At 40.3% G+C, this 144,179-nt stretch overlaps 2 protein-coding genes across 2 annotated transcripts; both read right to left on the minus strand.

Moving 5' to 3' along the window:
- Positions 1 to 13,719: 13,719 nt before the first annotated feature.
- bean1 (brain expressed, associated with NEDD4, 1) lies at positions 13,720 to 79,006 on the minus strand. The gene is made up of 6 exons (XM_067401744.1): positions 78,686 to 79,006; positions 77,992 to 78,066; positions 76,030 to 76,158; positions 42,783 to 42,983; positions 40,670 to 40,811; positions 13,720 to 14,523 (listed from the first exon to the last, which is right to left on the minus strand). Exons 1-6 carry the CDS (start codon positions 78,711 to 78,713, stop codon positions 14,154 to 14,156), a joined length of 945 nt encoding a protein of 314 aa, XP_067257845.1. The 5' UTR covers positions 78,714 to 79,006; the 3' UTR covers positions 13,720 to 14,153.
- Positions 79,007 to 90,554: 11,548 nt separating this feature from the next.
- cdh5 (cadherin 5) lies at positions 90,555 to 105,544 on the minus strand. Its single transcript, XM_067402079.1, has 12 exons — positions 105,065 to 105,544; positions 102,234 to 102,458; positions 101,353 to 101,635; positions 100,965 to 101,081; positions 99,815 to 99,982; positions 99,564 to 99,742; positions 97,926 to 98,182; positions 97,657 to 97,793; positions 95,825 to 95,937; positions 95,624 to 95,726; positions 94,264 to 94,506; positions 90,555 to 93,184 (listed from the first exon to the last, which is right to left on the minus strand). Exons 2-12 carry the CDS (start codon positions 102,456 to 102,458, stop codon positions 92,700 to 92,702), a joined length of 2,310 nt encoding a protein of 769 aa, XP_067258180.1. The 5' UTR covers positions 105,065 to 105,544; the 3' UTR covers positions 90,555 to 92,699.
- Positions 105,545 to 144,179: the final 38,635 nt, after the last annotated feature.

Genomic DNA, 144,179 nt, shown 5'->3' on the forward strand with positions numbered 1-144,179 from the left:
ATTATGTAAACGTTTTTGTTATGATAGTGTTTTTTTGGAGATTACCGTTGTGTTGAAGTGTAGAGCTTGTGCTTGGGTTGAGGACCTGCTCACAAGAATGGCTTTTTATATAATGAAAAAAACACTATGATAGTGCTTTGGATCAAACCAGTGTCATTTTTAGACTGCCAACACTGATTATCACATGTGAAAATAGTTACATTTAGGTTCTTGCTATGTAAAGGGCAAAACAAAAGCATTAATAATCATATGATTATTATATATATAGAATTCATTACAAACAGATTTTGAGGCATTTCTTTTTTTTCACAGCTGATGTATTTTACTTGCTTTAAAATAAATGTCTCTTGTTTAATTGAGTTTTTATATTGGAGTCTTTCTTGCTGCCATTGTTTTCGTTGGATTTGCCTCTCAGTTCCATGCAATTTTAAGCTTTTCTTTGTTCATTCCATGTATTATAGGAAACCTCTCTCATGCTAATTCAGACCAGCACAGTTGGTTTTAAATTAATCTAATTTATTTTAAGTCAGAACTCCATAGCCCAGATTTTAGTAATCTGTACTTAATCTGTGTTTCAGAAAGCCATTTTTAAAACATAATTAACTGTTCTAGATTAAGGCCTATTCTGGCTTAATTTAAACCCTTTAAATCCAAGTGTTTTCATTTGTGTCTTTTAGGCTCACACAGACATCAATAATCAGCATTTGAACCTCAACAATGGTGACAAACAATAAAAAGATTTTTTGTGACTTTAGTATCTTATTTTGTGACGTTCAGAGTTGATCTGTTTATCTGAAAATTGTGTCACCATTATTGAGGTTCATACGCAGATTCTTCATGTCTGTGTGTGGCAACTTGATACTGTCCAAATAATTTACCGGTCCAAATAGAAAAATGTTTGAGTTTATTTTCTTCTCTAATGAAAATAGGCTTAAATGCTAAGCATTACCCCTAAACCTTTCCATAATTGTTTCTCAAAACTATACTGTTACAAATAAAAAAATAATAGACAAACAAGTGTAATTGCAATATTTTTTTTTTTTTTTGTGAAAATGTCAAAAGTGGTACCAAAAGGTCCTCTCCATGAAGGCGCGAAACCAGAGATTGTATATAATGGGGAAATAAGAGGGTCTGTATGTCTTACCATTGGAGAAAGTGTAACGGCTAACTTAATCACGTGTGGCACCTCTCAGCCTATCGTGTAATAGCAGTGACGTCAGTCGCAACGTTGCCTAGTCTGCCTTCTCTTAAAAAAATACATTTCAAGCTAAAATCTACATATAGTTCCCAACGAAAGTATTGCTTAATATAAAACATTCTGAATTTCCCCACAAAAGCTGTTTAGTCAGGATAGTGAAGCCTCTCATCCATTGACTTCCATTCAAAAAACGGCCTCTGGAAAGAATCAGTCTGTGAATCTCAACAATGGTGAGAGTAATAAAGCATGTTGCAGTGCATTCTGGGTGCCACCAATCAAAATTTATCCATGCCTCCCATCACGCATTGCTGCATGAATAAATTATGAGCTGAATCCGAGTGGCTTTTAAATCTTGTAATGGGAAAAAAATGTCCATTTTTGAAACCTCAGAAATCAGCAAAAACGACCGCCATTGAAATCTTGTAATGAAACAGAACCGACCATCACTGAAATCTCATAATGAAACAAAACAAACTGTCATTAAAATCTTGTAAAAGAACAAAACTGACTGACAATCAGAGGTGGGAAGTCCAGGGGTCAGAGGGCCAGAGAGAAAAAGTCCTGCCATATTTTTATTCCACCCACTGAAGCATTAATGAGATAAATAAATGTTTAATTGAGTGATGATTGACCATTATTGAAGACACCTGATGATAACAAGCAGAATCACCAAAGGAGAAAATCAAAACTATTATTATTAAATAAAACTATTTTAAGTTACCATCATCGAGGTCAGGGTTTGTTTTAGTTGAGCTCTTGACCCTTGACTTTTTAATATTAGATTTTGTTTGGGCAGTTTTAACTGTATTTAACAACCAGACAAGCAAGGTTAAAAGATGATCAGGTGGTGTTGGTTATGTTTTCACATAATCATTATTTGATCTGAATCACTGAACTCATTTAGAGCCCAAACTTGTTAGTTAGATTTACATTATAGATTACAGCAGCACTGTGATTCTACAGAAGAAAATCAACTTTATCAATACAATTTTGTTTGCCCTTATCACAAAAGAGATGTATTTTAGACACACAGACAGTCTGTGAATCTAGACAATGGTGAGAGTAATACAGCATGTTGCAATGCATTCTAGGTGCCACCAATCAAAGTTCATCCATGCCTTCCATCATGCATTGCTGCATGAATAAATTATGAGCTGAACTGTCTTTATTTCTTTATTCTCACTATTTAAATTTTGCAGTTTTTCTGTGACTTTTTAGTAGCTTGTTTTCTAGAGTTTCAGAGTTGATCTGTTTATCAGAATATGTTGCATCACCATTGTTGATATCCACAGGCTGCTTCTTGATGACTGTGTGTGTCTAAAACTTTTTTTTTTTTGTGAAAAGGACAACTTAAAAAAAAAAGAGAAAGAAAATATTGATAGTTGAAGTTGATTTTCTGCTGTAGAATCACAGTGCTGCTGTAATCAATAATGTAAATCTAACTAAGATTGAGCTCTAAATGAGTTCAGTGATTCAGAGCAAATAATGATTATGTGCAAACATAACCAACACTACTTGACCATCTTTTAACTTTGCTTGTCTGGTTGGTTTTAATACAGTTAAAATTGCCCTAACAAAATCTAATATTAAAAAGTCAAGGGTCAAGAGCTCAACTAAAACAAACCCTGACTTTGATGATGGTAACTTAAAAATAGTGATTTTCTCCTTTGGTGATTCTGCTTGTTATCATCAGGTGTCTTCAATAATGGTCAACCATCACTCAATGAAACATTTATTTATCTCATTAATGCTTCAGTGGGTGGAATAAAAATATGGCAGGACCTTTACTCTCTGACCCCAGGACTTCCCACCTCTGCTGACAATGACAACCGACTGTCATTGAAATCACGTAAATGAACAAAACCAACCATCGTTGAAATCTCATAATGGATCAAAACCAACTGTCATTAGAATCTTGCTAAAAAACAAACCTGACCATCATTAAAATCTTGTTAGGAAACAAAACCAAATGGCATTGAAATCTCGTAGTGGGAAAAAAAAAAAACAGCCATTATTTAAATCTCGTAAATGAACAAAATCGACTGTCATTGAAATCTTAGAATGGAACAAAATCAACCGTCATCGAAAGTTCGTAACAAAGCAAAACCGGCCATCATTGAAATCTCGTAATGGAATAAAACCGTACTTGGTTACTGACGTAACCTTGGTTCCGTTAGATACGGCGACAATTCAATCACTCCGCGCTATGAAGGGAGGAGGACAGAGTATTTGTGCAGAGCACTAAAAGGGCTTGCAACAGATACGAATAGGACAGGATGACCCAGATGAATCAGGGACGGAAAGATATTGTAGTCATCCCACTAACCCCATACAGCCTAGGTGCCAGTGGGGCCTAGAGCGCATAAAGGGAACACAAAGATATAGCCATTACCCAGACTTTGGTTGGGGTCATAGACAGGAATTCACAAGCTGGTCACAATAGTGAGGCTTATGCAGAAAGGACCTGTGTCTGTAATGCAGGGACATCTAGGTTATAAAACCTGACAAACGTGGACGGCAAGGCCCAGCCGGCCACTGCACAGATTTCTGCGATGGATATGCCTGCATTGACACTATTCTTTAAGAGCTGCTATGCAGCCAAATTATATACCAGTTATCACTGTAAAGCTGCTTTGACACAATCTGCATTGTAAAAAGCGCTTTATAAATAAAGGTGACTTGACTTGACGCCACTGGACCATGCCCAAGAAGAGGCCCTGCCTCTTGTGGAATGCGCTCTAATACCTATAAGACATTGTAGTCCTAAAGAGAAGTAAGCAAGCGCAATCGCATCGATTATCCATCTGAATAATCTGGGCTTTGTGACCAGGAGACCTTTTGTGCAGCCACCGAAGCAACACAGAGCTGTTCCAACTGCCGAAATGAGGCTGAACGGTCAATGGGTCTTAGGGCCCTGATGGGGCAGAGTAGGTTCAACTCCTTATCTTGGGAAGGAGGAAGTTCGGAGAGAATGACTATCTGTGGCCTAAACGGAAGGACAAGTAAATTAAGTAAGACAAGTAAGAGCGATTGGGGGAAAAGCATAGAGGAGAAGGCTGGGCCAGTCGTGGGCCAGCACATCTCTGGTTTTCGGAAAATAAATTGGGCAATAGTAATTGTCTTCTGAGGTGAAGAGGTTGACCTCTGCCCTCCCGAAGATATCCCAAATTTTCTGAACTGTGCGGGGGTGGAGCGACCATTCAAGGGAAGGTTGCTTCGAGACAACATGTCCGCCCCTTTGTTCAGTACGCCCTGTAAATGTGCTGGTCTCAGTGAGAGCAGGATGTCTTGGGCCCACTCTAGGATGTTTTTCACTAGAGTGAAGAGGGGTTTTGAGAAGAGCCTGCCCTGGCGATTTACGAAGGACATGCTGTCTGATCAGACCAAGACATGGTGTCCTGCCAGGTGAGGTAGGAAAGCTTGGAGAGCTTGATATACCACCAACATTTCTTTGTGGTTGATATGAAGCTTGCTTTCCAAACTCGTCCCAGTGCCAAAGACCAGGTGGCCGTCACACAGTGCTCCCCAGCCCATTTTGGAAGCATCTGTGAAGATTACTTTCCTCCCGCCCATCATCCCTACTGCCATGCCCTGCTTGTACCAGCAGGGGTTCGCCCAAGGGGCCAGGGTTGCGACGCAGTGTTTCCCATACATTGACTAGACTGTGGTGGCCCGCCATATTCTAATTTGTCCCGCCACAGTCTCAGAATGAAACGGAAATTAGGTTTGTCGCGATATATAAATTACCGTCTGATAATTGCGCTTTTTATATGGCAAAAGTGGGAGACATAGAGCAAAATAAGTAGACTAGCACCAATTAAGTTTTCGTGCACTATATTCAAAGTCATCTGAAGCCATTCCATAGCTTCATGTGAGGGACAGAAGGATATGTACATCGATAAGTTCACGGTCAGAAACTCGTCTTCCCTCCGCTACAGCTGTCAATCATTCAGCACTCAAACAGCGCATCGCGTTCGGTAACAACAGTCAGCACGGTAAAACTCTCCGATATGATATATTCCCATTATTAATACTTGATATGTAGATAAAGGGTTGTGGATTTGCATAAAATGACGTTATCTTGCTGGAGTTTATTGCCGTGAACGATGTCATCATACTGGCTACAGGGTGTCTGTTAGATCGCACAACACAAGGACTATGAATTTGCGTCACACACACAATAACTGGAATTTAAAAAAGTGAAAAGAAACATATGATTAATTAACTGTTAGATGCAGTCAGATATATACAGGGATTCTCTTTGTACCGTGAACTTTTTAAATGCGGAGCGCAACTGCGTGCTCTGACTCGATATTGCTTCAAGCGCATCATTCTGCACCCGGGATGTGTATTAGTGGTTTTTTGCTGTTTTTTGAAGCATTTCATACTATCATGGTTTTGCACACTGAAAGATTATTAATAGCCTATTCTGTTTTGTCCTATCTATCATATCTTGTTGCCCCATTAAAAAGCTGCAGAATACATTTAAAATAAGCGTCTTTTAATGTTACATTAATATAAATACATATAATTATTTACATATAAATCTAATATAAATCGTTTTTTCATTTCATAAGAATACAAATAGAAATTTTAAACTTTTTATTAACATTTGGATTTATAAAATTACTGTGCAAAGTTTAGGCTATAATAATTTTTGCTGCTGAATTATATACTCGCCTAGTTTACTTATGTATTTATTGGTCAGCTTATGAATATATTTTTATTCATTTGTTATTTTTCTCTATAATGAGATGGTGTGTTTAGTGTATTCTGGATTGGTTGACAAATCAAAGATACAGGCTCCCACTAATAAATTAATTCAACAAAGGTAACCTCTTTTGCTACATATTTTTTAATGGTTTAAATGTGTACTCTACATGTTTGACCACTTATGAACTATCATTTAGCCTACTATATGTTGTGTACATGACTAATGTGCCCTACCATCACCAATAAATAAATTACTTTTAGAGCACAAAATTGTTTACAAGAGAACAAATTTCTTTATTGATCTAGGCACATAATTTTGCTCTCAGAAGGCACCAGATTTTTCTCCGGGGGGGCATGCCTCCGGACCCCCCTAGAGGAACCGATGTCCACCCACCACAGTCTCACAAAATCCTGTGGGAAACACGCCTGGTTCACCTTGAGCAAGCAGCGGCCATGATGCCAGGCTTGGGGCGGGACTCAAGGTTTCAGCCAGAACTGCAGTGGGTGCATGTGGAACAGGCCCAGCTGTAGAGCTGCCGATGCTGAGCTGATGAGACACAGCATCCTTTGAAATGTTTTGAGCGCCAGAGAAGTCCCAGGTGTAATAGATCCCATGAGCTGCTGAATGGCCAGAGTTCGCTCTGACGAGACTACGGCCCTCATATGGGTTGAGTCGATAATTATACCCAGAAACGCAATATGTTGGCTGGGAGATAATGAGCTCTTGGGAAAGTTGACCTTGAGCCCCAAGCATTCTAAGTGGCTGAGGAGGAGGGATCTGTGTGACACTAGCTCCGCCTCTGACTGTGCCAGAACGAGGTAGTTCTGTCTCAGAGGGGAGAGAGCCACATCCATACACTTCGTAAAGGTGTGGGGAGCCAGAGATAGCCCAAACGGAAGGACTGTGTATTGATATGCCACCTTTCGAAGGCGAATCTCAAGAATTCTCTGTGATGGGGGCTATCTGGATGTGAAAGTAAGCATCTTTCAGATCCAGGGAAAATAACCAGTCTCCTGGGCGAATTAGCAAGAAGATCTGCTTCAAAGTAATCATTCTTAATGAATGCTTTATTAGAGCCCGGTTCAGACATCTGAGATCGAGGATGGGCCTGAGACCGCCAACCTTTTTGGGAACAAGGAAGTACCGGCTGTAGAAGCCTGACTCGCTCTGTGCTGGGGAACCACTCCTGTGGCTCTTTTTGCCAGCATGGTGTTCATCTCGGAGCACAGGACATGGAGGGTGGGACCACACCGTTGAATAACGGAGCCCTTTGAGCGAATTGGAGTATAAAACATAGTTTTACTATGTCCAGCACCCATTTTGACACTCCAGGGATGGCCTGCCATGCCTCGGCCCACGTGGCAAAGGGCTGGATTGGTTCAGGCACCGAGTCGCTGTGAGGAACTGTGGTGCACATAGGGGGTGGAAGAGGAAATGTGCTCTTTTTTTGAGTATGTTTGGTTTTTATTGTATCCACTATAACAGCGGTGCACTGCCAATGTGTTAGAACAGGCCCTGTGCAGGCAACAAAACATTGTTTCTAGCACCTGGAACTAAACGGGGAGACAGGAAAATGAGGCATTTTGAAGGGTGGTCTGGCCGCAGCGAGACTTAGCTTTCTCCTCTTCCTTTCTGGAGCATCAGGCTGACTTCTGAGGCGCAAGGTCCAGCACGATCTTGGGCTGAGGTCCCTGTCGCTTTGGAAGGGGGTGGCGCTTAGCGGTGCCCGAGCACTGCCAGTGGCTGGTGGCATAGCTCTGAGTGGCTGCTGAGTCTATGCAGGCTTGGGATGACTTCTGCGCGGCGGTGAAGCATTCGGCTAACCTGTCAATGGCAGGGCCAAAAAGACCAGTAGGGGAGACAGGAGAATCTAGGAAGAAGGTCTTGTCCACATCCTTAATTTCCATCAAGTTTCACCAATGGTGGCGCTCTGTGGCAGGTAGCAGGTCCGTGGCTCTGCACAGCTCTTTAAATGTGGCCGAGTCATGCCCCGCCTCGTACAGGGCCCGCAGGAGCTTGGCTTGGTAGTACCGCCATCGAGTACAGGGTGGATGCTGCCTGGCCAGCTGAGGTGTATGCTCGTCCAGTAAGGGTCGACGTCGTATGACAGGGCTTCAAAGGATGGGCGACGGGCGGTGGGCGGGCACAGCTTCGTCCAAAGGAGGCAGCTTCTCATATCCTTTCTGCTCCGCGCTGTCAACAGAAGTGAGAGCATGAGAGGCAGAAGAGTGCAGGCGGGCAGAATATGGGGCATGCCACGACTTCATGGGTTCTTTGTGGACCTCAGGAAAGAAGGGTGCTGCCCGCTGGGGAAGGGCCTGGTGGCGTCCCAGCAGGTACCACTCATCCAAGCGGTTGCGTGTGGGTTCCTCAGGCACAGACCACTCAGAGCCGAGCTGCTCGATGGCCTTTGATAGCGCACGTACGAGCTCCATGTCTGTAGAAGCCCTGGCATCGATAGGCCTAACGGCATACAACGCAGTACGAGTGTAGTATCAAAAGGGAGCAACTCTAATTAAAATCTCATAAAAGAACAAAACAAGGTGTGAGAGTTTTTTTATTTTTTAAAACTTGCAATAAAACTCATTCAAATCGTCAGTTGTTGATTCGACACAGTGCTGGGGGATGGTGTCTTGTAGATGGTGATGCCTTTCAGTCCATTCCACACTGATGCACTGTTGTTGGCAGAAAACTGGTTTCTCAGCTTTTCTGAGAAGTTTCTCTTAGCCTCTCTGAAGTTGGACAACAATTGAAAAGAGGGACATCTGATTTGTCAAAATATTGGCTTTTAAATTGGCTTACTCAAATATTTGAGATACCTTAACTTATTGGGTCTACTCAGTTTTTTTTTTTTTTATACCGAATTTAGTTATTCAGATCTACTGACATTTACTTAATTCATAAGGTATATTTACAACTTTAAAAAGTAATCAATATTTTTAAGTGTAATGTTTCACCCAAAAAAATTGAGTACACTATACCATGTAACTTGCAACACAACAATAAAGGTTAACATGGAGCACGATAAATTTCGAAACTCCAGGGAATCACTTTTTTTTTTTTTTTTTTTTTTTAAATGCTGAACAGAGACAAGTCTACTGGCAAAAAGGAAATGTGACAGCGCTTATAATTAAATGAGAAACATTGCTTAGGCTTTTTTGGAGATGCAAGAACTGAGGGGTTTGCAATGTTGTAAAACCGATGCGGAGTGACGTTTTATCACTCAACAGGTGAGTAAGGTATTTTATTGAACAGATAAATTGCCATATGTAGCTCTCTAACAGAGTTCATTGTAAAACATTCTCTAATGTGAATGGTCATGTGTTGTTGTAGCGCTGTGCTGGAATTCATTTGTAATGAATTGTCTATTAATAGCTATAGCTACAGTAAAGTCTACAGCTAGTCAGCATGAGATCCTTTCCATCTAAACTGGTTATATCTCTTATTATGTTTTATGAGCAGTATAGGATAATCTTCATCTGCACAGTAACACAGAGCCGAAGCACAACCAAAACAATGTTCTTCTGTAAAATGCATGCTAAAAGTTACATAGTGTACCTTTAAGTTTTAGTGTAACACTACTCTGTACTTACAAAATGAACAATTTCAAAATTCTTCCAGAAAGCTTTTAGAGATTATCATCTCAATAGAAGTCTTGTGTTTTTATTTATTCAGAGGATACAGTGATAAAGGAATAAAGACTCTAATACAAAACATACATCAACATCTGCAGCTCTATGAAACAGCATTATCACTTTGGACAACCGACCACAACATTGTGAAAGAAATGACACATTTGAGATGTAGATTCATTAAAAGTCAACATTTACAATGGGCTTTGATGCTAAGGTGCTATTTCTGGTGTAAGAATCAATATCGATGTGGTCTAATGAAACTAGTGAAATAGTTTAGCACACAAATGTAAGCCATTTTAAAGTGATTTTCCTGAACATCAGCTCCATAGATGCAACTAAAATGCACAAATCCTTAAAAGCAGACAGATAAGAAATACTATGCAACCAATTGGAAGTAGATCTTAAATAATTAGGCAATAATTTGGCAATATTCTTTACAATCTGACTTGTATGTGTTAATTTTATCTTTATGCACACAGAATTGCTACAGTCTTGTGCTAACAAATGTGACAAACTCGAGAGTGTACAGACACAGTATTAGTATTACAGTGTGGTGGCAACAGCTAATACACCTCTGCTCGTTACATCATATAACACCTGGACAGATTCTTCATCTAAAGTGTTGACCAATACAGCTCATGCCTATACAGAGCTTTATGACCAGAACGAGACAAGCTCGACATGTACAAAATTACCTCATAATGCTACTTCTGATGTGTTGTAGAAAAAGTAGCTGTTCTTTATATGTAACGAGTATAACTTTTTAACTAAACATCGGTGGAAGTCAAAAGTACTTTATTATGAGAGTTCAAAGTTCAAACTACAATAAATAAATAATAGTGGGCCATTTAATATTCATTTCTGTTTTGAGCTGCTTTTCACTACACAAGAAACGCATTCATGCATCAAATTCAATTTAAAAATCCCTTACAGACCCTCTTTTCTATAAGTATATACTTTCGTGCGGTGAAGGGAAAGTGGCGAGAATAGAGGTGAGGTATCATGCAGTGTCATTTTCTGGGCAACTTGTAAATAAATCTCATTGTTTATCCTTTTGATCTTTCATTCAAAAAAAATCACAAAATTCTAACCTTTCATGGAAGTAAAACAATTGAAAGTGGGGGGAAACTCACATTATGAAATGTCTCCAGTGCATGTTGGCCATTGGCACCCCTAGAAATTCTTATGAGTAAAATATCTCTGAAGTATATTCCCATTCATACTTACATTTTCTTTTAGCACACCAGGGTGACTAGGAGCATGAAATTGTCCAGCCGTGACTTCCTGTTCCACATGAGTATGAGGAAACAAAAAAAACAAAAAAACAAATTCCCTTAATCATTCATCACAATGAGTAAAGGCAGGAACACACCAAGCCGACTAAGTTTTCTCAGTGTGTTCCGCATCGTCGGCTGAAGTTGGTCCTCGTCGGCCTTTTTTCGGCCGATTCGAAATGTTGAATCGGCGTTGGAGCCGTTGGAGCTCGTCGGTCCGTCGGGCCATCTGATCATTCTGATTGGCTGCTCAGCTACTGCCGCCTGCTGTTTCGGAAAGGCATTTAATCTCACGCAGGCGCAGAACTGACGTGCTGCTTGGCCGTCGGCTGTTTAGCGTCGGTTTGGTGTGGCAGGGCAACTTTGGACACTGACGCTGCCGACGTGAGCCAACCCCACAGTTTGTTTTCGTCGCCACTAATTCGTCGGCGTCGGCTTGGTGTGTTCTGGCTTTAAAACCAAAGAATATAGTGCTCATGTGCAGCAAAAGATTGTTGAGCTTCACAAAATAGAAACTGGCTGTAAGGAAATAGCTAACACATTGAAAATCCCCATTTCCACCATCAAGGCAATAATTAAGATTTTTCAATCAACTAAAGATGTTACAAATCTTCTAAGAAGAGGATGTTTGTCTAATGCACGGTGAGGAGAGTTTGAGTGGCCAAAGACTCTCCAAAATCACAGCTGGAGAATTGCAGAGATTAGCCGAGTCTTGGGGTCAGAAAGCCTAAAAAATGTATCAAATAGCACCTATATCACCAGAAGTTGTTTGGGAGGGTTTCAAGAAAATGCTCATCCAAAAACAAACTCCAGCATATTCAGTTGTCAGTCACGACTGAAACTTCAAAATTGACCTGGTTCTATGATCAGATGAAACTACAAAAAAGAGCTTTTTGGCAGCAAATCCACCGGATGGGTATGGTGCAAACAGGGATGGAAAGTACCCCATTGTTAAATATACTGCTTGATCTTTAATGCTGAAGGCTTTTTCTTTTTTTTTTTTTTTTTTTTTTGCTGGAGGTCCTGGACATCTTGTTCAGATACATGGATTCTACCAAATACTAAAAATGTGTCACTGAGCACAAAACCTGCCCTGGTTGTCCCAGTTCCCTGACTTGCACCCTATTGAAAATGAGTAAAGTGAACTGAAGAGAAAGCACCAACATGGAGCTGGGAATCTGAAGGATCTGGAGAGATTCTGCATGAAGTAATGGTCTCTGATATCTTGTCAGGTGTTCTCCAAACTCATCAGGCATTAGACTCAGAGCTGTTATCTTGGAAAAGGACGTTGCAATAATTGGGTTGCAATAACTGTGGCCAAAGTGAAACATACCTCCCTTTCCACTGTTTTACTTTAATGATAGGTTAGAATTTTGTGATCTTTTTAATGAAAGATCAAAAGGATAAACATGTAGATTAATTTCCAAAGCCCCCTTTGCTCATATTTACCAAGGGTGCCAATAATTCTGGAGTTGACTATTTATATTGGTTTCATAAGTGACATTAAAAGGTAAGACAAAACCAAAAACAAATGGGTGGAAATAAAGTTTCTTTAGCAATCTAACAGTCATGTTAATTAATAGGCACATTGTATATCAGATACATGCATGTGCAGGGAAACCACTGTGTTACAATGAATGAAGTATGAAATGTTACAACAAAAACAGGAACAAATCTGATAGATAAATGTTTTGGAAGCACACATTGTGTCCAGCAAGAACTACCTTATGTTTCATTTCATTTTGACATCAATGCTACAACGGCTTTGCTATTGAGCTACTTAGGTCCAGTCTTAGCTCTTATGTTATAATGCACACGGCATCAATGCAGTTAAGGAGAACAATGTAAAATTGTTTACACCCTTTTGCAAAGTGTCCCCTACAGCCCTTTCTAACTATAGTTTGTATTTGTCATATGCATTGCTATTATATTTATCGCACGTCTGCTGTTTTCCTAATAAGATCTTCAGATGCATTTGAAAATTAGCATTGCCAGGAGTCTTTAGGAAAACAGTAGTCTCTGCAAAAAGAAGGAAATATAAAGAAATCACAGTGATCAATGAACTAGATGTAAAACAGTGGTTCTCAATCTTTTTGACTCCAAGGCCGTCTTTTGTCCAAGACAATAATCTAAATTAAAGTCAGCATGAAATAAAAGTTGAAATATCTTTTCTTCTCAACTGTGATGTATATCTGAGTGAAACGGCTTCTCGAACAAGACAAAAGGGCAGGACATGATTTTGTCCATTGGGAATGGATTGGATGGTTGTGGTTTGCTATTGCTCATGTGAGCGACAGCTTGTCTCGTGCGAGTAAACGCGCCATTAGAGAATAGAGAGATGCTGCTGCAGCAAGAGGGAGGGGAAGTTATTTTGATTAAAGATTAGGATACACAAATTAAAAAAAAAAAACTAGTGAGGTGCATGGATAAATAATTTATAATTAATACTGCATATTGTCAATTTACATTTCATGGTGACTTTAAAAATATGATGTCCGTTTAATGTTGTATATCATTTTTTTAGTTAGTTTTTTCAGTATTTTAATTAATATTATGTTAATATAAATAATTTTAAGACTTTTGGGGCTGGAAGTTACCCTTTGGTTGAGAACCACTGATGTAAGGAGCAAAGAAATTGTGAGTAAAAAAGTATGGATTAAAAGCATATCGATTTTCTGATGACATTCAAATTGCTTTAAAGGTAAATCTTTGCTAGTTATTTTATGAAATTTACAAAACATTATCTTTAAAAAAACTTTTCAGATTACAAAACAGAAATAGTTAAAACCAACCCTAAATTTGAAAAAAAAAAAAAAGAGAGAGAGAGAGAGAGAAAAGGTTGTAATGGACAGTCAAGTGTAAATAGTCACTCATGCAGGAACACTCAAATTTTCACACTAAAAAGAAGGGTAAACTTCTATTCCTATATAATTTCTCCAGGTGATGTTTATTGAGAGGCTTTCTGCTCTTTTTAATGTCATTGTCAGGGCATCCAAAAGGGCACTGAAATTGGCTGTGGTACTTGTGAAGTTGAAATCATCTATAAATCTACCAGTAAGAGAAGACGCACGTTGACATAATTACACCATAAGCAAAAGACAAGGTGAGGTGACGCACAAAAAGTGGTCGATAGCCCTGTGCTCTCATGGCGGCTCCCACTGTGTCAGATAAAACAGGAGGTGCAGTGTCCGTGTCAGCTGAAGTGAGGTAATTGTGGGCTTTAGCAGGTGTCGGTTTCAGCTCTTGACTCAGGAGACCTCAGCCACACAAAGGAGTCCCTCTCAAAGCTGGTTTGGTACCGGTGACGCATGAGTGTGCTGGAGAGGTCAGGATTACAGGATCCTGTGGGAAACGCTGTCCTGAGGACTGCTGTCCACTGTGGTGTGTTTGAGCAGATCCAGGGGCATCAGAGGAAGGGGCTGGTTTTGTTCACTCATTACTGCCTCGTATGGGGGCGCTTCTTCTAAAGGTAAGGCTGACAAAGAGATGGAGGCGATTGGCTGGTGTCTGAAGTCCCGTAGTCTGGTTGGGTATAGGGAAGAGCTGCTTGCTGACACCCAGGAAGCACCAGCGGGCAGATCCTCCGTCTCTCTGTGATAGTGTGAGGCTGGCTGCTCACGGCATGGGTCTGTGAGGGAGTAGGGGGGTGGATCGTCCGTTGGAACATATATTTGCGTCCCTTGTCCCACACATTCATCGTAACTGAAAGAAAATACCATTTTGATTAATATACATAGCTGATTTCAAAAACATTTTGACAATATGAATAAAAATATTATGTAATTGCTGTATTTCTTATCAATATAATATATCAAAAGGGTTTTTTTAATTAAATACAGGAGGATCCTGTTGCACCTTCTTTAGGGAACCACAAAGATAGGTTATATATTCCAACCACTAGAGGGCAGGAAATGTATTAACGCTGGGATTTTCAAACTGTTCTATGTCAAGAACCCCTAAATATGATGATCCTCTTGCTAATATATACATATCTATAATTTGTATGAGAGAAATATATAGCGATATAGTAAAGAAAATGTGTTGTCTCCAGAATTAAATAGTTGGCTTTTTTACTGTCAAAATAATACATCCACAAAAATGATTAAAATATGAAAAATAATAAATATAAATTTCAAATACACCGAAATGTAAGAACTCTTTGGAAAATATTGTTAATTAGGGCTACCAATGGATCAAAATATTGTGATTAATCTCATGATTTCTTATGATACAGGTTACTTTATCATTCTTTCGGGAAATTCTTATTGGACTCAGCAGTGGCAAGGATACACAAATAACATATTCAAACAATGACATATACATTTAAAATGATGATTTAAACATATGTATTAAGAATCATTATGTTGGGTATATTTCATATTTAACACATTATCTGTAAAAGCTCTAGTAAAATATTTTTTTCTTTAGGTTTTCTGTGGACCCACAAACACTCCCTTGCAGCCTCATGGGAATCCAGGCCTGTTTAAGAAATAACATACTTAAAAAACTTAAAATATAAGTCTAATAAAATTAATGCAATACAAATTAATATAGTAAAAATATTATATAATAATAAATTAATTAAAAATGAGAAAACATTAAATGTGTAGCTAAGACAAATAATAATTTCAAGGCATTTTATACTTCATAACATGTAAGCAACATTTTAAGTGTCAGATTTATGACAGATATTTACATAGTGAGAATATTTTACTTAAGCTGTTATAATGTCTGAATGCAAGACCCTCTTGGCCTATGCTAAGTATTACTGACATTCTATTCTCTTTTTGCTCCTTCCCACTACACCAAATTGCCAATTTTACTTTCTCTTTGCGATATCCTTCTACACAGCAAACAAAGCTCCAGTGAAGCACATCAGATTTAAAGCCTGATGTGTCCATCCAGGAGAAAAGCAAACAAAAAGATAGAGAAAGGGAGTGAAATGGCCTACTTGCTTGCTTGAGTTGTGTGTGTGTGTGTGTGTGTGTGTGTGTGTGTGTGTGTGTGTGTGTGTGTGTGTGTGTGTGTGTGTGTGTGTGTGTGTGGTAAGCTACATTAACCAGGGTCTTGGGCACTTCCAGTTTAAGTAAAGCAGTCATGCCTCTGACCTCAGCTTGAGCAGGGCACAGAGTGTTAGAAAGAGTAAGAGCGAATAGCAGCAGGGTAATTGGATCTCGACATGGTTAACCATATCAGACTGTCAGTGAGAGCGGAAACGGGATGCTAGAATTGGTTTAGGCCGCCACCCCAGGCTTACACATGAGAGGGCGCTTTGTGGTGGGCACAACGATCTCTGTGATAGATGCATTTTTGTCTACATACAAAACATGTACAGATGTGTCAGTAAGATTTTTTTTTTTACTCTTGCGCGGTCTTCGTTTGGGAAGTACACCCAGGGTCTTCGGGGTCTCCACAGACCCCAGGCAACAAAATGCAATTTTGTAACAAAATACTTTTTTTTTTTTAAAACAAATGTAATTTTATTCTGTTTATTAATGTTTTTACTCCATATTTGTGCAGTTTTTGGAGGATTTGTCATATTTTTTAAATTTATATAAATAAATTTAAAAAAATAATAATAATTTAAAATAGGTTTTTATACAAAAACAGCTTTTTATGTAAAATTCAATTTATAAAAGACCCACATTTCTAAATTTCATTCATGGGGATAACATAGATAATTTGACATGGTTTAGTGTAAGATTTTTGCCCATATTTTGGAAAATGCAGTTATAAATGTAAAAAAACTATCCTTTTTACCAGTAGATGGCTGCAGAGCTCCACTATTTGCTATGTGTTATTTGACTGACTGAAAGAGATCTTTTCACAAGTATTCTTCAGTTGGAGTCATATCTAAATATTCTGAAATCACAATTATGACAATAAAGGCTACTTTTTGTCAAAGTTTAGTATTTTTTGTAATGAAAAAAATATTTTTTTCAATATTGTTATATTATGATGAGACTCCACTTAGAAAATGGACAAAATTCATCCTCAAAATCGACATTTTTGAAAAACCATTTTTTTTTTCAGTACAAAAAAATGCTAAACTTTGACAAAAAGTAATTTTTATTGTCTTTTATCGTCATAATTGTGATTTCATAATATTTAGATATAAATCCAACTGATACTTGTGAAAAGATCTCTTTCAGTCAGTCAAATAACACATAGCAAATAGTGGAGCTCTGCAGCCATCTGGTAAAAGTGATATTTTTTTTTTTACTTTTAAAACTGCATTTTCCAAAAGATGGGCAAAAATCTTACACTAAACCATGTCAAATTATCCATGTTCTCCCCATGAATGAAAGTTAGAAATCTGGGTCTTTTATAAAGTGAATTTTACATAATAAGCTGTTTTTGTATATAAAAAAAATGTATTTATTTATTTATATACATTTAAAAGATATGTCAAATCCTCCAAAACCTGCACAAATATGAAGTAAAAACATTAATAAACAGAGTAAAATTACATTTGATGTTAAAAAACAATTATTTTGTTACGAAATTACATTTTGTTGCCTGGGGTCTGTGGAGACCCCGAAGACCCTGAGTGTGACCCCTTTTTTTTTTTTACACCAACATAAGAACAAAATATATAAAAAAAAATTCTCTTTGTAGATCTAGAAAGTGTTAACAACTGTACAAAGTTTCATGTCATTTGGACAAAGAGAAATTTTATTTTTTTTTATTTGAGCAAATGTCGTTTGGGGTCTGTGCAGACCCCAAAGACCCTATAAGGGTTAAAGAAATTAATACCGTTATTCATCAAGGAGTCATTCAATTTATCAAAAATCACAGTAAACACAATTATAATGTTACAAAAGATTTGTATTTCAAATAAATGCTGTGTTCTTATGAACTTTCTGTTCATCAAAGTATCATAACAACAACAACAACAACAACAACAACAACAAAAATGTATCATGTTTCCACAAAAGTGGTTTGTGTGCCCATATAATCTTAGCGTACATGGTACGAGAAAAACAGATTTGGCTTGCTGTCTGCTTATAGAGAGACTCTGAGAGGATATTCTACTCGAGCCCCCAAAATACATAAAGGGAAGAAGGAGGGATGCTGAAAGAACTGAAGTGTTAAGAGGCTGTCTTTATACCCTTGTATTAATTAGAAGATTAGATGGGCATACTCCAAAATTCAGCTTTGCCATCATAAATTACATTTTTAAGTATATTAAAGTAGAAAACAGTCAAATTTAAATTAAATTGTAATAATATTTAAAGAGACATATGTCAAAAATATTTGAAAAAATCTTACTGTCCCCAAACTTTTGTAGTCTTGATCAAGCTCTTTGTAAATGCTATGATGAGTCATAAAAAGATAATGGTATAAATGAAACAAGTGTTTATTTACTTTTTCCTTTATCAGTTGATATTGATTTAATATTCATCTGGACACTTCATATATTCTCCTAAAACTGACTGGACTCAAAATACCTGCAGCATCTAACACAACATAAACAAATATACACCATTCAAAGTACATGCTTCCAAAATGGTTCTAAAAGAGTCAACTAAAGTAAAACTTTACTTTCAGATTGAGCATGAAGAAAAGGATGTAGAGAAAGAAAAAAAGTGTAGGACTGAAAGGGCTGGAGTGGGTAGAAGAAGAGGAGGAAGAGGAGACTCGGTTGAGCGCATGAGTAGTAGTTCAATTATGTGTTTGTCAGCTTGACAGTCATGGTGTTGTAAGAAAATGTGCTACATAAAGATTTAAAACAACAAACACACACACACTAAAGATTACACATTCACTGTTATGGCCAAGCAATTTTTTTAGACTTCAAGTTTAAAAAGTTAACCAATATGAATTATAAGCATGGTGCTGAACCATTTTCAATTGTATTATATTATGTGTATAAAGATATTTTATGGCTGCTCATTTTCAAAAATAAAATGGGTTTTATTAACAGACATCTTGCGGAAAACTCTCATGGAACCATTGGTTAAATTTAGCCGTTGGAAATGAATTATTTCTGATGCTTTTACAATTGTTGATCATATAATAAATATATCTAATATCAGCAGCAGCTGTATTGAGGAGTCTCTCATTTACTCAGAGATCTACTCCCTCTCCTCCTCCATCAGGCTTCAGTGAGGTGATGAGAGCTAATTAACACACCACCTGCTCAACTGGAAGAGGTGATGATACCAGGGAAAATGGCTAAGCATGACTGGGACCCATTAAATGAGCAAGTAAACACCAAAAAAGTTTTTAAATGGTTCAGTCTAAATCAAGCTAGTCTCAGTCTCCATCTCTCAGAGTTTCTTTGCGGTTTCTCTTCTCGTGTCATGACGGTAATCAAACCCCATCATGAACACAAAAACTCTCTAAATAACATCTGTCCTGCTTGAAGGTCATTCTTTAGTTTTGCCACTGCATCTCTAGTTGGCCTAGAGATACATCAAACGGCTGAAGTTATCAACCAAAAACAAATTTAACAAATAATACAATATAAAAACAAATATAACAAATGAGGCAACTGTGTAATGTGTTATTCACCCAATTCTGAATTCTTGATCCTCCTTCCCGATCACACGAAAATGCGTATCAATAGTACAAGTTTGTAATCTCGTAGAATATATATGCCAAAATGAGTTTGTGGGATCAATAATAAACACACATTAAGAGTCATAAATATTTAAAATAAAAATTATAATTATGTATGCAAGATAACATTTTAGTCATAGTTATGACTTGTGTCTTTATGACATATGGATTTGAGTAAATTTTGACTTGTCAAAATTTACTCAAATTTTTTTACGGTAGACAGGAGACAGACACAGATGTAGCAGGTAACAATAGTTTATTTGACCACAGTAGAGCAGAGGAACACACACAGGTAAGTGAACTGGTTGTAGAGAGGTTTGAGCTGGTGATATGAGGAATAGTTACTGTCCTTTCTTTGCAGATGGATACACGCCGGAGCTTGGAGATCGCTGGAGAACTTGGGAGCTGGTTGGAACACACACACACAGCAGACGGAGCACACAGAGGGAAGGAGGCACGCTGGAGACAGGTGAGTATCACGGGGATGAGTCCTTGAGGTAAGCATAACAATGAGTAGATGCAAACGAGACCGGACATGGAGTGCTGTGTGTGTGTGTGCTATATAGTGCTGCTAATGAGTGGAGTGATGAGGTGCAGGTGTCGGTGATCAGTACTCTGGAGACTGTGAGCATTGTGGTTGGGTGACGTTGGAACCTGACGTGTCTGTGACAGTACCCCCCCCTCCACGGCTCGCTCCGAGGAAGTCCTCTTCCCCGCGGTGCCGGTTTCTCAGGGTGACTGTCGTAGAATGTCTGGAGTAAGTTGGGGTCTAAGATGTCGTTCCTTGGGACCCAGGAGCGTTCCTCGGGGCCGTATCCTTCCCAATCCACAAGATATTCCAGCTGACCACCACGACGCCGGGAGTCCAAGATCTCACAAACCTCATACGCAGTCCCGTCCTCCAGGATGAGTGGAAGGGGGGGGTTCAGCGGGAGCCACGTCAGGTCCTGTGGGAAGAACAGAAGGGTGGTGAGGTTTCAGCAGTGACACGTGGAAAGTGGGGTGTATACGATACCCTTGTGGAAGACGGAGTTGATAGGTGACTGGGTTGACCTGCTTGACGATGGGGAATGGGCCAATGAACCTGGGACTCAGCTTTCTGCAGGGCAGACGCAGTCTGATGTCTCCGATGGATAGCCAAACCATCTGACCAGGCTGGAAGACTGGGGTGTTGGAACGTCGGAGGTCGGCTACCATCCTGCGTCTGCACAGGGCTCGTTGCAGTTGATGGTGCTGAGTCCCAGACCCTCTCGCTCTCTCGGAACCAGTAATCCACTGCCGGAATGTTGGAGGGTTCCCCATCCCAGGGGAACAGTGGGGGTTGGTAGCCGAGTACGCACTGGAACGGTGTGAGCCCTGTAGTAGACTGGCAGAGGGTTTTGGGCGTACTCGGCCCAACCCAGGAACTGGTTCCAAGAGTCCTGGTGGTCATGACAGAAGGTACGGAGGAAGCGGCCAATCTCCTGTACCTTCCTCTCCGTCTGCCCGTTCGACTGTGGGTGGTATCCGGAAGTCAGGCTAACGGCCACACCTAGGAGGGAGTAGAAAGATTTCCATACTCTGGATATGAACTGGGGGCCTCGGTCGGAGACTACATCTTCTGGAATTCCGAAGTATCTGAAGACTTGGTTGAAGAGTATTTCGGCGGTCTCCATGGCAGTGGGTAGTCCTGGAAGTGGGATCAGACGGCATGATTTTGAGAAGCGATCCACAACAACTAGGATGGTGGTATTTCCTTCTGAGACAGGGAGATCAGTAATGAAATCCACTCCTAGGTGTGACCATGAGCGATCGGGAACGGGCAGCGGAAGGAGTTTCCCAGCTGGCAGATGACGAGGAGATTTGGAGATGGCACACTCCCGACAGCCCTGCACGTACCTGCTGACATCCGAAGCCATCCCTGGCCACCAGAAGCATTCCTTAAGCAACGAGAGGGTCTCATTGACCCCCGGGTGACCAGTGCCAAGCGACGTGTGAGCCGAGTGAATGGTGGGAGTGTGTCGTGTCCGTGGAAGGTACAGCAAGCCAGTTGGACAGCCCGGCGGAGGATTCGCGGAGGCATTGGAGGAGGGGATGGTCTCTTCTGACCAGGTAATGGGACTCACGATGAGAGAGCTCGGGATGATGGGTTCAGGTTCCTCGGTCTGTTCGTCAGGAGCATACAGACGGTAGAGAGCATCAGCCTTTACATTTTTAGAACCTGGGCGGTAGGAGATGGTGTAATTGAAGCGTGAGAAAAACATGGCCCAGCGAGCTTGTTTAGGGTTCAGTCTCTTAGCTGATCGAAGATATTCAAGGTTTTTATGATCAGTCAATACCAGGAACGCGTGCTTGGCTCTCTCCAGCCAATGCCTCCACTCTTCCAAGGCAAGCTTAACAGCAAGACGTTCCTTGTCACCGATGGAGTAGTTGACTTCCGCCGGGCTGAGCTTGCGGGAGAAGAAGGCATATGGATGGAGTCTACTTGGCGTCCCCTGCTGCTGCGACAACACCGCTCCCACTCCAGTCATTGAGGCGTCCACTTCGACGACGAATTGTTTCTCTGGGTCTGGATGTACGAGCAAGGGAGCGGTGGTGTAGGCTTCTTTGAGTTGTTTAAAGGCATTGGTGGCTGCTGGGGTCCAGGACAGAGACTTGGGTTGATTGCGGAGCAGGCTGGTAAGTGGATGGGTGATGGAACTGTAACCTTTGATAAATCTTCTGTAAAAGTTGGAGAATCCGAGGAAACGTTGGAGTTCTTTTATAGTTGTGGGTTCTGGCCAGTTGGAGATGGATTCCACCTTCCTCTCGTCCATCCGGATGCCACTGTGGTCTATGTTGTAACCCAGGAAAGAGACGGAAGGTTGGTGGAATGAGCACTTCTCTGCCTTGAGGAAGCCATCCCTGGCCACCAGAAGCGTTCCTTAAGCAACGAGAGGGTCTCATTGACCCCCGGGTGACCAGTGCCAAGCGACGTGTGAGCCGAGTGAATGGTGGGAGTGTGTCGTGTCCGTGGAAGGTACAGCAAGCCAGTTGGACAGCCCGGCGGAGGATTCGTGGAGGCATTGGAGGAGGGGATAGTCTCTTCTGACCAGGTAATGGGACTCACGATGAGAGAGCTCGGGATGATGGGTTCAGGTTCCTCGGTCTGTTCGTCAGGAGCAGTTCCATCACCTCATTGATGGGTGATGGAACTGTAACCTTTGATAAATCTTCTGTAAAAGTTGGAGAATCCGAGGAAACGTTGGAGTTCTTTTATAGTTGTGGGTTCTGGCCAGTTGGAGATGGATTCCACCTTCCTCTCGTCCATCCGGATGCCACTGTGGTCTATGTTGTAACCCAGGAAAGAGACGGAAGGTTGGTGGAATGAGCACTTCTCTGCCTTGAGGAACAGGTTGTATTGATGTAGACGGGCAAGGACCTCCGCAACGTGTCGGCGATGTTCGGCCTGGCTCCGGGAGTAGATGAGTATGTCGTCGATGTAGACTAGGACAAAGCGATGGAGAAACTCCCAGAGCACCTCATGAATGAAGTCCTGGAATACGGAGGGGGCGTTGACCAATCCATACGGCATAACCAGGTATTCGTAGTGGCCAGTAGGGGTGATGAAGGCAGTCTTCCACTCGTCCCCCTCACGTATCCGGATGAGGTTGTACATGCTGCGGAGGTCCAGCTTCGTAAACACAGTGGCACCACGGAGATGATCCAGGGCCGCTGGGACGAGAGGAAGGGGATACCTGAACTTGATCGTTATTTTATTGAGGGAGCGATAATCAATACATGGCCGCAAGCCTCCATCCTTTTTAGCCACGAAGAAGAAACTGGAAGCAGCAGGGGAAGTAGACGCCTGATGTAACCTTGGGCGAGGGCTTCCTTGATGTAATCCTCCATGGCCTTCTCCTCCGGGATGGAAAGAGGGTATATCTTACCCTTTGGCACTGGTTCACCCGGAAGCAGGTCGATGGCACAGTCCCATGGCCGGTGTGGAGGCAGCTTGGAAGCCCGTTGTGGGCAGAAGACGTCGCTGAAGGGGGCGTAACACTTGGGGATATCGACAGAGCGTTGTTCGACTGGACTTTCGGTGGCGCAGAGAGTGAGGTCAGGCAGAGGAGTCGGTGGAAGAGGAAGTTCAGCCAGACAATGAGAGAAGCATGTGTCGCCCCACTTCAGGATTTCACCCGTTTTCCAAGAGATGGTAGGATTATGCTGCTCCAACCAGGGGCGCCCTAGAACCACGTCAGCGGTGGAATCCTCCAGAACCAACATATGAGCCTCTTCTCGGTGTAGTAAACCCACTTGAAGTGTTACAGGTCCAGCCACGGTGCGGACGCGCTTACGGCTCAGGGGTCTGCCGGTTATTGAACTGATCTTGTAGATGGTCGGAGACGGAGTGGTCTTGAGACGTAATTGACGACAGATGGCGCCGGAGACGAAGTTGCCGGCTGACCCCGAGTCGATGAGCGCGACCACTGTAAGGGAGACGACAGTAAGATTGACGACAGTAGTGAGTGTTTTCATTTTATGTGTAGCAGGAATAATAGCACTCACCAGGGGTCGTGGCGGTCGTGTGGGGCATGCTGCAATCACATGCCCAGGTTCTCCACAGTAGAGACAGAGATGAAGGGTCAGCCGACGGCGGCGTTCTTCAGAAGATAAACGGGAGTTTTCCACTTCCATTGGTTCTTGGGCTGGTTCTGGGGAGCTGACGGGTTCGGATCGGCAGAGGAATACGTTGGAGAGGGACTGGTCCTGGTGCTCCTGGATGAACGCTTGCATGCGAGTGGCACAGCGTATGGAGAGCTGGATGAACTTTTCAAGGCCGATGGAGTCCTCGCATGCAGCGAGATGCAGCCGCACCCGAGGTTCTAATCCTTGTCGATAGGTTATCAGGGCTTGTTCGTTCCATCCGCTGATTGCTGCAAGCATTCTGAATTGCAAAGCATAGTCGTAAATAGACATTGATCCTTGTTTTAAATTATAAAAATTTCTCACCAGCTGAAGAATCCGTGATCGGTTTCCCGAACACTTCCCGGAAGTGGGAAATAAACGGCGAGTAGGATTGGGTTACAGCGCCCCGCTGGGACCAGATGGAGTCGGCCCATTTTAATGCTTTGCCGCTGAGTTGAGAAATGACGAACGCTATCTTAGAGGTGTCACTCGGGTACAGGTGCAGCTGCATCTCCAGGACCAGTGTACATTGCAGCAAGAATCCGCTGCAATCCTCCGCCGATCCTGAGAAGGGCGCCGGTTTGGCCATGGGACTGGCGTACGGTGGTAACGAAGGAAGACTGTTGACATTGTCGGTGGTATTCGCTGGTGCAGGTGAAGGGACAGTGACTGGAGATGGCGGTGATGGATGGATGGTAAGTGTGCGCCGTAGCGCATCCACGAGTTCCTGGAAGGGGTCCGTTGGCTCATACTGGGTCTGCGGTATTGGTCCGGTCTTCTGTTACGGTAGACAGGAGACAGACACAGATGTAGCAGGTAACGATAGTTTATTTGACCACAGTAGAGCAGAGGAACACACACAGGTAAGTGAACTGGTTGTAGAGAGGTTTGAGCTGGTGATATGAGGAATAGTTACTGTCCTTTCTTTGTAGATGGATACACGCCGGAGCTTGGAGATCGCTGGACAACTTGGGAGCTGGTTGGAACACACACACACACACACACACACAGCAGACGGAGCACACAGAGGGAAGGAGGCACGCTGGAGACAGGTGAGTATCACGGGGATGAGTCCTTGAGGTAAGCATAACAATGAGTAGATGCAAACAAGACCGGACATGGAGTGCTGTGTGTGTGTGCTATATAGTGCTGCTAATGAGTGGAGTGATGAGGTGCAGGTGTCGGTGATCAGTACTCTGGAGACTGTGAGCGTTGTGGTTGGGTGACGTTGGAACCTGACGTGTCTGTGACAATAACATTTTACATAATTGTTTTTGTCATTCATATATATATATATATATATATATGAATGAATTTTGACATTAAAAGTCAAAATTATGAGATACTGTCATGATTATTATTTACCAATGCATGATATATATATATATATCGTTAGTTAGTTAGTTAGTTAGTTTTTTTTGTGGAAATAGGCTTCCATAAATTTTGAGCGGTACTTTAGTGCTTTTATACTGTATTTCTATACCAAAAGTGTCTCATTTGAGGATGAAATAAATTAACTTTAAAACAACTGTTGACATTTAAATTGGTATTAACTATGTTTCTGAAGAATAATTTTCCCACAAGCCCCTGAAAACCATGTGACAATGCAAGGTAACTCACACATAAACACATGCACATCAGCTCAGTATACCAATCTAGATATAAGCAGATTTTGCTACAGGTGGAGACCACAGCAAACAAGACACCATGCCTGGACACTTTACACTTTACACTGCCACCATAAGCAGGTCAAAAAATATTGACAGCTTGACTGAATGCTCATAACCCCACAATTCTCTGGCACAAGTCTCTGAGAACACTGCACTCAGATATACTGTGGTGCCACCGTGTCTAAGAATTACACACTTCAGCAGGCACCGCTACTAAACTTGGCGATGATGGCCAATGACTGCATTTCCTGGATTGTACACAAATACATTATGCAGTCTTTTCATTAGGTTGTACCTTACTTTGCTTTACATTATGTTATTTACAGACATGCTCAAAGTCAAACAGCAACTTCCTCTGCAGTGCAGCATTCTGAGTCTAGTTCAGTAAGATAAATGAGGCCACTGTGTGTAATGTGGTAGTCACTCAATTCTGCATTCTTGATCATGCATACTTTTTGGATTCAGTATTTTGTTTTATGATCATTTCTGAATAATAATAATAACAATAATCAAGTAATACAGACTGTTATGAGTAGCCTAAATCCATAGATCTTCATACTGACACTAGTACTTGCTGAAGTACAGCATGTTTCATCACTACAAGGAAATTATACATTATGTGCATAATTATTATGAAAGTTGATTTTCTGATCTTTTTTTTTTTTTCCCAGGCACATTTAACAAATTTCAAACCACATCAATCTTAATAACTACTATTGATTTTGTGTTTAATCATTTGTAAGTGATATATAATTGTTCATGAAGGCTGGAAATTAAAAACGCTTTATATTCAGGTGTGCATAATTATCAGGCAGGTTTAATTTTACAGACAAAATGAACCAAAAAAGAGAGATTTAACTCAGACTGAAAAGTAAAAAAATAAAAATAAATAAATGGTCATGCTTTAACTTTGCAATTTCTAGTATTGCATTAGTATTGCATCCTTCTCATGAGCAATGGACAGCAAAATGCTCATTGGGTCAGCAGGTGGAGAAGGAATTAGAATTAAGAATTAAGTGTGAAACCATCAGGAACCCTTCAGTCTCCAGCGCCACCATTTTCCAGAACTGCAACCTACCTGGAGTCTCCAGAAGTGCAAGGTGTCAGGATCTCAGAGACTTAGGTTAGGTAAATAATCTAAAAAATGACCCCCACTTAATAAGAATCACAAGCTGAAGTGCAGTAAAATACATGAAGACTGTTTTTATAGGCTTTATATACAGACAGATTGAGAGTGACTCTTGAAGGACCAGCACCACACCACATTTTGGGAGTTCATTTTTAGTCCATCTCTGCAAAACGGTCTAAAAATGAACTCCCAATCTTACTGCCAGATTCTGGAAGATAAATTCTTCAAACAGTGGTACAAGAGGACGTGGTGCTGGTCCTTCAAGAGTCACTCTCAATCTGTAGGTCTATAAAGCCTATTAAAAAAACAATATTAGTGTATTTTACTTTTTTTTTTTTTTTTTTAGGATTCTTTACCTAACCTAAGTCTCTGAGATCCTGACACTGCACTTCACTTCAGGTAGGTTACAGTTCTGGAAAATGGTGGCGCTGGAGACTAAAGGGGTTCCTGATGGTTTCACACTTAATTATTCACCTTAATTCTTAACTCTTTTGCAGTTAACATGTGTCTTTTCTTCTCCACTTGTTTTTGTCTGACCCTGCTGACCCAATGAGCATTTAGCTGTCCATTGCTCATGCTTTAACTTTGCAATTTCTAGTATTGCATTAGTATTGCATCCTTTTCATAGGCATTTAATAATTTTTGACTTTTCAGTCTGAGTTAAATCTCTATTTTGGTTCATTTTGTCTGTAAAAGAAAACCTGCCTAATAATTACGCACACCTCAATATAAGGCGTTTTTCATTTCCAGCCTTCAAGAACAATTATATATCACTTACAAATGATTAAATGTGGTTTTGAATTGGTAAAATGTGCCTGGAAAAAAAATATGATCAGAAAATAATAATTATGCATGCAGTGTAGTTTACCATAGAAATATACGCAGTGAATAACACAAAAAACTAAAGCCTTTTGTCACAGTGCTGTGTAGCTTAATCCCATGAAAAGTGAGACGCAGGAAGGACAAGATACTAGAGGCTTTAATGAACACAGAGAATCAACAAAACAACTACACATTAAATGCTGATGACACCTAACAAAGAAATGGAACAGGTGTGTAACTAAATTACTGTAGGGACCATGGCAACAAACAAGAAATAAGACTCAGGCAAACAGAAAACAGGGAAAACGAACCTAAACAGAGCATGATTTTTACACGTTTATCATGCAATTCCAGCAACAAGCAGAGTTAGCACTGAATAATCTGTTAATCAGGTTTTATCATTTTGTGTTGTTTATTTCATTATGCCAAATAGGTTATGTTTGTTACTTATAAAAATAGTCAGGGCGGGTAGGGCAGGGACATGATTCGATGCATCAGCTGTTGACTGGATGGACCCTCTACGGAAGATTGAGCTGTGATATTTTAATTAAAAAATACTAGGTCCAAAGGTTGAAACTTATGCACTTAAGTTATGAACTTATGCATTGAATAAGATCAAAAACAAGAATTTAGAAAACAGATAGGCTGTAGAAAGACTGATCGATTTGGACAGGTCATGTCGACTCAGGTCACAAGGTTCATTTATGGACCGGATTCAGGCTTCAACTTTAATTTCCATGTAGACCTCTAGCCTCATACAGTTGTGCTCATTTAAAGGTTCACAACACCTGCTGTGTAACCTATAATCAATATGAATAAGACATCTGTTGTTACCCTGGTTACCCTCAGCGGTGTGTTCCCTACTCCTCATACATAAATAATAACTCTGATTGAGAATCCTTCTTGTGCAGGTGTGTGTGTGTGTGTGTGTGTGTGAGGTGCTATCAAGATAAAAGCACATTCCAAATGTCGAAGCCTGCACTGCAATTAATCACAGGAAATGGTATGAAAACTAATTTGGCATTTTCTGAATGATAAGAAGGTATAGCGCAGAGGTCGTTCTAGGCTATCTATATCCATCTGTGTTACATAAAGCTGTTCGCTCTCTTCAGAAAAGGCCAACAGGGTGAGAAATGTTTTGCACTATTTCCTCTGTTAAGGAACCTGTCTCCTCAGGGACTCCTCCGCACACACATACTGAAGTGCTACCTCAACTGACAATAATTCATTAATCAGGTTATGCAAATGTCACAGCCCAGCCATGACTGTGTTTCTCATCTCATCTATCCGATATCCTAAAATAATAAACAGCCTGTGCTTTCCTTAATGTCTTTTTTTTAAAACACACTATTGTTCTTCTCAGGAACACATATGAGCATCAGTTGTTTTTCCACCTTGGTCTAATGCAGACACTTCCCCAGAGAACATGATGAAAAACACCTGCAGAGGTCTGTATCACAGGTATACTATCATTCCACACTTAATCTTTAAAATAGATTTGAATATAAATATAAATACAAATGTACATTTGTATATAAAAACAATATAAAATATTAAAATACAACATAACTTGTAACTTCTTTTTACTTCTAAGCAAAAAAAAAAAAAAGAACGTTGCCGCGAGTACATTGGGGCATTGAATCACGTTCAGTCTCTCGCAGAGGTGTAAAGAGTACCTGAAAACCATACTTGAGTAAAAGTACAGATACCTTGCAGTGAATATTACTCCATTGCAAGTCACCAATACGACTTGAGTAGAAGTCTTCGAGTATCTATTTAACAGTACTTAAGTATTTTAGTTATATAATGTAGGCTCAAAGATGCAGTAGTCCTTAACACCTAAGAGACATGCCAGTGAGAATTACAAACAGTAGATTTGTGAGAAGAGCAATCATGTTTGTTTTCTGAAATCAAGATAAAACTGAACACCTCAAAATTGCACTAAATCAAAGTTGACAGAAAAGCCTCTTAAACATCTACAAACTCTCAGTTAAGCTCAAGTCCACAAAAAACCCATAAGTAAACCAATATCCTTACACAATGTCTTGTCAATATAGCGGATAAATAAAAAAATGTTAAGTAAAATTAAAAGTCAAAGTCTACTTGCACTGGATGGGGTGGTTTTAGCCTCATCAGCGGCTGCAGTCATGATCTCATCTCAAAGATCAAAACACCTGCGATTCAGCAACTACCTTCTAATGCACTCACGATTCATGTAAAGTAGCCTTTTTTGACAAGTTTGGCTGAGTAAAGGTAAAACGCACAAGATATAGTACCTTCAAAAACCTTAGATGGCAGTATCGCTTCCTTATAGCAGAAACACACAGCTGCAGAAAAAGTTCATTTGTAATTGCATTACTCATCCCAAATGTATTGGAGTAAAAAGTACATTTACTTAAATGTAGTCAAGTAGAGAGTAAAAGTTGCTAATATCTTTGATACAAAGTAAAACTACAAAGTAGCCAAAAAGATACTTAAGTAACGTTACAGTAACTAATTACATTTACTCAAATTCTTTACACCACTGGTCTCTTGAACGTTATGTGTACACGAGTGTGAGCATGAGGAGTAAGTTGCTCGCAGCAGTTCATTTAAAGCCTGGAACACACCAAGCCGACAGTTTTCTCAGTGTGCTCCGCTCCGCCAGATGAAGTTGGTCCTTGTCTGCTTTTTTTCGGCCGATTCAACGGCTGCGTCCGAAAACCTAGGTAGCTGTCTTGCTGCCTCGCTGTCTTATAAGAGAATTACTTGTACGGCAGCGTTTGTGCATGAAGGTACCTCACGAAATTGATTTCGGACAGACTTCTGAGGCAGCGTAACAGTTTAATCATCTAGCAATATAGCACGAGCTTTGGTGAGAACTAAACAGATTTTTAATTATAATAGTAGTAATTTCTCAATAGAAATGATATCAAAATTGAAATATGTTGGTCAAAATCGTACATTTATACACACTGAGCAGTAAACGCAACTTTCAGACGCCATCTTTATTTTTCTAGCTCAACTGTCACAGAATGGAAAGCACAGGATTGTGGGATATCAAAGGCAGCAAGGATACATCTATGCTTCCTTCAAAAATCGATCAGAGGAAGGTATCTCATGAGAAAGGAAGTGAAGCTAACATTGGATTCGGACGTGCCTTGATGCCTTACTACCTTGAAATGTGTCCTCAGAAGGCAGCATTTTCCAGTTTTCGGACACAGCCATCATGTTGAACTGGCTTTGGAGCTTGTCTGTCAGTCGGGCCATTTGATCATTCTTATTGGCTGTTCAGCTACTGACACCTGCTTGTACGGAAAGGCACTTCTTCTTATGCAGGCACAGAAAGGACGTGCTACTTGGTTGTTGGGTGTCGAGCGTCGGTTTGGTGTGTTCCGGGCATAAAGGCCACCAGTGCCGCTAATAACAAGGGTATATTAATTCTACATATAATAAAAATAATTTTTTTAATATAAATAAAATGTTTTTATATATAATTAAACATTGTAGTGATATTAAAATTGATTTAATATATGTTTGGTAGTTATTTATGTCGTATTATTCTAAACACACACTTTATGAACTATCCATTGCCCAAAAATATGCAAAAATATAAATATACACATTTCTGGTGGATATTTTTGAGTGATGGATAGTTCGAGAATTGTGTGTATAGAATCATGAACACTGCAGAGTATGTGTGTGTGTTTCTGGGATCTTTTTTTTTTTTTTCCTGCTCTGCGGAAGTGGCACTTCACGGGCTCCACAGGTGAGCAGCTCATATACATGCCCTGAGCACTAAGTTCCCAGGTGCCATCTGTGGCCATGGCAGCCCTGGCGTGAGTCACATGCCACAGCCCCTCCCTGCCAGCCCCACAGAGACACAAGGACAGCCACACATACATACTGCCATTCTGTTGCAATGGTCTTGCACTTACACCTACTGTGCTAATAGCTCCTCTTTCCAAAGTCCTGAAGACATCAAAGAACAGCATAGCGGTGGACTCCATGTTAGAGTCCACATATGTGCATGTAGAATAAACTGGCGTGTTCCCAAACGTGGCATGCGGAAATGCCTGGGTAGCCCAGCATAATGGTCCTATGCCAGTCCATATACACACACAAAAATAAACATTTCGCTTCCTCTAAGCACATATTTTTTTGTAGCTTTAACTCATGTTGCTTTAACTTTGAAGACAGAGAGGCATGAGTTTGTAATAGTGGCTGAAAGGGCAGGCTGCAATGTGCCAGTGGTGATAAATGCACATTATGATGTGACTGGAGGCTCATCTCCTCTGATCTGAAGAGTGATTCTGCTCCCACTCATTTCTGGCACAGATGAATGAAGGCTAGCAGAGAGGCAGGCAGTGATGGAGAGCTCCGTTCAGCTTCAGTGCCTTAGCATCTGTAAGACCTCCTCTCTCAAACACTCTAAATTCACAGACACCATACAGAACACTACAGAACTGTCTTACAATGAAAAAAGCAATAAATAAAAAAAAAAAAAAAAAAAAAAAAATTTAAGTAAAGCAATATCATTCAAGCAAGAGTGCTGCTGTTCCGAATATCAGTGCGGCTTTAATTTGACAACAGGTAATCTCATCCATGCTGCTATTCAGACCAACAGCATGATTATGACTATGAGTATGATGAATTGTATAACAGTTAAACAAAAATGTAATGTTATCTAGATTAATTTTAGACACAATATTGCTGGTTACTTTGTCTATTTTTGCTCCCTCAACTAAAATCCAAATGAGGACTTTTTTCCGATCCTGAATTAATGTTGTTGAACCAATGGGTTGAATGAATGATTCAATGACTCACTCATAAAAGATGACTTGTTTTGTTCCTGAATGATTCAGGGTGCTTCTCAAACAGAAGGCTGTATCCCAGTGAGGCTGTGTGTCCTTCCTATACTAGTCCTTCTGAGGCCAGGTTAGACTCAGCATTGAACACTAGAATGAGTTGGTCTAATAAGTGTGCATGGCTACGTCACACATGAAAATCGGTCACAGCATGAAAATACTATTAAAACATAATTTTGGAAAAAATACTTTGTATTAAAAATCTTATATCTTAAATATAACTAGCTTTTTATCAATGCAATACAGTGAATGACAAATGTCTGTGGTCTCCCAGTGATTAATTTACACCAAAACAAAAGAAAAAATGTATGGCTTAATCTCTGAAAACATTATTTTTGTCTTAATTTCATAATGAACTCAGATAAGCTCAGTGCTTGTCGGTGATTGATTAAAGGACATGAAGGATCATTCAGAATAAGCTGAATGAAGGATGCAAAACAAAGGCTGCCTTCCAAGGATCCTTCAAATTGAGACGGCCTTCAAAGGTACTTGATGACATGGCAGCTGAGATATGCAGCCTTACTAGGACGCAGCCTTCCATTTGAGAAGCACCCTCAGTTTTGTTGAACGGATTGGCTGAATAAATGATTCAATGATTCTCTCATAAATTCACACATTGCCACCTACTGGCCCATCGATGTAACTTGCAGAAAGAGTCAGTAGCTGCGTTTCCATTACCCTTCAAATTGCACAAATTGTAATTGCAAATTGAAATTACGCTCAATGGAAACTTGAATTTCGCAAAAACTTTTTTACGCTCACATGAGGTGGTTTTTCAGGCAATTCGAAAAAGGAATATTTTGCAAAACTGCATTGGAAACAGTTTTTTTCGCATTTACAGGTCACCTGACGTACAGTCACATCATCATTCTTTAAATATAGCAAGGTATGTTTGTACAGAAGATGAAACAGTGGTGTTTTTCTTTTCTTATTTATGAATCTCTTTCCTTGCACCTCAGCTTCACCCTCATAGATGCAACGGGAGGATGCAAGAAAAGAAATGAGGACGGGGTAATCTGAGGAAATTTTATTTGTATATTGGAATATTCTTTATCCCTCAAGCGTCAGTTCAGCTGCGCTCGAGTCTTGAGGGATCTGGGGACCCTTATTATTAAAGTTTGACATCTAATACTAATAGTATTAATATATTAACAATTAATAATTAAAATAATAGAAACTAACAGCATTAGATGTCTATGCACCTGTACATCCTCCCTCATAGCTCCCCAGGAAGCTTCCTCGTTCCTCACCTCCTTGCGGTGCATTTATAGAACTGAAATGACATTTATAGAATTAAAATGGCCTTCAAGATTTTCTTTGATTGTTTTCAAGGTCACAGGCTGGAGGAGCGAAAAAATAAGGAAGCATCCACTGGAGTATTGAGAAGCACACACGGAAGCATATATGAGGGAGAAGGGCTTACGGAAGCAGTGGCAAATATTCACTCTAAATAAAGCTCTCAGAGAGAAGTATCTTTTGGAAATCTTATCGCGAGAGGAAAATGACTTATCGTGAGAGTTTTAGTCACATTACCTCGGTTAATGGAATCACCGTTATGACGCAATAGTTTTTTATTGACATTTAGAAAATATCGCAAACGTTTCGCGCAAATCTGTAATGAAAACGTGGCTAGTGAAAAATCATCACTACACATGCCAGATAGACTGTCAGGGTATGTTAAACACAGACAAACTATCATGCAACACAGCTCAGCCAATCAGATTGGAGGACCGGAACTAACTGTGGTAAATTAAGTTTCTTTCCATAAAAATTGCTGCATTGGATGCAGACTTTTTGCTGTAGAACAAAATGTGGTCAAGAGTGTGTAGTGGTATTCTTCCATCATCTTACCACATCACTGAGGTGTGCGGGTATGGACCGCCTGTCTCTAATTAAATTGAGTATCCGGACCAAGGGTTGGGTATCTCTCGCAAATAGAATTACACACCATTCAGTAATTCTTAATAGGCCTCCAGGCCAGCACTAATATTCTATATCAGTCATAATTTGCTTTTTAATAGGAGGAGGCCCTGCTCTTTTAGGTAGCTCATGCTCTTGTGGAGAGGTAATTTCACCCTGTTCAAAAGCCCCTTCACAGAGCTTCACCAGAGGGCTCTGCCAGCCTAATGGAACTGTCATAGAGATGTAAATAACATTGGCATTTTGTGAAACAAGCCATGAAGGGCAGACAAGTTGAGCACAAGTATGACCCTAACTAAACCTTTCCTCTCTGATATGCAAACACAAACACAGACAGCCACATGCTTAACAATTTAGGTATCTGTTATGCAACAGAAGAAGCACTTCAGCACTGAAGAATAATAACTACAGGAGTGATAAATAACCTAACTAGTCACTTTAAGAGAAGATTAACTGACTCAACAGTCAGGTCTGTAATTTTCTCTTACTTTCACTCTCCACTTTCATAACTCTCGGATTAAAAGATTACAAGTCTACTGCATTTGGTTGAATAGGCTAAAGGTGAGGGTTTGTGCATTCCACAATGTCAATGACCTTATAGGTGGTATTTGAGTTCTAACATCACTGACTTCATTAAAGTGCCCCTGTAGTCAATAATTTGATCACTTAAAAATTCTTCTTTGATCACCAAAATTACATATTTAAACAATTTACCTGTGGAAAAACAATTCTTAAGGCCTTAAAATAACTTGAATGTAGCTCTACACCCTAGCCTCATTTAATATACACGGATCTATGAATATGATAATTAGCCCCGCCTCCACTCACTCGCACAAGCTAAGATGAGATCCACTTGGTCATCTTACTGAAGTAAACGCTGCACAATGGTATCGCTTTTTACAACGTCGGACACATAATGATAATTAATATGATTAGCGTTTTGCTTGACTACATTATCAAACATATAATAATGTGTTGCTAATGTTACACAAACCATGTTCACATTCACAAGTCAGACAGCTGCCTTCTAACAATCAGTATCCTTTTAGAAACACTTTGAACAACTCAGAACCTCAGTGGAGAAATATAGTTCATACAGTTAAATATGTTATATATTACATATAGTTCATCATAACATGGTAATATGCATCATACACCGACCATATTGCTAAATCTACCCAATTTTTCATATAATTCTAATGTTCTTTTGAGACTTTCTTGCGCGTCACGGTCAGTTGATGATATGCTAAAGTATGCCGGCATGTTGACGTGATTGGTTACAAAGTAGTTTGAAACACCAGCAAATTTAAACCGTGGGTTTGAGGCTGTGTTTGGTTAACTGCAGTTTTAAAAAGAAAATAATCAGCAATGTAGTTGAATTATGAATTTGCACACGGTTTGTCTTAAAGCATGTTAAACACCAGATATGAACAACATTAAAAACGTGATTTTCACCACAGGGGGACTTTAAGGAATCCTTCAGTACCTAGCAAAACGTTTCAAAATCATTATGACCAATTTTCCCAATATGTTCATAATGATTTTGAATTCTGTTAAGAAGTCCCAAAGATATCAGAATGTACAGTATCCTATCCCCAGAAAAGTTATAATTGTTTTGGAGTCTGAAGTTTCTTAAAATAAAATAATAGAATTTATAGACTCCAAATGCATAGTTTATAGTAGCATGAAACAGCTTATAGTTATAATGATTTTAGGATGTATAGATACCACTAATGTCATAATCATTTTGAAATGTATTGCCTCAGATGATGTTTTAGAATTGATTTTTGTAATGTATTAGTGAGGTTCCTTTACACAATCAAATTGCTTTTGTGGAGCTCTTATGAGTAGCAAATGCTAAAAATGTCTCAGGTTACGTATGTAACCATGGTTCCCTGAGAACAGGGAACGAGACTCTGCGCTGACTGCGCTAGGGGAACGTCCTCCGTGACCCGTGCTTGAAATGCCAAAAATCACCACACTCCAATCCTATTGGCCGGCGACAGCCTATCACGTCAAACGGCACGAACCGTGATGTATAAAGGGAGCGCCTGGGGAAACAGCCGACATTTTCTTGTCTTTGAGCGACTGTAGCAGGCATCCCGCAGCATGGCATGAAAGCGCAGAGTCTCGTTCCGTTCTCAGGGAACCATGGTTACATACGTAACCAGAGACGTTCCCTTTCGAAAGGGAACTTCTACTCTGCGCTGACTGCGCTATGGGGAACGATATACCCACACCGCCATGCTAGAGGAGAATGCCAGTACAAATGTCTAGGCACATATACGGCAGTTCCAGGGAAAAACCGGGGGCAGAACTCCAAGGCTGTCAGTGACAGCATTCCCTACGGCCAACAGCCCAAGCTGAGCCTAAAAGAGGCCTTCCGAAAAAAGCCTACCAAGGCTGCTCGAGCATCTGGAACCAACAGCCCGAGAGGGGGTGGTCCCTTTAAGGGAATGTGGCCAAGGAACCAAAGGAACCTCGGCCAGTCACTCGGGGGGAAAATCCATCCCGCTGCCACCAAGGAGGCCTAGCCAGATCCAGCGAAGCTAAATCTGGCCTAGCCAACCTTGTCTGAATCTCCAAGCGCAAACTCCAAAGAGGAGAGCAGGAAAGAGCGACTGCGAAAGGCAGTAAGCAACTCAAACCCACATGCAGAGATGGGCATCCTGGAGAGTGGAACTCAGCTAAACGCTATGGACCCTCGTATGAGGGGAGTACAACCACTCATCCAAGGATCTACTCAGCCGTTAACAAGGTGCTGAGGAGGCTGTGCGCTAAAGACCCCTGACCCAGGGGAACACAAACCAGCCTAGGGGCCAGTCTAATGGGAGACTTCATAGAAGTCTACAACCAAACCAGCTTAGGGAGCTAAGCACAATTACGCAGTTAACCCCGAAGGGAAGTACAAAGCTCAACCTAACAGACAGACTGTAAAGCGGGCACATAGTCATGGAGGCCAGGAAAAAGGGCCTGCAACATAACCAGAGTTCACCAGAGAACTGAATGCAGACGGCGGTAGCCCAGGATGGCCTGTAGGGCCACACCCTATTGCGTATCAAGGTGGAGCAAACACCAAGACATAACAGCTGCAAGTGCCCACGAGACAGCCTGTCCAACACAAACCAACGAGCAGTGCACTCGGTGAAGTACCTTTCTACTCTTTAAGCAAGAGGAGTACAACATACGCCATCATGCCCAAAGGAAAGGCCCCGTGGGCCTATAATCCCAGCAGGCACGTGGCATCAGCTCGTGGCAGTGTTATCAGGGTTCAGGCTGAACAGACCAACTACACAGGAGGTCATAGTCAACCCGAGACCCGGCCAGCCGGCGAAACCATCCCTTTTGCTGTCGAAGGTCAGCACGCTCCACAGGAGGCCTTTATGGCCTACCCGTCACACGCGACATCAGCCAGCAGCCACTAAAGTTCTAGGAGCAAAAATAGAACCCGTTAATTAGACAGGGAAAATATTTTAGCTCGACTAGAGCTAAAGGGAATAAATGCACAAAATACTCAGTAAAAACATCTTTTACTCTCAGCGAGAGGAATATCAAGCTAAACTCCGACATGCTAGCAAAGGAAGGCCTGAAAGCGGCCTGTAACCTTAAAAGCGCGCGGCGATAGCTAGTGCATTTATTCAATCATGGAATGATGCCCATACACGACCAGCGTAGCTGGGCCAACAGGAAGCTATAAGAGAAGCCTGGAGAGGCCTGCTGCTTAAAGAACCATGTGGCACCGGCCCATGGTCATGACAGGGCCCTAGCTACAAGGAAGGGCCAGTATAACCTAAAATGACAAATTTAAGGGAACTAGCTACACAACCTGAGCCTAGGCATACACATTCCAGCAGGCAATGTAAATGATGCTAAACAGCGTGAGCGTAACCAGCATCGTAGACCAACAGCGCTGTATCCAAACAAGCTGCATACAGAGAGGCTAAAAACAAATAGCCAACAATCAAACAGCAATGAACCCCAGATGCTGTGGTGCAAACGACCGGGAGAGGTCGGGTAAACAAAATTCCCTACACTCATCCTGAGTGTGCGATCCAACAGGTGATGCACTCAGTGAAACACAAACCCTAACCGGGGAGTACAACAACAACACTGTATTCATATATAGAGGCCGGATAAAGCCTGCTATCATAAAAAACAGGTGTAACCTGTGGCAGCACAAGCACACTCACATAACACGCCTGCATAAACATATGAACTAGGAACTATACAACCGCAGGGGGATAGTCATAACAGGGGGATGTAAACAAACACACACCTAACCTAGTTCTAGCATAGCCGCTAGTTAAGGACTGTATGTAGACCAAGCTACACTCGGGCTACAAATTCCCAAACACACGGAGAAAGCAGCACGAGCGACAGCATTAGGTGGCCGAAAACCGGCCAACACATAACTGACAATAGCGAAAGCTAGTTCTAGCTATACACAGTATTAGCTGAGAAACTACACCAACGCTAAACAACAAAGTGGCCATAAAGTGCCTGCCTGTAACAGTCAGCCTAACATACAGTTATTTGCCCAAATAACATGAACAGATGACAACTATATGCACAGGAAGCTATACAGGAAAAGCAAGGTCTATATTGAGAATGAAAAATGGACCTGGCTTACCTCCTGCGGCTCGTAGAACGCAGATTCCTCCCCGATTCGTCACACGGAGGGGAAAATCCAAAGTCCCATAAGCCAAAAGCACTTTCACTATCAAGCCAGACAGTGGGCCGTCAGGAATATATTCATCATAGGCCTGCAACATCAGCCCGACTGTAAAGCCCGCAGCATATAGATGTCACAAACGCTACCGGGAGGTGAAGGAAGAGCGAGGGCGAGAAAAAGCCCTCGCGAGAGAGGGGATCGATTACCGGCGCTGCTGGTGCCGCTCCTCGATCAGCTCCCTCAGGTCTTGCTTCTTCCTTCTAGTTTCTCGCTGTCTCTGTGACTTACTCCGAGGAGGAGGCGCACGAGCGGCGACACTTTCCCTCTGGGCCTGCCTCTGAGCCTCGGCTCGAGACGGCCCGGGATCTCCCGGCTGTCTGGGCCCAGAGCTGGATCTGAGCGGGATGCAAGATCTAGCGCGTCTTTGCCTCCCTGATCAAGATCCGTAAGCAGATCAGCCTGGTACGCCAGAAGCACCGTCATAGTGTGCAACGCCGCACCAGCCTGATCTGCAGCGGCGTAAGCCCTGCCATTCAAACGTGACGTCACCTTCAACGCTTTGGATGGCAGGGCCCTCACTGGAGTTGCCGGGCCATGGGTAGAGAGAAAACGATCGTCTAATCTGCTGCGAGCGGGTTCCCTCCTCACGCGCTCCCAGGGCAGCTGCAGTCTGCTCGAGGCGCGTTCCATAACCTCCAGCAACTCCGAAAAACGGCTGTTTCCCCAGGCACTCCTTTTATATGTCACGGTTCGCGCCGTTTGACGTGATAGGCTGTCGCCGGCCAATAGGATTGGAGTGTGGAGATTTTTGGCATTTCGAGCACGGGTCACGGAGGACGTTCCCCTAGCACAGTCAGCGCAGAGTAGAAGTTCCCTTTCGAAAGGGAACAGCAAAGGCCACTGCTCATTGGAGCTACTTAAAAAATGTTAGAATTGGGTTTTCGCATCCAAACCTAAAGTCACTGTATTGAAATGATATCTGATAAACAATAAAACCATTCTTTCTCTGAGACATCCCTCTGTGATGGGCTCCCCAATCTGAGAAGTATTTTCTGGGTCGCTGTGTGAAGGCAGACAGGCTAAATGGCAAGGAAGGGAACTGAAAGATTCTTTGAAGATGCCAATTAGACAAGCTGCCATTTAGATCAAACACACCAAGCTTTTTTCAGTGCAAAGCCATGGCATTTATCAGCAATCCCTGCTTGTTAGGAAAACAGGCTGAAGGCTGAAAGTTGAAGGTGTCCAACCTTCCTAACAGGATGAGAGAGGACTGCAAAAGGTGAAACCTTCTGAACAGAGAAAGGAAACGGATAGAAATGAAGAGAATAGTGAATACAACTACCCATCTGGTTACAAACTCTTTTTTCTTTTTTGACTTTTAGTCAAAAAAAAAGTCTTTATGTAGCATAGTTATCAGCTCATGCTATGCTAAGGCCTGTAAAGACTGTTAAAAGGACGGCAGAATGGAATCCATTAAAGAGGCGGCGTGCTTTCTCTGAAATGGCCGATAAAAGTGATCTCATTACCGATTATAAATATATATATATTCTTAATCCAGAGACAAAATGTTACTCACTGAGGTGGGGAATCTGGGTACATGACGTTGACTTGAGACAGTGTCTCCACATAAGAGTCAAAGTCAAAAGCAGGGGGAAAGTCCTCAACACAAGTGGACCTCAGCTCTCCAATGGAGCCACCATATGAGAGGCCATCTGGAGCTGTAGAAACAACAACAAAACATATGAATTTCTGTTTTTTATATTATAAGTTTGAAAATGTTAAGTCTTGAGAGTGAGATTTTATATATTGCACATTGTTTTGTACATTATTTATTTCCAAAATCAATATTGTCATGTTCTTAAAGTGATAGTTCACCCAAAAATTTGAATTCTGTGAATTTTCTCACCTCTCTACCATTTACTCGTGTCATTTTAAACCCAAAAGACTTTTGTTCATCTTTACAACACGAATGATATGATAAAAATGGAAATATATTTTTAATGAAACCTGAGATATTTTGGTACCTCATTGAAAACTATTCTACCATAACTGTATTGCTTTGTGGTTAAACCCAGGACTTCCAAAGAAACATAATTGCTTTAAATTATTTAATTTAAGTTTTTATTCACATGTATACATTGATCATCACATACATTCAGCACATCAAATAGTGGAAGCTCAATCAAAATCGGAATCAGCTTTATTGCCAAGAACAGTGGGTTTACATGTCCAAGGAATTTGGTGTACAGGTGCTTAGAAATAGTAAGAAAGATTAATAGTAAGAGAGAAAGTTTGAAATGATAAACATAAATAAGAAACTATAAAGAAGAAAAAAATAGTATAAATATGAACAAACAACAGAGTTGATAAATATAAACAAACAAACGTAGTTGATTGATGCTCAAGAACAAAAGAGATTTGTTCTCACATCACACAAGTACGTTCAAGCTTCTGTTTTTAAGTCCTTGATTAAATATGTTTATCATATAATGCGATCTTGTATCTTTAGAATACTAGGATTAAACTGCAATCTCTTTATGAACTTTTTGAACAGTCAAAATCTTGGTTGTGTAGACCTTCAATGAAGGGACAGAAATCTCTCAGATTTAATTAATAGTATCTTCATTTGTGTTCCGAATATGAACTTATGGGTTTGAAACAACATGAAGGTGAGTAAATGATGAAAGAATTTGTATTTTTGGGTGAACTATCCCTTTAACGCACTTCCATTGCCAATATAATGTGTATAGAATTGTGGTTGTGACATAATACCCTTATATTTCCTTAAAAAAAATAAATAAATAAATAAATTCTATCATTTTAGATTCTTGATTGAGTTTTACTATGAAAACTGTAACTTTTTTAAAAAAAAATCTCTGATCACTTTAGTCTTTAGTCACTTTTATTACTGCAGATTGTTTTGTGATCATGTCACAATGTAATGCAGATGCTGTTATTGACAGTTAGGGTGCCTATATTGGGCCTACAGCAAACCCATTCACATTCTCATTGCTGTTCAACCATTACAAAAACTGGTTGTGTCTTTCCCTAATGCTATTATCAATAAAATTTAGCTGTATGTTTCATGCTGATTTTTTTAGTTGAAATCTCTTAGATTGGGCATCTGTATATTCCTTTTCCACAAAGTCTTAATGTGTAGTAGACCTTAAAAAGAAAGATATAGCACCAACAAAAATTGGCATAAGTTTGTTAGATTTCGGTAAAAAACAAAAAAACAAAAAACAAAGTGATCATACATTAGAACATGCCCATGGTTCATGATAAAGCACACTAGTGATACTTCTGCAAGGACAGAAAAATCCAAAGTAAACCTAAACCTTCAAAATGCTGCAGTTTATAATACAGTCAATGCCAAATAATAGAAAGATGGTCTTGCTGACCATATCACTAAATACTGGACAAGGCTAAATGATACACTCATTAGAGCTATACAAGGACAGGCTTTCCACTGGCATCATTCCCTGAACTCCACCCATATAAAAAAAGAGCAAAATGCATTGAAGGGATGCTGATTTTTCAGAATAACATTAACAAATTAGTATGACAAACAAACTTGTCATGCATGTCACATAACTACTTATGCCACAACACAGTACTATACACAAAAACTACACACAAAACCTTATGTTTTTGATATGTTATGGACCCCATGAAGTTATGCCACTGACCGTAGCTGGCACGCAGGTGGGGGTTGCGCAGTCGGCTGTCTTTGCGCAGACTGCCCACAATGATGGTGACGCAGGAGAGGAAGAGCACCAGGCCGATGACGATGCCAGCCACCACCAAAGGGGACACCAGCAGGCTGGCTTCATTACCCCCTTCTTGGCAGTCTGGATACTCATGAGCATGACTGCTCTGGTTTGAGCTCACTGGATGGAGGACATGGTAGAACCAGAGATGGGATGTGTGGAGGTTTGAGAGAATGAGGAAGATGGGAAGATGACATGAGAAAAAGAAAGAAAGAAATAAGGGAAATAAGAGAGAAAGATGAGCCGGATGGTCAGTTTTTAAAGCAGTTTCAATAATTTACAGTAGCAAGTGTTACATAAAGCACAGAAGAGACATTTTCTTCTTTCCCACACAGATTTTAATGGTGTGGTATTATGTCAGTTTCCATATAATAACCCTTCTCTGAGACACACACACTCACACACCTACCTCTCTGTGTACCACAGATCAGGAACGCTCCCCAGACTTTCATCCCTCAGTGGATTAGATTATCAAGTCTGCAGCATTTAATTTTTAATCCTGACCCGTTTGAATTTTTAAATATGTGGTTGGAAGACTTTCATTTCAGCTCACAAGAAGCCCAACTCCAGCCATTACCTCCCCTCTGACTTCCTTCACCCGTTGCATTCAAACCAGAGAGAAACCAAAATAAGCCACATATACACACTCACACATACACTTATAGGCTACAGAGATACAGACAGATTCAATAAAGCCTATTGGGAAAGATGATGATATTAACACTCTGTGGGCTTGAGGCCTCCAGCCCTTCCTGACAGAAATCGAATCAATGTATTTGTGGGGCCGGCAGTGCTCGAGAATGAGAATGGTAACCATATTTATTCTGAAGACAAAGGAAACATCTTTAAGTGTTTAGTGTAAAAAAAAAAAAATCGTATTATATATATCCCCTTGCATGCTAATCAAAAATCGTGCCACTCAACCATCTCAAATGCTTAACGTGAAATCCCTGTGTAAAAGCATGTAATATGTTTATTATATTTCTGTAATTAAAGTGCCATTATTATACTGTTTTAAAGGTTCCTAATTTTGTTTTGCAACAGGTTTACATTCATACAAGTCAAAAAACACTTTATTTTTCACATAATATAATTTGCACAGCATCTAATTTCTCAAAAAGTCTGAAAACGGTTAGTTTGAAGATTCAGTCTCTCTAAACCCCCTTCCACGAGCCTACTCTGCTCTCATTTGTTTAGACAGCCCAGTCTGTTGTGTTTAGACAGCCCAGTCTGTTGTGATTGGTCTACCGCTTACAGTGAGTGTTGGAAAAAACTTAATTTCAGATCCGGAGGCTTCCTCAGCACTTGATACACTAACAGGAATAATGTCGTCTGTGTTTCCGTATCAATTCCAGTACAACTTCAAGTCCTTTTAGTGTAAACGCTGAAAACAGCAGTTTCTGAACATGTCGACAACACAAAACAAACTCTTAAGTTATGAAACTTAATATAGTCCTTAAGCCAAATCAATTTGCTCTGGAACAAGTAATAGATTAATAAGACCAAAGATTGCCCGTTTGATATACCCAAAATAAATTATATCTCATGTTTAACCAAACTCTAAAAATGCTGGGTTGTTTTCAACCCATGTTTGGGTCAAATATGGACAAACCCAACTGTTGGTTTAAATTTTTTAATTAAATTTAAATTAAGTTAAGGACTGGCCGAGATAAAACTGTTCTTGGCGGGTACATGAACGCTGAATGCCCGTTGATGGCCTGGAGCTCACATCTCCGAAAACGTCTAAACAAATTTTCACGTAGGAGCTATGTTTACATATAAGTCAATATTTGAGGTCTAAATAACTACATTCTTGCCTAAAAAAAACTCTTGAAACTTCATTCTGTGACACAACAGTAGTATCTGTGAAAATATGGTGGACTTGAATCAGAAAGAAGAATCAGAAAGAGCTTTATTGCCAGGTATGTTGTTTACACATACTAGGAATTTGTTTTAGTGACAGAAGCTCCACAGTGCAACAGAGTAACAGCGACAAGACAAGGCACATAATAAAGAGAATAAAATAATAATATACAAATTTACAAGATAGACAAAGTTGCAAAAAAGCAAAAAACAATATATAATATAGACAATTTGTATGTACAGTTATGTGTGCAAATTTGAAATATAAATAAGCGTTTTAAGTAAATAAAGTGTAATAGTGTTGTGTGTTCTGTGTTTATCAAGTGTTCATGAGATTAATTGCTTGTTCATGAGATTAATTGCTTGATTAATTGCTTATCCGTCAATTAATTGCTTGTCCGTCATGACACTCTCTGTGAGAATGCTGAAAATGGAGTCATTTAAATGGTGAAACGATTCCTGTGGTAATACTGGTAGAATATCACATGGCTGGAAAGACCTCTCAGCCAATCAGATTTGAGAACCAGAACAAGCTGTTGTACAGATTAAAATATAACAGTTATCTGAAATCGTAAAAAAAAAAAAAAAAAAAAAAAAAAAAAAAATCACAATATTATTTTTACTGCATTGTTCATCAAATAAATGCAGTTAAAAAAAAGCATTAAAAAAAATGTTAACCAACCACACCAACTTTTGAATGGTTGTGTGTATTTGCTACAGACTAAGGGGCCGTTTACATGACACTGTCAAAAAACACTTATTTAAACTAAAAACAGAAAACATTTTATGCGTTTTGGCCATTCATTTACATGACAACAGTATTTTGGAGGCCTTTCAAAAACGGGTTTCAAAGTGCACATTTTTAAAAAATGATACCGTTATTAGCTCCATGTAAACTACAAAAACGTGAATTTGTGAAAACAGTGACATGCACATACGTTGTAACGAATCATCACTCGACATGGGATCCATTTAGCAGGCTTTATTGCAATATTCGTGGTCGTACAGGCAGGGGTCAGAACCAGCAAACACAGAAATGTAGAACAGGCAGAATCGTAATCAGAGGCAGGCAGTAGATCAGGGTCACAAGCAAGTATCACAGTCCAGAGAACAGGCAACAAGTCAAAAGGTAGGCAGCGATGAATCAATAAACGGTAAACAGACAGGAATGGCAACGTGAGACAAACAGGGTATATGAACGCTCAGAAATGATAGCCGGGGCAATAATCAAGACTTCGCGGTGAGGTGGTGTATGTGTGAGTCCTTTATAGTCCAGGTAATGCGTATCAGCTGGGTGTGGTGATTAGTGTGGAGTGTGCATGACTGTATGTGGCAACAGGTGATTGGTGGAGTGAGTGCATGTGATAGACAGGGGGGATGATGGGAAATGTAGTCCGAAACTTGACAGGGGCAGACGGTGATCATGACATAACGCCCCCCTCCCGGAAGGCGCGACCTCGCGCCGTAGATGACACCAATAAGGGACGGGGGGTGGGTGCATTGGAGATTAAACAGCTGACAGGAACGGGATCTCCAATGCAGGTTCCAGAACAGCCACGGCAGGTCAGGTGCTACGGGCAGCCACGGCGGGTCAGGTGGCTCAGGCGGCCACGGCAGGTCAGGTGGCTCGGGCGGCCACGGCAGTTCAGTCGGCTCGGGCAGCCACGGCAGGTCAGGCGGCTCGGGCAGCCACGGCAGGTCAGGCGGCTTGGGCAGCCACGGCAGGTCAGGCGGCTTGGGCAGCCACGGCAGGTCAGGCGGCCACGGCAGGTCAGGTGGTCTGGGCAGTTCAGGGACCGCTGATGACCGCGGCCGTGCAGGGTTCCCACCCACAAACTCCCCACCCCTAGGTATACTGCCCCCCCCCCCAAAAAGTTCTTAGGGATTTCAGCGGGGCCCGTCGCAGGTTCGTGGGCAAGGGGTTCGGGTGGCGGCGGCAGGGCCAGGCGTGTGGGTGAAGCCGTCAGGGCAAGACTCCTGAGTGGCGCCGGCAGGGCTGGAAGCGTGGATGGCGCCGGCAGGGCTGGAAGCGTGGATGGCGCCGGCAGGGCTGGAAGCGTGGATGGCGCCGGCAGGGCTGGAAGCGTGGATGGCGCCGGCAGGGCTGGAAGCGTGGATGGCGCCGGCAGAGCGAGGAGCACAGGTGGCGCCGGCAGGACAAGACGTTTGGACGTAAGAGAGGGAAGAACAGATGGAGCCTTCCTCCTCCTCCTCCTCCTCTTCCGAGGATGAGGCGATGGTTCACCGACTGGAGCGGTTTCTGGAGCAGACTCACTGGCTGAAGCGGACTCAATGGCTGGAACAACCCCTGCATCCTTGAGCACCGCAGGGGCGGCCATCTTGCCCGTGGGCACTGGCAAAGCAGCCATTTCGTCCATCGCGTCCAGGGTGCATAAGTCCACTGCAATCGGCGAACAAGAGTCCATAGCAACCGGCGAGCTTGAGAGCGTTGAAACCGGCGAGCTTGAGAGCGTTGAAACCGGCGAGCTTGAGAGCGTTGAAACCGGCGAGCTTGAGAGCGTTGAAACCGGCGAGCTTGAGAGCGTTGAAACCGGCGAGCTTGAGAGCGTTGAAACCGGCGAGCTTGAGAGCGTTGAAACCGGCGAGCTTGAGAGCGTTGAAACCGGCGAGCTTGAGAGCGTTGAAACCGGCGAGCTTGAGAGCGTTGAAACCTGCGAGCTTGAGAGCGTTGAAACCGGTGAGCTTGAGAGCGTAGCAACCGGCAGTTTTGAGAGCGAAGCGGCCGGCTGGCTTGAGAGCGAAGCGGCCGGCTGGCTTGAGAGCGACGCGGCCGGCGGGCTTGAGAGCGAAGCGGCCGGCGGGCTTGAGTGCGAAGCGGCCACCGAGCTTGAGAGCGAAGCGGCCACCGGGCTTGAGAGCGAAGCGGCCACCGGGCTTGAGAGTGGAGTGGCCGGCGGAGACTTGAGTGCGGAGAGCGAAGTGGTCACCGGGCTTGAGAGCGAAGCGGCCGACGGAGACTTGGGGATGCCAGCTGCTCGGACTGAAATCAACGGTGGATCGGTCACACTGGAACGCAACCCTCTCCACTCCCGGACTGATCTAGAGACCTGACGTGACTCTGGGCGATCAGCGGCGACGTGACGTTGCTCTGGGCGATCGGCGAAGGCGTGACGTTGCTCTGGGCGATCAGCGGAGACGTGACGTTGCTCTGGGCGATCAGCGGAGACGTGACGTTGCTCTGGGCGATCAGCGAAGGCGTGACGTTGCTCTGGGCGATCAGCGAAGGCGTGACGTTGCTCTGGGCGATCAGCGGAGACGTGACGTGGCTCTGGGCGATCTGCGAAGGCTTGACGTGGCTCTGGGCGATCAGCGGAGATGTGGCTCGGTGTTGTTATGGTGGTAGCCGCCATTTTGTGAATGTCCTTTGGCGCAGCGGCCATTACGTGGTTTATCTCGGTGTCGCATTCCTCCGCGACCCCCACGGTAAACGGAGAACCAACAGTCAATAACACATAGTCCAGGAAATGACTAAGAGAAGAACGGGGTCCCTCACGAATTAATTGTTCTTTGAGTGGTTGGTTGACACCATCGCAGAAAAAGTCAATAAGTGCACAGTCAGGCAGATCTGAATAATATGCAATGTTCAGGTATTCTGTGATGTAATCCTCCAGTGATCGTGTGCCCTGCGTACTCCACAACAACAATTGATTAATGTCCATACCGTGTAGAGATCCTCCGGGAAAGCTGCTGGATCGTGGTGGTGGCGAAGTCTTCTGTAACGAATCATCACTCGACATGGGATCCATTTAGCAGGCTTTATTGCAATATTCGTGGTCGTACAGGCAGGGGTCAGAACCAGCAAACACAGAAATGTAGAACAGGCAGAATCGTAATCAGAGGCAGGCAGTAGATCAGGGTCACAAGCAAGTATCACAGTCCAGAGAACAGGCAACAAGTCAAAAGGTAGGCAGCGATGAATCAATAAACGGTAAACAGACAGGAATGGCAACGTGAGACAAACAGGGTATATGAACGCTCAGAAATGATAGCCGGGGCAATAATCAAGACTTCGCGGTGAGGTGGTGTATGTGTGAGTCCTTTATAGTCCAGGTAATGCGTATCAGCTGGGTGTGGTGATTAGTGTGGAGTGTGCATGACTGTATGTGGCAACAGGTGATTGGTGGAGTGAGTGCATGTGATAGACAGGGGGGATGATGGGAAATGTAGTCCGAAACTTGACAGGGGCAGACGGTGATCGTGACATACGTACAGTATTACATGCTCAGTCATAAGGTTTGTAGTTTTTCTTTACAAAGTGACAACTACTGGCCTGGGATGCGTTTTTAATTGTTTTCATGGATAACTGGGAATAGGGATCATTTTGACAACATTGTCATCTGTACACGAAAAACGCAAAGGAAAAACTTGTCCAAATTTAGTACATCGTTGTCGTGAAATGTACCCTCAACCTAAAATAATTTTTTTAGTGAATATATTATATAACTAATTTTGTTTATAAACACTTTCCTTCCCCCCCTCCTGGATAATTAGTATTGGTAAGTGACACGTGGCCAATTTGTGCTCTGCATTTAACCCATCCAGGTGCACACACACAGCAGTGAACACACACCCGGAGCAGTGGGCAGCCATTGCTGCGGCACCCGGGGAGCAGTTGGGGGTACGGTGCTGTGCTCAGGGGTCTCACCTCAGTCGTGGTATTGAGGGTGGGGAGAGCGCTGGATATTCACTCCCCTCACCGACAATCCCTGCCGGACCTGACACTCGAACCCATGACCTATGGTTTACAAATCCGACTCTCTATCTATTAGGCCACGATCTGATCTTATTTATTAGCATTACTGTGTACTAATACATGGGTGGTCAGTGCTGGTTAACAGTAGCCGTGTTTCCACTATCAGGCCAAAAGCAAGCATGCTAATGCGTGCCAGGGCCAGTCGCGTTTCCACTGTCAAATATCAATGATGGAATGATGGAATCTTAAGTCTTTAAGTGAAGACCAAACGTTTGCTTCTGTCATGCTCATTTTGTGATCTAGCTAGTTTTCAGTCAGTTGGTGAAATGGAAAGGTGGGATTGTGTGACGTCATTCTATGGAGGTGTGTTAAGGGCATGTTTTAGGGTAGCGCTGTGGGGTTACTGGACCAACAGTGGAAAAGCAACTTGATTTTGGCCTTGGTGCTTGAGGTTTGAGGCTATTGGCCCTGCTCAGCATGTTGTTAGCCCTGCCTCGCACTGGCTTAACAGTGGAAAAGTGGCTAGTGAGGTCTCTAAAGACCACATGGTTGCGTCTCCAGGGCTACAGCAGCATGGAAACCTCCAGACATCCAGCTGGTGTATGCTAACATGTCTGCTGTGTCCTCATACTTAGGATGTGTGGTATTATGTGGTGAATCTGACTGGGATTGCATTTGGGAGATCAGTTCACTCTGGTCAGACTGAATTCAGTCAAAGCGTATGGCTTATGTAAGTTGTCATGTCCTTCTACTGTCCTTCCCTCTAGCCCTTGCATCCCTGTCCTGTCTAAGATAAAAACACATGGCTTTATGCTGAAGGTCGCAGCAAACCTACATGCAACTCTATTGCATAATCACAATTTATTCTTTTTCTGCCCTTCTTTAGCCTCTCCTTCACATGCACACACACAATGACATACACACTTTTCACAAGCTGCTTCTTCTCTTCCTTTTCTTGTCATTCTTCCCGCTGGGAACAATCCAATTCTGTGCCACATATTTCCAAAACTGCAGCCCACATTTTGTGTTCAACATTAGGCATTTTCTCACATTCCTATTTTCAATTATGCACTAACAAATTACTACTCAAACTGCATATTTTTTATTATCTTTTTGTAGTAAAAAAAATAAATGAATAAATCGAAGCATTCAAAAAACAAGATATATTTCATAAATGTACTTTGTTTAGAACAAGTGAAAAAATATCATTAAACAAGACAAAATATACTACAATATTCAAGATAAATTATTTAAACAAGTCTTACAAGGGTCATATAAAAATTTTCTTGATCTGTTTGAGAAAAAAAGTTCCCTGTACTATGAAAAATACCATAATGTTTGTACTGAAACTGAGCTTCAAAAAAACCTTGCTCTGAAATTCTTCAATTTCTGATGTCAGAAAGCCATATTTACACCCAGATGGCAAATCTTCTGTGTATTACTCTATATGTAACAGAACTCAAACCCCAAACTGTAACTATAAACTGTTTAAATAATACAGTATTATATATGATTCTTCATTAAAGTGTACATTGCAAAAGACAAAATGTTTTTCCATGTTGCTGAAGTTTTCAGCATACTATGAAAGGCAACAATAGGCACAGTGCCGAAACTTTACTTGGACCTATACGCCCCTGCTGCACGGCACCACTCCGCTCATGTGGGCAGTGTGAATAACTTGTTCATATGGACTGCTTGTGTGCAGTTTGGCGGTGCAGTGTGAAAAATGTTGAAGGGTCAGAGAGAGGGTGGAATATGATTATATAAAACAGTATTATGATGTAAGCATAGTCTACATGTATGTGTATACGCATACATATACATATAAAATAGGATTTTTTTTGTGGTTTCCTTTGTTTCTGTTTATGATTGAGGAGCATGTTAACACTGATTGGAAAGCGCTTATGTTATTCACGTAGATTTACTTTGGTAGCCCTCGGTTCAAGATTTTCCTGTCATTTACTCATTATATTGTCTGGTGATTACTGTGATTTGCAGTGGATTCACAAAATATTGTTCAATGAATTAAAATTAGTTCAGGAACTAAAAGACCATGGTGAGTTTCAAGTCTCATTTCATGATGGTCAGCAGCAAACAATGTCCACGTTTTGTTAGGGCCTTTATATTAAGGAGTGTAAAACCACAGAGTAAAATATCAAACCACAAGCAACATTTATACAGTATGAGCACTTCTTCTCAGTGTGATTACTGTACAAATAAACTTGCAGCAGCATTTACAGAAACATAAGGACATTTAGATCTCTAAGCAACAAGGATGAAAAGTGTGTGAAGAGAAGGTCACTCGTTCCTACCCACACATCCAGCAGCACACACAACTCACACAGGAACAAATACACAGAAGCTTCTAGGAAGCCGATTCTAATAATTACAAGCCCTGGTTTGTCTCACTGAATATTATATGACTAACAAGAAGAGCAAAAACAGTTCCACGAATCAAATGTGATGAATCTAAATAAATAATTCATCCAACCATAGCTCAGTATTAGAGTCAGAAAATATGCAGTACATACAATGGGGTCCAAAAGTCTGATCTACATTTTATTTATTTATTTTTCCCCTGGTCAAAGTAAAGGAAGACAAACCAAATAAAACATGTATTTTTTTTTTTTATTCAAATTGTAATTCTAGTAATACACTTTGTAATTAAAATATTGTATGAAATAATTTTCAGACTTCATTTGTCGACATGTAGCGCCAAATCGCTTTGAGCGACCCGAGTTCGAGTCCCGGCTCGTGGTCCTTTCCCGATCCCGTCGCCCTCTCTCTTTCCCACTTCGCTTTCTGTCTAATCACTGTCCTATCATAGTAAAGGCAAATACGCCAAAAATAAATCTTTAAAAAAAAAAAAAAGAAAAGAAAAGAAATATTAAACATAAGAAATATTACTATGACTGTCACGATCACCGTCAGTTCCTGTCACTTCCCGGACTCCAATTCCCATCATCCTCCCAGCCAGTCACATGCTCACACTCCACACCAATCACCTGTCGCCACATACAGCTTTGCACATCACTTGGACTATAAAGGACTCACGCACACACCACCTCATTGCGAAGTCTTGCTTACTCCTGTAACAATTCCAAGCGTTTATTCCCTGTCTGCCTATCTGTTCTTGATCATGTCTCGTTACCTGTTTATGATTCCTTGCTGCATACCTCTGGACTGTTTATTGTTTCCTGGACTGCAAATTAAATCTGCCTGCCCTGATCTACTGCCTGTATCCTGACCATGATTCTGCCTATCCCTTGCTGTCCCTGTTTGCCCCTGCTTTGACACTGCCTGTACGACCACGCTTACTATTCCATCTTTATTACTATTGTAATAAAGCTTGCAAATGGATCTCTGCCTGAGTCCCGCCTCGTTACAGAAGAACTCGCCCAACCCAGATCCAGCAGCTTTTTTGAGTGTTCCCGTCTGGTCAACAATGAATCCATCCGCTCAGTTGTTGTGTCTCCGCCAAGGAGACAGAGTGATAGAGGATTACGTCAAGGAGTTTATTGGACTAGCACATTTAATGCGTTTTGATGAGGTATGTCTCGTGATCTTTTTCGGAGGATGACTATATGATCCGTTGAGTTCCGTCATGCTGTTTCACAATCCCAGTTGGACGTTGGAACAATATATTGACCTAGCATTGCAACAGAGTGGCTCTAGCTTTACTGTGGTGTTGCGTTCCTCTCGTCTCTTCGTGTAATGGCTGCCGCGCCAGAGGACATTCATAAAAAGGCGGCTACCATAATAACAACACCAAGTCAAGTTAGCACGGACTATCCTGAACCAAGTCAAGTCACCGCTGATCTCCATGAACAAAGTCAAGTCACAGTTGATCTTCATGAGCAAAGTCAAATCACCGCTGATCGCCCAGACCCACGTCACGTCTCTGCTGATCGCCCAGAGTCACGTCACGTCTCCGCTGATCGCCCAGACCCACCTCACGTCTCCGCTGATCGCCCAGAGTCACGTCACGTCTCCGCTGATCGCCCAGAGTCACGTCATGTCACCGCTGATCGCCCAGAGTCACGTCATGTCTCCGCTGATTGCCCATACCCACGTTACGTCTCCGCTGATCGCCCAGAGTCACGTCACGTCTCCGCTGATCGCCCAGAGTCACGTCATGTCACCGCTGATCGCCCAGAGTCACGTCATGTCTCCGCTGATTGCCCATACCCACGTTACGTCTCCGCTGATCGCCCAGAGTCAGCTTCACACTTACGCTCAAGTTTGCCGGTTGCTACGCGCTCAAGTTCACCGTTTGCAACGGATGGCCGCTTTGCCAGTACCCACGGGCAAGATGGCCGCCCTCTCGGTGTCTGTGGATGTAGGGGTCCAGAGCCCAAGCTGATTGGTGAGCCACCTGACCTGCTGTGGCTGCCTGGACCACCGGACCCGCCGTGGCTGCCCGAACCACCTGACCTGCCGTGGTTGCCTGAATCACCTGACCAGCCATGGCTGCCTGTGGCACCTGATCCACTGTGGCTGCCCTGGAACCTGCATTGGAGACCCTGTTCCCGCCATTTACACCGCGAGGACGCGTCTTCCGGAAGGGGGGCGTTATGGCACGATCACCGTCAGTTCCTGTCACTTCCCGGACTCCAATTCCCATCATCCTCCCAGCCAGTCACATGCTCACACTCCACACATCACTTGGACTATAAAGGACTCACACACACACCACCTCTTCGCAAAGTCTTGCTTACTCCTGTAACAATTCCAAGCGTTTATTCCCTGTCTGCCTATCTGTTCTTGATCCTGTCTGGTTACCCGTTTATGATTCCTTGCTGCATACCTCTGGACTGTTTATTGTTTCCTGGACTGCGAATTATATCTGCCTGCCCTGATCTACTGCCTGTATCCTGACCATGATTCTGCCTGTCCCTTGCTGTCCATGTTTGCCCCTGCTTTGACTCTGCCTGTACGACCACGCTTACTATTGTAATAAAGCTTGCAAATGGATCTCTGCCTGAGTCCCGCCTCGTTACAATTACAATAACACTCTCATTATTAAAAATAAAAAAAATAGAGTATTTATGAATAAATACAACAATATAATAATAAGAAAATGATACATTTACATTTAATCATTTAGCAGATGCTTTTATCCAGGGTTATCAGTTAACATGCAGGCAACCTATGACTATAAATCATTAGAAAGGTCTAAGGATTTATAATAAAATATATTATTCATTATTTGTGACAATGTTTTTTTAATTTTTCATCAGGAGGTATGACAAAATCAAAAACAGTCATGTCTTTAATATGAAATATGAGCCTTGTATGCATGAAAAATAGAATCCTGTACACCACAGAAAAAAAAAAAAAGGATTATCATATAAATTTCTTTAGAGAGAAGTATTATTTTGCCAATTATTTACCCAAATATGATTTGCATTACTGCGCACTAGACATATGCCTGTTCATTCATACTGAAAGCTGGAGGGCGCCCTCGCACAGAAACTCCAAATATGCCTCACAGAAGTAATATAACTTTTGACGTTCCAGGAAATCTCTAATATGACGAAGGCTTCCAGCTATGAGCTATCACTGTAGGTGAATTAAAAAAAAGATAGAAATGCTTTGACTGATAAACATGAAGACAATAAACACACTGCCACAATATATGGTGTATTTGAGTTCTTCAAGCCTTTTCAGGTATTTTCATAATAAAGTATATTTATACTAATCGACATAGCATTAATTACAGTACAGAATACTATACAATAATATTGGCAGCCTTTTTCTATTAGAAGCCACATCAGCTTACAAGTGGAAGTTATTTCAAACACTCAACTGACGTTATGAAGTAAGTACATAACAGCCCATCACAGAAAACAACAGAAATCACAGCCTTTACTTCATATTTGCACTAAGCCAAATCCACAGTCTCTAGAATCAGTTACTAGTGTGCCTCTTGAGATCAGGTGAGTGAGGTTTACCTGCATAGCTCTCAGTAACTGGCCTCTGTTACACTTGCAGGAAGAATACTAATGTGGCACACTACTTCACAGAGTTGAGTGCAAAACCAAGTTTAGAATGCACTGCAGACCTGTGTATGAAACTATTGTTCTTGACTAAAGAGACACATAGGTAGCATGTAAACGCAGTAGGAGAAACTGTCAGGATTTCTTGGTCAAAACATCTGTGAATATCATTGTGATGATTTGGCCCTCTAAGAGTATGTGTAACTGTCATAATATGGCTTGTTGGGTTGCCATTCTCTGTAATGATGTGAGGTGGCAGGGGTTTTAGAGACTAAAAATAACAAGAGAGAAAAATATGAAGTGACCTGAGGGGAAAATGTTGAGTGGAGTACTTTTAAGTGGAAGGAAATATAGAATCTTATCATATTATGAGGTATCTACGGATTAGGGCCAAGCAATAATAAAAAAAGTTGTTAAATTACGAGAACAAATTCGTTAAATTACGAATTTGTTCTCATAATCTAACAACATTTTTTTTGCGTAATTTAATGACTTTTTTCTCAACATTTTATCTCGACTTTTTTCTCGAAATTTAACAACTTTAATCTCGAGATGGTTTTATTTTTTTATTATTGCTTGGCCCTAATCCTCTTCTGTAGGTGTCTGAGTGTTTTTTGTTTTGTTTTGTTTTCGAGTATGACCCATCTAAAACAGAGCAGAGTAACAAAGACCTAGTAATAATTATGATGCTCTTAGTTTTTAAACTGAAACAAATGAAAAACATTCAAATGTTTGGGGTCAGTAAGATTTACATTGTAATAATAATATTTCACAATATTACTGTTTTTGATCAAATAAAAACAGCCTTGGTAAGCATTTTAATTTTATTTCAAAAACTGTGCAGACCCCAAACCTTTAAATGGAAGTTGTATATGTTTTAATTTTTTTGAAACTGTTGAGAAATAACTGAAGGGGTACTTCACCCCTGGAAAGATGAATGTGTATTTAAAATTGGTCATTTATGTAGTAGAAATGTGAAATTATTTTTGAATTTGAAGCTTTCTAGACTGAGAAAAGGCAGAAAATGTATTTTTGACTAATGTGGATGAAAGACAACAACTCCCAGAATGCGCTTGTTTTGCTGCCCTTGCGAGGCCACGCCCAAACCACACCTATCGGTTACAGGCGGCATTACCCGGAAAATTCAAACAACTAGGCTTGCTTACATATTAATTCTATAAATCGTGAGTTAGTTCATACATTTACAGCGAAATGGTGCTAAACTGCTTTGTACCTGGATGTACACCCAAAACCAGGAAAGGACAAGTAAGTTTCCATCATTTTCCGATTAAGTTAAAGATTTGGAGCGATGTAAACAGTGGCTGCTGGCCATCAAACACCCGAAGTTTGGAGATGCCACCGTTATAGAAAACATAAAAAAACGCAGAATATGTAGTCTCCATTTCAAGCACGAGGACTACAAACCAAATATCTTTGCAATGAAGAGAACCATTCTGAAGGACACCGCGATACCATCGATATTCACTTTCCCAGAGGACGAACAGCCTGGGCATCTGGTACTAAGCGTATTCGCTTAGAGGTAAGACTCGCTGATACTAGACTGATAACACAGTAGCCTATATGTAGTGTTGTAGGTAGCAGTAAAACTGCAAACTTAGCAAAGTAACGTTAGATAGACAATTACATATAAGTTGCATATAAGTTGACCGTTATCAAAGTAAAGCCACTGTTCTGTAAAACTGAGTTAGTTTAAATTTATCTATTTATGCTAACGTTACCACAAAAGCCTGTTGCTGTATTGGTTGAGATGAATGCAGAGACCGATAAATTTGCGAGATGAACCACTGATGTAGTGCAGACTATAACAAATAAAGTTAATTACTGTAAGCTCAAAAATATAATTGATACCCACTTTTGATAAAATCTTTGATCTATGTCCGTGAGTAACCTCAAATGCACATATGTATGGGTGTGGTGAAAAAATGCGGAACTACCTGCTATTACTGGCTGTAGTTTTAAGCCTCTGGCCAAAAAAGCCTCCGATGACACAAAATGAGGATTTTTGCGTCATCGGAGGCTTTTTTACAGAATAAAAATGCATAAATCTCTTATCTCGGGCTGATATGAAGGGGGAAAGCACGGTAATTTGAAAATACTAGTGGTATTCTACTAATACAAAGCTTTAATGCTAAATCCTGAAGTAACCCTTTACTGATCAAATAAAACTTTTACTCTGACAGCACACCAATTCAGTGGCAGCTAACCCCATGAAATGTCGTATGGACAAGTACCTAATAAGTACACTTGTAAATGTGCTTCACACCTATGAGGCAAAACTTGCCTCATACAAGCTTCTCCTGAGCCTCATGAGAAATGCCATCTGCCAGAGTCGTTAAAAGTTGACATAACCTTTTACTCATTTCCACTTCTGGGTCCTAGGAGATCCAGCTGAGAAGGACGTGACGGATAGTGCAAGCCTTGGCACATCCTCCAATCTCTCCAGTTGACCCAGATAACATAAACCATGATTGAAAAAGTCTACAAGACTCCTAAAATGATCAAAAAAGCCTATTTAATATTGTCACAGTCACATTTAGGGGAAGTTTGGCATAGAATTGGTTTATAATGAGTTTTTAAGCAAAAGAAATGGCTTGAGAGTGTAAAAACATCCAACATCACATATCTTATGTTTTCAAATCTGTGATGCACAGCAGACAAAATAATGATGAGATAAGACAGAGGGCAGAGCCCTTAGTAACAAGGTCACAGGATGGACAGACGTGTTGTCAAGAACACACAATCCATTCTCATAAAGCTGGAGTGGACCGCTTCAATGAACAGCTATTGATCCAGGCTTTGGCGTTTTGTTTCCTTTTAAATCAAGAGAGGATTTTCATGCTTTGAAGCCTCTGTGCTATCTTCTTTCCAACATCCCATTTAAAATTAGACAGGCACTTGCACTTAAAATAATGAAGAATTAAAATAATAAAACTACTATAATTAATATTTGGAATTAAGATTAACATGGGCTTATAAAATACACTGAAATAACCAACAGAGGAATAACAGTAACAAAAATCTAATAAAATTGCAAAAAATGCACCCAATTATGTCATAATGAAATAAAGAAGCTAAAATTAGAAACAAGTGAGGCAAATTAGTGCAACGGCTGAGTTATTATTGCTATAGTCTCTTGTGCATATTAATATCTTTTTCATGCTCTCTATACACCTGAATAAACTCACTAACAACAGGTTACTTCCCTCAAAAGGAGCCTAACCTCTAACCCCAAAAGTTCGGAGCCATTATAGGCACGTGCCTGCAGAAGCAGCAGTCCTAAACTGTCACTCTGTTCAGTTCAGGACATCAGTGTGTTGATTTAGCATCAGCAGTGCAGCTTCCAATTATTGAGCAAATGTCAGCTCTGATCCAAGATCAGCACTGTGGAAAGCATTAGGCAGTCATGTCAAATGAGCCACTAAGCGAGGGGAGGCATGGAAAGCCATCAACAGAAAAAAACTCTTGTTCCCTCATGCCAAGGGCAAGTCTGGGCATACACCTTCCTATAACAGAGACTTATGAAGTAAGGAAGAGTTCATCACAAAATGAAAATGTAACTATTATTTTTATTTTTTATCATCATGCAATGCCATGCCATTCATGCCACAGAGTAGATTATATTATAAGTCTTCTGGAGTCATTCAATAGATTTTCATTATTAAAAGGGGGGGAAACGTGGGATATTTTCCTATTGCACTTCTAAATGCTATTGTTTTTTTCAAAATAAGAGTAAGACACATTATTATCATTGTACCAGTACAAGTACAACCAAATTTAGGATGGCAACTCTCAGACAAATTTAAACAATTACTCATTAAATACAGACATACACATTAAAAAGAATCGCTAAAAATATATAACCAGAATCACTAAAAATATATTGCACATTATATAAAGAGTGGAATATAACAATATCCTTCAACATTAAAAACAAACAGACCACAATTCTTGAGGGGGATTAAAAAAAAAAAAGATTTTTATAAAGAATAAAAGGGCTGTGAAGGAGTCAGAGGTCTGAGGGCAGCTACAGCTTTGGCAAAAAAGTTCTTTGCGGTTTTCACGAGTGCAGCTACAATACCACACAGTTATCCCATAGGCAAGTATGCTCTCTATGGTACAATGATAGAAATTCACTAAAAACTGTGTGGGTAACCTGGCCTTCTTCATTTTTCGGAGGAAGAATAGCCTTTGTTGTGCTTTCTTTACCAGATAAGAAGTATTTATGGACCACGAGAGTCTTTCATTATGTAGACTCCAAGGAACTTGATGCCTGTTACCCTCTCTACTTCCTTGCCATTGACACACAAGGGTGGATGGGTGGTCTTTCTTGACCTCCTGAAGTCTACAATGATCTCTTTGGTTTTCCTGGTATTCAGAATTAAGTCATGGTCCATGCACCACTGGATCAGATGTTGGACCTCCTCCCTATATGCCATCTCCTCATTTTCTGAAATAAGGCCCACAATGGTAGTGTCATCAGCAAATTTTAATATGGAATTAGAAGAATGGATTGGAGTGCAGTCTTAAGTAAAAAGAGTGAATAAAACTGGACTAAGCACACACCCCTGTGGCACACATGTGTTTTAGATAAGTGTTTAAGAGGTGTAATCATTCTGGGGCCTATTTGTAAGAAAGTCCATAATCCATGAGCAAAGTGCTGCATCTATTCCCAAACTACTTAATTTACCTACCAACTTATAAGGGATAACAGTATTAAACAGCTGTGTGAAGTGCAATTGAGACCGCATCATCTGTGGATCTATTTGCCTGATAAGTAAATTGATGACTATCCATGGCACCATATGCCTAGAAACGACATACATAAACCAGTGAGAGCTGGCATTAATGATGGTAAACCTGGCGCCAAGAGTGGGGCTGATTTGTGAGATCTAGTGAAGGGAAATGCTCCTCTCATAAAGCGATCATATGGCTTCAGACGGCTTAGTAAAAATCTAGTGCATGAGTAAAATGGGTAATTCACCTAAAATGAAAATTGAATAAATTTGTGATTTACAAAATCATTTTTTGTTGTTCCTATGAAAACCTTTCCTATCAATGAATCATAGCTTTAACCCTGAGACTATCAGTGTTGTTCCTTTTTTTATGAATTATGTTATTATAAAAACAATAAGATGTTTTTATTCTACACAAAACATTCACGCTTTATAGCATTTGTACACTGTATTGGAACATTAAAATCCGTATTGTTCATTCCCCAACAAAACCTGGCAAAATGTCATAGAACTGACATTAACATTTCATAATCCTCTGATCTATGTTCATTACACTGGTGTATTTCCTATAAACTGTGTGCACACACACCGGTACACACCCACACAACAGTTTGGATGAGCTGTTCTAGCACAGCTGGCATAATGCATTCATAATATTTCCCCTGCAGGGCCTTTAATGTGAGTGTGCGTGGATGAGCAGAAGAGTCAGCGGTGATCCTGCGGGCCTGTAACGGATGCTGGCTATTTGCTCTGTGACGGATGGGGGATAATGGATCTGATTGTGGCAATGATGTTTGCTCCCGTCCGCTGCCTATGCTGAAGGCAGTCTCTGGGAACACTGTGTCACTGTCGGCTCTTGTTTGATGAGGTTTGTTACTGGGCAGTCTGTCTGTCAGCACGCTGGGCTCACTCTAACCACCCCAAATCGACCAAACAGAACTGTGGGCCTCAGCAGCTCAAGGTCAGTCTGTACCAAGTGCCATCTGACTCGGACTGGACAACAGCTGCTGACCGGAGAGCAAGAAACTATAAAGGATTGGGGCAGCAAGCACACACACATGATACCGCAAAACATTAAATCACTCTTACACAATGCATGCACACATTAGGGTAAAAATAAGTAGGAGGTGATCAGGGGTAGCTGCCTTATTTTTGATTAGCTGTGAATATCTCTGGAAGATTTGGTCCCAAATCTCACAAACTTTAAAAGCAGACTTCAGAAAATGACATTAAACACACAAAGTACCAATACCAAGGTAATTGATGTAACATGTAACAAAAAAATAATTAATCATATAGTTCTCATTTTAATAGGGTTGAACAACAATCATAAGAATAACATGACTGTCTGTGCATGTTGATATTTGTATTTACACCACCGTTGCTAAGTTTGGTGTCGGTAAGCGTTTTTTTAATGTTTTTGTCTCTTATGTTAAATGCAGTGGCACAGTAATATTAGGTTGCAGGTGTGTGTTTATAGAGTATTTTACAACGGTTTCGAACGCAGCTCATCCGATCATAATCAAGAACCAAAACTATCCCTTTTTTTCATTAAAAAAATATGAAAAAAATATATTGCCACTAATGAAAAATTGAACAGTTAAAAAATTACTTTTTTTTTTGGCTCTAAAACCTATAGCATTACATTAAAAAATGCATGAAACAACATTTGATAGGAGCTCAGTGTGTATTTATACTAATGACAAGAATTTTAATGATCCATTTTTTGCATTTGTGTCAAGCAGGGCAGGGCTAAGAGTCTTGGGAACGAAGCCCCATGCAAGAGAAGATAGAACAAGCCTTTGGGACAATTATGTTGGTGTTTTTGGTTTAGTTTATGTTGCAGTCATCTGTGACGGGCTGCCACTTTACTTTCATTTAGTTGTTTATGTTTATTTTGTCATTAAAGTTACATTTATTGCTCTCTGGTTCCCACCTCCCTCCCTAAATTTGAAAATAGTTACATTGGTACTAAAACCTGGGAGGAAGGAGGGGCATACTGTCTGAGAGCCCTCGCTGCTAAAAGTGAACATGGTGCTGAGGAGATCGGGCAGCGAGGAGGAGCGGTGAACGCCAGTTGATGGTTCGTTTGCCGGTTTCCACCTCCTTCTTCCCTGAACTTGAACTTTGTTACAGTTTTGAATAAATATCATTACACCTAGTCATTATAGTCATTATAGGATGACATTATAGTCATCCCATTTATCAGCCTAATAGGAAAATTATTGCAATACATGCGAAAGCAGATGTGTATTAGTGAATATGTTGTCAATTATCTCATCAAAATCATGCCAATTTCTGAGTACAAAACACTAGTCTAAATTATTGCTTTTGGTTTGAACATCTAGATCAAAGGGGGGAGATAGAATACAACATGCCACAGTGAGTTTTTCTAATGCATATTCAGAGACATTAATTTGTGGTATAATGGAGGAGAAAGAGTCTGCTGTACAGTACATGATGGAGCCTGTAGTGAATTGGATGTGGGTCAGAGAAATGCAGCATATCTAGGTCATACTGAATTGTACAGAGGCTTAAGCCTTCTCTCATTCTGGCTCACCTATTAATAAAGCCCATAGGGGAGACACAAATTACAATTCTGTCTGTGACGCTCCATATTCACAAACCACAATCTCATTATTTAGCCAGACAACAAACTGTGCAGTAAGGAGGTAAATCATTGGGAATAGCTTTTATATACTGGCTACTCCCTAAGTTTTTTTTTCTGTTGCTGGATGAGTGCTGAAAAAATGCTCTGGAATTCAAAGTGATAATTAACCCAAAAATACAAATTCTGTCATTTAATAACCATGTTGTTCCAAACCTGCACAATCTTCTTTCTTCTGCAAAAACAAAAGTAGATATTTTGAAAAATGTTGGTAACAGTTTTGGTGACCATTGACTTCAAAAAAAAAAAAAAAGTCATACAGGTTTGGAACAATATGAGGGTGCCAGCCAACTTGGGTCTCCCTTATTGCGACAAAATAGTCATTGTCACCTAGTCATTGGGGGAAACAGTAGATTGTTGCAACTGTTGGTATGAAAGTTCCTTTGGTTAAAAGGGAACTCTGATAAGCAGGACAGAATGAGGTTGTAACATATCCTCTGGAGAGATGTATTTTAAATGTGGGTAAAAAATAATGCCATAAACAGATTTACTGTAAAGTCAGCATGAAACAGAAGTTGTGATAGTTTTTTCTTTCCAATTGTGACATACAGTGGTGTAAAAAAAAAGTCCTGGCCTCCTTCCTGATTTTTAATTTTTTTGCATGTTTGTCACACTTTAATGTTTCAGATCATCAAATAAATTTAAATAATCAAAGATAACACAAGTAAACACAACATGCAGTTTTAAATGAAGGTTTTTATTATGAAGGGGAAACAAAAACCAAACCCACATGGCCCTGTGTGAAAAAGTGCTTGGCCCCTAAACCTAATAAATGGTTGGGCCACCCTTAGCAGCAACAACTGCAATCAAGCGTTTGCGATAACTTGCAATGAGTCTGTTACAGTGCTGTGGAGGAATTTTGGCCTGCTCATCTTTGCAGAATTGTTGTAATTCAGCCACATTGGAGGGTTTTTGAGCATGAACCGCCTTTTAAGGTCATGCCACAGCATCTCAATAGGATTGAGGTCAGGACTTTGACTAGGCCACTCCAAAGTCTTCATTTCGTTTTTCTTCAGCCATTCAGAAGTGGACTTGCTGGTGTGTTTTGGATCATTGTCCTGCTGCAGAACCCAAGTTCGCTCCAGCTTGAGGTCACGAACAGAAGGCTGGACATTGTCCTTCAGGATTTTTTGGTAGACAGCAGAATTCATGGTTCCATTTATCATAGCAAGTCTTCCAGGTCCTGAAGCAGCAAAACAACCCCAGACCATCACACTACCACCACCATATTTTACTGTTGGTATGATGTTCTTTTTCTGAAATGCTGTGTTACTTTTACGCCAGACGTAATGGGACACGCACTTTCCAAAAAGTTCAACTTTTGTCTCGTCAGTCCACAGAGTATTTTCCCAAAAGTCTTGGGGATCATCAAGATGTTTTCTGGCCAAACTGAGATGAGCCTTTATGTTCTTTTTGCTCAGCAGCGGTTTTTGTCTTGGAACTCTGCCATGCAGGCCATTTTTGCCCAGTCTCTTTCTTATGGTGGAGTCAAGAACACTGACCTTAGCTGAGGCAAGTGAGGCCTGCAGTTCCTTGGATGTTGTTGTGGGGTCTTTTGTGACCTCTTGGATGAGTCGTCGCTGCGCTCTTGGGGTAATTGGTCAGCCGGCCACTCCTGGGAAGGTTCACCACTGTTCCATGTTTTAGCCATTTGTGGATAATGGCTCCCACTGTGGTTCGCTGGAGACCCAAAGCTTTAGAAGTGGCTTTATAACCTTTTCCAGACTGATGTATCTCAAATACTTTCTTTCTCAGTTGTTCCTGAATTTCTTTGGATCTCAACATGATGTGTAGCTTTTGAGGACCTTTTGGTCTACTTCACTTTGTTAGGCAGGTCCTATTTAAGTGATTTCTTGATTGTGAACAGGTGTGGCAGTAATCAGGCCTGGGTGTGGCTAGAGAAACTGAACTCAGGTGTGATAAACCACAGTTAAGTTATGTTTTGACAGCACTTTTTCACACAGGGACATGTGGGTTTGGATTTTGTTTTCCCTTCATAATAATAATCTTCATTTAAAAATTGCATGCTGTGTTTACTTCTGCTTCTACGGTCTAATCTTTGATTCATATTTAAATTTGTTTCATGATCTGAAGCATTAAAGTGTGACAAACATGCAAAAAAAATAAAAAAATCAGGAAGGGGGCAAGCACTTTTTCACACCACTGTATATTGGAGGGAAACAGTTTCTCGAATAAAAAAAAGGAAAAAAAAACATAGGCAGGACTTGATTTTGTCCATCAAGAGGATCATGCTATTGCTGCAATGTCATGTACGTGACGGACTGTTCCGCCATCACACAGAGAAACATGTCATCAGGGAAGCGATGTCATTGCATAAGGGAGAGGAAGTTATTTTGATTAAAGATTATGAGGGCACATGAATTTAAAAATATATAATGATGTGCACAGATAAATAATTTATTATAAACACTACCATAGTCTATAAAAAAATAAGAATTTTGATTTCATGGTGACCTTTTTTTTGACAATCATCTGACTAGATAAGTGCCCTTTTTGTAAGACATTTAAAAGAAAATGTATATTCCATATTTTATGTAAATTTGTCCCATATCATAAATTCTAAGTTAACTGTTTGCCCAACAACTGCATTTAACCCTTAAATGCATACCTCGGGTCATTCACTACCCTCCTCCTCATTCATTTTTTAAAGTTAGAGATCAACCTTCTTGGTAATCCTCAATCAATTCATTATAAAGAATATAACAAGAAAAAAATCATAAAATTATAAAATAATGCCTATTTTTGTATTCATTTTTTGTAAAAATTGTATAGGGTCACAAACGACCCGAGGTGTGTATGAGTGTATATATATATATATATATATATATATATATATATATATATATATATATATATATATATATATATATATATATATATATATATATATATATATTTATGCACAACAATAATTTAATCTTAGATGATGGAATACATGCAATTCACCTTTATTCCACAAGGTGGCAATGTCTGATACACAATGCTGAAGTGACAACTCATTCAGACAGAAAACGAAATAATAATAACAACATGAAATGGCTCAGCAATTTACTGCGAAACAAGTACTGAACGCAATCAAATATGACTGTAACTGTTACTGGAACATAACCTCAAACATTAAAATTGGCCCATTATTTGCTGAATTTACTTGGAAATGAGCTCTGACGAGGACAGTGATGATGGCATAAAACATCTGCTCAAACTGAGCCCTTTCAAGTACCAAAAGGTAACAAAATACGATTTATTTTATTCTTTTGTAATTGTTTCTCTAATATCAGAGGAGTTTTATATTATCACCACAGGTAAGAGATCCTTCCGTGTTAGATATTGATCCGGGTGATTGGCGAAACAGTCATGCATTTAAGGGTTAAGTTCTAATTCTGTGAGACCGCATGAGCCCCTGCCCTTCCCTCTTTTAAGGCAGGAACACACCAAGCTGACGGTCGGCCATAGGGCAGTTTTTGTTCGTTGGCCGACTAAGTTTTCTCAGTGTGTTCAGCACCGTCGGTTGAAGTTGGTCCTTGTTGCCTTTTTTCGGCCGATTCAACATGTTGAATTGGCGTCGGAGCTAGTCGGGCCATCTGATCATTCTGATTGGCTGTTCAGCTACTTCCACCTGCTGATACAGAAAGGCATTTAATCTTACGCAGGCGCAGAACTGACGTGCTACTTGGCCATCAGCTGTCGAGCGTCGGTTTGGTGTGTCAGGGCAACTTTGGACCAAGACGCTGCCGACGTGAGCAGTCTTACAAATTGCATGCCCTGCAGAGCAGCATCCACGTCTCATGGTCTGGTAGCATTGTTTATCACTTCTGTTTAATTAAACCACTATTAGATCATCTTGTTTTTGTGTTCATAACATAAAATATTAGCACGATTGCAAATGTGATATTCATCTTATACAACAGTTCAATAAACTAAATTTATTATATTAATTTACTATTTTTAGACACAACATTGTCAATTTCTGAATGAATCGGGTGAGTCAATGATTCAATGACCCATTCATAAAGACAGTGGCTGAATTCGGAACCGCATACTCTTACAATTTTCTCCATTTCTTTCTATGGCAAAATAGAAAGAGTAGTATCTTAGTATGCAGTTCAGAATTCAGCAAGTCACTTGCTTCGTTCATGAATGAATTAGCCTGTTTGAACGAATTGGTTGAACAAATGATTCTCTGATTCACTTATTAATTAAGACTTGCTGCCACCCACTATCATTTTATTTTCCCCAACATTTCTATATTTAAAAATTTTATATTTAGAAAATTAATTTCTTAACTTTATTTGTGCAATTGTAATTGCAGTGTAAATGGATTGTTAAATATGTTAAAGGGTTAATTCACCCAAAAATGAATTTTCTGTCATTAATTACTCACCCTCATGTCGTTCTACACCTGTAAGGCCTTCGTTCATCTTTGGAACACAAATTAAGATATTTTTGATAAAATCCAATGGCTCAGTGAGGCCTGCATTGACAGCAAGATAATTAACACTTTCAAACGCCCAGGGGTGCATTTCCCAAAGCGAACTATGGTCGCATGTTCCATTGTTACCAATAGAGTTCAATGGGACTTACGACCATAGTTGGCTAAAGATGCTTTCAGGAAACGCACCCCAGAAAGGTACTAAAGACCTATTTTAAAACAGTTAATGTAACTACAGTGGTTCAACTTTAATGTTATGAAGCAACGAGAATACTTTTTGTGCGCCAAAAAAACAAAACAAAATAACGACTTCATTCAACAATATCTAGTGATGGGCCATTTCAAAACACTGCTTCATGAAGCTTTGAAGCTTTACAAATCTTTTGTTTCGAATCAGTGGTTTAGAGCCTATATCAAACTGCCAAAGTCACATGAACCATTGAAATTTCAAAATACTTATGAAGTAACAAAGCCTTGTTTACAGAAACCACATGACTTTGGTGCTCCGAACCACTGATTCGATACAAAAGATTCATAAAGCCCCCCCATCCCCATCCCAATCTACCATCAGTCAAACAAAGAAAGAAATGTCTGAAAACAGTTGGATAGTTAAGAAAAAAAAAACAGAAAAAAAATATTTTAACATTTAAAAAAAATACTCAACCTTTAATAGCTGTATATACATGAAGGACATTATAAATTAATCATTTGCAACAGTTGATAGAGGAGAAACCTTATTTACAATAGATTGCTGTAGTTTCCTCCAGCTATTGCACTGCAGTATGAATTTAATTTAGTGTTTTTTGCTTAGCCAGTGTGTATGAGTCAAACACAGCTGCCTCAGTCTGCTACACTGTCATGGGAGCTGTCAGACGGATTTGGTAAACCAAGAGAGAGTATAGCAAGTCATTGTCAAAATCTTTCCCGCTCCACAGTTTAATCCTAGAAGACTTTAATTGAGTGCAACTATCTGCTTCATGTTTACTGCTCCTGAACTTTATAATGAATCTGTGAGATGTTTGTAAAACCACAACCACTCAAAATAACAGAAAACACAGCACTGCACTAAACCTTAGAGTACAGCCTATTACAAGAATTTGACAACACCCACTATCCAACTTAACTTTAGAAAATACTGTTGCAGTACAACGTCTCGGTTACTAATGTAACCCTCATTCCCTAAAGGAATGAGACATTACATCAAATTAACATTATGGGGATCTCAATTGGGAGTCCAATCCCCTTTGAGTGGTAACAAAACAAGCCAATGCACTTTAGCACTTTGGAGTGCAACTCACTCATTCAGGTTTGTGCTGAGGAGCCGGGGATTGGATCCTGTCCATTCAGCAATGGTACAATGTTGTGGCAGGTGGGACGTGGCAGACTTAAGCCACATGTGGAGGTTCCAGAAACTTGGACATGGGTGCAATATGGTGCCCCTCCTGAGAAAGCAAGTCTTTCCTGAGGAGACTCTGCCAGGAAGGGGCTGTCACGAGGAGCATCATGTCTGAGAGCCAGGTCTGGGTGGGCCAGTAGGACTCAACCATCAAGACCTACTCCTTGTCCTCCCTGACCTTGCACGGTATCTGTGTGAGCAAGCTCACTGGGGGAAACACATATTTGAGTAGGTCCGTGAGCTGTTCTGAGAACTCGTCAGCTGCACAATTGAGCTCACCCGGAATGTAAGCGGCACGGAGCGATCTGAGCTGCTGCTAATTTACGCCGCCATCAATGTGTTGTCCGATCCGGACCAGCACATGCTTGCAGTACTGCTAGCAACTCAAGGCAATTGATATGCCACTGCAGTCAGGGTCCCGTTCAGGAGCTCGAAACTACACACCTGTTGCATACTGTGCCCCACCCCATTCTGGAGGCATCGGTTGTGACAACAATGTACCTGGACACTTGTTCAAGGTGCACTCCAGCCCATAGAAAGGCAAGGTCTGACCACGGGCTGAAAGTGTAGTGACTGATTATTGTGATGGTCACCCGATGTGTGCTACAGCGCCTTTCCCATCTCGTAGCTCGGGGGTGTAGCCAGTGCTGAAGCAGTCTCATATGCATCAATCTGAGTGGCATAAACGTGGCTGCGGATGCCATATGCCCCAGGAGCCTCTGAAAGAGTTTCAGTGGAACCTATGTTTTCCCCCTGAATGAACTGGGACAGTTTATCACTGACTGTGCATGCTCGTTCGTGAGACGTGCTGTCACGTTGACCAAGTTCAACTCCATAGTGAGAAAAGATATACTCTGTTTAGGGGAGAGATTGATCTTTTTCCAGTTGACCCTGAAGCCCCAGATGGCTGAGGTGCCAGAGCACCAGGTCTCTTTGTTCACACAACAGAACTTGGGCCAGAATGAGCCAGTCGTCGAAACAGTTGAAGATACGAATGCCCACTTTCCTTAGCAGGGCAAGGGCAGCCTCTGTGACCTTTGTGAAGATGCAGGGTGACAGGGACAGCCAAAGGGGAGGACCTTGTACTGATATGCCCGGCCCTCAAAAGCAAAGTGTAGAAATGGCGTCGGGGTAAAATTGAGACATAAAAGTAAGCATCCTTCAGGTCAATTGCTGCAAACCAATCTCAGGGACGAACGCATGTGAGAATGCGCTTCAGCGTTTGCATCTTGAATAGAAGCTTGTGAAGGCCAAGATTCCAGACACACAGGTCCAAGATTGGCTATAACCTTTAATACTTAACATGACATAATACTTTGAAAATAACATCATACTTTTAGCCTTAAGATGTTTTGCAAATATAGCCCCAAATCTTGTAGTCTTGTTCTACTTGAAAATAATTTTCATATTGCATATTTTCCATATTTAAATTTTGTATTGAAAGTTATGGAAAATAATGGGTATGTCAGTCCTAAATTTAGGATTCCTAAATTTTTGCTCTAAAAGTAGTATTTCAAAAAGCATTTTAATGCTAAAACTAGCTTTTAAATCTGTGAAAGGTTAGGAATAGTTAAAAGGACCCCTCACCAAGACCCAATCACAAACAATCCTAAAATGGTTGTTGCTGGCTATCCACCTCAGCAGTCTGGCCAAAGACACAGTACACCATTGAGGCAATGGGGCATAGAGCCTTGGGTGCTGAGGCTTTTCTTCATAAATGCAATAAAAATATTTTGATTTACATGCCTCCCTTTGCTCTCATAGGAAACCATAGAAAATCATCAGACCCCCAGGATGCGGTGGGTTTTGTGGGGGGTAATTGAGAATGAATGCTGGAAAGTCACATGAGAGGAGGCAATGTCTCCATCGCGTTATGATTGGGTGTAATTGGTTATGATTGGATATGATTGGTTTGTGTGATAAATCCCGCCTCTTGTTGACGTGCACGTTACGCACATCAGTTTGAATGAACAGATGATAGCGTCAATGTGAAGACTAATTGAAAAGTAAGTAAACAGATCACCCAGTTAGATACTACCGCTTTATGTCACGTCAAAATCAAACTTGAACTGGCCTGAAAACATGATGACTGCGTTTTTTTTTTTTTTTTTTTTGTGCAATCAGTTTGGTGAAATTAAAAATACAATTTGTGTCTGTGACAGACAGTGTTTACGGAGCATGACTGATGATCCAAAATAGCCTAAGATGACAATCAAAAATAAAAACATCAATACACAAATAAAATATATTATTATAAATTATTATTGCCTTTAGTTATTATTTTGGAATGAATGTAGAAATGCTTAAAACACTAACTTGATGAAATTTACTTGGTTTTGATAAATAGAACATTACATTGTTAATGTAAAATTACTAAATAGAATTGTATTTGGTTTCTTTTTTTCTTTTTTGATGTATTGTAATGTTCATTTAACAAGGAAGATGTGTCAACATTAAGAGTTAAGAGTAATGCATGAATTTACATTGATTCATAAATAAATAAAAAATGTGCCTCCTCATTTCAGAACACCACTACACGCCACTGATTTTATATTGTGTTGGATTTGCAGATCGGGGATGGTGAGTAAAGCTGCATCAGATGTCAATGGCAATCAGAGTGCAAGTGCATATAATGTAAACAACACAATCCCCCCCCCCCCCCTTTATTTATAATGATTTCGCAGCTATATAACAAACCCATTTTTTTTTTTTTTTTTTAGAAAAAAAAAAAACAGTCTTATATTCAGAATGGTACTATTTAGTTGCAAATACTTTGACGTACTGATTTAAAAGGTGTCACATTACTCACATTCACTCAATAACCTACATTAAGTATTTTATCCTCTCAACTTTATAAGCTTAATGAGTTCCAAATGCCACTTTAAATAGCTTCTTTCAACTTTTTAAAACACAGAGGCTCTTCCAATGAGATAATGTTGCCAAAAAAGTGAGCCCCCAATAATACAGTGGTTCCTATTCTCACCTCAAAGGTAGTTTCCTGTCATGGATGGGCAACCATTTAAAGACGCCATTCCCACGTAATTTAACCCAGTTTAAAGGGCACAGTGGCGATAAACCTGGGTGCTTTGGATACCACATATCCCAAGCATGTTAGGCTAAGGGGGGATTAATGCCAGAGATCCGTATTATCTAGACCTCTAGGGTTTTAGTGGGTCAGGGGATGCAATAGCAGGGCCCATTTCCACAGGATTTTCCAGCTTTGATCCCACTCTCGCCGATATGGCTGGCAGGCTTAGCCCATGGGATGAGGCATTGGCCCTGTGGCTTAATCTAGTTTAAGTGGCACCCATGAACCACTTCTGTATGTCTCACTCAATCAACAAGAATCCACCCATCTCCCAAATATAGATCACCTAAAAACATCGACAAAGATTTTCACTTTGGACTGCCAGGCACAGATGGAAAGCACTGCAGGCTGGAATCATTGTGCTGCTGTTGAGTAATGCTGAATGCTGCAACTGCAGCTGTTACTGAGATGCTGTATTACTCAGAGCACAAATCCAATAAAAAAGGGATCTCTTATTTTATTTTTGCCCCTTTTAATATGGTCTGATAAACTACAGTAAATGACAATCTCTAATTTAAAATTACATTAACAATTATGAACATGCACATTTAACTTTGGCATGCACAATACATTATGACCATCAATATCAGACAATATTCACAGATATCTGTATTGGTATGAAATGATTAATCCAATATTGAAAGTAAACAATATAATGGATTTTTATACATTTTCTATTCTACTATATCTAATAATGTTTTAATGCTTGATTGCACCTTAATCAATGTAAAACTGGAGATTTTATGAAATATTATAATAAACTTTCTTACTTTTGTGGAACACAAAAAGTGAATTTTATCAACATACTGTACATATACTACTGTTCAAATCTTATTGACTATCACATCAATTACTGACCATGAAAATAATTATTGGATATTGGTCAAAATTAAGTAAACAATATAATGGATTTTTATACAGTTTATTTTCTACTATATCTAATCAAGTTTTAATGACCATGAAAATAATTATTGGATATTGGTAATTTTTTTTTCTTATACTGGTCCATTTCCAAATTCATTTCTATGCCAACTTTGTAGATTGCTTTATAAAAGAAGTGATTTAGTCCTAAAGCAGTAAAAGGATTTTACAGCAATAACAATCTAGGGATCCAGCAGCACTGGTGGAAAAACTCATAAGCATTACATTAATGCTAACTCCCACTTCTCTCCTCTCACTCTTGTATATGGCTCATATGCATATAGATTTATATCTCTTGCAAGGTTGCTTCTTTCCAAGAGTGAAATTGTTAGTCATGCTTGCATAAGGATGCATCAATTTTTCAAAATTCATGCAAAAATGGTCAGATTTTTCCTGATGGCTGGAGCTGGAGGATACAGTTTGATAAAAAAAAATAAAAATCTTTGCACAAAAATATGAGCAGATCACATGAGCATTTAAAACAGAGCCAGTCTCATTTTCCATGCCAAGTGCTATTTGTCTAATGTTTCAAATTTTCAGTCTCTGCAGAGAAAAGATAGTATCTCAGTCAGAAAAAGATTATATTTTTAAAAGGAACAGAATTCATAGTTTGTGATGTAATATGAAACTAAAATATACGGTTAAAAGCACTTTGGCTATATCAGATGTCTCAAGGATCACAAGTGAGTTAACTTTATACACTGCACATCATCACTAGAGAGGAGAGCCAAGATGGACTGTTTTAACGTGGACCACTGACACTGACAGCTGTGCAAAAGCACGGCCATCTCAAGGATGTATGTCAGCGTGGGTACTCCTCCTCAGGGAGGGCTGTAATAAAGCTCATTTTGATAACCCAAAACTCAGAGCCGCCCGTTGCTCATCTAATTGGAAGCGTTTATGTGAGCAGCAGCAGGAGAGGCCTTCGTTCTCACTCTAGAATTAAAATGCTAATGCGCTCGAAACAAACAAAACAAAGCCTTTCTACATCTGGGATTTGCATGAACTTGAAAGTAGCCATGAAAGTCAATAACAGAGGGCACCAAGTTTGAAAACAGAGCATTTATCCAGCGTACGACACCATGCAAAGCCATCTGACAGGAATAGAAGCAACCACGCATGAATCTAAAGGACTGATGCAACAACAAAGGCAACATTTTCCACCACTTTGAATCTTTCTTTCTTCTTGTCTTCTTTGCCGCTTCTTTTAGCCTCCCTCTGGGATGACAGTAGGAGGGCGAGTGTTTATGAGTGGGCTGTAGCAGCAATAATGGTAGATGTTGTCTGTGCCGGTGATGTAGGGAGAGGTATGATGGGTGTGCTATTCCACACACACAGCAGGAGCATCCCCAGTGGGCTAGAAGCAGCGTCACCAACCTGGCTGCAACACACAGATCTAACCAGCTGAGACAGTGCCTGACTGAAGGTCACATCAGGAAGAGAGGAAATGGCAGCATAGCAGGCAACCTGCTGATCAATACTCTCTTTAATTGGTTAGTAAGTAAAATTAAATATGTACCAGGCAATATAATATGTCATGCTACAAAAAAGCACTATGAAAAGGTATCATAAAAGTTGTCCATAAGATTTGATGATGAATATTTTAAATGAATAACACCCTACATTTGGTCTGTTCTTCATACAAAACTATTGTATCACTTCAGTATAAGTGCATTATAATGCTCAAGTTCTATGAGCCACTTTTATAGTGCTTTTTGCCCTTTGGTCATTGACAGCAAAAATAATGTAGCTTTTTATCAGTATTTATTTCTTGTTATTTTCTTCTGTTGCACGGGCTGGGAGCTTGGAAAAAGCTGGCTGCAGGGACCACAGGGCTACCGTGACATTTAAAGTGTTGGATAGATGAGCAATGTATCATGTATCAGAGTGAATTGAGGGGAGGGACAAGAGAGTGCTACTTTATGTGAGTGCATTTTTAAGGACACAGCGTCCTGCGACCTGCAGGTTTCTGCATTGTACATGAGATTTTAACATCTGAGGAAAGCAGTAAGACACATACGGTACATTTCAATATTTTAAGTGATCTAACTCTAAGGTACCACAGGTTCTCTTCAGGTGCCACATACCACTACCTCAAAATATTCATGTTAATGAATTCATGCAGGGGGTTCTATACATTATAATAGAAACTGCTTATATTTCAATATTATATCTCAGTCTATCTAATCCACTGCCTTACATTTGTCACAAAGCATCATTCCCTGCCTATTGTTATACATAATTCCTAACAAAAACAACAAGATGCAACAATTTCCAATGAAAGGCAATTTTTGAAATCAGGTAAGGTTTGAAATGAGGTAAGGTTAAACAAAATACAACCATCATGTTCTTTTGCTACGTGTTGAAAGCCTTGTGACATCATCAGTGTAAGTAGATACAATTTCCTGTGTTGGTAAACAGTTTAGCCAAAGGTCAGTCCAAATTATCAGATGCCCTAAACGTGCTATGGCTGAAGGGACTGCCTTTAAAAGAGGATGGTGGCCACTTAGCGAACAAGATTATATGTCAGTGAAAGAACGGTACCGTGATCACACACATTGCCTCGGGTTTCACAATATTGGTCTCATATAATAATTACAGCAATAACAAAAGATGAGATTCTGATTAAAAATTTGCTAGGAAAAGAATTAACTGCAGTCCCTTGAGCATGTATTAACATTCAGGAACCATTTTTCTCATATTGAATGGAATAGCAAAACTAATTTCTTATTGGATTTGTTTGTACAGGGTTGAGAATGATCCCTGATAGCTGACAACCTGCCTTTGTGTAATTCAGCGAGAAGCTGTATCGCTCTCAGTCAAATACTGAAAACATTTAAATTATCGTTCTTAGATGACATTTTCGGCACTTTGAGTAGTAGTTTACATGCTTTATATTTTGTTTGCGCTGTAACTGAGCTCATTCAAGCTGCCAGACAAACAGAGGAGAAAAGTGCTTCCTTTAAAACAACACTGCTTAATCAACTCAGTGTCAAGATAGCCCAGTTGAATCACAACTTGGAGCTGCGTTGCCATGGTTTTGGTCTCGACCCCCAACTAGCTGCCTACAGTTTGGTTTGTTTGTTTATTCCCCAGGATAAAACTGGCATCAACAGTACACATGTGTGAAGCCTCTGTTCTAAACATTTGTGTAAAATTGTGGTCTGTCTCTCAGAGATGTGTTTGTAACACATAAAGGTAGGTGAGATACAAATCATGAACTGAAAGAGACAGTAAAGGATAGAAAACAGCTCCACACTCTTTGAATACATTTTATATCTACCGAATACTGAAAACTGGATGTTTTGCTTACCTGAACAAATCAGTTTCATTAACATGTACTCCCTGCCACAGTCTTTCTTATAGTAACATCTTAAACGACTGACCAAGCAGGTTCCAATTTTGATCTTCTCCTTTTTGCAAAGAAGGATGATGCTCTCATCTGCAAGAACAAGAGAGAGATCAAAGGGAGAGAAAGAGTGACAGAAAATAAGTATGTTGTGAGGGTCACCCATAAGTTTAAACAACCTTTGGCTATATCCCACCCAGGGATTTTTCAATCATATGACCACAGACCCTACATATTATATTACAGTCAGTTCAGAGGGCAGTTATACAGACTGATACACAAGCTAACCTTCTCTTAAAAGTGCAATATGTAATATTTTCTGTCTGCTAGAGGTCGCTAGAGGCCTATTCAAAACAAAGGCGTAGATTGATGATGCCAAGTTTGAGCGCGGAATCTTGGGACATGTGGTGTTCACCTCAACGGACAGTGGAATAGAACTGGGATAGGACTCGGGAAGAAATCATGTTCATGGATGTGATTATTAACAATACTGTAGTATGACGCAGAGCAGGACTGAGTGTTGTGGGAGCTGAATGAGGCCGCTGGAGCAATTGTTAATGAGAGACGAACGCAACACGCCTCACGAGCAGAGGAACTTTTATTATGCCACAGTCGCCGGCGCTGCTTCCGTTTTTCTGGTCATGAGCATGAGGTAACACAGCTCTGTTTATCATTAGATACATTTGTTAAGTTAAGAGTGTTGAAAATTGTGTTATAACGTAACTCTGTGCGTTTGCTTGGCGGCTGCTGTGAGACAATGTTGCACACTGCAGCAAGATAGATCGATTTTAGAATATCATATTAAATACTGGATGGCTTGTGTTGATAAATGGCATGCAATTAATTTTAAAACGTATTGTATGATGGAGAAAATGCAGTATTACTGTTACTAAAAATAAAGCTGCATCTGATTATGCTATGTTAGCTACTTCACAAAATAGTTTTTTTTCTCTGAGGCATGGTAAAGCATGGTACTCACAAAAAAACTGAGAAAATCAAGAAAATTAGATTTAGCCTAAACAATAAGACTAAAAGTGTTGAGCTATACAACAATAATTAGTTTTCTGTCTATAAATATATCAAAACAGTTGTTCCCTTGTCTAATAAAACATGTAATATATTAAAGCGTCTTTGGTGTTTTCATGGTTTCTACAAAATAAAACCGGAAACCGAGGGTAACGCGGGTGACGCAATTGACAGGTGACTCCTCACACGTGCAATTTTCTCAAGATTTACAAATAGTTGGAAACATTTGGGATATTGTAAGTACTCAAGTGAACAAAATATATAACACTGGCCTAGTGGTTTTACTGCAAAATTCTTACATATTGCACCTTTAAACACTTAAATCACAATTTCAGATTTGCAGTGTTTACATGTCATTATAAGTCATATTCTTGTATTTTCTATACACCCAGTTGCACAAAAATTGAGATAATTAGAAAATACGTATTGAGCTGAAAACAGCTGCTGACTGATTTTCAAATGGTTCATTCAACAAGTGCAAAGAACAGCATCTACACCATCTATCTACAGCTTGATGACTACATGAATACTCTGGGCTATTTAGCTTATCTATCCAGAGCTCATTAGTCAGGCTACTAATGATTTAGTTGCATTTTGCATAGGACCATACTCAATACATTTCAAAAACAACAGTGTCATAACTATAATGTGAAGAATAAAAATGATGTAAAACATCTTTCTGGCTCATTCCCTGGGCAATAACAAACAGAATAACAGATTTTTCCCTTGAACTGCAGCCAAATTGCGTACTTATTTTTAAATTGAAACAACAGCTGATAATGTAATGGCATATATAAAGTGTACGCTAACCTCCAAATAACCTATGCAGCTACCTAATTATCCAGGGCTCACAAGTGCATTTGAGAAAGCATGCATAAAAGTCTCAAATAAAGTACTCACATGCTTTGGTGTAATTCTTGCCAGTCTTGATTATATCTGAAGTAGTGAAAATAAGAGGACAGTGCAGGAGGAGAACTGGAAATTAAAAGGGGGAAGAGAGACAGAGAGTGTGAAAGGAAGAAGGGGAAACAGTTTCATTTAATTATCATAGGCTATTATTTTATTTTAATTCTACATCCCGCTTGCAGGGTTGCCTCTGACAATTTTACCTCTCATGGGATCTGAGATGTGTGTGCAGGAGCAATCATTCAGAATCACTAGAGACCAACAAGCTACCATGGAGCCTGGCTAATAATTCAACAAACTAGTGCTACATAGTGACATTTATGTTCAAGTTATGAAAATAGGCAACTTATTTTAAGGGTGAATGCAGACATAGATAGATAGATAGATAGATAGATAGATAGATAGATAGATAGATAGATAGATAGATAGATAGATAGATAGATAGATAGATAGATAGATAGATAGATAGATAGATAGATAGATAGATAGATAGATAGATAGATAGATAGATACTAATTAATAAATCCTTCATATGTGTTAGCACACGAAGCACTTTTATGTTACCTGATAAAACATTTTTACAGAGTACATTTCAACGAAAAGAGACCACAGTCTGAAACAGAATAAAGCGAAAACTGTGGTGTCTGTATGACTTTAAGATAAGGAACAGGTGAAGTAACCTACTTACCCGCTCGCAGAGAAGAAAATAGCCCCATGCAACTTAAACGTCAGTGTTTCTGGGATTGCTCTGCAAAGCCCATTTGGACTCAGAGCTGCAGCTGAAATTTACTCTGCTGACCTCCCCAGACGTGTTTTAGCCTACCACGGTCTTGCAAATTCAGCTCCTCTACATTTCTAAATATCTCGCGCGGTCGTCTTGTTCATTGCATGCATGTACCGCACATCAAATCATGACAGTGCTGCGCAAACGCCGCTTTACTATGAATCCAAATTCCAAAACGATTTTTGCTTGATCACGGCACTTTCATTACAGAGAATGTAAAAATCACGGTATACAATTGCTGTATGTGTATCCTCGCAACCTCATGGCTGAGTCTCCTGGCACTTCATAAGGCTTTCTGAATAAAGAAATGAGGGCAGGTAATGCTGTGCCATTATACAGAGAGAGAGAGAGAGAGAGAGAGAGAGAGAGAGAGAGAGAGAGAGCGCACTACTCTCGCGACAGACAAAAACTGGTAGAGTAAATAACACGTCTCAGGCTAAAAAAAATCATAAGTCTGCTTTTCTCATCTCTCTGCTCACTTTAAATAACTTAATTACGGCACATTTGTTATTATAGTAGCCTAATGAGTGTAGATTTGTGTGCTGTATAGTTTAGGGATAATCACAGGAAGCAACATTATACTGTATCATTTTATATATATATTGACTGAACTTAATAAATTTGGCTCTATTCACTAATTTGTTTTCTCTATACACAAAACTGTGGGAAAACATAAGGACAACAACACCACTGACATTTCTACAATTAAACATATGTAAATAAATCAAATGTGCTCAACCTAGTATTCTCCATTCTTCTCCATAATGGTAACTCCGAAAACTTAAATTTGTCTTTGTCAAGTGCCGCCATATTCGTGAGAACCGAAGTGCATTATGGGTGTCGCCGCCATTTGTAAGGTATCAAACAGTCTGTGGGTGCTTCTCAATACACAAATTGATGCTTCCTCGTTTCCTCGCTCCTACATCCTCCAGCCTGTGACCCGAAAATCGATTGAATTCTGCCATCTTGAAGGACATCTCAATTCTCAAAGGCTGAATCCCAAATGGTACACTATCCCTATGCACTTTCGCTGCATGTCCGTTAGGTCCACGAGACCGTAGGGTGTCCCATTCATCATTTTAGGTTTCAGAAGGGTGTTCGCGAGCACCCCATTAGTGCCCCACTAGATGCGCACTTCAGCTGAGCCCACATGTCTGTGAGCTACACAGAGGACTTTACCAGGCAGTCAAAGTGGCATTACGTCACAAAAGTGTGGACTCAGAGGAAGAGCGTGAGGGTTTAGGGTGCCATTTGGGACCAGTCTAGGGATACCTTCCACTCCACTTTTAGACATGCACTCCAAACTTCCCTAAACACTTCCCCTTGGGGAAATCCCTGCCACCATTTTGAAGTGTGTTCCACTTCGTGAAATGGACAAGGGAAGTTTATATTGACAGACCCTCTGTCTGTCCATACAAACTTCCCTCGTCCTTTTCTACTTCATATGTACACTTCAGGCAGCTCCATATACCACAAAGCAACATGATGCATATCACGTTTAATTTACCCCATATATACATATGATATATAATTATTTTTTTTTGAATATTTAAAACAACCCAAACACACCTATTTACACATAGAATGCTGCATGAAACAATTTCGTAAGGAGAAAAAAATTAAATAATAAATCAACTCCATAGCGGATTCCAAGTGATCAAGGGCGTAGGATGTTCTAATTCAGCCCACTGCAAAGGTTCTGCGAGTAGTGGCCACTCATGCAACGTAAGCAATGACGAACAACTGAGTTAAGGAGACTGAGGGAAATTATCTAGGAAAGGGCATAAAAAACAAACTGGAATGCAGCCCAGGATACACGTCCTTTGCGGAAATCTTTCTTGTTGAGAAACTTGACGCACATATACATTCTCCTCCCCCTTCATATCTGTCACAATAATTTAAATGTATGCTTTACTTTTGCAGTTTATATAAACTTTACATCTCTCATATTTCAACGGGCCATCTTGCGTTATTAATATTTATTATGATTGTTTTTAAAATAACCAAACTTTAACAACATGAGGGCAGATCCCTCAAGCACAGCTGATGACGCTTTGAAGAGATATTTGAGTGATCAAGAACATTCCAATATACAAATAACATTTCCTTTGATTCCTCATTTTCTTTCCTCGCATGTTCCCCTCACATCCTACGGGGGTGGAGCTGAGACATGAGGAAAGAAAATGAGGAATCGAAGGAGATGTTATTTGTATGTTGGAATGTTCTTGATCACTACAAAACACCCCCAACCCCCCGCCACCGACCACTTCTCCTGAAGACCACACTGCATGACTACGGGGATGACCTCTTCCTCTAATAGCTGGGCGGCTTTCTAGTAGACCCACGTGTCGGAACACATGTTGGAAGAGTTGTTCAGCTGTTTCTAATGCAGTGGGTAGTCCTTTCAGAGGGATTAACTTGGATGTCTTGGAGAATCGGTCTACCACTATAAGGATGCAGGTGTGGGACACTGAGGATGGTAAGTCAGCCATGAAGTGTGACCGATGTGTGATGATGGACAATTTGGTATGGGTAGTGGTGCCAGCTTTCCTTCTGGTAGATGATGGGGTGTCTTTGATATGGCACAGACTGAGCACCCCTTAACATACCAGGAGACATCCTGGGTCATGGTGGGCCACCAGTAACGATTACGGAGGAGCGAGAGTGTTCGCTGGCTGCCTGGGTGTCCAGAGGCCGGAGAAGTATGAACTGCATGAGGGATTGGCGTAGAGATGATGGAATAAAAGTTAGTCCCTCAGGACCTCCTGGCAGAGCTGGCTCAGAACGAGTGGCTGTGGAGCAATGGATGGGGCTCACTATAATGGCTGGAGGGGGTATAGGTTCAGGTGGAGTAGAATCTGGCTCTTGGTGATGTATACATGAGAGAGTGTCAGCCTTTATGTTTTTGCATCCAGGTCTGTAGGTGTCAATGAAGTTGAACCGGGTGAAGAATAGCACCCACCAGGCATCTTGTAGATATTCCAGATTTCGATGATCAGTAATGACTTCAAACTGATGTTGGGCTCTCTCCAGCCAATGTCTCCGCTCTTCAAGAGCCAATTTGATGGCCAGTACTTCTTGATTGCAATGTCATAGTTTTGGTCCGCAGGGGACAGTTAGAATATAAGGCACATGGATGGAGTTTGGGAGGCTCACCCTGCTGCTGAGATAGAACAGCTTCTACCCTTGTGTTGGATGCATCTACTTCAAACTTTAGGAGATAAAACAGATCTGGCTGTAGTTGGTGATGAAGTGACAATAGAAGTTGGCAAAGCCCAGGAAACATTGAAGATCCTTAAAGTCAGATGGTTGTGGCTACTGCAGGATGGCTTATACCTTCCTCTGGTCCATGTGGATGCCTTGCTGGTCAATGACATACCCAAGGAAATGGATGGAAGTCTGGTGGAATTCGCATTTTTCCAGTTTCAGGTAGAGAGGGTGTTAACATAGCTTCTGGAGGACCTGCGTCATGTGGTGGTGATGTTCGGCCAGGTTCTGGGAGTATATCAGGATATTGTCGATGTAGACAATGACGAAACGATGGAGGAACTCCCGGAACACCTCATTTATGTCTCCCTGGATCACAGAGGGTGAGTTGGACAATCCATATGGCATCAGAGATTTATAGTGACTTGATGGTGTGACAAAGGCGGTCTTCCACTCATCACACTCATATATCCGAATGAGGTTACACGTGCTCCGCAAGCCCAGCTTTGTGAAGATGCAAGCTCTACATAGTTGTTCCAAGGCTGCTGGGACCAGAGGAAGGGAATAGCGGTACTTGACAGTCTGGGCGTTGAGTGAACGATAATCTATTCATTTCTGATGTACACCTTCATGGCCTTCTGTTCCAGGATGGACAGTGGACAGATCTTACCCTTGGGTAGAATTGCCCCAGGCACCATGGCTGGTGTGGTGGTAGTTTGGAAGCCAGTTGTTTGCCGAAATCCTCCTGGAACGCCCTATTATTTGTTGGGGATTTCCTAGTTTTTGTCAGTTTCAGGACTCTCAAAGTAGAACCTTCCAGCACCTTGAACGAGATCTGTCCCTGATGAAGACATCCAATGCAGAGCGTTACTGTGGGGGTGCAGTATCAGATGCGACCACGGCCCAACGGGTTTCCCAGTATGGAGTGGATATTCAAAACTTCTGTGCATTGTCTTTTCTTGAGGTTGAGCTCTTGAATGAGACTGAGGGAGATGAAGTTACCAGTCGATCTGGAGTCTGTGAGGGCTTGCACTGAAACAGAATGTTGAGGCTTTGTTACTATAACAGCAGTTATAGTCAGAAATGTAATAAAAGGAGGAAGTTGAATGGTACTCACCTCTGGATGTGGTGGTCTGATAGGACAGTTGGAGATGAGATGTCCCTCAGCCCCATAGCACAGGCATAAATGTTGTAGAATTCTGCGTTGACACTCCGCACGGGTCAGATGTCTTCTATAACATACTATGATTAACATGCTACTCAGGAAAGCCCCTTTCACTTTAATGGTATTTCTGCAGCTGTTAAATCTCAGTGGAGGTAAAATACAGCAGATCAGCAAGTGCAAGTGTGAATCACTTTCTCACACTAGTACAAGATCACACCTCTGGGATTTGAGAATGCAACAGCTCAGCAGATATAAATGGGAACAGAATGTGCAGAAGCCATTAGATGAATTGCCATTGCTTGTTTCAAATCTCAACATCCCCTCATTCTTGGCATGAGCTCCGCTGCACCAAACATCACTCGCTTTGCATTATTTACTGAAAAAGACATGCATTATTATTATACTTAAAATGTATAAGTCTTTTTAAAGTCCTGTCTGTTTGCATTTCAGAGCTGTATATGTGTTAGTGTTACCCTGGCCAAACACACACTCCAAACTAAATATTTTCTGTCCACAGATGGATATTTGCGGAAATGACAACCACAGTCTGCAACCAAATTCATTCTTGAAAGCTGCACAAAAACAACTGCACAAAAATATAAATCATAATGTTGTGGTTATTAGTATATCATTAATTTCCAGAATGGCTCCTGCATTATCTAGTACAGTGGTTTTCAGTCCTGGTTCACAAACCAACAGAACAGCAAATTTTGTCTCTCTTATCGGACATACACTGTTTAATTCATGGAGGTCTCTCCTAACAAGCTGATGTTCCCCCCTACTTTATAGTATGTGGAAAAAAAAGAAAACATGTGACAAGAGAAGTGTGTCCGAAAGACTAGCCAACAGTACCCAGATGACTTATTACTTCTGGTGATTCGCATTCGATGGACACTTTACTATCCCATGAGGCCACGGCAGATGATTTGTGAATGGCAGTGAAGCAACCCAACTGATGCAGGCAGACTACATTCATACTACACTCATTCATACTATAGGACATGCTTTTTTGTGGTCACAAGGTAATTACTTATTCAAAATAAGTACTCAGAGAGTATGCGATTTTGGACGGAGCCATAGTCTTTTCTTTAATATTGTGATGGATATCTGAGTGAACAGCTTCTCAAAGAGTGAGAATTGATTATGTCCATTGGGAATTGATCGGATCATTGTGGATTGCTATTGCTGTGATCTCATGTGAGTGACAGGTTGCCCTGCTGTCACCAGAAAATAGAAGACAATGATGTTGTTGCAAGAGAGAGGAGAAGTTATTTTTGATAAATTTTGATACAAATATTTATTTAAAAAAAAATAAAAAATAAAAATAAATAAAAAAATACAATGTGCTCAGATAAACCAGTTATTAATGTTTCAGCACTGTGTAGACAATGACAACCACTAAAAAAAAATCACACAAATGAAATCGGAAATGTTGAGTGGAATTAGAATAATCTGGCACACCTCTAATGCGTTCATGTTTTACTCCATCACAAACAGCTCTGTGTTAATATGACCTTATTCTAGCTGTCATTATGCATCTTGTTTGTTGGTCTGAAGTGTTGAGGTGTTAGTCTAGACTCTAGAGTGTCACATAATCCTTCAGAAATAGTTCTAATATGAGGATTTGATGCTCTAGAAGCATTTCTTATTATAAGCAGTTTAAAAAAAATTGTGCTGCATGCTTAATATTTTTGTGGAAACAATGATACAATCGTGTTCTTTGATGAATAGAGAGATAGATTAACATTAATGGATGTCTTTACTGTCACTTTGATGCTTAGTCCTGATGCTCCTTATGTTTTTGTAATAATTTCTTATCGTACTGCATAAAGAAAACAGATTGTTTGTGCTTTCAAGGTGTTCAAAATAGGCCAGTCACATTGTCCCTTCCACAGGGATGATATTGTGCTGTCCTCTTGTGTTCACTTTGTCAAACTACACTTGGAACAAAAGAACTATTTTGTTTTAGCCCATTATTCTATAAAGAGTAGTTTTGTTTAACATGTATATTTCTAGAATGTTTTGCTTGAGCAGCTCGAAACAAATTCAAATTGTGTATATCTGAAAGTGTTTACTTTCCCACACTAAAGTGTTCACTAAATCCCACACTCTGAAGCAACCCATCTGACAATATGGCACTGTAAGAAGCTGTAAGAAGATCATTTTATCATTCAGTGAATCGAAAACCACTGCAATTCTTTAATTTCTGTCCTTTCAAATGCACATTTTCTTTTTTTAAATTCTGAATATACTACTTTGCATTCACTACTTCTAATATACTACAGTTAAAAAGTTTGGGGCACATTCAATTGGTCTTAAGTGACTGTAAAAACATTCATAATGTTACAAAAGATTTCCATTTCAAATAAATACTCATGTGACTGAAGACTGGAGTAATGGCTGAATGTTCCGCAGCCATATTCCTGTGATGCCAGTGTTACCATGACAGGAATAAATGTACAAATTTTATTTTAAAATATAATAATAACAATAATAATAGAACAATTATTTTAAAATGTAATATTTAATAATATTGCTGTTTTTACTGTTTCCCTTTCAAAATTGAACTTCGACACTGCTATCAGTGTGTCAACAAATGATGTTTCATTCACAAAGTTCGGGAGGAGCACGTTCAGATAATCTACCCAATCAGCATGAGAGGAGGCTTATATTGAGAGCCGACTTACCTCTGTTTTTCCAGCATCCCTCCTCTACTCCTCTCTCTCCTCAACTCCTCACTCTCGGAAACTTTTCCTCAGCATGCCAAATATGCATATTTTAGTACTATATCTGATTATATGTAAGTGTGAACTTGTGAAATGACAATAATCATTTGCAGACGGCACTCCATGATGTCACGCAAGGAGCACCAGTGAGTATAAAAAGGCCGTCTGAGGCCCTGTTTACACCTGTTATTAAAATTATTTCTTTGAGAGGAGGGTCTATGGCTGTATGGGCTTTTTCAGGTCTTTCGATCTAATGGACGAAATGAGCTCACACAATTTGCATATGAACATGACCAGACACAACATAAAAACACACAGAGCAGCAGCTTTCATTTCTACTCTGATAGCTACAAGACCACTCCAAATGAGTGCCTATTAGAAATCAGGAATGCTTAGAGAACATTTAGAGAACAGAGAACCAGCAAGTTGAAGACCTAATAAGTTTTCGGCTACCTCTGGAAGTGGTCGAAAGTGGACAAGCTCAAAACGTTTTACACACCGTTTACACCTGTATTTAGCGTCGTCAATCTGATCGACCAAAACGCATCTTAATACTTTGTGTAAACAGGGTCTAAGTTACATGTCATCAGCTTTTTTGTCTTCAGGAGCCGCTTGTTTGTATGTAGATGTACGATAAGAGTCTTTTGGGGAGCGTTCGACTGTCGAGCAAGCTGGATGCACTCATTATGTTGCTTTTGGTATAAGAAGCTCCGTTCTTTGTTGATTCTCTCCCGAGCGATAAGAAGAGTGTGTTCTGCTCTTGAGGGAGTTGGAGGCACTCATGGCAATGTATTCGCAGTAGGAGGCTCTGTTATTTCTTGATTCTCTCTATAATGATAAGAATATAGCATTTGTATGGAGCGTGTTCAGCTCTTGAGGGATCAGAATGCATTCATTGTAATACATTTGCTGTGGGAAGCTCCACCCATGCATAACTCTCTCTTGAGGGATGATAGTCTAGGTTTGGGTCCCATCGCCGCTAAGGTGGTAGGGCGGGATCGTTTGCGGGGACTGTAGGCAGAGCATAGGGAGGAAGCTGATGGGAGTTTTTCCCTTTTGGGCTACTCCTGCTAGCTCTGTTGCTTTCATGTTAGCTCAGAAAGCCACTCTGTGTGTGCTTCCTGAGCTGACTGACTTTGATGTGTCTAATTCTGAGGATTAGATGTGGAGAGAGTTGAGGCAGGTGTGATTAATAATCCGCCTCCTCCCCTGTCCTGCATATAAATTTTTGAGCCTTTTATTCCTCCTAGATCTCTGCATTGAGAGGTCCAGATAATGGTGGAATTTGTATTCAGCTTGTAGAGTAATTCTCATGTAGTCAAACTATTTGTGTGTGGAGAGGCATGAGCAGCGATATGTAAGGATGTCCCAGTTGAAGAGCTGTTTGTGAGCTATCTTTCCCCTGGTTCTGCATCCTCTTTGCAGGCTCCCTCCTTACCAATGAAGTGAGTGTGTTTGGCTTTCGAGGGAGCTGAATGCACTCACTGTGATGAGGAATGTGTAAGGCCTGCCCAATCGGCCCAATGGCGGTTTCCCACAGGACGGGGAAGGTCTCTTGTGCGTTCCAACCTTGGCTCAAAGTAGTTTAATTCCAAATAATCTTTTATCTGACTCCATGTTATTATGACCTCGAATTTAGTTTAGAATGTCAGTTGATTGGTCATTTGTATAATAATTTGGTTTTACATTTTAATATTATATTTAACTCTTTACTCTTACTGTTCTCGTTCATTCGGTTCTCAGTGTCGCACAGGGTCCACGCACTGGCCATTCATTAATATGCGGGCCCACGATCACAAACTCGCCAGTCTTGGTCACTAGACAGAGGTAATTGACTATACGGTTTAAAACTACCTTGAGCCAGCGGTCTGTGGGCATGATGCCTGAGGGAAGGGTATGAACTGCTCTACCCCAGTTACATTAGGGTCTTTAAGTAGAGCCTAAGCTTCCCTGTATCTTCCGTAGGGTATAGCGCCTGGTTGATGAGTGTTATTGGGCAAAATATGTCCTTCTCTTGTTTGCCTCCCTTTTCTGACTAATGGTAGGGACATTGGCATTACTGAAGGCTGTAGCTTGAACATTATGAGTTGGACTACATCTTAGAAAAAACAAGCAGTTAACTACTCCTTGTCTATACTGAGGTTCTAATTACTGAGTTTTTTTTGTTGCATCCTGCATGCTCCTTTTTGTGGGCTGCTCCATAAGAGCTTTCTCAGGCAATATCTGAGTGATATCAGAGCAAAGTCGAGGCTATGTTGTACTAACTGGGTATTCAAAAGGGATTGTCTCAGGTTGTGTATGCAACCCAGTTCCCTGAGAAGAGGAACAAGATCCTGCGGTCTTTTTGCCATGTCTAGAGCTTGCCAAAAAAAAAGTTGATGACAAAAGAGTTGATGATGTGTAACTCAGGCCTTGTTTATACTCATAAGCATGTGACGTCATGGACTGCAGTCTGCCAGTGATTATTGCTGTTTGTTTACACATGCTTCAGACACAGGTCACGCTGATGTTGTTCCCCATAGCGTCAACACCATGACACCTACCCTGGACCCTCAAACTCTTTCCAACCTACCATTCCTTTCAAAGGTTTTGGAGAAAGTAGTTGCCAGGCACCTTCACGACTACCTCAAGTACAACAACCTTTTTGAAAAGTTTCAGTCTGGCTTTCGTTCCGCCCACAGCACGGAAACAGCCTTAGTGAGAGTGACAAATGACCTGCTAATGACAGCTGATGCATGTTCACCATCACTCCTTGTCCTCTTGGACCTTTCTGCAGCTTTCGACACCGTTGACCACGGTATACTTCTTAAACGGCTGCACCACTCTATTGGTCTCAATAACACCGTCCTGCGCTGGTTTGAGTCATATCTCACAGATAGATCCGAATTTGTGGCCATGGGAAGCTCTAGGTCTCGTTTACATGCTGTTGATTGTGGTGTTCCACAGGGCTCAGTTTTTGGACCTATTTTGTTCATTCTTTACATGTTACCCCTCTGCAAAGTCATCAGTCGTTTGGGAATTTCTTTCCATTGTTACGCTGATGATACACAATTATACATCAAAACTGACACTCATTCATCATCTTCATCAACAATTTTATCCACAGTCACTGACTGTTTGGAGGAAATAAGGGCATGGATGACTCATAACTTTCTCCAACTGAATAGTTCAAAGACAGAAGCTATCCTCATTGGTTCCCCTCATCAGATCAGATCATCTTCCATAACCTGCATTACATTCTCTGGCCAGGACATTCCCCTATCATCATTAGTCACCAATCTTGGTGTCAAGTTTGATCCTTATTTAACCTTTGAGGCACACATTAAACATCTTTGCAAAACATCTTTTCTCCACCTCAGGAATATAGCCAGACTCTGCCCCACACTTACCCTACATGATGCTGAGAAACTCATTCACGCCTTTATCTCCTCAAGATTGGACTATTGTAACGCTCTTCTCATCGGGATTCCTAGCAAGAGCATCCAGAAACTCCAGCACATACAAAACAGTGCCGCTAGGATCCTGATGAGAGTGCGTAAATATGAACACATCACACCAATTCTTCGATCCTTGCATTGGCTTCCCATTTCTGCCCGGATTGAGTATAAAGTCTCCCTTCTCACACATCAGTGCATCCATGGCAATGCCCCCAGTTACCTTCAAGAACTTCTAACTCCACAGACTTCAGCATGTTCCCTCCCCTCCACAAATACCCACCGGCTCCGTCCCCCTAAGACTAAGTCCCTCACAATTGGGGGCAGAGCCTTCTGTGCCGCGGCACCTCGGCTCTGGAATGCTCTTCCTGAACACTTGAGGGCTCCACAAACGACAAATGGTTTTAAAAAGGACTTAAAAACGTATCTTTTTAAAAAGTTTTTCAATGTTTAAAACTTTCTTCATGTTTAATTTTGTTAGTTTTAGTTGGCAGTTGATTTTTAACTTAATTCTTAGATTGTTTTTTTTTTTTTTTTTTTTTTTTTTCCCATTGTAGCACTTTGAGATTTTCTTTAAAATGTAAAGTGCTTTATAAATAAAATGTATTATTATTATTATTATGACACAGCGCCTTTTTTTCCTTCTCAGAGAAGCGGGTTGCATACACAGCCTGAGATGATTTTTGATCAAATAAATGCTGCATTGATAAGCCAAAACACTTCTTTCAGTCTTACTGACCCTAAACACTTGAATGGAAGATAATACTGGTTTGAAAGACAGCATGTGGTTACACAAGGAAATGGTGATGATAAATCAATAGTTTTCAGGTGAAAATGTATTTGATGATTTTTCCTCATCATATAGCATCATCTCTGGATTCATTGTAAGAAAGCCCTTTGCTCAGTGAATAATGGCTGAGTCTGAAGCCTCAGGAAGTCCCAGCTGGGAGTCTCACAGATGTGTTAGGCGTGACATCACTGTGGAATTTCCGCTAACATGCTGCCTATCTGTATGATCTGTTTGTCTGCTCGATAAACAACAGATATTCTGAACTTCACCTCAAGGCACATTCTGCTAGCCAGACAACATTGGTTTAATGAGACAGACTCTCCTGCCTTTACACTCTTAAAAAGAGGTAAAAGAGCACTTATTTCACATTTTGTCATTCAATTTTAATCAAAACATAAGGTTTTTCTCATTAAACTGTATTATGCAATTTATTTTACATGAAGGATAGTGAAAGCATTTTATGGAATATGAAGTTTATTATTCAAATACAAAATTGGCAGTTGTAAAAGAGAAAACGAAAAGAATATTTTAACAATAGAAACAATAGAAAAAAGGCACATATTGTTGTCCCTCTAACATACAAGAGAACCACATACTGAAATATTTAGTCTGACTGCCCAACACTGACATATACTGGACCTTCTCATTAATTTAGAAAAATGATCATACAACACACTGTACGTTTTAAACTGGCCATTATGTCAAGAAGTGCTAATTCAAAGCATAAATACTTAGAGGAAATATGATAAAAATAAGGAACAATCACATATACAGTCTTCCGAAGTTAAACGGTTCCCGTCTTTCTGTACGTAGTTTTACTTTTCTTTATGAAAATATGATTTTCTCTTAAGTAAAAGTCTTTGCCCAGCAGTTATACAGTCTATTGATTAAACATCTAATTCTACGACCAATGATAAAGATACATTAGAACTATAACATATTCCCCTAAAATAATTTAAGAAAATGATGAAAACAGATGTACAGTCAAATTAGATTATGGCTAAAAAAAAAAAAAAAAAAAACACATTCAAGAGCAGCACCTTTTGTCTCGAAGGACAATGCTTTGTGACCAAGACAGTGTGATTTATGTTATTCTTTAACATTTCCCTGCTCTCCTAAGTTTTCTTTCTTTATCCCTCCAAGACAAGAAAACAGGAAAGCTGTTTCAATCTGTTCCTACACTTGAAAGATAAGGGAACAGGAAGTGCATTTCCTTATGCTCACACAGACAGGAAGTTGACATTTCAGTGATGGAGCTGGTCATTTTAAACAAGACGGTAGAAGAGTACTTGGCATGTAATTCCCTACAGGAAAGGGAGAAGGTGGCTTCCACATATTGTGCCCATGGTTAATGGGGGAAAATAGGTTTGTGCACAGAGATAAATATTTAAGGTATAAAGACGGTTTACACATTTTTCAATGACAAATGTGTCTATTTAGTCTTGAATGAAGGATGAACAATAGTCAAGACACTCGCTGGCCTGCTACATGTTTTGGTTTTACATATCATCAAAATAACATTTAGCAATTTCTGCTTTGCATTATTCTCTTTTTGATGCTGTTAAATATATAGCCACGCTTATGATTCACGTGGTAGTACAGTTATTTAGACCACTTCTCGCATTTCAACAGGCATACAGCTCACTGCATGTTTCCTGAGACGTCTGCAATTGCCTTATAATGGTCGACCTTTGAGATTTGAGCCTTACTCATAACAATCTATGTGCTGATGATTCCTGTCAAATAAACGTGGAGTAGCCTTTAATTCTTTCAAAGTAAAGTTATCACCACTTCCTCTGTTGCTCCCATGGCAATACAGTAGTTTTCCTGATGAGAAGAGTCTGCTGAACAATGCTGGCTCAACAATTACTCTCCGAGTTCAGAAAAAACTTGTATACATAGAAAAAAAAAAAAAAAGATAACACACAAACGGACGTTTTTTACAGGAAATACAAGATACAAAAAATGAAAAAGACCAACACACTCTCATTGTTACTCATAACTTTCACGTTTTGGTGAATCTGATGTAAATTTGTATTAATTTATGTGATCTCATTTATATGTTTTCATGATGTCTATTTTTAACTCCCTGACAGTTAGGTTTAGGGGTGGGTAATGTTTTCACACAAATCCTATCGTACTATAATTCATACAAATTCTTTATCAGTTTGCCAAACCGTAAAATAGTTATACTTTTTCTCATGAGACTGGGTTGAGTAATACAATATACGCAATAAGAAAAAAATAGTGTGAGCAAGAAAGAACACATATTTCGTTAATACAAATTCAAATTTGCTGTAATGATAAAACAGCCTAAAAGTGAGTTTGTCCAACCAGTGTACAATGCAGTTTTATACAAAATCCACCTGGAAAAACAACAGTCCAAAAGACCAAGGCAAGTTTTTCTACTAACATACACTTATTCTATGAAAATTACAAATACAGTAGTGTTCTTTCATAACAATGTTTGAAAGAAACAAGTATTGGCACTTCTTAATCACTTTCTTAAAGGGACCCTTACAAAAAGTCCCTTAAAGAGAAGACAGAAGTCTCCATGTGTCGTCCCTGGACAATGACCACCAGATGACAATAGGCTTCAGTAGGAGCTATCGGTATCGGAGCCATCTACTCCATAGAGCTGAGCCAGGGTCCTGAAACGAGGTCCCCAGTCATTTAAGAAGTCGTAGTCCAAATTGGACCCACTGGAGGACGAGTCCATAGAGCTAAGGGAACCGGCCAGGGATTCAGATCCCTCATAGCCGTAGATGTGTAAAGTATCGTAGGGAATCCCATCACGGTCATGGTCCGCCTCATCCTTCTTCACCCCGATCATCATGGCCATGTCACCCTTACAAGCAGGGGGTTTCTTCACCATGGCATAAAGCGAAGACCCCGCGGCGGGCCGAAAACTGCTGTCGTGACAGGCGGAGGTCAGGATGGAGACGTCATAACCATTTGTGTCCATCTCTCCTCCGCCCTCCTCGTCATATCTCACGAGCTGCTCGTGGATCTCGCCAGACGACTTGGTGACCAAAACATCTTTCTGATAGCGCTTCCGCAACACAATGAGGATGACGATGACTAATATGATGAGAGAAATAAACACAGTATCACTATAACATCTCTTTTTCGCTTTTTTTCCCTTTTTTCTTTCTTTCACAAATAATCATTTTAGCATCTTCCTGATTTATCTAAACTCATTATGAATTTTTATTGATAGCACAAATAGAAAAGAACATAAGGTGGAACCCGTGGGAATTTTAAAATAGCCCTGATGTTGAAAGTCTCCTATTATCATGGGAGTACACGAACCTCAACAATTCTCGTCTATCTGATGTTGTGCCTGCAGATCAGTGTCTTTTAATTGTTATCACATTATTGTTTTCCACATCTGGAAATGTAAGCACAAGCGCAAACCTCTACTTCAGAAAAGGTGTACAGATGCAAGCAAACTGTCTTCATCTCACATTCTCAAAAAATAAATTAAATAAATAAACTGGGGTACCCTTTCATAATAGTACAATTTAGGTACTGATGTGTACACTTTACATTTAGGCATTTAGCAGACACTTTTATTTGAAGCGACTTACAACAGAGGAATAATATGTGCCTGTACTAATATGCACCTTGTAGGGTTAAATAAGGTACAAAAGTGTACCCTTTGAAAAGGTAACGCACCAATGACAGCTTTTGTACCCTTTTTTCCCCAGAGTGTACCTTGTTTTTTTAAATCTCATCACAGTGAACTAACAAACAATGACAGAGAATATGGAGTGCCTCTTTTACATGCTCTTATTTAGACTGTTTGGTCCCTGGGTTATTTATACAATCACACCACTTTAAGAATCCAAAGATTGTGAATTAAATAAACACCATCTCCACTTGGGAAATTACAGAGAAAAGCCTTTCATCAAAGACTCACATTTAAAATGTTTGCATGTATTATTAATATGACAACCCTCTTGTCATGTCATAAATCCTTCATAACCTTTTTTGCTAGGCTTAATTAAATAATGCTTTTGGTTTTTAAAAATGTGTTCTCTTTTTCCCCCCCCTTAAAAAAACACTGAAGAATGAAAAATGTGTCATTGGCCTTGCATGGAAATCTTTGCAACAGAAATAAGAAAAGCAAGTGAGATAAGAAACGCCTGTAAACGTACCCAGGATGGTGACGATGCAGAGAAGAATGGCTAAGAGGGCGCTGACGCTCATTCCGGCCCGGGCGTAGGCCATACAGTACTCAATCCTTCGACCCGACTGGCATGTGCACACTTTGATCTGGAGAAGGTTAATGCTCTTCTGTTCTGGTGTACCTCCATCAGTGATTTCGATTTCGAGCACATGTTCCACTGTGTGCTCTGTACTGAAACCTCCTTGCTTCAGCACAATGCTCGCAGTGTTATCTACAATGAATGTTAATAATTGAAGAGATGCAGTCATTAATTTTGCTCTTATTCAGGGGAAATGACTGACTATGTATGCCACAGGTGCAAGCTAACAATTTTCATCAGCAGCGCTATTGTTGCCACTGAACTCTGCTTTTGTTTTCTGTTGATGCTTGGAGGGAAATGTTGCTGAGATTCTTTTGACAATTCAATGCAACCATGCCTAAGAATATCCCATTTTACACAATAGTAGGAAGAGTAAATCTTCACTTTGGCATTCATTTGGCATGAATTGAAATGCTCATCCAGCACATTTGGAGGAAAGTCAGTTGCAGTTGTAAAAAGTACCATTATGTTGTCACTGAGTACATGGCTAGGAATAAAATAAATGATTTTAAAGATTACACTTAAAAATAATTTAAACCATGTACACTACTGTTCTAAAGTTTGGGGTGAGTAAGGTAAAAGACGGTATAAAGAGAGTTGACATTCCACTACGTAACTTTGCAACTACATGTCAACTACCAGTCAGAGTATTAGTATACTGTTTCTTTCTATCTGCTTTATTTTGATGGTCCTCCAACAGACATTCTACTGACTATAAGTAACTTTGCAACTATATGTCAAATTATTCTAACCCGAACCCTAACACCTAACCTAAACCTATCAGTCTACTAATACTCTAATGAGAGTTAGTTTAAATGTAGTTGCAGAGTTACTTATAATTAGTACAATGTCTGAAGTGGACCATCAAAATAAAGTGTAACCAGATGTTTTTGAATTTCTGAGTCCTTTATGCCTAAAATGTTCCTCAGTCTGGCACATTTAGAACATGGAGTGTCAGATCATAGATTCATTGTGCAGGGCTGCTGCTTTTAGAAAGCTTGTACCTAATGCATTTTACAGTACTTTGGTGGGTTTATTTCTATTCTTTTTATGCCTGATTACGCTAAGAATGATCAGCAGTTAGTTTGCTTTGGAGTAGTCTAGGGACTAAGGATAAAACAGTCTTGATGTCCCCTCATCCTCGTCCTTTTTCATCACCTCACATCTTTTATATTCAATGTTAAACATTATCCTATATTTATAATGGTATTAGGTACTACTCAATTTTAGTGAACAAGAATTTACTCACCTTGGTTATCATGAAGGGAAAAGTTTGCACTTTTTTTTGCCAGAGTGAAACGGAACCTGCCTGAATTTTCATCCTTGTCTTGGGCACCAATAGTCCCAATGATCTGCAAGAGGGTAATAAATTAAGGAGTATGGAAAAAGATATCTGAAGTAAAATCATAATAAATTTGTTAATGTGAAATGTATGAAGATAATTCCTTACTGTGTCACGTTTATCGCTTTCACAAACATACACGTTGCTCCCATTAGTTAGTTCTGGTACATTGTCATTAATGTCAAGAACCTTAAGTTTAACCTCTGCATAGGACTTTAGGCCTGAGAAATCAGAGAAAAATTTAAACAAAACAAAAACAATATTTTATTATTATTATTATTATTATTATTTTGGTAACACTTTACAATAAGGTTCATTAGTTAACATTAGTTAACTACATTAGTTAACATAAAGTAATAATGAACTGCACTTATACAGCATTTATTAATCTTTGTTAATATAAATTTCAACATTTACTAATACATTATTAAAATCTTGTTAATATTAGTTACTAACATGAACAAACAAAAAATGAACAACTGTATTTTCATTAACTAACGTTAACAAAGATTAGTAAATACAGTAACAAATGTATTGCTCATGGTTAGTTCATGTTAGTTAATACTTTAATGTTTAACTAATGAACCATTTTTTTTTTTTTTTTTTTTTTTTTTTTTTTTACAAATTGTCTGTTATGATAATAATGATGATGAGATGCCTATTTTATTTAATATTGTCAAACCTACAACTATTATTAAAGGGTTAGTTCACACCTAAATATAAAAATTCTGTCATTAATTACTCACCCTCATGTCGTTTCAAACCCATAAGACTTTCATTCATCTTCAGAACACAAATGAAGATCCTTTTAAGAAAATCTGAGAGCTTTTTGTCCCTCCATTGACAGCTATGCAACTACCACTTTCAAGCCCCAAAAAGGCAGTAAAGACATCATAAAAGTCAGTGTGACTCCAGTGGTTTAACCTCAATTGTATGAAGTGATGCAAGTGCCTTGTCTGTGCAAAAAACATTTATTTTATTTTTTTGTATATTGATCTCCGACACACATTCATTCAACAACGTCTGCTCTGGAGTCGTCACAACACGCACGCATTGTGGTGCTCTCATGAACACATGTTGGAGATTCGTATGGGTTTCAGAAATTTGTATGGGTTTAGAACGACATGAAGGCCAGTACTTAATGACAGAATTTTCATTTTTGGGTGAACTAACCGTTTAATTATTATTATTTGTCTTATTAACTCCTTCAAAAGTTTATACAGTACATTACTGGTGTATGGCTAGGGTTATTTGATGATTCTTTTATGAAAAACAAGTAACTACAAATTTTTGCTAATATATAAATTTTTAATTAAACCAAAGTATTCTTGAAAAAAAAAGAAAAAAAGAAAAAACACCACCAATAATTATCACAGCAGATCAAAACAGCTCCCACAAATGCTGGGTTGTTAAGCGGCTGGGTTTGTCCATATTTTACCCAAACATGGGTTGAAACGACCCAACATGTTTTAGAGTTAAAAGAGTTAAAAGTCCCATTCTGTTGGATAAATAAATCTGAAATAGCCCAAGACAGTTTATATTTTGTAAACACAAATACTACATTTTTGGACACACTTATATGAATTAATGTTCCACTAATGTTAGTAAATATATGTTAATTGAAAGGCTTATGCTAAAATTCTTAAATTATTATTAGAAATATAAATTGTCCTTATGCATGAATTGAACATCTCAATTCATTTACTACTACTACTACTACTGCTACTAATAATAATAATATAAATATAAAAAGTGCAACTTAAAATTATTCCCATACTGGAATGTGTTATTTCACATTGTTTATAATGTTTTTATGCCTTCACTATTTTTCTAAAATGTGGAATAGGTAGGAATATATATAAATATAAAAATGAAGGTGTGTGCAGACTATTAATTGGCAGTGCAAATGGGTAAGTTGTGAAAGTGTGTTTATATCCTACCATTTTGTATATCCTCATGTGCTGTAACACTGAATGTGTATGAGGATTTTTGCTCTCTGTCCAGTTGCCTCTTCAAGGACAGAAGTCCCTGTAAAGAATCCACAGCTACAGGACAGTTTGGGTCTTCAATAGAGTACCTAGAGGGATCATTAGATTGAATATGTCTTATTTCCATCTGTTTACACTATAACCTTTATGACAGTACAGCAGAACACAGAAAACCTTTCATCTTTTTTGATACCTGAATAAAAATACATTTCAGTTTATACCGTATTTTGTGTCTGGTTTTATCGGGATCCTTTGCTGTAACAGCTCCAATGACCGGGGTCTTGAAGGGGCCTTCGTAGATGCTAAACTGGTAATCAGTTTGGCTGAAAACAGGTGGTTCGTCAACATCAATTACATTGATGGAAACTTGGGCTCTCTTCAGCAGGGCTTGTCCTTGGTTATCTGGTGATTTAGACACTGTGTGCTCATCCACATTTACACTAAACATGTATGTGTTTCTTGTTTCATAGTCAAGAGGCTGTGAGGGATTGGAAAGAAAGAAAAAATAGAAAAATAACAATAAAGACACAAGAGCTTATACATTTCAACTTTGATTCAACTCATGAACAGCACTGTTTAGTCTTAAAGGGTTAGTTCACCCCAAAATAAAAATTCTGTCATCAATTACTCACCCTCATGTCGTTTCAAACCTGTAAGACTTTCGTTCCATATGAATTGCATGGTTTAGTCCAAATTTTCTGAAGAGAATCGATCACTGAATCGATGATGAACAGATTTAATTTAGACATTTACTTGCATGTAAACACTGATCAGCGAACATAAGCAGAAGCTCAACTGAACCTGAATAATGCACAAGAACGAACCTCTTCCAGAAGCTCAAACGTAATGCGTAACACAAGAGAATGAACCTCATTGGTTTTGCAGCACATTTGAGCTTCCGGAAGAGGTTTGTTCTTGTGAGGTTTGGTTGAGCTTCTGCTTATGTTTGCTGATCAATTTTTACATGCGAATAAAAGCCTTAAGAAAATTTGGACTAAACCGCTCGATTCATATGGATTATTTTTCCGATCTCTTTATCTGATATCAAAGTGGTAGTTGCAGAGGCAGTCTATGGAAGGAAATCTGACAGCATTCTGTCATCAAAAATAGCTTTATTTGTCTTCCGAAGATGAACGAAAGTCTTACAGGTGTGGAACGACATGAAGGTGAGTAATTAATGACATAATTTTCATTTTGTGGTGAACTAACCCTTTAAATCAAATCCCCTTTCCTCTGTTTACTAGGACATCTTTCAGAGCTTAACTCTGCATCACATTACTTAAAACCAGTTTATATTGCTCTAATGCTGGCCAAGAAAGCTATTCTTCAAAACTGGAAAGAAAAACCAAACAATTATTAAACATCGATCATTACTTACATTTACTATAGACCACATGGCAATGGAAAACATTGCTACTATAACAAGAAAGAGCAATAGAGTCTATGTGGAAGTGTTGTCCCCCTTTATAAGCTTTTTTGAAGTAGAGGATTAATTTTCCGCCCTTCTTTTGTGAAAACCCTGTTCAGACCTATGTGTCCATCTTTGTTACTTCACATTCTTATACTGTATTATAGAACATGCTGTGATACATTTTTCTTATTTTATTTGATTAAGCTAAGGTACATCATAGATTAATCTCCATGCATGTTCAGAAATATGATGCACCAGTCATACAGTAGAACTCATTTAAGGCATGATGTTTTTTTCAAGTAATAATTTCTATATTTTTGGATCTGTAATATGCAGATTACATTAAGAACAGCAGTATAATTTTTCACATTGTATTGTTGCAAAATAGCATTCTAAACAGTCAAGTTGGTTCATAACTAGTTTATATAATAAAGCTTGATATACTTACCACTTTGAGACTAAGAATTCCATCTTTCTCATTACTTAGTTTGATGTCAAACACTTTATCATAGTCAAATACAGTAAAACTTGGATCTTTGTTTTGTATCTCGTCTTTGTCCTCCACCCCTAAAATGCCAATTACAAATCCGGGTTTGCTGTCTTCTTTCACATCAAACTGGTATTTTCCTGCAGGAGAAAGTGACATTCTGTTGGTACTAACTCTCAAAATATTCAGTTACAGTTTTTAAGTTGACTTACCTGTTTTGAAGGTGGCAATATTGTCATTTATATCATTAATGTTGATGGTCACAACGGTAGCAGCAGAATTCCCAGACAAAATTTCTGGCAGATCTTTGGCTTGTATAGCAATTAGGTACTGACTTTGTTTCTCACGGTCAAGGTTGCTTTCTGCTGTCTGGATTTCACCTACAAAAACAAAGACATTTATAATGTTACAAAAAGATTACTATTTCATAATATTTCATAAACTTAGTAAACGCTGTTGCTTTTGAACTTTGTTCATCAAAAAAATAAAAATACTGAGAAAAATGTTTTCAATAAAATAATTAGCAGCACAACTGTATTAAACATGGATAATAACAAGAAATGTTTCTTGAGCACTAAATCAGCATGTTAGAATGATTTCAGAAGGATCATGTGACACTGAAGACTGGAGTAATGATGCTGCAAATTTTCTTAATGCCCTCATGTCACATAGCGGTTGTATATAAACTTCTTATGACTAGGAATACCTCGAAGGAACACATTTTAATAACATAAAATCAGGAAATAACCACTTGCATATAGCTCATAAAGATGGACAGAGAATGGGAGATAACTCAGGGCTTAAATAGACAGAGCAAAAAAAAAATAGCTAATAAGTTAAATAAAACACACCAGGTGAACTGAATACAATGATCAAAAGAACAAACTAGCAAATAGGTCAAAGGGAAACACAATGAAAAAGAACATACATGTATATAGGTTAGGTTACAATATTACATTTTAAATATATTAAAACAGATTTTTAAATTGTAAACTAAATAAATTAAATTAAATTAAATTCAAATTAATTAAATTTAAATTTAAACTGTAAAAATATTTCACAATATTATTGTTGCTATATTTTGATCAAATAAATGTAGCCATGATGAGCATAAAAGTACAGTTGCCAAAAGAGCTTGTATGTGTTGTGGACTTTTGCAGTGCATGTGTTGTCAAACTAATAAAGATGTTTTCTTTATTTGCTGGTGTTTTTTCTGTTTGCATATGTTTTCTTCATTTGCAGCGCCTTGAGCTCTCTCGGCCACCGTATAAAAGACTTCTTTCAAAAACTTTACAAAATCCTACTGACCCAAAACTTTTGAATGCTGGTGTGTGTATGTGTATATAATTTTATTATATATACCTGTTGTCCTGTTGATCTTGAAGAGGTCTGTCCCATTTAGCAGTTTGTACTCAATTTCTCCATTTTGAGTGGTGGGATCATCAGCATCAGTTGCAGTTACTGTCATTACCATCGATCCTATAAACATAAAAAAACCCACCATAAAAATCATATTAGTTCCAAGGAAGTTTTTCTCAGTGTAACGTAATACTTTTGATATAGATAAATGTGAGAAATATACAAATTTTTATTTAATGCTTTGCTGGCTGTTTTAGAGTACAGCAACATCCACATTACATAAATCCATGGTTTCAAGATGTACTATATCATCTGTCTTGATTTCCGTTTGTGAATTTGTCCACATATATGGCCACCATGAAAAAAAAAATACTTATGTTACTTTGTTTACCTGCTGTAGAGGACTCGTTGATAGATCCAGAGAGGTTAGGTGGAAAAACAGGGCTATTGTCATTAATATCCAAGACCACTATTACAAACGATTCATCTTTGTCCTTCTGCCTTCCGTTATCAATGCTGATTATTGAAGCTGAGAGTCTGTATTCACTTTTCTTCTCCCGATCCAGCTTTGCATTGACCAAAATATCCCCATTGTCGTTTACAATAAAAATGTCATTAGCACCTTCTCCTTTAAGAATATATCTTGAGGACTTAGAGAAATGTGTATTATCTAGCTAAAAAGAGAAAGAAAAGGAAAAGATGGATATAAAAAAGCAAGCATTATGACAAACAAAGATGACAAAGATTGTTATATCGGTAACACTTTACATTAAGGTTCCCTTTGTAAAGGTTTTATAAAGGTGTTTGTTAATGAGTAATAAGTAATTTACAAATACATTATAAATCATTGATAAACAGTTATAACTACATGAATAAAAAGGGCGACTTTAACGACTTTAACTCGACTTCAATACCTGCCAAATAGTGAGCCGCTTTTAACTCACATGTTATAAATGCTTAATAAATGTATTAATACATTTATTCACACTTATTTAACTCAAAACCAGATTCCTGGTTTATTTCATGATGCAGCAAATACTGACTATCATAATTAGGCTCATTCATTAACAAACACCTTTATAAACCCTTTACAAAGGGAACCTTAATGTAAAGCGTTACCGTTATATCTATATATAGTATCTATATATAGTAACAACTCAGAAGGCTCTTCAATTAATCTTTTAAGTACATTTGAAAAAGTAGTAGATTTAGCATAATATTCAAACTATCACTATATAAATCATTTCATTCATCATGGTTTGGACACTTTACCTTTCCAATTTTTTCAGGTGGGGTTTTTGGAGGTGTTTCCTCAAATGCATAAAGTTTATCCCATCTCCAATCTCTCTTATGTCTTTGGAGTACTGTGCTTGGCATGGATGGTTTTTTCAGAGCTTTCTGGACATCAGCTCCCATGCTGAGGGTACATAAAACGACCAGGATACCTGCCCAGCATCCAGGCTCAGTCATCTGCCTCCAGGCAGACAGTTTCATCATCTGTAGACCATGTGAATGGAACATCAGAACAAAAATATATACATGAATTCATGTCTTTCAAACATGGTTACTTGTTAAGAAAGAAAGAAAGAAAGAAAGATCTTTACTATGTACTAACATTTAAATTAATCATTTGATACAACACAATTATTGTGTACATAGATGTTTTTACATTGTAGGCTACTTATATGTAAAAAATAAATAAATAAATAAAAATACCTGCATGTAATTACAGCTATAATTAATTTCTGTAATATACATCTATAAAATTGTTGACTCTTCCCTTACACCTTAACCCACCCTTAAACCCATACCACCAAACCTGTCCCTAACCTAGCCAAATCCACCTTAATAGCAGCAAACGTGTTTTGCAATGCATGAACACAATAAGTACATCGGATACGTTTTTTTTTTAATGTTAAAAACAACATAAAGTGACCAAAAGAAAGAAAGAAAGAAAGAAAGAAAGAAAGAAAGAAAGAAAGAAAGAAAGAAAGAAAGAAAGAAAGAAACAAAAATAAATCCTTTATCTCTGACTATGAAATCCCTTCATTAAATTCTCTCTCTAAAGTCTCATTAGGGTTCCTCCTGTCACACAATCTTTCGACTGTATGCTTCTGAATCATGGGAAACAGCACACTCTAACTGTGTGACATTGTAAAAGCCTACTAATACATTATCTAGCCTAATATATGCCTGAAAAATCAGAGGCTATTCCCATCCCAGATAACACACTTTAGCTTGATGGACCATTCTTATGTTAGACTCATTTAGATGACGATATTAAGATGAGGTGGATTATGCTTCTTAAGTGTTCCCAAATTGCTAAATCTTTGCTTGAGGGCCTCGTAGACTCTTCCACTCAAAAAATTATTACTTTCACATAAGGTATAAAATGCGCTCTTGACTCAGTTTTGAAGAACCCTTTACGTCAATATATGGATAAATATAAATAAATACATAAATAAATAAATAAATATATATATATATATATATATATATATATATATATATATATATATATATATATATATATATATATATATATATATATATATATATATAAAGAGAAATGTATAAATGAAATAATTATGTATTTCAGTTTTTTTTGCTCAAACTAAATCCATAAATCCATAAACGGTTCTATATGAAGTGCCTGACAGAAATCTTTAAGGTTCTATATAGAAGCTTTTCTTCTAAGAGCACACTTTTATTGGACAAGAGTGTTCCATGAAATAAAATATCACTGGATGTAACAGCACCACCTCACTTGTCTGTGTTAGCTATACTGAATTCCAACTCCTGATTCTGCTTTGGCTTTTTTTCGGTTGGTTTCATTGGTACAAAAACAGCAATATTGTTTTCTAAATGTTGGTTACTCGATTGTAACTTCTTGTTTGCATAAACTATCGACAGGCTTGTCTCTTTGGCCCATATTCAGTCAGAAGCACTTCTGGTTGTATTGTATCGCAATATTAAAAACTGCAGTTTAGTTCTAACATCCTCTCATCCTTAATTTCTATTCTATTTTTTAAAGGAAACAGAGTAGATAATTTTCATTCAAACAAGTCTGTGTCTTTCAGCACAAAGATTTCTTTTTTTAATTTAATGCAGTGCTATCAACAGCTTTAGCTGAGACTCATTATAATCTCAGTACATTGACATTGAAGCATGTTTAATACAAAAACTGTTCTCAACATTTGACATTATTGAACTGCACACCATTTCCACAGCAATTGTTGTGTAAACCAGTCATTTGAAAGTCTTTCTCTCTCTCTGTGTGTGTGTGTGTCTATGTGTGGGCTTTAGATTAAAATAGGTTTAATCATGGAGCAGCTTCCAGCAATCTGCAGTCTGCCTACTCTCTCCTCTAAGAAATTCAGCCTGACATGCATCAACTCTACCCTCCATGCCATCACTTATCTTCCATGTCACAAGTTCCAGAAACCTGTTAAAGGCGTCACTGTCTAAAGTGTGTGCATTGCACCTGTTCTCACCACTGACTCATCTGGTACACCTTTCTTCATTTACAATCTATGTCGCATAATGTTAAGCTTACATCTGGCATGTTTTATATTATTTACAGACTGAACTGTGCTGTTTTACATGACCTTTCATGATAGTATCATCAGCTTTCATTGTCTGTATAATGAGATAGAACTGATTTCTGCATCTCTTAAAACATTATTCCTACAGTGGCATCTGGGGTGAGACATTAAGAATAACTTGTAACTGCTGTGCTGTTTCAAGAAAAAGCAGGACAGATGGTCTAAGGATTTATTATCGTTTCTCTGTCCCTAAGTAAAATGTTATATCCAGATAAGTTCAATGTCTTCCCATGGGTAATCAGTGTTCCTTGGGAATTTCCTTCCTGTTAGTCCAGGAAGCATCATTCAAATCAGAGTTATTTATTTTTTTTAAATCAAAATAAAGATATTAGAAATAATACTTAATATAATTTAATATAAATCACACCCACATACAGTATATATTATACAGTTATTAAAATATGTGAACATTTTGACTGACCTTCATGGCTTTGACTTGAAATATATCACTAGAAAAACAAATATCTAAATTTATATAACATATATAAAATCACCTACCAGAGTTTTGTTCCCTTCAACAGTCTTTCTTGATTTGAAAATCCCTACAGGTGAATGAGTTGAGTTATATCCTCCTCAGTTTCAGGTCAGTGGTGTCTGTTTCCAGCTGCATGTGAACCTGTCTGAGCTCCCACAGGGCTGCTCGCTGGACAATCAGGCCACTCCAGTGGCAAAAGTGATCAGCCCAACCCAGCCGTTCCTCTGGCAGCTTCCTGTTATTGTCCCTGCCTCTTTAGTCCAGCTCCAAACCCCTCTCTGGAAAATCAGATAACATTTGCAGCCCCCTGACCACCAGTAGCTCTGTGAGGCAAACGGTGCATTTCACCACTGAACGAGAGAGCGAGAGCGAGAGCGAAAGAGACAGGGAGTGAGAGAAAAAGAGAAAGAGACCGAGGGGGCTGGAGGTGGAAGATCATTAAGTTCCAGCTCGCTCCCTGAAAGAGGAGAGGAAAGCAAAAGTGATTTATTATTCAAACTTATAGAATAAAGAGCATGATAAACAGGTTAACGGAGTTAAAGTAATCCTGAGAGATTTTCCTCAGAGTGGTATTAAATTTTTCAGAGGCCGTGATCATCATATCTGAATCTGTGATCTTGTATAAACTAGTAAGTGAGAAAGGGGTGGAGGGCTGGGGGGGTCTACTCGTGCGTTCAGAGGAGGGTTGAGTTTAGGGACTGGGACTTGCTGCGGATGTATGTGTCTGTCAGATGTGCTTAGCGCTGAGCCCCATTGATCCAAGTGGAGAGAGTCAGTTTAGTAGGATTAGTTGCACGGAATGGCCAAGCCGTTTTGACAGGGGACCTAAGATAAATACCCCTGGGTGCTTAGACAGAGAGGCAATTGCTGAAGTGCAGCCCTGCTTGACATTTGCTTTTGTTTGTTTGTCTGCTCCTTGGCTTTTGTGAGGATATTCTTATTTCTTCGAATATGTCTATTGGCCTTCACTTTGGAAGACATGGCTGACAGACTCCGCCATGACAGGCCTCTGGTGAAAAAGTCTGTCTGACCTTTGATCCTTTTTAGCCCTCGCTCGGGCTGCCCTGCAGAACTTTTGTTCAAATTTGGTTGACTTCAAATCTGCTTTCTCTCTTTGAAGAATACATCTTGACCTTTTTTTTTTTTTTTAAACGTAACAAAGTAAAGCATGAACACTATTTTGATTATAATAATGCGAAGAAAGAGTTTCATCCCATAGTCTTGAAACAAATCGGTTTCAAAATTCAAAATGGCATGAAGTGGATAACGTCTAGTGTTCTTTAGCTAATGTGACTTAGGAAACACTTCATTCTATGATACCTGTCTAATCAGATGGTACCTTGAAATGTAAAACTTATAAAAGGTTAGATGACTGTTTGGAGAATGAGGCAAGAATTTTATACTTAGTGAATGTCTTACAGAAATGGTCAAGGTCAACTCTCTCCACATACCTTGCTTTTAAAATTGAAGCTATTTTTTTTTTATTTTTTTTTGTTACAGTATTGTTGTCACCGTAGACATACAGTGCTATTCAGTAAATTGCTCAGGTGTCAGGTGTATTTCTCAACAAGTAATACATCCTCAAATTAAATGGAGCAATTATTTCATGAATTTAATTATTAAATTATAATTATTCAATAATAATTACCCTAGTGATGGAATGGCCACATGTCCAGGACGCTCCAGCACTCCTTAACCCTACACAGGAAAATAACACCTCTATGAACATTTAAAGGGTTAGTTCACCCCAAAATACAAATTCTGTCATTAATTACTCACCCTCATGTCATTTCAAACCCGTAAGACTTTCGTTTATCTTCGGAACACAAATGAAGATCTTTTTAAGGAAATCTGAGAGCTTTCTGTCCCTCCATTGACAGCTATGCAACTACCACTTTCAAGCCCCAGAAAGGTAGTAAAGACATCATAAAAGTCAGTGTGACTCCAGATTTAACCTCAGTTTTATAAAGCGACTTGAGTGCTTTGTTTGCGCAGAAAAACATAATTTACCACTTTACACTCTAAAAAATGCTGGGTTAAAAACAACCCGAGTTGGGTTGAAAATGGACAAACCCAGCAAATGGGTTGTTTTAACCCAGTGGTAGGGTTAAATGTTTGTCCAACCTGCTGGGTAGTTTTATTTAACTCAACTATTGTTTAAAAATTACTGTATTGCTTAATTAAAATTAACCCAAAGTATGTTGGAAATGACCATTTATTAATGTTCAATGAATAATTATTAAACAATAAACATTTATTAAATTGCTTATTAATACATTATTAATAAACTATTACATTTATATTAATAAAATATTAAAGCTTTTATATATAAACATTCACCTTTTGTCTATTATTGTTGTCTCTAATTACATCTAGTTTTTAATTTCCCAACTATTTTGGGTTCATTTTAAGATAGCCATATAGCAATTTTTAAATAATAGTTGGTTTAAATAAAACTACCCAGCAGGTTGGGCAAACATTTAACCCAACCACTCTGGGTTTGTCCATTTTCAACCCAACTTGGGTTGTTTTAAACCCAGCATTTTTTTAGAGTGTATTTACAAAATATTAATCTCCAATGTGTGTTCAAGATTGCACCACGACGCATGCATCCAGATTAAGATTACTGAAATTTATGTTCCTCATTGTCATCTGAGACCTTTCCTTATGCCTCCTACAGGCACAGCTGTGGTGTTTAACCCTGTCGCTGTCCAGCAGACATTCTTTGCACCATCACCCACCAGACTGCATGAGGGAGTGGATGCCTTGTGAAGTGTGTGCTTTAAAAATAGCAGGGTTCTTGTCGTTTCTCATTTGCCCTGGGTGAGCAGCCAAGCGCATGGAGGCCCTCCGAGAAAGCTGATGTACAGCAAGTTTGAGGCGTTTGGACTGATCTTAACGAGACATTAATGTTCACTTAACGTGATCCTAAATTCACCCTGGGGCATAGTTTGGATGGAATAGCATGTGCATGAATTGTCCTTCTTCAACTGAAAATGGACCCCTTTAAAGAAATCAGACTTTCATACTGAGTGCAAATGATTTGGTGCCACAATGGGGATGAAGCAATGAAAGCGTTAAAGTCTGTAATTTTTAGCTTTGGCAACATTTCTCAGAATAATTGTGTTACGGTAATACCAGTGAAAATTTGTTTAAATAATGAAACACAAAGAACCCCTTCAAAAGCTAATGAGAAGCGCCTGAGGATTATGAATCGAATGCATCCTGCTGTTTGCGAGACTTCAGCTAAATTATGCAGTATGAAGAACACAATAGCATAAAAACTCATTCAAGTTAAAATTGTTTTCGCTTTTGGATGGCGTCTGAAGTTTAAAATTGGCTTTTGATTTCTTTGGATGCAATCCATATTGTAGTAATAAGTATTGGTTTTAGAGATTTGAAACATTTTGCCTAATGCAATAACAAAGAAATAAATACATAGACATATCAAAGCCGCTTGCTAATTTACTTTTCAGGAAGCATATTAATTCTAATTTTATCACCCCATTCAAAGACTAACAGAGCCAGCACTGGCAATGCAGCTTCCAACAGCCAGTTAGTGCATTATTTTTGATGTTAAGATGTGTGAAGAGACGACCCGGAGCAGAGAGCTACAAAATAAGAATGCAGCCGCAGTTGTAAGAGAAAACAGACCCAGGCGATACTTTCATGTCACTTTCCTTGCACTCACATGTTGAATTCATTAATTCCCAGAACATATTCCCTTCAGGTTTAAGCACTTGAGAGAGTTAAAATTGCCAGAGAGTTTCATCATGGGCCTACTTGCCCTTCATACCTTTTTTCAATAACAAATGGGGAAGCATATTCAAGGGTGGGTAATCACAGCAGCGAGATTGCCTCATAGCGGGTAGCCAGAAAAAAAGAAAAGAAAAGAAAAAAAAAAACATGCGATTTTGCAAATATTATATATTATATATAATATATCACAAAATATTAATTGTACTTTGTACCATCAGAATCAAAATGTAAGAAATGAGGTGAAAGATCGAGCACTTCCGTTCCCTGTTCCCTGAGTATGGGTGCGAGATTCGCAAAAGGAGGGCTGTCGAGCACGACATCGGTGACACGCTACCAGAATTAGTCACGCCGAATGAATCGCGTTACATTTTTTATCTCTGATGTCACAACCCCATGTATGGTATACAAAGTATCACGCCCACTGTGATTAGTAATGCCAGCTTCAAAGTCTGTTCTCCCCTCCTACACCTTTCCAAAACGGAGAGGTCTGCTAATCCCATCACTTCAGTCCTAATCAAGCAGCTCCAGCCCTGCAGTAATTTCCGTAAAGTCAGCCCCGGCTTCCTCCCAGACCCAAACTAATCTTCGACTCATGTCCTGTGTTTGAACCTTCAGAAACATAGCTGCAGAGGCTTGGACCAGCACCCCTGAACTTTAAATCACTGCACAGATTTGTACTTTGCTAACCAATTACACACACATGCTGAAACACGCTGTTAAGGGGCAGGGATGTCACAACTGAAAGCATATCTTGGTCACCTTGTTGTTCATGGCTGGTAATCGGGGACAATGATGGACTGTGAATGTTTTTTTATTTATTATTTCATAAAACACTTCTTCGCTGAGGGGCTAATGCTATTTGGACTTGTAGCACACATCTCTCACACAGAGACTCATTTTGTCAAGTCTCCTGAGTGCAATCATCTCAGTGTGAGCAGAAGCAAACGTTCTCAACTGGCCAGCTGTGTTTGATCCATGGGATTTCCATTCTGTCAACAGGAAGTAAGGTTAGAGGTTTAAATAGGGATGTTGCTACTGTTTCAATAGGAGGAAGTGGATTGACCTGAGGATGAATGAAGCATTCCTTAGCCTGAAGAGAAACACAATTGGACTTTGAGCTCTGTCTAGGCTTTTTTTTTTTTTTTTTGCACCTAGAATTCCTTAAGGTCAGCAGATTTCATTTGAATCAGTGTTTTTAAACAAGCAATCTTACAGAAATATCAGATTAAAAGAGGTTTTGTATTTTTACGTGTTCAGTTAGTCTCAGTTCCAAGAATCAATCAACCTTAAATACGCTTCACGTTAAGTGGTTAGTTTTAATGCACGACGCCACATGTTGTGCATTAAAATTGTGCACACCTAAACATAGATTATCCCTTATGTAATAAAAGAATATTCCAGGTTCAATACAAGTCAAGCTCATTCAACACTACATACGGTCATAATGTTTTATCATTTTGATTTGTTCCTCCTTTCATTTAAAAAAAAAAAAAAAAAGGTTACAGTGAAGCACTTATAATAGGAATGAATGGGGCCCATTTTTGAAGGACTTAAAAACAGAAATATAAAGCTCATAGTTTTATGAAGAAAAAAATACTAACATTAATTCTGTAAAATGTTGTGTTTTATTTGAGCTGTAAAATTTTTCTAATCATTTTTATGGTGTTACGTTGTCATGGCTATCAAGCACTTGATGACAACACAAATTCATTTCAACTTGAAATGAATAAATTCAAACTAATTGTTGCCATCAACATTATGCTAGTGTTGGTGATTGAGTTTAACTTGCACTGAACCCAGGATATTCTTTTAATAGTTATCCAATTTAATAGATGTGAGATTATAGACAAATGATTCAATAAAGCTCTTCTTTTCTTTCTCTTCTGCCTTCTTTCTTTTTTTTATCTCCTGTATGCCCTGTTTATCTGCTTATGCTTTCACTGGTAGCTTTGGTATAATCTTTAGTCTTAAGAACCATTCAGTCATTGAAAACACAGTAACTTCCATCTGGGCGAAGGGTGATCGGGGGTCATGTTGTCGGACAACACTCCACCCCCTTGCCAACGCAAATCTGCACTCTTTGTATTTTTCTTTCTGTGTAAAGCAACTGACTTTGTTGTTAAAAATGACAAAGTTGTCATAATATTCTCAGATCTTCTGCTGTTATATGGAAGATAACAAAGACAGCAGAATATCAGCTGGGGCTCAAAATAGCAAACCGTACAGACTGATATTTTATCTACATATTTGTTCTTTTAAACCCTGTTTAGAAAAAAGTCACTGGTGATTTATGATGTTCATAAGGTGAACGACCCAGTTGAAAATGGGACCTGAGAGTACACACTTCACATGACACCATTTCCTGAAAATGTTCTCAGGCAACATTTTGAGGAAGCTTTGGCTGAAGGGCCCCATTTGCCGCTACCGAGAACTGAGTCAGTGCAATCCAGCGAGAGACAGCAATATTGCTCTGAAAGCCTCTGTAACCCTGAGTCACTTACTGGCAAGCTGGTTGATTTCTGAGAGAGCGTAATTTGGTTGAAGCGCCTTGCCTTATAAGGGGACGGGATCAGCCCAGATATCCATTAGTAAAGACTTTCTAAGCCTGTTATTAGAGGAGAGAGGGGGGATCTATTAAATGATATCAGGGAGATTTTGAGTTTAGTGAGATTTGAAAGCCACCCCCCTTCCCACACCTTCTTAGCGATTTGCATTCTCTTTTGTGATATTATCATGCACATTATTACATTTTCCCAGGACTTCTGTCATAAGCTGGTCCAGGCGTTTGGTCTTCTTTGGGAATTACACTTCACTTTGGTCATTTAAATTAGCTAAACATTGTCTCTAATGGAGTTAATTATCTAAAGCATCCATTTTAAGGACTAAGTCTTTTAGTCACACATACAAATGACATGAGTGGGCAAAGAGAGGCACAAGAGCTATTCCTGTAACTATGCTGTTGAACCCAGAATAAGAGGTACGATTCGTTATACCGCTGCAGGCTAAGTCTTAATTAATGAATGAAGTTCTCTCCCACATATTATGGATAATCTTTAAATAAATATTTACGTACATTACATTGAGGTTGACTGCCATTTGCTCATATGTTTAGTTGTCTTTTTGAAAAACAGTGTAAACATTTCAGTCATGCTTTGATGAGAACAATAGGGGACCTCATCAATAGATTCCATGCAAGTTATTGTGCCTCTGAAAATCAGACTGTTTCCCATTTTTTAATGGAAAGTTTGAGGTCACTAAGATTTTAATTTAGCTTTTGTAAAAAACTGATACCTTTATTCAGCAAGGACACTTTAAAAAGTCATTTATAATATTACAAAAAAAATTATATATATATATATATATATATATATATATATATATATATATATATATATATATATATATATATATATATATATTCAATAAATGCTTTTGAACTTTCTATTCATCAAAGAAACACAACTGTTTTTAACATTGATAATAATAGGAAATGTTTCTTGAGCATCAAATCAGCATATCAGAATGATTTCTGAAGGATCATGTGACACTGAAGACTGGAGAAACAATGCTGAAAATTCAGCTTTAAGGAATAAATTACATTTAAAAATATAGAAAAAAAAAAAAAAATTCACCAAATATTACTGTTTTACTATATTTTTGATCAAATAAATGCAGCCTTGGTAAGCATTTTCAATTTTCAAAAATGTTTGAATGATAGTGTATATTGTATTATTAATATCATTTTATGTGTAAATAATATAAATATATGTATTTGTTTTAAATTTTCATCCTGATTTTGAATGTGGGTCTTGCAAGTAAGACTGAGAGACAAAAGGAGTATGTGTGTGTGTTGTATGTGGGGGAAATAAGGGTGTAGCACTCCAGTCCGTTTATCCATTCACTATGAAGTTACAGCTATGCAAAACAAAAACTCATAAATGATGCACGCCAAACATAGAAATAAAATGAAAGACTTTCAGCATGTCTGTGTCCTTAATGTCTGGCCCTCAAGAAAAAAAAAAAACATGCTCAAGCTCCTCTTCTCTTTTATCGAAATCCTCCGACATTTCTCTTTAAAAATTCTCGTTTAAGACTTCTAATTCATGACTGGTGTTTTGATTGTTTTCTCCTGAGCTTCCGCGTTTGTCAATGCACCATGCGTCTGGTCAGAGTTCACTCTTTCACCGTAAATCAATGCGTACGGCTGTCTGACAGAAGCTAGTTATTTTAGTTTTTAAAGTTTTATATATGGATATTTTTCTTACACAAATGCATTGCTTTGCTTCAGAAGGCCTTTATTAACCCCCGGGAGCCATGTGGATTGCTTTTGTTATGAATGGTTGCACTTTTTTGTGCTTCAAAATCTCATCCTCTATTCACTGCCATTATAAAACTTTGGAAAACCAGGATATTTTTATAATATTATCTCCAGTTGTGTTCGTCCGAAAGAAGAAATACATTACACCTAGGATGGCTTAAGGGTGAGTAAATCATGGGGTAATTTTCATTTTTGGGTGAACTAACCTTTTAAAAAACATAATAATGTAAAGTCCATACTAGAAGCTTATAACTGCAAGCTAGTTTCCATTAAATATGATAATACTACTTAATCACCAATAGCATATTTATTTTTTATATGTAAATAACATTCAGAAACTGTATTTGAAATTAATAAGGACCAATATAGAAAATGTGAAGCAGACATCATGCTGTATTGAGTTCTGGGTAACTGTCTTGTCTAGATGCCATATTAGGAGGATCGCACTGCCTTTCTGCTAGTGAGTTTAAGGCAGTTTTGATTTTCTGTTGTGACTGTCAAAAAATACACCATTGTAAGTCATTCATGCTCCAACGAAAATTGCCATATATTTTTTCGCCTTATGTGTAAAAACACTAAGGGAAGCAGGTTAAGGGAGTGATTAAACTCACCGCCTATCACTCAATAAAATAATCACATTGCGGAGTTTTTGAAAGTTTTTTTGTCTGGTTTAACATTACCTTTGTGAGTATAACTCTTGTTATTGACTATAAGTCTTGTGAATTAGCAGAACTTGCAGGCAGCCACAACAAAACTGTTCACAAGCTTCAAGGGATTTGATGTTGGTTGTAAAACTTCAGTTACATTTAAACATTTCCAACATAGAAATGGATCAACTTCTTTCATCTTGTTGAACACATTTTTTTTTTTTGGACATTTCTCCCATGTGATGGCTGAAGCAGTAGTGAGCACCCAGCATGTGACACTGTTTTCATGGTAACCAGATACATTGAGAACAGAATGCAAAACTATAGTGAAAACATCAAATTATCATGCAATGCATTAAAATAGCTTATCTTCCCTGTAAATGATACCATGATGAATGTGAATATTTAATTTAAAGGCAAAAACAAAACAAAAGGTACAGGTATTTGTATCCATTTCAGTGGCAGTAGTAGAGGGCGATCCTCTTAAGATGGAGGCGAGTGCATATTTCCGCATTATGCTGTAAATCTAAAGAACTGAAGTCTGTTTTTGATGCAGTTCAGTCAGTCTGCTATTTTATTCCAACCATTTCTCCTGATCGGATATTTAGATATTTAGTTTATTTGTAGAGCTACATATAGAGATACTAAGTATAACGGTACAACACGATATTTAGGAGTGTGCAAGGTGTAACTTATTATTGCCTATTTATGTAGGTTAAGTTGTAACTTACGCATAGCTGGTGCCACTAGCCCCAGGTGTGACGTTAGACGTTCCAAACCCTTCTTAATGATGGTAAGCCAAACTGCTGGAGAAAAAGGGATTGTGGAGAAGTCAAAACAAATCAGAACAGAAAAACAAATGCATTCACATGGCAATGCAAAGTGCGAGATTATCAAGGTTAAAAATCTAATCCCTTTATCTTTTTCATCTCTTGATTGCTTCACCAAAGCCACCTCCCCTCACTTGGCAGAGTACACACCTTACAACCAGCTTTTAGTCTAGATTAAGAGAAGCCCTAATCCCATTCAGAGGATCTGATTAAACTGCTGCTTCGAGAATCTAGTCATGCCTTATTTTCGTTCTATCCCTCCTCCCCCATATCATAACAGAAAATAATTCTCTTGTTCTCACTTATTTGCCATTATTTTACATTGTAAAAACACTAGTATGTTTACTTGATTTTAACCAAAATGTTCACTTTGCTACAAATGTTTAATTGTTGCTGAAATATTAGAACAGATAGTTAACTTACTTAATTGGAGTAAAATTACAACAACAACAACAACAAAAACAAAATGTTCAAGACATGCTGTTACGCATGCGTACTGGACAACAATTCCCCCTCCCCCCACAAAGCGCAAAAGCACATGGACTGAAGATTCAACGTTATGTTTGCAGAGTGGATCTACAGTGGGTACGGGAAGTATTCAGACCCCCTTAAAATTTTCACTGTTTATTATATTGCATCCATTTGCTAAAATCATTTAAGTTCATTTTTTTTCCTCATTAATGTACTCACAGCACCCCATATTGACAGAAAAACACAGAATTGTTGACATTTTTGCAGATTTATTAAAAAAAGAAAAACTGAAATATCACATGGTCCTAAGTATTCAGACCCTTTGCTCAGTATTTAGTAGAAGCACCCTTTTGATCTAATACAGCCATGAGTCTTTTTGGGAAAGATGCAACAAGTTTTTCACAGCTGGATCTGGGGATCCTCTGCCATTCCTCCGTGCAGATCCTCTCCAGTTCTGTCAGGTTGGATGGTAAACATTGGTGGACAGCCATTTTTAAGTCTGTCCAGAGATGCTCAATTGGGTTTAAGTCAGGGCTCTGGCTGGGCCATTCAAGAACAGTGTTGGAGTTGTTGGGAAGCCACTCCTTCGTTATTTTAGCTGTGTGCTTAGGGTCATTGTCTTGTTGGAAGGTAAACCTTCGGCCCAGTCTGAGGTCCGGAGCACTCTGGAGAAGGTTTTCGTTACTTGGCCGCATTCATCTTTTCCTCGATTGCAACCAGTCGTCCTGTGCAGCTGAAAAACACCCCATGATGGGCCACCACCATGCTTCACTGTTGGGACTGTATTGGACAGGTGATGAACAGTGCCTGGTTTTCTCCACACATACCGCTTAGAATTAAGGCCAAAAATTTGAGAATCTCATCAGACCAGAGAATCTTATTTCTCAACATCTTGGAGTCCTTCAGGTGTTTTTTAGCAAACTCCATGCGGGCTTTCATGTGTCTTGCACTGAGGAGAGGCTTCCGTCGGGCCACTCTGCCATAAAGCCTCGACTGGTGGAGGGCTGCAGTGATGGTTGACTTTCTACAACTTTCTCCCATCTCCCGACTGCATCTCTGGAGCTCAGCCACAGTGATCTTTGGGTTCTTCTTTACCTCTCTCACCAAAGCTCTTCTCCCCCGATAGCTCAGTTTGGCTAGACGGCCAGCTCTAGGAAGGGTTCTGGTCCTCCCAAACGTCTTCCATTTAAGGATTATGGAGGCCACTGTGCTCTTAGGAACCTTAAGTGCAGCAGAATTTTTTTTTGTAACCTTGGCCAGATCTGTGCCTTGCCACAATTCTGTCTCTGAGCTCTTCAGATAGTTCCTTTGACCTCATGATTCTAATTTGCTCTAACATGCACTGTGAGCTGTAAGGTATTATATAGACAGGTGTGTGGCTTTCCTAATCAAATCCAATCAGTATAATCAAACACAGCTGGACTCAGGTGTAGAACCATCTCAAGGATGATCAGAGGAAATGGACAGCACCTGAGTTAAATATATGAGTGTCCCAGCAAAGGGTCTGAAAACTTAGGACCATGTGATATTTCAGTTTTTCTTTTTTAATAAATCTGCAAAAATGTCAACAATGCTGTGTTTTTCTGTCAATATGGGGTGCTGTGTGTACATTAATGAGGAAAAAAATAAACTAAGAGAGAAAAAATTAAGGGGGTCTGAATACTTTCCGTACCCACTGTACTTAGGTAAAATCAAGGTAAAACCTATTATTGCTGTCTATGAATAGCTTGTTTACTCAGAAAACCCAAGTTAAGACTAATTGATTGGTTTGAGTGCCATTTTGTCAAGCAAAAAAAAAAAAAAAAAAAAAAAATTTTCACCCATTTCCTTCAGGTCTGCAGTTGCAAAAAGTTTTTTTTTTTTTTTTACTTACCATTATGGTGATTCATGTTCCCTTTGGTTGGGCACTTGGAATTTTGTTTATGTTTTTGAATTTTACAAAAGTTTTTTCACAGTTTTTTTTAAGTCTCCATATCTTAAAATGGCAGATTAAAACCATGTTGAGAATAATCTCATGTTAATTTTGAGCACCTATAGAATAGTATAGCATCCTTCATATCGCCAAAAAGTCTTTAGTTTTATCAGATTAATAAAAGATACATACGCTGTACTGAGTCTTTCTGAAAACAGCCGAGCTCCTCGTCTGCAAGCTATCAATGGTCAGCTAAACAAATGTATTTAAACACACACAATACACCATCGCATTATCCATGGATAACTTTTGAATCACTATAATGAATATAGCGTATAGTGAATGATGAATAAATTAATTTATGAAATCACTACGTTTGTATTGTTTACATTATATGCACTTAGGTGCCTATTGCCAACAAGACATTTGAAACAGTTCCCTTTCGAGAACGGTCTTTCGACATGGCGTCAGAAGCTGACGCTTTGGGGACTCCCTTTTCTCCTAATTCTCCTGAAATCCTATTGCACAACGCCAGTGAAGTTGCAACTCTCACTGGCCAATGCCAGCCAAGACGGCGAAAGGGGCGGTACCCGCCTCTATATAATGCGCCGACCTGGCGGCATAAGCTCAGAATCTTCCTTTTCACTTCAACAATTAATAACTTCGACATTACTACGAGACAGCTGTGGAGAAGACGCGAAGTAGACGGATTACCCTCTCGGCGTTCCAGCATGTCTACCTTCTGCACGCTGTGTTCGGGGCCTATCGAGGCTCCGGACACCCACGAGTACTGCATTCTGTGCCTGGGACTCGCCCATGCAGAAGCAGCACTCACCGGGTCGGGCTGCCCGCACTGCGAGGATCTCCCAGTGCGGGTGCTGAGGGCTCGGAGGAGCATCGCCCTTGGTGACTGTCCTAGGCAACGTCCCACTGCCGCTGACGAGCCGCTGGTGGGACAGCCGCATAGGGGCGATGATGCGGGAATGAGGTGTGACTCACCACCCCGCCCTCCTGTTTACTTCACCGAGGAGGGTCTTCGACCCGCCCCCGGCGCGTCGGAGATGGTTTCGTTCGGCGCGGCGAGGGATGACGAACCCGAAGAGGCCATGTCCCTAACGGCGTCCGAGAAGGACTGGGCGGACAACCTCTTGGAGGAGCGCTCTGAGCCGGAGGGGCAGGTGGCGTTTCAAGACGAGCTTGTTAGGGTTCTTACTAGGGCCGTGAATGATCTCGGTCTTGAATGGGATTCTCCCGACGAGCCAGCGAAGAGCAAACTGGATTCGTGGTTCCTTCACTTGGGCCGCCGAGCCGCCGCTCCAAGGAAGCGAGCCCCTTTCTTTCCAGACCTGCACGAGGAGGTCGCTAGCACCTGGGCCGCGCCCCACTCGGCTCGCGCCCACGCCAGCGGCTCGGAAATATTCACAAAAGTTGATGGCGCTGAAGCCCGTGGTTATACGCGCATTCCGCCAGTCGAGGAATCTATCGCGGCGCACCTCTGCCCCTCGTCAGCTTCCCTGAAGGCAGGCGCTATGTTGCCGTCAAGACCCTGCCGTGTGACCGCGCATATCGCTGATAAGGCATACGCCGCCTCAGGTGAAGCAGTTTCAGCACTTCACACGATGGCGGTACTTCAGGTTTTCCAGGCTCAGCTCCTGAAATCCCTGGACGAGGGGGAGGCGGACCCCGAGGCCTTTAAAGATCTGCGCGCTGCGACTGATTTTGCCCTGAAGGCAACGAAGAAAACGGCCCAGGCGATCGGACGAAGCATGGGCTTTATGGTTGTGCTCCACCGTCATTTGTGGCTGACTCTTACAGAGTTAAAAGATGCAGATAGGAAGGCGCTGCTCAACGCTCCTTTATCTCCCTCCGGCCTTTTTGGGGATGCCGTGGAAGCGATTGCAGAGCGCTTCTCTGAAGCACAGAAGCGTTCCAGGGCGATGAGTCATTTCCTTCCGCGCCGGGCGCCCGCGCCGCCTCCAGCGCGCAGTAGATCTTCTTCGGCTTCAAACAGGCCGCCGAAGCGAGCTCCCTCTGCTCCCGCCCCTTCGGCGCCAGACCCGGAGCCTTCTGCACGTACCAGAGCACCCTGGCAGAGACCGCCGAAGTCGCGTCACGGCTTTAAGAAAGGCGGCCGCCCCGGCACTGCTCCTAGTTCTTCGGAACAGAAGCCTCGTTCCTGACGGGAGAGTGCAGAGGAGGAGGACGCTGAGCGAAGGACCCGCTGCGAAGCGTCCGAGGTGTTCTCGAGAAGTCCCCTTGGCGGTTGCAGGCGACTACGAGAATGTTTCTGTTGTAAATGTAATAAAGAATGTTACAACCTCACAAAAAGAGCTTTTTTCTCCTCCTCTAGCAGCGGCAGCTTCTCGCACTCTATACGCAGGCGAATTGCTGCAGATACAATCGGGCTCGCAGCTCTCCCGTGTAATCGGCGGCGCTCGCGCTCCGAATGTAGGTCCTCCGCCGCAGCGGAACACCCGTGTCAGTTCTTACATACACGACTCGCCGCCTCTCAACGCGCCCGTTCGTCAAGAGAGCTGTCAGCGCGCTACCCCAGTATACAGCGACGTTGTCCTGAATACAGAAGGCGGGGTGCCCCGTCCTCTGTGCCAATTTGCGAGCGCTTGGCGGGCTGTTCCGGGTATTTCGGATTGGGTGCGGAACGTAATAGAGAACGGCTACACTTTGCAGTTTCGGCGCAGACCGCCCCGTTTCAATGGCGTGGTTATGTCGACAGTGCCGGCTCACAACGAGTCGGTGCTGAGGCAAGAAGTTCTCAATCTACTCGCAAAGCGCGCGATAGAAGTGGTCCCGCCAAGCGAGAGGGAGAGCGGGTTCTACAGCCGCTATTTTGTCGTTCCAAAGAAAGGCGGTGGCCTCCGTCCGATATTAGACCTGAGACCCATCAACCGGGCTTTATTCAAGCGCCCTTTCAAAATGACGACATTGAAACAGATCCTCGCGCAAATTCGGCCCGAAGATTGGTTTATTTCAGTAGACCTGAAAGACGCATATTTTCATATTCGGATCGCCCCTCGTCACAGGCGCTTTCTGAGATTTGCGTTCGACGGCACAGCATATCAGTTCACAGTTCTGCCGTTCGGATTAGCCCTGGCTCCTCGCACGTTTTCAAAATGTGTGGATGCGGCGCTTTCCCCCCTGAGAGCGAACGGAATACGCATACTCAATTATTTGGACGATTGGCTAGTTTTAGCCCATTCGAAGGATGTGCTCAACGGCCACAAACGCACTCTATTGCTTCATTTGGAGAACCTGGGTCTATGCGTGAATACACAAAAGAGTATGTTATGCCCCAGCCAGTCAATCTCGTATCTGGGGGTGGAGTTGGACTCGGTCGCGATGAGAGCGCGTCTAGGTCAGGAGCGCGTTCGCGATTTGATGTCCGCCCTGAGTGCTTTCAGTCTGGGCCGTCCTGTAGCGCTGAAGGAATATCAGAGGCTCTTGGGACGGATGGCGGCGGCCGCGGCGGTATGCCACCACGGGTTGCTTTATATGCGCCCCCTCCAGTTATGGCTGAAAACTCAGGTACCAAGGAGGGCTTGGAGAATGGGCTATGCCCGCGTTGTGGTCACTCGCAGGTGCCTGAGCACGCTCGCGCCGTGGCGGAATCCCGACCTGTACCGACGCGGCGCCCAGCTGGGTGTGGTTACGCGGCGGAAAGTGGTCACGACGGACGCGTCGACGACGGGCTGGGGAGCTCATTGCGATGGCGTTCCAGCGTCGGGCTACTGGACGGAATCGGAGAAGACGTGGCATATAAATCGCCTCGAATTGAGGGCGGTCTTTCTGGCTCTTCGAAGCTTCCTCACACAAGTCCGGGGCCATCATGTATTGGTTCGTACGGACAATGTTTCGGTGGTATCGTACATAAATCGCCAGGGCGGAGTGCACTCGCGAGCCCTTTACGAGCAGGCTGCGCAGCTTCTACTGTGGGCCGACCACCATCTGCTCTCCATCCGAGCGGCGCATGTTCCGGGCCACCTGAACAGCGGCGCGGACATGCTGTCGAGGGACGGGATCCCTCAAGGAGAATGGAGATTGAACCCCGGGACAGTGAGAATGATCTGGGAACAGTTCGGGAAGGCGGAAGTGGACCTATTCGCGACGGAGGAGAACACGCATTGTCCTCTGTTCTTTTCTCTGTCGCGCTCTCCCCTGGGAGGGGACGCACTGACGATGCCATGGCCGAATGTTCGCCTTTATGCATTTCCTCCGCTGAAGATATTGTCACAAGTGCTGCACAAGATCAGGGAGGAGAGAGCGTCGGTGCTTCTAATCGCCCCGTACTGGCCGAACAGGCCGTGGTTTCCCGATCTGCTGGAACTGTTAACGGCTCCCCCGTGGATGATTCCACTGAGACGAGACCTTCTGTCCCAAGCGGGCGGGTCGATTTGGCACCCCAACCCCGAATGGTGGAAACTTCATGTGTGGGTAGTGCAAGGGAGCCGGTAGATCCGAGCGTTCTGTCTTGCCGTGTTATGGACACGATTACGGAGGCGCGAGCCCCTTCTACAAGGCGCCTGTACGCTTATGGGCAGTATTTGTGAAATGGTGCGAACTGAATGGTCTCGAACCGGGAAGCTGCCCCGTCTCAGGCATTCTAGATTTCTTGCAGCAGCGATTGGACGGCGGCAGTATGCCTTCCACTCTTAAAGTCTATGTGGCAGCTATTTCAGTTTTTCATGTCCTTATCGATGGGCGCTCGGTGGGCAGACACGACCTAGTGGTAAAATTTTTGAGGGGTGCAAGGCGACTAAGACCCTCTCGCCCCCCCACGGTGCCGTCATGGGATTTAGCTCTTGTGCTCGAAGCGTTGACTCGGCCGCCTTTTGAGCCGCTCATGTCAGTCGGCTTAAAGGAGCTCTCACTTAAAACCGCGCTGCTACTCGCCCTCGCTTCAGTGAAACGCGTGGGGGATTTGCAAGCGCTTTCTATTAACGCTGATTGCTTGCAGTTTGGGCCAGATGATTGTAACGTCACACTCAGGCCGAGGCTGGGTTACGTGCCTAAATCACTGTCAACGCCGTTCAGAGCTCAAGTGATAACTCTTTCGGCTTTCACCCAGGAGTCAGTGGATAACGCGCCTCATCAGGAGTTATGCCCAGTGCGAGCTTTGCGAATTTACATTGACCGCACGGCTCAGTTCAGGCTCTCTGAGCAGCTGTTTGTGTGTTTCAGCGGCAGTACCAAAGGACGTTCCGTCTCTAAGCAGCGGCTATCGCATTGGGTGGTTGATGCGATCACTTTGGCCTATTCTAACCAAGGAATGGAATGCCCTATCGGCGTCAGAGCGCATTCAACGAGGGCGATTGCATCCTCGTGGGCATGGACTAAAGGCGTCACCATCAAAGACATTTGTATGGCGGCGGGCTGGTCGTCGCAGAACACCTTCGCCAGGTTTTACAATTTGGACGTGTGTTCTCTAGCCTCACAAGTCCTGGCGTTGAATACAACTCATATTCTACCTGCAGTTCCCGCCCATTAGCTGAGGCTGGTGGTTTCAACTAGGTCGTATAAGTGAATCTGGGGGCGGAGCCAGCGCCACACCCAGTCTGTGGCGCTCTCCCCTTCATGTTGGCAGAGCGAGCTGTATGAGGCGCGTTGTTGTCGCGTACGTTATGCCACCATAAGCGACCTGGAATATGGGACACAGTTCCAGTAGTTCGTCTATGTCCTCGCAATGAGCAAGGGCTCACTATGAATTCTCTCATGTTACACCTACGCCAGCAACAGCTGCTCGTTAAGTGTATGTTCTTTTTGCTGTGCCCGGCCTGGCCGCCCACATGCTTCAATACCCCGTATGTAGCCTGTATATTATTCTTGAATGCATACAGTGTTAGATGAGTAACCACGTTATAAGCATTTCGTAGGCGTGTACTCATTGGGGATTATGTTTTATTACTGTTCATAGTAGCTCCGCAGTGGCTGAGCTTTCCTTCTTCGCTGTTCCCACGGCGTTGTTCTATACAGTCCCCAAAGCGTCAGCTTCTGACGCCATGTCGAGAGACCGTTCTCGAAAGGGAACGTCTCCGGTTACTATGGTAACCTCGGTTCCCTGAGAGACGGGAACGAGACATGGCGTAGACTGCCGTGTTCACCGCTCAGGTCTGCTGTACTCTCGTTCAGTCGGAAGATTCTGAGCTTATGCCGCCAGGTCGGCGCATTATATAGAGGCGGGTACCGCCCCTTTCGCCGTCTTGGCTGGCATTGGCCAGTGAGAGTTGCAACTTCACTGGCGTTGTGCAATAGGATTTCAGGAGAATTAGGAGAAAAGGGAGTCCCCAAAGCGTCAGCTTCTGACGCCATGTCTCGTTCCCGTCTCTCAGGGAACCGAGGTTACCATAGTAACCGGAGACGTTTTACTCACCACTTGCGCTTCCGACTCATGACCGGTATCATTATCACTGTGGCCGCTCCATCTTTCAGTTTCAAATGTTCTGTAAATCCAGCGCAGAACAGGGCCTTGTTTATAAAACCATAAGTGCCGATCCAGAGGTCTTGAGCAGCTACGGAAAAACACAAGATATCAAGATATCTCCATTAATTTTAATGCAAGTGATTGCAACTATCAGTTTCTATGGTTATTTTAATAACAAATGTCAAGAGCACATCAATGTAATGCGTGAGCACAAATCTCTCAGCTCCACTGAACACTGGGTTCTTTGGGAAGCAAGGTTATCTTTCCCTCACAACCAAAAACACACTTCTTTGGTGACACTGTTGATTTCGTGGTCTAAAAATAAAGTGACAAATCTTTCTCGAGCAAGTCCTGTGCAGCGCTGCCGATGACTTCCATAAAGCCGAAAACGTGTTGATGGGCGTGCTCTTGCTCTCTCGCTCTGGGGCGCGTTTCCCGAAGCGAACTATGGTCGCAAATTCCGTCGTTGCCATTAGAGTTCAATGGGACTTACGACCATGGTTCACCAACGATGCTTTCGGGAAACGCACCCCAGGTCGACGTGTGCCTGCGCGCTCTTCCGGGAGAAGTGCCCGTACAAGGAATTCCGACCTTTCTGATGTCACACAGGCAAATACTCGAAAAAAAGATCCCGAAATTTAAGAGGATTTGGAAGAGTATTTTTGGCACAGAAATACTCCTTCATACGTCCAACTCGTGTTTTGAAACTTTGGCCATATTTACCATTCAGAATTCAACTCTTTAACAGTGTTAATACAGTTGTGGTTAGAATGGACTATATGCACGGAGCGTTCTTTAGAACTTCCGCATTAATATAAGCCAGCTCGCGAACTTCCGGTGAGATATGTCATTTGCTGGTGTGTTGAGCATCGGTAGTGTAATACTTAGTTTATAATCAGAATATAGTCACTTAAATAGTGTGGCATAGCATTAATTTAGTTATTCAAACGCAAGACAGCATAAAAAATAAATAAATAAAGACGTACCTCAATGTTCCTCCTCGGCTAAATTCAATTCGACCATTAGTTTTCACACTTTTATGTGGAAAAAAAGCTTCAAAAATTAAATATTTATTGTGCACTTTAGTTAGATTAATTGAATAAATGTGTGTATTCACAAGTGTGCTGAAATCATTGATCTTGCACTGCACTGACTGACAGCTGCTGTGATTACAAAGGGAGAGCATGGTGCTCGCTTTCTGTGTAATTCGCAATATTATTTTTCATAAGATTTTGTGAGTATTTCATACTTCACATTGACGAAATGTATTTTAAACCTAGTTATTTTATAATGTTTAATATTTAGTCAATAACGAAGTGAAAAACGTTTAGAGGAAATGACTGATATGTGCGCATATTAATGCAACTTTGCCGCCATCTGGTGGTTAAAATGCTAATTACTGTCTTTTATTTTTAGATAAGTGTTTTCTATCAAATGTTAAATTTCCTATATTTTTAAACCATCGGTTTTACAATGGGGACAATCTCAGAAGGATGAACAAATAATGTTTGTGGTCATCACATTAAAAATAACATTTGAAGTGCTGGGAAAAAAATGTGTGTGCGTGTCTAATTACAGACACAGCATTTTTAAACAGTCCCAATAGCTTCGTCTTTATTGCAATCAATAAAACTGGTTTATTGGCAAATTAGGTAAATGTGATGACTACATTAAAATATAAATACAACATTAAAAAGTCAACCATAGATGGTTTTGTGTCGATGTACAACGACTACAGAATGAACAGCTATCAGTTCACCGGAAGTGCTCGAGCTGGCTTAACGACAACCAGGAAGTAACCCGTGCATATAGTCCATTATTGGCACCCTTGGTAAATATGATCAAAGATGACTGTAAAAATAATTTTGCATTGTTTATCCTTTTGATCTTTAATTCATTAAATTAGCAAAAATCTAACCTTTCATTGAAGGAAAATAATTGAAAGTGTGTGTGTTTGTGTGTGTGTGGTGGGGGGAGGGCGGGGAGGGGGGGTTGCTTTCTATGAGAGATAAAAAAAAAAAAACTCTTGGATTTCATCAAAAATACCTTAATTTGTGTTCCGAAGATGAATGAAGGTTTTGCGGGTTTGAAACGACATGAGGGTGAGTAATACATGACAGAAATTTCCTTTTTGGGTGAACAACTAACTCTTTAAAATAACTATACATACCGTCACATTGGCCAGCATCCTACCCTAAATATTATGTATTTAGATTAAAATCTAAATATGTATTAGGCTATATAAAATCGAAATCAGCATCAAAATGTGCAACAACAACAATAATATTAAAACCTATATAGGTTATAGTATACTGTACAATAGGCCTACAATACACTAAATTAAGCATTTTAAGCATCCCCAAATTTTGGATTGGATTATATTATATACTATAATAAAAAACACCAATAATAATATAGCCTACAGTAGTTTTTTAAACATTTGTGACACGCAGTGTTATAACATTAGTGTTCTTCGACACCAAATAGGATGTTTATCTGTTTTTTTTTTCTTTTTTCTTGTTTATCTGATGACTAACAGATGACTCATCTCAAGGAATCAAAGGGTCAAGATTTGGCTGGTTAGCATGGCCTTGTTAGCCCCTGCTGGTAGATGTCGTGACTACACCATCTGGTTCCAAAAAGTAACTTTATCCACTGCCAGTCATTCCGAAATAGCCATGTACTCCTTTGGAATTCTCTGCCTCTTGAACTTATGGAAGTTCAGACTTATGATATTTTTAAAGTTAAAATAAAGACATGTATTTTTTTTAAAAACTTGCATTTGCTTGTTAATGTTTATTATTACTTCTCATTTTAACTTGCATCATCTCTACGTTTATCAGTTGTATTGCTTATATTGTGTACAGTTCTGCTTTTAAAGGTGCTTTATAAAATAAAGTTTATTATTATTATTACTCTGATGGACTGACAAGTTTCAAATCGCTGCTTCTAAGAATCTTGTGCCAGTTGTGCAACTGCTAAAATCTACACTATTGTCCACAGTAGCCTATAGCTCTTTTACAGCTGTAATTGAAGTTTGAAAATTAATTAACGCTGTCTTACATATTACTGAGAAGCTGCTTTGAAACAGTCTGTGTTGTGTAAAGCGCTTTATAGATAAATGTGACTGATAACTTTCTCCGGGTATTACTGACCTTTTAGCAAGGAATCACAAAGAGATTCCCATAAGCTTTTATAGCTCTGTATCACCATCTTGTGGACAAACGCGATTCTGCAGCCCGTATCCGACCATGTTCTCACATGAAAGAGGGGGAGAGTGCTGAATTTTAATCGTTATAATTTCCTTGTAAACTAATAATCAAAGACTTTTTCAATATAGACAGTGATTAGCCTGCAAGTGACTATGTGTCTTCATCAAGGCTTCTCTGTCAGCTTAATTTCCATGGCCCTTGCTGGAGCATCTCCAAATGGCATTGGCTGCCATATTTGAAGAGGCAGTGAGCTATTCTGTGTAATTATCACTGATGTGTATGCTTGCGGTGGAGTGGCTCATTCCAAACTTGGATAACATTCAGAGACAACTGCCTGCACAAGCTCTGGGATATCACACAGACATATGCATGGGCACACTCGCACACAAGTGTTCACAAAATCCACACGCACACAGAGAAGGCAGAGGATTTGAGATTAACTGACAAACATCATACTTTTTTTTTTTTTTTTTCAAAATAATTTATGCCATCTCTCTACATGGTGCAGCTTTGATCTGTGCTTTATTATTTGTAAATTCATTTTAGATGTTAAATGCAGATATGGCCTTCCTTGTTTGTGTTCACATCACACATTATCCAGGGTTCCCACTCTGAGCCAAATGTCAAATTCCCTGACTTTCACTGACTAAAAAGCTGAATTTCCATGACCAATAATGAACGGAAAAACAGGCCGCTGTTGAGCAGACAAAAATCAGCCAAAGATAGTATTTTAAATCGATCCATTTGCAAGCTTTATTTACTTGTTCACAGATGTTTTTAGTACAAAACTAAGTTAAACACCCTGCTTTTTGTGTGTGCTTCTAACCATTAAATGCACTTTGATATTATTCTGTACTTTTTCTACAGAAATTAAAGGGTTAGTTCACCCAAAAATTAAAATAATGTAATTTATTACTCACCCTCATGCCGTTCCACACCCGTAAGACCTTCAGTCATCTTCGGAACACAAATTAAGACATTTTTGTTGAAATCTGATGGCTCAGTGAGGCCTGCATAGGAAGCAATGACATTTCCTCTCTCAAGATCTATTAATTATCTAAATAGTACTAAAAACATAATTAAATTGGTTCATGTGAGTACAGTGGTTCAATATTAATATTATAAAGTGAAGAAGAATATTTTTGGTGTGCCAAAATAACAACTTATTTAGAGATAGCCGATTTCAAAACAATGCTTCAGGAAGGTTCGGAGCGTTATGAATCAGCGTGTCGAATCATGATTCGGATCGCGTGTCAAACTGCCAAACTACTGAAATCACGTGACTTTTGGCTGATTCGACGTGCTGATTCACAATGCTCAGAAGCTTCATGAAGCAGTGTTTTGAAATCGGCCATCACTATATGTCGTTATTTTGGGTTTTTTTTGGCACACAAAAATATTTTTGTTGCTTTATAATATTAATATTAAACTGTACTCTGTACTCACATGACCTGATTTAAATATGTTTAAAATATGTATTAAGGATGTTTTAAATATGTTTTAATCTGAAGGCCTCACGGAGCCATCGGATTTCAACAAAAATATCTAAATTTGCATTCTGAACGTTAACGAAGGTCTTACGGGTGTGGAACAGCATGAGGGTGAGTAATAAATGACAGAATTTTCATTTTTGGGTGAACTAACCCTTTAATTTATAGTTTTTTATTCTTTCAGGAATTGAGCAGTGGTTCCCAACCATAGGTTCCCAACCTTTTTTACACCAAGGCACCCCTCCTCTCCGAATCATTACTGCAACAATCAATACTGGCCAGGTTTCCATTGAAGCTTTAGGAAACAAGCATTTAGTTTTTTTTTTACTTTACATTCTTTACTTTTTTTTCAAACATACTGCAGACATTCTTTACCACTTAAATGTCGTTTTGATAGAAAGAAGAGGAAGAGGATACCAGTCGCATTTCTGTTAAGTACATCTCGATGTGGTAAAATGGTATAATTCATCAAGAAACTTCATTCATAAAGGGCCCTAGTGGTCGTGAGGCCTTCAAACACCGGATCATTAAACAGCAGAATTACATTGAGATTTCATTGCATCATGGGCAGCACCAAGGCCGTAGGATGACTCACATTTGAAAAGGACTCCACAAAGACCTAATTAATTAAAAAAAGTAAAATAATTTCAAAAGCAAAGTACAACATGTTTGTCATTTGTGCTTTTGAAGAGAAAAAGACTGTAATTAATGGATAAATTGGACCTAACAGCATGTATGTGGGGGAAAAAACAACACCATCAAAATTATGTTAGGTTACGTTCATCCTCATTGACCTTTTTAATCACAGAATTATGAAGCACAAAAACTTTGTCTTTGTCTTTAATTATCTTGGTTTGTCATTATTTATGTGAACTGCTAGGGTAATGACTCACAAAATCATTAAAAAGCATTTGCTAATGATGCTATGTCTTAAAGACAGATGTGGTGACTGTGGGGAAAGTGAAGTCATGGCTGTCAGATATTTCTAATCTACAATTTGCATAAGAATCATATTTTAAGCATCTAAATCTGTCTTTTTGTACATATACTTTAATTAAGAAGTTATGCTACTACCTACAAACAGTTAAAGAACTAGAAATTGAAAATTGTGAATTTTCTCCCGTGCCATATATCCAAGTGAAAGGGCTTCTCAAATGGGAAAAATAGGGCTGGACTTAATTGGCTCTTGGATTATTATTGTTTGCTTATTTGTTTATTACCCAGCCCATGTGCCAAGTCACCATATCTTTATTTATATAAAGCACTTTATGCAATACAGATTGTTTTAAAACAGTTTTACAGTGATAAACAGAAAAAAAAAAAAAGATTAGTGATACAAACAGAATTAAATTCTGCTGTAAAGCAGCTCTAAAATAGGCAATAGTGTCATTCAGTTCAAGTCAGTTCAGTGTTGATTCAGCTCAGTTTAATAACTATGTAAATTTCATCAATTATGAAATGAGTTCAATTCAGCTAAAAAGCAGCGAGTTAATTCAGTGTTGATTCAATTCAGTCCAATATCAGTGTTGATGTTGCAGAATTCATCAATTATGAAACGAGGTGCCAGTGTACATAAGAGAAGAGATGTCATTGCTAGGGTAAGGGGCCATGAATGAGTTTGATAAAAGATTATGTGGTATATAAATTAAAAAAAAAAAAAAAAAAAAAAAAAAAAAAAAAAGATGTGCACTGACACTGATACAATAAATACTGCAATATTCCATAAAAACAACTGTCCGTTTTGATTTCATGGTGACTTTAAATGTCGATTCTGCACTTATGAATTCAACTCAGCTTCCCTGCAAGTTTTGTTTACATCATTCTCTCTCTCTGTCAGAGATGTATTTTTGTGTTTGTCCACTGTGTTGTTTTGATGTTATGATGTATGCAGTTATCTGTCAGTGACAGCTGGTGGGACATATTTACTTCAGCTCAACAGGAGCTGACTCACATCTATACGTACATGTCACCTCTTTGCCATGTCATAACTTAAAGAAGACATGCTAATGAAACTCGGGGCCTTTACTGCTCCCAGAAACATCCTGTCAACTTCAGTCATGCTACTGAAGACTGGAGTGAAGTTCTGAACCAGTCATAAGGGAACCCGAATAAAAAAAATCTTTCATAAAATATTTCCAAGCAATGAAATGAGGCAAGTTGTAGAACAGACATCTGAAAGAAAAAGACGTATAAAAGATGATGAAGAAAAAGATCTGGCTGTTTTCCACAGCACACATGTAAATGTATGAAACGTTCGCTTCCACTGTGGCTACATTTACACAGCAGCTGAATAAAGTTATCCATCTCATTCCTGACTACAAGTTGTTACATAAGCAAAACAGAGAAGAGTGGCTGGTCGCACACTGAATCCAAAAAAAGACTAAGGTCTAGAAAAATACAAGTTGTTACATGAAACCAAATTTTGAGACCAAGTTTAGTTTTTTTGTTTGTTTGTTTGTTTGTTTGTTTTTTATGCATTGAACTATAGTTTACAACTTTGTCACACCAATATATGTTAAGAACTTCTGTCAAACTTCATTATTCATTATTTATTACAGAATAATTATCAGTGAATTAGACAGCAAGTGTTTGGAAGAAAGTGGAACTAACACATGAGAGGATGCAAGAATATGATGTATGCTCAATAGCTAGCTAGAGAATACCCATAATGCACTGTGAGAGTCTGACCAGAAGATGGCACCTGCAGCTGATTCATCCATCCATCAATCCATTTTCCAAACCGCTGGTCCAATGTAGCTACATAGCGTAATATGATACACCTTGATTATTAAATTGTTTAAGGTTTTTATATAGTTTCCTTGGCAGTTCATAAATTCCCTCACTCATTTTCATTCACTCCCGCAAGTGAACTATTAGTGGACTAATGTAGGGAATAGTAAATGAGAGGGTACAGGGGGCGATTTCGGACACAGCCAGTGATTCTCAGTTACATCGATGAGCCAGTAGGTGGTGACACATTATTAGCGAGTCAACAAATCATTAACTCAACCAAATAAATGTGCACTCCAGAATCTCTGTGGAAGTAGGCCTGTCACGATAACTACTTTTTGTTGTGCGATATGTTGTTCCAGAAATAACTGCGATAAACTTTATGCCACTGAATATATAATCATAGGCCACGTTCACACAGCAGCAGAATACAGTTGTCAGTCTTGTATTTGAGTCCTTAATACAGTTACGTTTACACATAGTACGGTTATTTACGGGAGTGACAACCGCATTCTATAACCGAACTCACGCCCGTAAATCAACAACCGCATTCTCGGATTATTTGTGCTGTGTGAACGGAACCGCACTGGACAACTTGTCTGTCACGTCATATAGTGAGAGAGCCGCTCTACTAAGGTGTTTTATGTGTGGTTTCGCTTTCGGTAACTTACTGCGACAGACATGTGTGTCATCTGAAGGTCATCTGAAGGACTTTTCAGTTTTATGGACGTCGCCATTTTTAATATTATGTTGGTGACTGTCGTAAGTAGTAGTAAGAGAATACGGGCTTGACTCTCACTGCACGTTCATACAGACAGTGATCCAGACGCTACTATAAGTTGCTGTGTGAACAGGACATTTCAAGAGTCACACCTGTAAGAAAATGCGGTTGTCAATCCCAAAAAACTGACAGTGTGAACGTGGCCATAATATAACAGCATAATAATGCAAGTAGGCGTACACACTTTTAAATTAAATCCTAAATAAAAAAACTTGAATAACTGGTAAATATTTTCTAAAAAAGTGCAAAGTTTTAAGTAAAAAAAAAAAAAAAAAAAGTACAAAAGGCACTATGGAGATTTTCTATTTACAGATTTTTCCATGTAATTTCTCAGTAAAGTAAGGGTGCACTATTGCTGAAAACACAAACCCTACTTAGCAGTCAGATGTCTTTATGAACAAAGATATTTATTTTTGCACCAGAACAGTGGATTGCAGCTTTGAAATCGAGAGCATTCGGACATGTTCTTCCAAACTGTCTGTAGTTGTCAGGAAAATACTAAAACGCCTCAAATAACACCTTTTTTTTTCACCTGTCGATGACTGCTCTGAGTAGAAACTGCAGATGACAGCATGATTGGCAAAATGTTGGTGACATTCATTATCATGTAAACATAATGGGTGATATATTGCACCACTAAAAATGATTGAGGTCATGTACATATATTGTGCGATAAGTCGATATATTGATTATTTTGACAGGCCTAGGTGGAAGTAGTAGGTCATCAGAGTACTTTTTGTGTGCTGTTTTTCAAATACTATGTATTCAGACTATTTCACATTCTAGATAGTATGGAGGTAGGCATAATCGGATGCAGCAGCTGTCTTCATGAGCCATTAAATCACACATATATATTCAGAGCTTCCAGGTTCTATGTCAGAACGGTGGCTCAGCTTTGGCAGATGCTGTTCATGTGAGCAGCCGATAATGAGTCGCCGTTCTGACATAGAACCTAAAAGCGCTGGGCGTAAACAGTCTATGAGAATAACACAGAATAGAAGATATTGTTGAATAAAGTTGTTGTTTTTGCACACAAAAATAATTTTCGCCACTTCATAAAATTAGGGTTGAACCACTGCAGTTACGTCGACTTTTTTTAACAATGTCTTTAGTCAGAGAGCTCTCAGATTTCATCAAAAATATCTTAAATTGTGTTCCAAAGATGAACAAAGGTCTTACGGGTGTGGAACGACATGACAGTGAGTAATTAATGAATTTTTGGGTGAATTAACCCTTGAAGGCTCATGAATGAATGGAGCATGGGGCACATCATCTGGAACCTTTTGATTACTGACTATTACTGACTTAGCAAGTTGAATGAACGTAACTATAAAACAATTATAGTTTGTTATGAGCAAGCAGGTAATGGCTGAAATTAAAGGTATATAGTTGACCTTGCATCCTCTGTCTAAGATCAGAACTGGTGATTTTGTCACCATGGGATCACGACTTGGCTGACGTGAAACTAACAGTATTACATTGAACTACTATATTTACTGTTCAATACAATGTGTAATAATGCAATGGGGGAATATTTATGGGTCCTGATAATGCCAAATTTCTGATCTTACCAGTAAAAAAGGGCGTACAATATTTATATGTTGTCAGTGACAGAGTGCAATCATGAATAATACAGATGTGTGCCCACAGTGTGTGTAAACAACCAGCCTATAATGGTAAAAATCCACCCAATCCCTATTTATCATCTCTCAGAACACGCTGTTTTATATTTTCCCCTACTCCTATGTAAGAGTAGGGAAACCTCACCCATGACTGGTGAAGATCTGCCCTTTTAGCTAGAGGATTACAATGTCTGTGCCAAAAAAAATATTACAAATGTTCTGTTGCTGGATGTACCAACGAACATATGAGTCTCCAGTTCCAGTTCCAACCTCTTCCTGAGTCTCTCCATCTGTGTCTGCACTCCACAACTGGTTATTTCTGACATTTTGGCTGGGTGAGATTCACTTTTTTGACAGAATATGCAAAGCTCATGTAAAGGATTACAAAGTAGTCTTGTGATGACGAAACTTGCGTCACGTAAACTGTACACTGACCCTCACAAATACGTAAAAAGTGAAGTATACTTTAGGCTTAAGCGTGTCTTTTGTGTACTTAAAGCCTGTCGATTAACATTAGAGCATCACCCTCAAGCTGAATAACGCACACTCTGCCAAAAGTGTTCAGCAATTAGAATATAAAGCTTACAAAATAAAACCCATGCTGTGTTCCAATTCGCATATTATCCATCCTAAATTGCAGCTAACAGGATTTTGTTATAAGAACGTTCTCCAAATATTCAGTGTTGGTTCTGGGAATGTAAAAAAAATGTCCAGTTTTCTTGACGTTAGAGGAAAGTTTTTTATAAGGTATGATGTTCCTCAAAGTTCTTTCAACTTAATTTTGATTTAAAATTCAACATTCTAGGATCGTTGATTTGTAACATTACAAGAACATAAAAATGTCCAGTTTCCTTAATGTTAGTAGAATGTCATTTAAAGGTTAGTATGATTTTCTTGAAACATTCTTTCAATCATTCAAACACCTGCTGTGAACAAGCACTGAAAGAAAGAGAAATAAGGACACAAACTATGACTTTCTTCAGCCACAGCCTAAGATGAAATCAACAAAAGATAAAAAACAAAACAAAAAAACAGCTCCACAAACAGCATTACCAGCTTCACTTATTACTAACCAGACTGACCTAAATTTATCATATGGAATTCAAAATAAAAGAGAAGCATTGTGAAAAAATGGATACCTAATCATGTTAGGTAATTTTCTGTTATTTGTAAAACTCAGGATATTATTAATCACAAAACATTTGAAATTTACCTGACCTTCTCAAGTAAAGCTAGTCTTTTCAGAATAGTTTAACCATTAAAGTTGGCATGAAATGAAAATTCAACCTATCTGTTTTTTAAATAGATGTTAAGCATCTTAATGTGAACGATTCATCTATATAAATGTTTATTTATTATATTTTATAATTATCATTATTTAGCCAACATATATTTACTTTTTATTCAATGGCCTTGTTCACACAGCAAAAGAATATGGTTGTCAGTCCTGTATTTTGAATCCTTAATACGATTACGTTCACATATATAGTTCAGTTATTCACGGGAATGACAGCCACATTTTATAAACAAACTCACACATGTAAATTTTCAGGACTCACAACCGCATTCTCAAAAAACCTGCGCTGTGTGAATGGAACCAGACTGGACAACTAGCCTAGTTGTATGTCACTTCATACAGAGTGAGAGAGCTCTCCACATGTAAATGCACAAACGTGATTTCCACTGTAACTCCCAAAGCAAGTTACAGTAATTTCGAAGAACAAATGTGGAGGCTATCTGGCAGACCAGCACAGGGACTTTAATTTGGCACTAGAGGCTATCAGTTGGATGCTCATAGCATGATGCTACAATAAGAGGCTTTCCTTTACTCCACGGCCTACTGTTCAATCAGACTGAATATCTGAATCCAGCTGATATTTCTCCAGAACAATGAATTATCTTTTTAAATCCCCACGACACAAGCACCATGGGAAAGAGGTTAATCATGGTCACTAACCACACTGTGCATTGTCCAAAGGACAAGGTTGTTTGATTGTCTTTAGCATGCTGTGTTTTCTTATCTCAGGAATACATGAGCCTGGCGAAACCATTCGTGTGCAGCTGACTGGGATGCACTTTGTAGTAAATCTACAAATGGGGCCAGAAGAAGAAAACATATGCTGTCTTTTGCATTGAGGAGATGGTGATAATCTCTGGTGAGCATAAGACGTAACGTTCCATTCTAGAGAGGCTGGAGACTGTTTGATGATTCCTGATGCAGGTCTGTTTTATCAGGTCTATCAGCATGTACAAAATATTGAACTTCAAAGTGAAATGGATTGCATTCACCACACCTTTGATTGAAAAATGGCTTTTGCAATGATGGCATCCACATGACAGACATAAAGCATGTAAATTTGTCCATCTCAGAACGTCATGTTGAATCCTGTCAAGGTTTTTCTCAGAATTTGTCACGTCGTCCTTGATTACTTGGATCATTTGTAGTTGGTAGACAACACAGCATGACACGTCAATTTCAATTTAATTTGAATCAAAACAGCAAAGCCTGTTTTTACATGTTTCCATTAAAGAGAACAGCTGTAGTTTCTGGAACACAATAGTGGGCAAATTTGCTAATAGGCATCCCACGGCTTACAGGCACATGTTTAAGCAGTGTCAAGATAAAGTAAAAGACGTGTGCAATGGCAAAACACACCTTAGAATGTGAACAAACGTTTAACTCGAAACATTTGGGAATCCAAACAACGACCTCGCTTCTGTGTTCTACATGGTTGCTTACGTCTTCTCCGTAGGGTTTTTTAATAATGCATATCTGAAGCCAACAGGTGTTAGATGAGAAAACAGCATGATTCAGCTGCTCTCGCTGATGTATTCTTTTTAACATGCTATGTCCACTATGTCCTGATAGAAGTTAAGTTACTTTGTTCCTGAAGTCGTTAAAGTAATAAGAGAACACTCCAACAATATCGTCTGTTCAGGATAATATCCGTGCGCTTTTAAAACAGGCAATGTTGATGTCTCGTAGTAAGTGCTGCAGATACAAGCTGTTACCAATTAACCATTTAAACATTTAATCCAGCAGGTCTCCCATCCCCAATCTGGGTGGGAGGGCCCCTTTCCCAGCATGCAACATTCCAGATAAGCAGAGATGGAGATGCAAAGCTGCCTAATATAATTGCATATTAGCTGGCTCAGGCCTGAGCTCCCAGTGGGGCTGTTAATTTATCGCAACCAATTTAAATTCCTGCCACTTTCTAATAGCACTAATGAAAGGCCTCTCCCTACACTAAGAGTACATTTGAGCTTTCTCATTCAGGCACAAGGTGCATTAAACTCAACTAAGTGCACAGAAAGTAAGCGGGAACAAATCGGCGGCAAACGTTTACCATATGTCACCAAGGCCCCAATTAGCGCAAGCAGAACATTGGCCAAAAGAGTAAAGAGGAAAATATAGTTTTGTTGGAGTGTAGCACACAAGGGCGCTTTCACTGGGAATCATTTTAGTGGCAGAATGTGCACAATTAAGCACTTTTAAATTTCCTCTGTAGCATGTTGCAGCTCTTCAGAGGGCTATAAATAGAGATCTTTCAGAAAATTGGTCGCCACTGCCTGTTTGCAGGAGGTGTGTCAGCATGAGCTCTCATCAACAGCATGCAGCTCACTGAAGGTGGCAGCCTTCACCTTTACAATGTTTTTCTACGGATGCTTATAAAATCGAACAGATGATTCCAGAAAGAAAGGTTCTCATGATATATAAACCAAAATGTATGTGCTCCGCTTTAAAATCTGCAGTATTCTGCTTTGGTGGCTGTGCCTACTTTCAGACATTTTAGTGCCCTGAGAGGCCAGTATGGGTATGAAATGGCAGAGAAGGGGTGACGTAAAGGTCTTTGAAAAATACTCTGCACCTACGGAATGTTCTCCATTTAGATTGAAATAAGAAATAGAGGTGAGAAAATCAATAACTCCAGTCTGGACTTGTCAATTTCACTAAAAAGAATGAAGACATGCTCTTTAGCCATTTTCTTGCAACAGAGAAAAACATAGCAGGCTTCCTGGAGCCCGGCTTCACACAGGGACCTAATAGTGTCAAAGAAAAATAGCAGTCACTGACTATTGCTTGTTGATTTATTCTTTGCGATAATAATTTCTGTGATCATAATTGGATTTTATGAAGTAAATGAAGCTTGATAAAAATAACAGATGAAATGAAAAGTCCTTTTGAGTTGAGGGTAAGATGTTGTAAGTGGTACTTCGAGATGTATCAGGCCAAAACCAAACTCACTTAACAAGACTTAGTTTTAATTGGCAGAGTAGGTTGGCAAAGACCTCTCGATAAAGTTGTCAAGCTAACCATGATTTCTTAAGCTTCGAAATTGGTTTTCTGGTAAATCGGATCGATACTTAACTGTATCTAGCCATGTGCTTTATATTTATTGCTTAAGTTACTCAGACATCTATGAAGATGGCTCCTTCTCCAGTGAGTGCATCTGTTTGCATGTGCTTCATATCCCGCTTCCATGCCAAAGCTTCTGGGAAGGGGCGCAGCGAAAGTGCTTAGTTTCCATTCTTGTTATCAGGAAGGCAGTGGGAGATGATATATCACAGGCACTTACCCAGTGAAACTGACAAATGAAATGGCATTGGGCTGTGGACAATGCCTGTTTAATGGAAGTGGCCCTCGGTCTAACACCAAACTCCAGAGACATTATGCCACAAGATGAAATCTATAGTGAGGCCTTTCATGCAGATACAGCTAGCCTTGATAGCGTAGAATCTTGTATAAGAAGAAAGGAATTTGGAGTCAAAAATATATTGGAAAAATTAACTCAACCCTTTCTTTGGAAGTCAGACTGTGAGTCACAGCTTAGCATCTTTATTTGTGACCCTTGCTGGCAAAATGAGTCGCAATGAGCAAAAAAAAAAAAAAAAAAGAGTTATTGTTATTTTTACAATCTCTATTTAAAAAACCTTAAAAATGACACGTTCACACAGTAATTTTTTGGGATTGAGAATCGCATTTATTTAACAGGTGTGAGTGTCTCGAAATGTCTCGTTCACACAGCAACTTACAGTAGTGTTTGGAACACTGTCTGTATGAACGTGCAGCGAGTGTCAAGCCCGTATTCTCTTGCTAGTAACGACAGTGACCAACGTAATATTAAAGATGGCAACGTCCATAAAACTGAAAAGTATTATCACTTTTCACATGACAAGAGATTAACTGAACCACGAGTTCATCCATCAAATCTTCATTAACCAACAGCAGCATGTAAACACGTGCTAGCCGGAGTCTTTAACCGCTGCACACGCGTGTCACTTGCTTTGCGCATCTCGCGCATGACACGGCATTTGAAAAGAAACACAAAACTGACATGAGCCGCTCTGATGGAGAACAGTGACTGGATCTAACACCTTCAGATGATGCACATCTCTGTTTCAATAAGTTACTGAAAGCGAAATCACACACAAAACACCTTAGCAGAGCGGCTCTATCACACTGTATGACGTGACAACTTCAGTCCTGTTATATATTCCGCGAATATTCCGAGAATGCGGTTGTGAGTTCTGAAAATTCACAGGTGTTACAGATGTTAAGAGTTCGGTTATAGAATGCGGTTGTCACTCCCGTACACAACCCTACTGCGTGTGAACGCAACCACAATAAAGCCACAATAAGCTAGTGGAGCTACCTTGTCAATCATTTTGATGTATGACACTGAGAAAACTCTGACCAATAAGAAGACAGTTCGCATGTGACTTGCATAAACACTTTTTGGAACGCTTTGAAATGTTGTCGTGTGAAAGTGAAAAGAACCAAGAAGAAAATGCAAAATTGTAACAAATATGTTTTGGAACAAAACAAACAATCCATAGATGTGAAAATCACATTTCAATGGTTCAGACTCATACCATCAAAAATTCACTATGAATATTCACAATGTTGGAATGCTGTGCTTTAAAATGATACCAAACTTGGACTAACGAGGAAGTTTCTGAGGGGAAGCGCGAGTGGTGAAGCGAGCAGAGAAAACAGCATTCATGGACAAAGAAAAGGCATTCCTCTCAGAAAACAAAACATAAAGATACTTATAGATGTTTAATTGCTATTTGAAGCATTTGGATTGCTAGATGCGGGCTTAATTAACACATTTTTGTGAAAACCTCAAATTCGACCAAAAACAACATTTTTGACTTGTTTTGCCTGTAGCTTGTAATTAGCCTGTGCGCATTCCGACTCATTTTGCCAGTACGGGTCACATTTGTTCTTGTGTAGTCTCACTTTTATTTGTGTATACTGACTCTTAGGTGATAGATACGCAGATTATAAAGACTTTAGAAAAGTTTGGTATACCTATTTGGTATATAGTTAATTGCACAAGGGTGGCATATAACATTCATCAACTTGCTTTGTCTTACTGTTGGATATTACCCTTTTTGTGTGATTGCAAAAGATCAGCAGTCTGTTTTTGTAAGAGCTCTGGAACAAAACACTTAGCCTTTCCACCTGTTCAGCTCTTAATTTTAATGAGGGTTAATGATTAGACTATGCCAGGAGAAGTGAAGTGAGAGAAACTATGACCTGTAGTGGAGAACCTGGATTAAAATACAATTAAGCTAAGCTCTCTACAATGGGCCTGGACCTCACAGTGTCACGCAGCATTCAAAGAGATGAGCCTAGAACAAGCTCTTTTAAAGCAGCATATTTTAACCTTGGACACTCTTCACTCACCATATGAGAAATGACCTGCTCTAAAGCCATTTTCTGGGTTCTTGAAGGGAAAGTTCACCTGAAAATTAAAATTGTCAAATTATATATATATATATATAATATATATATATATATATAATAAACTCACATCTGTACTGCCATGCTGTCTATAACACAGCTGAAAAAAAAAAACTTAAGAAAAACACTCACAGAATGCTGTTCCTCTCTAAAGTTAATTTCTTAAAAAGTTAAAAATTTCTTAAAGTCAAAGAAAAGTTATGTTAAAGTTCCCTTTCGTGGGAACTATCGACGCTGCGTGGTAACGCATTGGGAACCTTCTGCGTGATGTCGTCACTGAAGCACTCATGTATCTAGCCAATTGCGTAGCGAGACGTCAGAGACGGGTGACGTCACGGACCAGGAAGCTATAAAGCACACTCGGATGCAGAGCACGCCAGCTTCTGTGTCTTCAGCAAGCGCTCTATGTTATCTTGTGTGTCTTATTTGGTGTTGTTTGTCCTGCTTTGGAAAACATTATCTCTTCGTCTGAGGACAAGAGTATTACTGTGCACCACATATAAATATATATATGACACGAACAAAATGGCGGAAGACAGACAATTTAAAAAGTGTGTTCACCCGTGTACACGATACATTCCTGACGAGGACACTCATGACATGTGTGTTGTCTGTCTGGGGGTTGAGCATGCACAGGCAGCTCTCGAGGGGGCTGTCTGTGTCTATTGTGAAAAGCTCACCCTCAGAGTTTTAAGATCACGCCGGGCACTCTTTCACAATAAAGAGGGTGCTCCGGTCGGCGTTCCCCGCGGAACGGGTCCCGCTGTTGTTGAGGCGCAGCGGCGGCTTCATTCATGGGGTTCGCAAATGGAGCTGGCAGAGGGGGTTGAGACGGGCCCTGCCTTATCTCGCCCCTTACCTGCCAGCCCCAGTGCCTCTTCTCAGGCGGCGGAAGCACGCGTAGCGGTTTCTTCCCCCCAGAGAGAGGCACCCGCGCTTCATCTCTCTTCCTCTGAGAAGGTTGATGTGATGAGCGTGGGGGAAGAGGAACCGCCATCCTCTTCCCCAGCACATGAGGAGCTCCTGGAGGTAGTGACCAGGGCTGTGGCCAAATTAAAAATTGACTGGCCAGTAGAGCGGGCAGACGTTAGACCAAAAAGTAGTCGGGGTTTGCCCTTCTTCCCGGACCTCCACACCGAGGTCTCGAGGTCGTGGAAGAAGCCGGCTTCATTTCGGGTATCCAGCCCCCAGACCTCAATGTATAGCAACATCGTGGGGCTGAATCAGCAAGGTTATGCGGCGATGCCTCGGGTGGAAGAGACGCTTGCGGGCTATCTCTCCCCCGAGTCGGCATCGTCACTGAGAACCCCGACGTTGCCCACCAAGCCATTAAAAACCACATCGGACTTGGTGGGCAAGGCTTATGCGGCAGCAGGTCAGGCGGCGGCATGCTTACATACTATGTCGCTTTTACAAGCATATCAAGCCGACCTGCTGGGGGAAGTGGAGCGGGGAGGCCACGTATGAGTGCATCCAGGAAATCAGGATGGCAACTGACCTGGCTCTCCGTGCCACCAAAGAGACGGCAAAAGAAATCGGCCGCTCTATGGCAGCATTGGTGGCTACGGAGAGGCACTTGTGGCTGAAACTCTCGGACATAAGGGAGCGAGACAAAGCCTCCCTTATGGACGCGCCGCTGTCTCCTGCGGGCCTCTTCGGCGATGCTGTTACAACAGTCGTCGAGAGGTTCCAGGAGGCTAAGAAACAGTCTGCGGCGTTCCAGAGGTTCATCCCCCGCAAACCCAGAATCCCTCCCCCCGAGGCTGATGAGCGGGATCAGCCTCGGCCGTCAACGAGCTCCTCAGCGCACCACAGAGCGCAACAAAAGATTAGCGTGGCCGCCCGTGCTCCCCCGCAGAGAACTTGGGGATCGGGCAGGCCCGCCCAGCCGAGGCCTTCTAGGGGCAGAACGGACCTGCGCGCCGTTATCCTGGCCCGTAAGGCTTTGAAGCGGTCCTGATGTCTGTGGGTCAGGAACCGATGAGGGCGGCCCCCTCCGAAGGGCGCCGGCAAAAAATATATCTAACAGCCGCTCCCCTTCGGCGCCCTCAGGGGATCGTTATGCCAACCCTGTCACTCAATGTGCGTCAGGGCGCAGCGGTCTCCACCGACCCTCCGAGGAGGGCCGGTCACTCGATTAGATTATCCTCTGCCGGTGCGCCGCTTCAGAGCATCGAATCGGGTGCTCAAGAAACACCAGAGGCCATTCTCGAGAGACTGGTTCCCTTAGTAGCTTTTCTGGGGGAATGGAAACTTCTCTCGAATATATCAAAATGGGTGCTGCTCACTATAAAAGAGGGCTACAAAATTCAGTTCGGGTCTCGTCCGCCCAGATTCAACGGGGTTCTTCCCACAGTGGTAACCCCCGAGCAGTCTCTGGTTATGGAACAGATGTTACGACACTATTGCAAAAAGGAGCTATAGAAAGGGTCCCTCCTCCCAGCGATCAGTCAGGATTTTACAGCCGTTATTTCATTGTTCCAAAGAAGGATGGGGGTCTACGACCTATCATAGATTTACGTGTGCTAAATCGCTCAATACAAAAGCTCAAGTTCAAGATGCTGACACTCAAACAGATTATACAACAGATCAGGTCCGAGGACCGAGTGTGCTAGTTCCAGCTCAATCCACCAATTATCTGGGTGTAGTGTAGGACTCCACCACTATGCGGGCACATCTGTCTCCCGCTCGGGTGAGTGCCATTCTTATGGCTATGAAAGGGGTGAAGTTAGGCCAGTCACTCACTGTAAAACAGTTCCAGAAACTGCTGGGGCTGATGGCAGCTGCGTCCAACGTAATACCTTTTAAGTTGTATGCTTACAAATGGAATATGTTTTCTACCTGGAGTACACAGTCAAATATGGACCCTGTCCTTTCTTCTATTAGCAGTGTGCTAAAATTCCTCCAAGAAAAATTCTCGGAGGACCTATCTCATTCAACCCTAAAGGTTTATGTTGCAGCAATCTCAGCATATCATGCTCCTCTTGAGGGGAATATCTCGGTAGGACGAGACCCCCTCGTCACACGCTTCCTCCGTGGCACACTGAGGTTGAGGCCTCCAGTGCGCACAAGGGTGCCAACCTGGGACTTGGCTGTGGTCTTACAAGGGCTAGCTGAGGCTCCCTTTAAACCGCTAGAGGAGGTTCCTGAGAGGTTCCTCACTCTGAAAACAATTATTTTATTGGCCATCACTTCTCTGAAGCGGATAGGAGATTTACAAGCACTTTCTGTTGCTCCCTCTTTTCTTGAATTTGCTCCAGGAATGGTGAAAACATTCCTGTATCCTAGGCCGGGGTATGTCCCAAAGGTCCCTACCAATGTCCCAGGCCCCATTGTGCTTCAGTCTTTCTATCCTCCACCATTTGAATCTGCGGATCAGGAAAAGTTGAATCTGTTATGCCCAGTAAGGGCTTTGGATACTTATGTCCACAGAGCTGCCCTGTGGCGTAAGTCAGATCAGTTGTTTGTCTGTTATGGGTCTCCTAAAAAAGGGGGCCCAGCATCAAAACAGAGAATGAGCAAGTGGGTGGTCGAGGCCATCTCACTTGCATATGAAGCAGCCGGACAGCCTTCACCTTTGAACGTTCGCGCCCATTCAACCAGGGGTATGGCGGCATCGAAAGCTCTGATGTCAGGAGTCTCCATGAATGACATATGTAATGCAGCTGGATGGTCATGCCAGCACACATTTATTAAATACTATAACCTTGATGTTGGCTCCACTCCGGGGTCCTCTGTCCTGTCAAGATAACCTTGGCAAGTGCTTGAGCTACGGCTCAGTTGGGATTGCGTTCCCAATGCGTTACCACGCAGCGTCGATAGTTCCCACGAAAGGGAACGTCTCAGGTTACAGATGTAACCCTGGTTCCCTGAGTAGGGAACGAGACGCTGCGTCTCTTGCCGTACCCCTGCACACTTGCGAGTGCTTGCTTCAGACTTACTTAGAAGCTGGCGTGCTCTGCATCGGAGTGTGCTTTATAGCTTCCTGGTCCGTGACGTCACCTGTCTCTGACGTCTCGCTACGCGATTGGCTAGATACATGAGTGCTTCAGTGACGACATCACGCAGAAGGTTCCCAATGCGTTACCACGCAGCGTCTCGTTCCCTACTCAGGGAACCAGGGTTACATCTGTAACCTGAGACGTTTTGTATGATCCCTCTTTATTTTATTAAAATAAT

Source organism: Chanodichthys erythropterus, chromosome 11, assembly GCF_024489055.1.
Source record: "Chanodichthys erythropterus isolate Z2021 chromosome 11, ASM2448905v1, whole genome shotgun sequence".
Taxonomy (NCBI): domain Eukaryota; kingdom Metazoa; phylum Chordata; class Actinopteri; order Cypriniformes; family Xenocyprididae; genus Chanodichthys; species Chanodichthys erythropterus.

Bases quoted from the DNA above. Each gene is read 5' to 3' on its own strand.
- bean1 (XM_067401744.1), bottom strand. From the start codon at position 78,713: ATGGGGCTATTTTCTTCTCTGCGAGCGG. The intron at 78,067-78,685 runs GTAAGTAGGTTA...TTTAATTTCCAG, and splicing joins ATTTTCTTCTCTGCGAGCGG to TTCTCCTCCTGCACTGTCCT. The intron at 14,524-40,669 runs GTGAGTAACATT...ATTTTCTTTCAG, and splicing joins TACCCAGATTCCCCACCTCA to TTACGATGAATGTGTGGGAC.
- cdh5 (XM_067402079.1), bottom strand. From the start codon at position 102,458: ATGATGAAACTGTCTGCCTGGAGGCAGATGACTGAGCCTGGATGCTGG. The intron at 101,082-101,352 runs GTAAACAAAGTA...TTATGTTTATAG, and splicing joins CAACGAGTCCTCTACAGCAG to GATCGATGGTAATGACAGTA. The intron at 98,183-99,563 runs GTAAGTATATCA...AATCCCTCACAG, and splicing joins GAATTCTTAGTCTCAAAGTG to CCTCTTGACTATGAAACAAG.